General features: G+C 39.4%; 17 protein-coding genes across 20 annotated transcripts in view; 13 read left to right on the forward strand and 4 right to left on the reverse strand.

Moving 5' to 3' along the window:
- Positions 1–12901: 12901 nt before the first annotated feature.
- On the forward strand, positions 12902–14214 carry pou3f2a (POU class 3 homeobox 2a). Its single transcript, XM_033990785.2, is given in 2 exon segments — positions 12902–13108; positions 13111–14214. Coding segments are annotated over 2 exon segments (1311 nt in total).
- A 3235-nt stretch (positions 14215–17449) lies between these two features.
- faxca (failed axon connections homolog, metaxin like GST domain containing a) lies at positions 17450–24843 on the reverse strand. Its single transcript, XM_033990780.2, has 6 exons — positions 24356–24843; positions 22270–22405; positions 21693–21889; positions 20776–20993; positions 20017–20133; positions 17450–19786 (listed from the first exon to the last, which is right to left on the reverse strand). The coding sequence occupies exons 1-6, from the start codon at positions 24628–24630 to the stop codon at positions 19440–19442; spliced, it is 1290 nt and encodes a 429-aa protein (XP_033846671.1). The 5' UTR covers positions 24631–24843; the 3' UTR covers positions 17450–19439.
- A 664-nt stretch (positions 24844–25507) lies between these two features.
- ccnc (cyclin C) lies at positions 25508–30500 on the reverse strand. The gene is made up of 12 exons (XM_033991209.2): positions 30356–30500; positions 29882–29988; positions 29655–29739; positions 29323–29392; positions 29196–29247; positions 29057–29112; positions 28505–28540; positions 28339–28430; positions 28193–28260; positions 28013–28092; positions 27825–27943; positions 25508–27723 (listed from the first exon to the last, which is right to left on the reverse strand). The coding sequence occupies exons 1-12, from the start codon at positions 30385–30387 to the stop codon at positions 27669–27671; spliced, it is 852 nt and encodes a 283-aa protein (XP_033847100.1). The 5' UTR covers positions 30388–30500; the 3' UTR covers positions 25508–27668.
- Positions 30501–30734: 234 nt separating this feature from the next.
- On the forward strand, positions 30735–33912 carry ngs (notochord granular surface). 3 transcript variants are annotated; one of them, XM_033990560.2, is made up of 11 exons: positions 30735–31101; positions 31167–31332; positions 31412–31561; positions 31658–31777; positions 31845–31940; positions 32070–32204; positions 32271–32381; positions 32450–32560; positions 32638–32762; positions 33045–33305; positions 33763–33912. In XM_033990560.2, exons 1-11 carry the CDS (start codon positions 30905–30907, stop codon positions 33854–33856), a joined length of 1566 nt encoding a protein of 521 aa, XP_033846451.1. In that variant the 5' UTR covers positions 30735–30904; the 3' UTR covers positions 33857–33912. The 3 variants fall into 3 exon arrangements, with proteins under 3 accessions (XP_033846451.1, XP_055088011.1, XP_055088012.1); XM_055232036.1 differs by having other exon boundaries at positions 31170–31332; XM_055232037.1 differs by having other exon boundaries at positions 30736–31101; positions 33768–33861.
- A 144-nt stretch (positions 33913–34056) lies between these two features.
- Positions 34057–38182, reverse strand: pgm3 (phosphoglucomutase 3). Its single transcript, XM_033990559.2, has 13 exons — positions 38081–38182; positions 37527–37735; positions 36980–37164; positions 36824–36891; positions 36612–36745; positions 36327–36522; positions 36091–36248; positions 35935–36018; positions 35761–35859; positions 35565–35684; positions 35367–35489; positions 34786–34959; positions 34057–34516 (listed from the first exon to the last, which is right to left on the reverse strand). Coding segments are annotated over exons 1-13 (1641 nt in total). The 5' UTR covers positions 38082–38182; the 3' UTR covers positions 34057–34426.
- Positions 38183–38709: 527 nt separating this feature from the next.
- On the forward strand, positions 38710–58843 carry LOC117392465 (clathrin coat assembly protein AP180-like). The gene is made up of 25 exons (XM_033990558.2): positions 38710–39184; positions 39299–39546; positions 45432–45574; positions 46393–46468; positions 46551–46653; positions 46774–46867; positions 46956–47067; positions 47352–47458; positions 47534–47575; positions 47994–48067; positions 48259–48264; positions 48886–48898; positions 48975–49108; positions 49558–49631; positions 49836–49850; positions 50254–50421; positions 51459–51557; positions 52636–52866; positions 53817–53903; positions 54656–54727; positions 56074–56160; positions 56393–56448; positions 57237–57320; positions 57392–57517; positions 57600–58843. Exons 2-24 carry the CDS (start codon positions 39417–39419, stop codon positions 57473–57475), a joined length of 2091 nt encoding a protein of 696 aa, XP_033846449.1. The 5' UTR covers positions 38710–39184; positions 39299–39416; the 3' UTR covers positions 57476–57517; positions 57600–58843.
- A 29-nt stretch (positions 58844–58872) lies between these two features.
- Positions 58873–87680, reverse strand: LOC117392469 (inactive serine protease 35-like). Of its 2 annotated transcripts, XM_055232038.1 has the most exons (3): positions 87665–87680; positions 61117–61217; positions 58873–60564 (listed from the first exon to the last, which is right to left on the reverse strand). In XM_055232038.1, the coding sequence occupies exon 3, from the start codon at positions 60558–60560 to the stop codon at positions 59277–59279; it is 1284 nt and encodes a 427-aa protein (XP_055088013.1). In that variant the 5' UTR covers positions 60561–60564; positions 61117–61217; positions 87665–87680; the 3' UTR covers positions 58873–59276. The 2 variants fall into 2 exon arrangements, with proteins under 2 accessions (XP_055088013.1, XP_033846452.1); XM_033990561.2 differs by lacking the exon at positions 87665–87680 and having other exon boundaries at positions 61117–61244.
- On the forward strand, positions 75313–76229 carry LOC117392502 (leukotriene B4 receptor 1-like). The gene has a single exon (XM_033990597.2). The coding sequence runs from the start codon at positions 75330–75332 to the stop codon at positions 76227–76229; it is 900 nt and encodes a 299-aa protein (XP_033846488.2). The 5' UTR covers positions 75313–75329.
- Positions 83970–84860, forward strand: LOC117392503 (leukotriene B4 receptor 1-like). The gene has a single exon (XM_033990598.1). It carries the CDS (start codon positions 83970–83972, stop codon positions 84858–84860), a length of 891 nt encoding a protein of 296 aa, XP_033846489.1.
- Positions 85526–86870, forward strand: LOC117392504 (type-1 angiotensin II receptor B-like). The gene is made up of 2 exons (XM_033990599.2): positions 85526–86270; positions 86770–86870. The coding sequence occupies exons 1-2, from the start codon at positions 85526–85528 to the stop codon at positions 86868–86870; spliced, it is 846 nt and encodes a 281-aa protein (XP_033846490.2).
- LOC117392506 (leukotriene B4 receptor 1-like) lies at positions 87638–92050 on the forward strand. Its single transcript, XM_033990600.2, has 4 exons — positions 87638–88386; positions 90411–90494; positions 91289–91437; positions 92045–92050. The coding sequence occupies exons 1-4, from the start codon at positions 87645–87647 to the stop codon at positions 92048–92050; spliced, it is 981 nt and encodes a 326-aa protein (XP_033846491.1). The 5' UTR covers positions 87638–87644.
- A 495-nt stretch (positions 92051–92545) lies between these two features.
- On the forward strand, positions 92546–93445 carry LOC117392507 (leukotriene B4 receptor 1-like). The gene has a single exon (XM_033990601.2). It carries the CDS (start codon positions 92546–92548, stop codon positions 93443–93445), a length of 900 nt encoding a protein of 299 aa, XP_033846492.2.
- A 2870-nt stretch (positions 93446–96315) lies between these two features.
- On the forward strand, positions 96316–97848 carry LOC117392508 (leukotriene B4 receptor 1-like). Its single transcript, XM_033990602.1, has 2 exons — positions 96316–97189; positions 97799–97848. The coding sequence occupies exons 1-2, from the start codon at positions 96316–96318 to the stop codon at positions 97846–97848; spliced, it is 924 nt and encodes a 307-aa protein (XP_033846493.1).
- Positions 97849–98325: 477 nt separating this feature from the next.
- LOC117392509 (leukotriene B4 receptor 1-like) lies at positions 98326–99252 on the forward strand. The gene has a single exon (XM_033990604.1). The coding sequence runs from the start codon at positions 98326–98328 to the stop codon at positions 99250–99252; it is 927 nt and encodes a 308-aa protein (XP_033846495.1).
- Positions 99253–108254: 9002 nt separating this feature from the next.
- LOC117392982 (terminal nucleotidyltransferase 5A-like) lies at positions 108255–112029 on the forward strand. Its single transcript, XM_033991151.2, has 2 exons — positions 108255–109087; positions 109787–112029. The coding sequence occupies exons 1-2, from the start codon at positions 108662–108664 to the stop codon at positions 110597–110599; spliced, it is 1239 nt and encodes a 412-aa protein (XP_033847042.1). The 5' UTR covers positions 108255–108661; the 3' UTR covers positions 110600–112029.
- Positions 112030–134386: 22357 nt separating this feature from the next.
- elovl4b (ELOVL fatty acid elongase 4b) lies at positions 134387–138433 on the forward strand. Its single transcript, XM_033991261.2, has 7 exons — positions 134387–134633; positions 135741–135830; positions 135908–136095; positions 136173–136253; positions 136777–136948; positions 137040–137167; positions 137285–138433. The coding sequence occupies exons 2-7, from the start codon at positions 135755–135757 to the stop codon at positions 137558–137560; spliced, it is 921 nt and encodes a 306-aa protein (XP_033847152.1). The 5' UTR covers positions 134387–134633; positions 135741–135754; the 3' UTR covers positions 137561–138433.
- Positions 138434–140110: 1677 nt separating this feature from the next.
- soga3b (SOGA family member 3b) overlaps positions 140111–141509 on the forward strand; it is a 6155-nt gene continuing 4756 nt past the window's right edge. Inside the window, exons 1-4 of the mRNA XM_033991180.2 lie at positions 140111–140285; positions 140764–140988; positions 141066–141224; positions 141329–141382. Of these exons, the coding sequence (XP_033847071.1) occupies positions 140130–140285; positions 140764–140988; positions 141066–141224; positions 141329–141382 (594 nt within the window). The 5' untranslated portion in view covers positions 140111–140129. The remainder of the gene's footprint in view (positions 140286–140763; positions 140989–141065; positions 141225–141328; positions 141383–141509) is intronic.

Raw genomic sequence — 141509 nt, forward strand, 5'->3', positions numbered from 1 at the left:
GTATGGAATGCCCCAAAGTGTGGCTGTAGTCTAGGGACAGAAGGAAAAATGAAAATGAAATGAGCTTGGCTTTTCTCTTCTGATCCCAGTCTCAGCTCTGTCCTGGGCTCAATCTCATCACCAGCACCCCCAGACCCCCACCCCCTCTGTATCCTCCTGCACCGCCCTCCCTTTCCCCCACCACCTCCTCCAGCGCGCCCGTCACCCCTGGGTAATCAGTGTGCTCTCTCATTCCATGGCACACGGAGACACATTGATCTGCAGCTCCGCGGACAGCCACCAGCATGCACACACACACACATTGATCTGGCCCGCAGGTCAAGTTCAATAGGAACAGCCAAGCGAGCCTTTCTCTTCTTTCCCCTTTATTTTATTTTTTTTCTGCTGTGAACTGCTAAGAGCTGTGTGTCTCCTCCTTTCAGTCCATTCCAATCTCACACACACTCTTCTGTACAACTGGCACAATACTCTGACAATAAAAATATATGAACTTGGTTTCCTACTCTGGTATCATTTGGAACATTTAGGTCACCTTTTGATTTAGACTTGAAGCAGTTTTAGAGATGTTGTTTTGGAGTAACCTATATGTTTTAACTGACTATAAATATATTGCCAAATTTAGATTGGAAAGTACAACATGTTTCTGTGTCTTTTGCATACTTGCCCTGTTCTATTAATAAACAGAACTTGTTTTATGACCAAAATTATATATAACCTCCTGTATGCAAACCTACCTCCTTACAACTCACTTTTGAGGTTACGGTTAGGGGAAATACTTTATTTGTCATTATACACAAGTTGCATGGGTTAGTCCTGAGTAGCTGCAACTGTATGGAACTGGAAGTCAGGCGATGTGCACCAAAAAGGTTTGGTATCAGATGGGCATCTAACAAAAACTTAAGCAAACTATGCTCTACTATAGCTACAGATTTTGATCCAACCCCACTTTGTAGAGCTGTGGGTTAACAAAAAAGTCTTCACTTGTCTCTTGTAATTATTTATATGCCTTCAGACAGTCTAAGTATATGAGTTCTCTCTTGTTTTTGTCTCATTTATGCCCAACATATCTAAGTACAAATACATGAGGATCCTCCTGTGGACTGAGCAGTGTAAATATAAAAACATGCAGCAGATCCAAACAGACACATGCTGAGCCTGACAAAAATCCAAGCAGCTCCAACACACCAGAGACATCTCATAGCCCACTGCATGCTGGGATTGTTTGGAGCTAGAATCCCTCTCCACTCAAACCTCTCTTTTCCTCTCTGTGTAATATTTGCCTCTTTTATGATTCCGGAGTAATTTATCCCTGTGAGAGGCGGCGGACATGCACACAGGCTCAGACAGCAGGGGAGTGAGCGCGTCCCACATTTGGCACCATACACTTTGATTTAGTCAGGCAAATTTAATTCTGTTTGCTTTATGCAAAAATGTGGCATCGGCCTCGACTTGTGTTGATTTCCACTAGAGGCAGAAACATCGCTAATGGGAGCTAGCGCCGCACACGCCACAGCTACAGGGCTACGACACTAACCGAATTAGCCTCATGCATATATTTAATACAGACCTGCTACACAAATTAGCCCAGTAGTATGTAGCCTAGCACCTCTCTAGTGAGGCGGCGAGATCTGAGCTGCAAATTAATTGGCTAGGTTGCCTCCAAGAGTAAGTCCCTCTACCCGAATTATTATGCTTTCCAATTGCAGAAACACATTTGATATGCATGAAAAAAGCGTGTAAAGCTGTGTTTCCTTACAAAGCTGTGACACCCTTTCATTTTTTCCTGTTTTGTTCAGCTGCCAGTCAGACGATGAAAGTGAAATGAATATCTGTGCAGGTGTAATTTTGATTGAGAACTATAGACTATAACAAATCTAAAACATATCTTCACAACAGTCATATTTTCAGGCATTATTCTGGTTTTAATATAGTCCTATAATTTGTATTATATACAAGTTACTTTTTATAACAGTTGTAACAGATTTTTTTGCAGTCCGCAGTGACAGACAGTAAAACATGTGGAACAAGCCAGCAGTGAGTTTGATTACCACACACTGAACAGGAGCACTGGTCCCTGAGGTCCGGCTCTGTCCTGGTTCAATCTCGGGACATTCATCTTGGTTCAAGACCTGCAAACAACACTTCTGCTGTGAACATCTGAGGTGGTGATTGTTTCTCATGTTTCTTATCCTTTAAATTTTAATTGTTGTTTAAATTATGGAAAACAATTTTTTTTTATCACTGATATGGTAGTGTAGGATATAGAAAAAAATAGATTTGTCATAAACATTAAAAGGACAGGGTTGCCAGTTGAGCTACTCATTACTACTAATATGTTGTAATAAAACTGAAGGCCAATCATTAGAGAATTAGTTACCGATATAAAGCGTGTTAGACTGAAAGTTATATGAGGTAAATCCAATATAAAGTACTTCATTATTAATACTTTGGGTATATATTAATTAAAGGTCCTGTACCAAATTTTTATTGTCTCAAAAATGTGAAAAACATAAGTAACTCAGTTTAAACCGTTTGCAAAGCATCTTAACTATTCATCACAGTGAGTTTATAAGCACTTTTCACAACTTTCTGAGACCAGAGCGGAGTTTACTGTCACAATAAAGCTAACGACAAGTAGCATGCTAACGGCGTACTTCCCTTTTTGCGAAGAATAGAATACACCACTTTAGTTACATGCAGACAGTAATCATCATTCATTTAACCCTAAGAGCTGCTTTTACAATATATATGTACTGAGGCAAAACAGATTTTAACTAATAACCTAAAAGGAGTGGGTGAAAGCGTAAACCTATTGATGATTATTGTTGCCGTCTATCTCTTTCTCTGTTGTTGTCACCTGATCTCCCCCCCGGACCCTCGCTCATGCCCATAATTCACCAGTGTTTGCACCTGTGAGTCATCAGCAGAGCCCTTTACTGATTTCACTCCAGAGCCGTGAAGGACAGCTCTCACCCACTGCACAAAAGTGGCCTGACGTCACTGAAATGAGGCCAGAATTTACCGAATGTTTTGTGAAGGGCGCACAGAAATATGTGTTCAAAGTTATCTAGCAGTAATAGTAGGGAATAAATATTTTAAAAAGCAACAAATGAAAATGTTCAGACTTTTGCAAGAGCGTCAAAATTGAAATCCTGAATGAGCTCACATCTAACAACCAAAGGATCTGTTAAAGGTACAGGATACAAAAACTTCATAGCAGCCTCATCAGTAACTCATCAAGTAGAGTATTTATACATTAACTTGAAGGGTGTTAGTTTTATCCTTTGCTCCCTGTTTTCCCATTGTGTCCCTGAGTAAGATGCTTTAAAACCCCTCACCTTCATTGTCTGCAGTCTACACTGGTTTATGAATGTGTGAGTCAAGTGAATGTTAATGAGTGAATGATCTGTATGTGCTGGATGTTAACCTAGATTAATGTGCTAGATTAATCGCTTGTGTTTTGATATGCTGAAAAATGAGTTAAAAGATGATTCTCCCTGTATCGTTCAGGTCTTCATTACAGCTATCACATGCCCACTGTGTTATTCTGTATAATTGTAGTTTCTTGTTGTTACTACAGACTTTTTTGAGATTGAAGAGCAGGACTTTTGTAGCTTAATAAATTATCCAGTTACTATAGCAGATCTATGACTTCACTACAAAACGTTACGCTGATCTTATTCACGTGAAAAAATCTACTTGAGTAAAAGTACGAAACCTGTTTACCTGTTTAAAAAAAGAGGAAAAAGTTGAAGTATTTTGAGAGCTAGTAAAGCTTAAACTATATTGATTTTGGTAAAGTTTTGCTCAACAGAAGAACTGAATTTTTTTCCCTAACTGTTTGTGTATTTATGTTCGCAGATCACAAACTATAATAACAAAACTTTTACTTTTTTCAGACTAGTTAAAAAATGTAGTGGATTAGAATGTACAGATACCTGCTCTGTTGTGAAGTAAAAGTAAAAAGTATTCTCTTTAAAATGCTCTTACATAAAGTGCAGATCCCTAAGATTTGTACTTAATTATAGGACTTTACTACTTTTACTTCATTACGTTCCACCGCTGCTTATTGTACATTTATCTTCTTACTAAATTAGATAGTAAGCTTTTTGTCTAGAATTGGAAACAATTACAGATTCCGCAGCCATCTTTGTAACTTGTAATCTATCAATAAAGTCTAAAATTTAAACAGTGAAAAATCATGTTGTACTTAAGAATAACTTGTGAGACGATAAAGCTGTACATTACAGGACTAGTCTGTGTTCTTATAGACATGCAACAGTTTTTCTTTGCTGTTGTTGCATATTGCCGCATTGATCAGTATTGGTAATTGATAGGCAGACCTGTGCTTGTGGGTCGATAGGTGCTGTGATGACCATCCTTCATTAGCCTGTAAAGCAGTCAATCATGTATGTCAGCCCACTGTCTATAACTCATTGCTTTTTTATTGCTTTGCTGTCTGAACCTGTGCACGTCCCCATAAAAAGTCTATGTGTCTCTTTGAATCCATCTTACCATTGTATTTGTCTTGTTCACACTCTGGCACACAGATCCTCAAACACATTAAGATCAGCTTAACTCACTCTGCCATTGAAAGCACTTGTATATCTCCACTGATACAACAGGATAGAGCTGGGGTAAGGGCTTATGGGTACTCTGGGTATCGACTATGTGAGCTCTGTGGCCATTCTGTGTCTATTTGCATGGATAGCGGCAGATTTATCAGCACTGTAGACCATATGTGTGGACCTATGTATGGACATGTATGGAGATTTACGCCCATTTTAACCCAGGGTGAGCCATCACTATTGATCGGAACAGACTTAGCCAGATTTTAATCCCTGCTCGGCTCAGTACGATCGATCAGTACGCGGAGCTTTCAAGTGGGTTTAACGACCTACCTGCCCCCTCCCTCCGCCCCTCAGTCCCTCCTCTTCATCGTCTGCAAAGGAAGGTAGAGTGGTCCCAATCTGCACTTACAAGATCTTAATGTCAAAGACGGTTGAACATAAACACACTTTACAATGTGTTTCAGAATATTCACTCCCTTTATCTCAACATTCAATTCATTATTTAGGATGGTATGGTTTTACAACTAAACATTGGGGTGAAAATTTTTTAGAACCAGGAAGTTCCTCACATAGGGTTACCCAGTTTAGTTTTCATTTAAAGTTGGTTTGATCAGGCGCTAGTCCTGCTTTAGCACTATTCAAGTCCAGTTCTGGTTTTGTCCAAGTTTAATCTCAGTTGTGGATGTGGTGCATGTGCAAGTGTGAACGGGCCCATAGATTCCATTACTTACTCGCACTACTATATGTGGCTTGTTGCAAAAGGAAGGGCATCTGGCATAAACCCTCATCCACAGTGACAATAAGGGATGTCAGTATTATTTGATGACCAGTTGCGATTATTCAAGTCACAATATGATCATATGAAGTAAGTCATTTAAATTCTCAAAACAAGCAAACCTAAACGTAAAGTTAAGACAGCAATTTATGTTGTCTTAACTTGAAGAGGACTGTGCTTGAGCCTGCTATACAGATATAATCTATAACACCCCTGGATCCTTATGTTATAATTTGCACATTTTAAATTGCAATATTCATCTAAAACAACTTAATAAAAGAAGCAAGTCTGCTGACTTCAGTGTTAGAAAACTGTAGAACAGATGTTGACGTAAAAGTCATCACAACAAAGAGCCGTGAAGTTGTTGGCCCCTCCTATGGATCTGGTCACATAATAAATGGTCACATTTTTATATAACTCTTTTCCACCTTCAAGGCACTCAAAGCACTTTACATCAAGGAACCATCCACCCATTCATACACATTCATACACCGGTGTACACAGACACTGGGGCGAGGTGGGTTAAGTGTCTTGCCTAAAGACCCAGCGGCAGTATTCAGCTGTGGTAGCTGGAATCACAGCGCCAACCTGTGAGTCAGTGGATCTGACCACTCTACCAATGAAGTTTATGTTGAAAGCGAGACTCGAACCGCCAACCTTCAGATCAGTGGGCAAACACTGCCTGTTGCCCCCATCACAACAACTATAACATGGAAATGTTGATCTAGTGTGATTAGGATTTCACTTTTGAATAATTATAATTATAACAGTCAAACAATTTCGTACAGCTTTTTTGTGAAGTTTTTTGACAATGATTGCAGGCATAGAAGCTAAGCAAAAGCATTCTACTTTGAACAAGACTAACGTTTGTTATAGCAGTCCTGAGCAGAAGTGACAAGCGTTTTCTGGCCACAGTCCTTCTTCAAACCATTAGCATAAAGCCGTGACAGTAATATACAGCTGCACTTAGGCCTTGGCTGCGTGTGGCTGGTGTGGGCTGTTATGAAGCAGAAGATGAGATGAATCTGGACCCCTTGACAGCTCTGTCACACTAAAAATACCTGTGTCTGAGTTACGAGCACTCACCTAGAGGAACGCTCGTCCCTTTATGTCTTTATGACTTCTCCTGGGACAGTTATATGGGACAACATGGGAAGTCTTATACTGGCTCTGCTGTCCTGAGACCTGGCCTGTGGTGTGGATTTATAGATTAATGCAATGGTCACTTGGGTGTAAAAAGATATTGATTCTGAAAAATACTTTTGAGGTGGCTGATATTTTTGCATTGACAGAGATAGATTTTGTTCCTTTTTTAGGAGTTGCCATAATTATATATAGATTTTTGTTTTCTATTTTGGCCAAATTTCTACTAGTACTATTAATTAATTTCAAGAGATGCTATCTTTATCAATTAACATAGTAATTACCAATTCAAAACATTGCTGCTATCCATTGAATGTCCAAAAGTCCTACAAATGGTACTCATAACAAGAATGCAGTTATGTGATTGAAACCGATGAATACAGATCCTCTGTGGCTGGAGCTAAGATATTTTCCTCTCTCTGTATATGTAATAATCTCCAATCAGCTTTCATATTGTTGCTTATTTGGAAAAGGTCAACTTGACCAATTGTATTGTAAGATTTGAAATATTGAACAAATGATTTTTGAATCTCACCAATTTCATGGCAAGGAGAATTTCTTCATGGAGATGCACGTTTGGGATTTATCACTGTCTCTTTCGCAACAATGAGCATATACTTTATGGATGCAAATATGTAGATAAGTGTATGTTTGTGAGGGTCTGCTGGGAATGTCTGGCAGAGCCCTCTGTCAGAGGGGTCTTCAACTCCCACCTCCGGGAGAGCTTCTCCCTGATCCCGGGGGAGGTTGGGGACCTGGACTCCGAGTGGGCCATGTTCTCCACCTCTATTGTCGATGCGGCTGCTCGTAGTTGTGGTCTTAAGGTCTGCGGTGCTTGTCGCGGCGGCAATCCCCGAACCCGGTGGTGGACACCGGAAGTAAGGGATGCCGTCAAGCTGAAGAAGGAGTCCTATCGAACCTTGTTGGCTCGTGGGACTCCTGAGGAAGCTGATGAGTACCGGTGGGCCAAGCGTGCCGCGGCTCGGGCAGTCACAGAGGCAAAAACTCGGGGTTGGGAGGAGTTCGGGGAGGCCATGGAGGAGGACTATCGGACGGCTTCAAAGAGATTCTGGCAAACCATCCGACGCCTCAGGAGGGGGAAGCAGTGCTTCACCAACACTGTTTACAGTGCGGATGGAGAGCTGCTGACCTCGACTGGGGATGCTGCCAGGCGGTGGAAGGAATACTTTGAGGATCTCCTCAATCCCACTGTCACGTCTTCCGAGGAGGAAGCAGAAACTGGGGACCCGGTGGCGGACTCGTCTATCACCCTGGCTGAAGTCACTGAGGTGGTTGGCAAGCTCCTCGGTGGCAAGGCTCCGGGGGTGGACGAGATCCGTCCTGAGTACTTCAAGTCTCTGGATGTTGTGGGGCTGTCTTGGCTGACACGTCTCTGCAACATCGCGTGGCGGTCGGGGACAGTACCTGTGGAATGGCAGACCGGGATGGTGGTCCCTCTGTATAAGAATTACAGGGGAATCACACTCCTCAGCCTTCCCGGTAAGGTCTATTCCAGGGTACTGGAGAGGAGAATTCGACCGATAGTCGAATCTCGGATTCAGGAGGAGCAGTGGGGTTTTCGTCCTGGTCGCTGAACACTGAACCAGCTCTATACTCTCCATCGGGTCCTTGAGGGTTCATGGAAGTTTGCCCAACCAGTCCACATGTCTTTTGTGGATCTGGAGAAGGCATTCGACCATGTCCCTCGTGGTGTCCTTTGGGGGGTGCTCTGGGAGTATGGGGTCCGGGGCTTTTTGCCAAGGGCTGTCCAGTCCCTGTATGACCGGAGCAGGAGCTGTGTTCGCATTGCCGGCAGTAAGTCAGACATGTTCCCGGTGCATGTTGGACTCCGCCAGGGCTGCCCTTCGTCACCGGTTCTGTTCATTATATTTATGGACAGAATTTCTAGCCGCAGCCAGGGGCCGGAGGGGGTCTGGTTTGGGAACCACAGGATTTCATCTCTGCTGTTTGCAGATGATGTTGTCCTGATGGTTTCTGCAGATGATGTTGTCCTGAGCCAGGACCTGCAGCAGGCACTGGGGCGGTTTGCAGCCGAGTGTGAAGCGGCTGGGATGAGAATCAGCTCCTCCAAATCCGAGGCCATGGTTCTCGACCGGAAAAAGGTGGTTTGCCCTCTCCGGGTGGGTGGTGAGTCTCTGCCCCAAGTGGAGGAGTTCAAGTATCTCGGGGTTTTGTTCACGAGTGAGGGAAGGATGGAGCGCGAGATTGACAGGCGGATCGGTGCAGTGTCTGCAGTGATGGGGTCACTGTATCGGTCCGTTGTGGTAAAGAAGGAGCTGAGCCCAAAGGCAAAGCTCTCGATTTACCGGTCAATCTACGTTCCTACCCTCACCTATGGTCATGAGCTCTGGGTAATGACCGAAAGGACAAGGTCGCGGATACAAGCGGCTGAAATGGGTTTCCTCCGTAGGGTGGCGGGGTGCACCCTTAGGGATAGGGTGAGGAGCTCAGTCACACGGGAGGAGCTCGGAGTAGAGCCGCTGCTCCTACACGTCGAGAGGAACCAGTTGAGGTGGCTTGGGCATCTGCTTAGGATGCCTCCTGGACGCCTCCCTAGGGAGGTGTTCTGGGCATGTCCCACCGAGAGGAGGCCTCGGGGAAGACCCAGGACACGCTGGAGGGACTATGTCTCTCAGCTGGCCTGGGAACGCCTTGGGGTCCCACCAGAGGAGCTGGAGGACGTGTCTGGGGTGAGGGAAGTCTGGGAGTCCCTGCTTAGACTGCTGCCCCTGCGACCCGGCCCCGGATAAGCGGAAGAAAATGGATGGATGGATGGATGGTGTATGTTTATTTTTTTTCATTCTCTTTTCTTTATAGTCATTTCTGAATGACAGTGAAACATTCGACAATACTGTATACTGCATGCTGTACTATAGCTTGATTGTGTGTCTCTTTCTACACTTTCTATGCGTTTCTTGCTGCTTACTCTTCTGTCTAATAAAAATAAATAAAACATTATCCTGGACTGTGTTTCTGCTGTACTTGCTTGCTTTTAAATGGCAATGTCCAGATTTAAAGGTATTAAAGTATTTCCTTTCCTGGTCCTTTTCAGAAATAGGATAAATTGTAGTGTGTTTTTACAGTGGATGCATTTGTCACTGTGTGTGTTTAAGGGGCTGGTTTCTCCTCCATTTGTCCTCCCAGTGGCAGATCAGGCGAAGGAGAAATAAATTGGAAAAAGAGAATAAATCAATGTTAAACTGAACACCAGCAAGACCTCCAAGCCCTGAGATTTTCGCACACACACCACGTTTAAAAAGGCATCCAGGGACTTTTTATCATAACTCATACCAACAAGATCGTGCAGCAGCGGAAATCTCATATCATAAATGGTTAGAGGAGTACCTCCAGAAGCCCTAAATAAATAAAGAAATAATTATACTTAAGATAGAAACAAAAAGTCATGTTCTATTGTCCATGCTGATGAGGCTTAATTTAATGGCATAACTTAAATTGGGATGTTCTTTTGTTTTTGTCTAATATGCATATCTGTGTAACAAACTGATGGAATAGTTGATCTGATATACCGGTAATAGCTAAGTTTACATAAATGTTTACAGACTGATGAACTGTTGATTTGGATAGGAATAATTTAAAAAGTGTTATTTTTACAGCAAACAGTTCATTTGCAAAAACATTGCCAGAGGCTTGCAATTTTACAGTGCTGTCAAAAGCCAAATGTATTTTACTGTTATCAAAATATTCAATCCCTTCTTGATAAAATCCACAATATTGTCATTTACAATATTTTTACAAGGTAGTAATAAAGGGGAAAAAAATGTTTTGATGATTTTAGATATACATTAAATACAATTTTTTGACCTGTCCATGGAATCAGGTCATCACTGATTTACAGTATAGATATTTGGAACTTCACATATGAAAATAGCCCATAATTCACAAATCTTCTGTTTATTCCTGTACAGGTGAATGAGGCATGTTCCATCTATTATGGGCTTAATATGGGGTTCATTTCGTACAGTTCATTTCTACAGGCTGTAGAGAACCTACGGTAACACATAAGAATGTCATTGACTCTTAACCAGAATGCAATTTCTAATCCATCACGTTGCAACATGTTGTTTGTCAAATTTTTGCAAGTATCAGTGCTGCCATGTATGAATATTTATTTAGCAATGCTTGGATAGAGATTGTCCAATTTTTCATAATGTTGATATGCTAACTCTATGCACAATTCCCTTATTTCATTAACACATGCCAGAGAACATACTAGCACCTGACTTCAGAGGCTACTTAGAACTTTGTCTTTACATGTGATGTTTGACACTGTAATCTGCATGCTTGTTTCTAGCTCCAGATGGCGGCACAGGAGCAGAAGGAGGCTATAGATTTGGATTATGTGAGTACGTTGGGAGAAAGGCTCTTCCCAGTGTTTTCTATTCACCCCCTAAGTCCTCTAAGACCTCTTCATCACTTCAGAGTGTCGCCAGCCCAGATCTGATCTAATATCTAGTGTGTGTGAGTGTACGTGTCGGGGTGTGCATGCGTGTGCATGTGTGTGTGCCTAGTGAACACTTACACCTAAAGAACAAGTGGACTATATATTTGACTGTGTTGATGCTGCTCTCCGAAGGGTTGTTTGGGGCTGAGGTTGGGCTCTTATGGGGAGGTAGTGGGGGTCTGTGGGTCTCGCATTCAGATGTAATTAGCCCGGACAATGGCTTGGTTAAAGCTGGAATCCTCCGAGTCCTCTTTGCTTTTGATTGTGCGAGGTTGTAGAGGAATGGCCATTATCTCGGTGTGTCCAGCAGCATAAAGGATCCCCCCCCTGCCCCAGTTTGGCCCAAGGAGTGGAGGGTTCCCAGAGGGGGAGGGACAGGGGACCGCCAATACACAGTTCCACATAGAAAGTGAAAGTGAACCAAAAATAGAGGCTCATAAAAGGCTTCACCTGCCACTTGAACTGTTGTCCATTCAAATGAATGTAGGACAGAAGCTGGTTTTGTTTACATAACACACAAAAAGGAGCATGTCTGGATTTATGGACATGTTCACACTGACATAAATATATCCACTCTGAAGACTAGGAAAATAAAACCTGTCAAAAGCAGAACTCCCTGGTTAATGCAGCAGTGTTGTTTTGTTGCTTTAGGTATGTTTCTGTCATAAATATCTGATGGAGAGTGAGAGCCGCACACAGGGACACTTAAGCCCATTAGACTTGCCAAGAAATTGAATCTTTACAGCACTGGGGCCATATAATTACGGCTAATTTAATGCTTACATTCTCATCATTAACTCTCTGTGTTGAATACAGAAGAAAGTGCAGAGCTGGTGCTGGTGATATTTACAGTGAACATAGCCCTGCCTGAATTAACACTGAGCACTTTGTCTTGTAAGAACAGGACCCGCATCATTTATGCGTTATTAAGTCCTGTAATTGGACGGTCCATAGTTTGCATATTAGTCTATTAGGGTAATATGTTGTGCCTGTCTTGACACACGACTTGCCAGAGCCCCTGGCGACAGATTTGGTAATTCTCAGAATTACACCCAATCATTCACTCATGTACTTTCCATCTCCATAATTCACTGTGTCACGTTATGTCCACATTTGCACCTTATCAAACTGTTTATTGATTAACCCATCACTCACAACATAACCATGTCCTATGGGAGTGTAAAAGGTGTCCCTCTTATCCAATCAACACAAGATGTAAATGTGTCCGTGGTCACTTTAATGTGTCTGTTTAATGGTGTAACAACAGGGTCTTTTGTCCTTCCTCAATGTGTTTAACTACTTAATATATATGATATTGCACCACAGGTGACCTACTTTGAACCAATAAAATTAAATGCCAGTATTTGTCAAAGTAGAGTCTCAGGGGCATTCTGGGCTTGGCAGAATCAGGGCTACTTTATCTTCACTCATTGTTATGTTAAAACAGGGGGTAAGGCATGTGCTTGTGTTTGTGTTTTAAGAGAATATTTCTAGAGTTTGGGTTAGGACATGCATGCAGGTGGATACAGGGTCATTTGTCCCTCCAGTTTCACTCCCTGAGCTCAATGTGTATCCCCATAAACTCCTTGCAGCTGTGACGTGGGTGGTGTAGTCCCATTGAAAATTCGCCATAGCAACGGGGTAGGGCCCTGGAGCACGCGAGCAGCTGGAGGCTGAGCCTGATCACGTGACTTGGTGAAAGTTTAGAGAGCAGTGCCTCCAGGGGCTCGTGGGCTTGGGCTGGTCATTCTGAGGAGAGCGCATCTTTTACGCAGCAGCAGGTCACAAGGACAGACTACGAACCCAGATCAGACCGCGGGATCCAGAGTTTGGAGTTCTATAGGTTTCTTTCTCTGGTCCGGGGGCTCTCGTGTTGCTGTGCTCGTGCAGTTGGGAGTGATTGGGGTTCAGTACAATCTCCCGTGACCAATGAGCGGGGTGCTGTCAGGGGTAACCACATCTGTCAAGCGTTCTCGGCCAATAAAGAGCGGCGCGAGGCGGACCACAGGTGCGCGCCTCTGCGTCCCTTGGCACTGCGCCCGGAGATGCTGAGAGAGACGTGAGGCTGCCCCGTGGCGCGCACAGAGTTCCTCTTTTAAGTCCAGCTGCCTTTGGGCCAGTATCACAGTCCGGCCCCAGTTTGGTCACAGTCCGTGATGGCGACTGCCACGTCTAACCACTACGGCGTACTAAGCCCCGGTAGCGCGCCGCCGCCGCACTCTGAATCCGGGAGCCTACAGCAGGCGGCCGCGTACAGGGACGCGCACAGTTTGCTCCACAACGAATACGGCACGTTACCGGGCCACGCGCACCAGTGGATCACGGCGTTGCACGCGGACAGCGGAACGCCGTGGCCGCACAGCCCTCTCTCGGATCAGGACGTAAAGCCCGTTCTGCACGAGGGCGAGCGCGAGGAGCTGCAGACCCCCAACAATTTGCAGCAACAGCAGCAGCAGCAGCACACACATCATGATGCCAGGACATGGCGCAGCGGTGCGAGTTCCACGCATATAGCCACCATGGCGACCTCTGAGCAGAGTCTGGTGTACGCGCAGTCCGGCTTCAGCCTCGTGCCCGCGGGTGAGCAGGGCTCCATGCACCACACGTTGCGGGACGACGAGCAGCACAGCCACAGCCCGCACCTGAGTGAGCACGGCCCGCACACTCACCACCAGCAGCACGCGGGCCAGGACCAGTCCGACGAGGACACACCGACCTCGGATGAGCTGGAACAGTTCGCCAAGCAGTTTAAACAGAGGCGCATCAAACTGGGGTTCACGCAGGCGGACGTGGGCCTGGCACTGGGTACGCTCTATGGAAACGTCTTTTCCCAGACCACTATCTGCAGGTTTGAGGCTCTGCAACTCAGCTTCAAAAACATGTGCAAGCTCAAACCGCTGCTGAACAAGTGGCTCGAGGAGGCTGACTCCACGTCGGGCAGCCCCACCAGCCTGGACAAGATTGCGGCGCAGGGACGAAAAAGAAAGAAGCGCACCTCCATTGAGGTAGGGGTCAAAGGCGCACTGGAGAGCCACTTCCTCAAGTGTCCGAAGCCCGGCGCCGCGGAGATCAACTCCCTCGCGGACAGCCTGCAGCTGGAGAAGGAGGTGGTGAGAGTCTGGTTCTGTAACCGGCGACAGAAGGAGAAGAGGATGACCCCCGCAGGGGGCCCTCTCCCGGGGACAGAGGACATGTATGGGGACACTCCCCCTCACCATGGAGGACAGACTCCTGTGCAGTGACCGCTGTGGGCACAATGTGCCTCTGTTCTCTGGATCTGAGCGCCCCAGGAGGCCTGGAACGGACTCAGGAACCGCGCGGCACTGACGCAGAGCCGCTGCGTGGGGCTCGTGGCAGGAGCTGATGTGGGGCTGCGGAGAGGAACCAAAACGGGCTAAAATGCATTGTTTGAAAGACAGGCTCGTGCCACTGTGTATAATACAGAGGACTGTGCACCAGACAGTGCATTGAGTTTATGGTGCCACGCCATCTTCATCATCTCATCAACAACAAAGCAACATGGGGTCTGCAGCGCAGGCTCAGGAACAGAAACTATATAACAATAAACCTATTATTATTATTATTATTATTATTATTATTATTATTATTATTATTATTATTATTATTATTATTATTATTATTATTATATACATTTAGATAGGCCTATAGGCCTATATTTACACTTTCACGCACAGACGATAACAACAATAACAACATCATCAACAACAACAACAACAACAACAACAACAACAACAACAACAATAATAATAATAATAATAATAATAATAATAATAATAATAATAATAATAATAATAATAATAGGTTGTGCAGACGTCTCTTGTCTGTGGCCTGTTTACACTGTGTTATTGTTTTGATCCTAAAGCTGTGAGACCTGAGACTGTCTTGCTGGAGACAGACTCCAGCTCATCTTGCCTTCCTTTGCTAATAACAATAATGACATCAATAATTCCACCTATACCAGCTCTGGCCGCAGGCTGCTCTCCTGCTCTAACTGTGTCTGATGAACACTGTTCGTGGGATGTATTTACATTCGTTTATGGCTTCGTTTGTTCGTTCGTGTTTTCTCTGTGAGTTTGTGCCAACGCACAACGTGTAGTTGTGCCACCTTGATGCTGTGATGGAGGCTGAGTTGATGGTGGAGGTTATTGGCAGATTCTGCAGTCACTGAGAAAGTTAAACCCAATTGGAAGATGAGAGAAGCTGGACTGAGACTGAAGGGCCTTTCTGAATGTATTTGACCAAAAGGAAAATGCGCTAAACTAATTTTACGCACATTTTGTAATTGCATATTTTTTTGTTTAATTTATTACAAAATTGGCTTTTATTTTAATTAACTAGACTATTTCTGCCATTGACACTTCCTCCTGTTCATCAGTGGAACTTTAAGGTTTGAAATAAACCAAACAAAAAATGATTGACCTGAAATCTGTGACTTCACCAAGAGTATGGAAAATAGCGATTGCACAATTTCTAAATGCTTTTTGTCATTAAATCGTATTTGTATATACCACTGCAGTCTTTGCACATTATTTTATTTTATAGCCTATGTGTGGATTTTCATGTCTTGTAGCCATATGTGTCTTTTAATTCAGTCAGTCGTGTCGAGTTTTACGCGTTTCAGAATCGTCGTGGTTCCAGTGAAACTGCAACTTTCACATACTAGCCTAAATGCAAAGAAATATATAAATATATCAGCAGGCAGTCCCTATAACGTGGTAACTAGGTTCTCGTTTATTTGGATTACATGGAGCTCATTCAGAATTCTCTCTGTGTAAATTATTTTAAATCTGATAGCTGCTTGTTATTTTTACCGTTTTACACAAATAATGATTATTTTATTTCTAAAACGCTGAAGGTGTGAGCAAATTTAGGGGAGAAAGATGGTAAATGCATTATAAATATTCCAATAAAAATGTGTATGCAAGCAAACAATTATGAAATGGGTTTATATTTATAACATTTATGCAATGCAATGCATGTGTCAAAAAGTTTCCAACCAGCTCCACATGTGTAGACTATATTTGTAGTTGACTGTACACACCTAACACCGCGTTAAATTCTCACACATTTGCAGGACAATCAATATAGGAGCTGCACTGGTCCACTGGTGCCCTCTCCTGGATATGATGTGAAACAGCTGGTTGAATCGTCCACTGATGACGTAATCGTGGCCACGCGCTTTCACAAGTTTTATTTATTTATTATTTATTCTTGTTAATCAAAGTATAATGGTAGGGTCCTCTGAAAGCTATGTATATACTAATTATTAAATAATAGTAAGAATATAAATCAGTAAAAACAAACACACACACACCTAGACACACCTACACACACCTACACCCCCCCCCCCCCCCCCCCCCCCCCCCCCCCCCTCACACACACACACAGTACTCTGGCTCTATGCACTGCCTTGAGCCATTGTTAATTGTGTACCACAGAAAACAGAAACAAGAACAATAGCATCATACACAGGCCAAGTATTTAAACATGGTTAGAATAGGGTCCAGGGTCCAGTGATTCAGGGTCCACACATAGTGGCTCTGTCTGTGTGGAGTGTACATTTCCCATTTCCCCTTTCAACTTTAAACTCACTAACCTTCTCTCAAGATTTAGGGTGCCTGGGTGTAGCACTGTAGTTGTCCACTGCTCCTGACAGGCTGCCCCTGTATCTTGAATGGGACAACATTAACTTACCTTAATACTTGTGCAAATATAGGCAGACCTTTCAGCAGTGACCACATCATTTCCTGGTTTTGTTTTTCCCCGATTTGGACTTTTCCTTGTCTTTGGCTCTTGGCCTCCGACACAGAAGAAAAAGGCAGAGTTAATCCTGGCTCATTGTTGGTGGGCTCAGTATTGTCATATGGAGCTAGCACAGAGGGAGGGGATTATGGGAAAGATATGAGTCAGGGCCTAGCAACCTCTCATTGCTACAGAAACAGCGATTATACTTAAGAAAGGTATCACTCTCCCACTGCAACATCTCAGCATTTGAAGTTGCACTATGTAACTTCTCTGGGGGAGGGTCAGCTACCTGCTAGTCTCCGTGCATATGTAATTGCTTTGTCTCGAATGTTCTGCAGTATGGCATTAAATGCTTTTACTGTATCTTCATGGAGATATTGACAGGACAAGACCAAGTTACAGGCCAGATCTGTGGATAGGAGATTCCCCTCACAGAAAGAATGCATGTTTTTGAAGTTGAATAATTTGGAAAACAGGCAAAGCAATAACATATCAGAGGAAACAAGAAAGTATCGGACCCACAGTGCACCTTTCAAGTAAAAATGATTAAACAATATCAGTAAACGGAAAAAGATTTTTGCTTTTAAAAAAAACAACTTTGATATAGTGTACAAGCTATTTTAGAGTGTGTTTAAGGTCTCACATGTCCTGAATGGGAGTGACCGTTGAATTTACACTGACATGAATGAAAACAAGGCAGAGAAAATATCACAGGTATATTTAATGAAATCTGACGAGTAATCCATTGTCACGCAGCTCATAAGACACAATACATTCATAACATCTGAAGAGCTTTTACATCACATGGTTATTTTTTGTCTCTCTTATGTACACTCGGAGTTAGCACAAATCACAGACAACAGCAGACGATGTTTATGGCTTCTACCGTAAGTGAAGGATGACCATTGAGCAGCTGCAGGGACACAAGACTTTAGCAAAGAGTAAGAGTATTTCTAGAGAAAAGTTAAATGCTTTTATGGGAAAACTGTACATGACTTTATGGGATAGGACCATTTTGGAGTTTGACACATCTAACAGTGGACAAACATGCATGAGACTGGACAATGTATGCTATATGTATTCAAAGGAAGTCAATTATACACACACCAGCCAAATAGCAAAACACATCTAAAGTGCAAAACAATCCATGGTGTTGGATACAGTACACACAAAATCAATAAGGCATTACATTTGACAAAATAAATAAATAAATATAAATATAAGATAAATAAGTAATGTATAAAATATGCTGGCACTGTTGTAAAGTGAACATTACAACTTATGGATGAAACAAGACCACTCATTAAAAAGGAAGAACCATTAGATGTGGGAAGGTGATTCAAATTCAACTTCATGCAGTCACAAGCACCACTTGTGTGGGATAACCTTATATATGTTATATATGTTCAGTTTATAAACATTAACGTTGGTCCCAGGAAACAAAAAACTTTGGTTAATTTTAAATCCTGGCGCTTTATTGTCCTTACGCCCGTCCTATTTGAGTATAGTGCTTCTCAAAAGTACTTTTATCAATCTCTATTGCACTCCACAGTATAGTTTTGCACAAGAAATTCCCTAAATGGACTTTGGAGAATAGATCAGGAGTGAATGAGTGTGCTACTGCTTTCATTATGTAATAAACAGAAGACATCTTCCTGTGGCGTAAATGTGCAACAGCAGAAGTATGTGCATTTGTTGAATGACAAACACACACCACATTTGCACATTAACACAACATAAACAAACAATGACCAAAATGGACCTGTATTGCTTTGTCCCCTCTAAGCAACCCACTGTTTAACAAACTGAAGCCAGTGACAGCAAACAAGTATCAGGTCTAAAGGGAGATTTTCAGAGCACGTACCAGCCATGCACATGTACTTTTAAACTCTAATAAAACTATTTCTACATGATTGTTTCATTCGCTTGAATGTTGGATGCATCTTAGACTAATTCACTTTAGATGTGATAACAGTGTTATGGAATGGATATGAGTGTTGTCAGTGATTAAAAATAAACACTGGGAGAAGTTAAGGTAATTTGGTTTAGTAAATTAATTTTCAAAGTGCTTATGGCAAAGTCCTTAGCTCTCCTGAACTTTATATGCTTTCAATCTTTCAAGAACTAAATAAAGGCATTTATACTAAAAACATTGCAATTATGAACAGTGTGGGAATGAACAGATGAACTCTTGTGACAAGACAAACTCTGGCACAACATGACTATTTACATTAATGTGAGACTCATATTTGCAAGCTATCTATACTATTTATATTTTATATACTTTGTATATCTCTATCTATCAAGATTCAAATTGCTCATATGTACATTGAATTTGTTCTGTACAGTGGTCTATCTGTCAAGGCGACAAGGGTTCAGTTAACACACACAGGCTGGACTTTGGGGTCACAGGGTCACGTGTAGTTGCCATAGTTACAGCAACATGCTGATAGATAAAGTTAAAAACTGTGACAGCAGCTAACATTGTGGAGGAGTTACTCAGCAGCGGCATCATTGACTCCTGATTTTCTAAAAGACTCAATCACCTCTTTTTCCTCCACTGCAGTTTGCATTACCATCCCTCTGTCCACCTGCATTGAAAACTCACCAGTCATGCTCTACAGCATACTGAAGAACAAGCATTTCACCAGTGGTCAGAGGTGAACAGTGTGTCACTACGTTTCCTACTTTTTCTGCTTCGTCAACATTTGAGCTGGTCCATTTCAGAGCACTCAGTGTCCATATCCGAGTCATATAGAGAGTGTCCCGTGGGGTCGCTGTCTGGAGACTCAATGTCCTTAGGCAAGTGAGTTTGTCCTTGCGAGACAGGGCTATGGTAAAAGACAGGGGTGAGGGGGGTGGGCGAGTCGTCCTGAAGGAGGGAGGAGGAGTTGGAGCGTGAGTACAGGCCCAGGTCAGGGAGTTTGGAAGGGGAGTCACTGCGCTCTGTGGTGTCTGTGTAGTAGAAGTCCTCTAGTTCCACAAACCACTCGGGCCAGTATCTCCGTCGGATGCGCTCACAGTACATGGCCAGGTTGATGAGCTCGCCTATGAAAAAAACAAAATAATAAAGAACTTCACACATCATAGAGAGGGAGCAGCCTGAAAACAGCTAACAGAGAAAAATCCTGCAAATCCTGTCTGCAAATCATTTTTAATCATTTGTTTGATGAGGGCCTAGTGTGTAGTTTTTTCTGTTAACTATATGTGTATAGCACCAGTAAAAATAGTCAACAGGTATTTCCTTTCAGTGGTTTATTATTTTTGATGCATCTAACCTTTGATGAGTTGCTCTGGTCTGGATCCTGGTAGTGTCCACATGGCTGGAGCAAGGTGACTGAACACTGTCACATCCACTGTTGTGATTTTGGAGCCCATCAGGTATTTTTTATTACCTAAAAATACAAAGAGACACTTAGATTTGACATTAGAGAGCATGACATGTAGCGCTGAAACACACACACCCACCCCCGCACGCACGCACCCCCACCCGCACACGCACGCACACACACACACACACACACACACACACACACACAGATATATAGTGTAGATCTAGTCAGTAGAATCTAGTCTGTAATTCTCAAAACAGCCACATGGGGTCTGTAATGAGTTGCTTTCCAAAGCAAATTCTCTACTGAAGGTGCAAAGTATGAACAGCAGTAAAGCTCAGCTAAAGCTAAACCTGTGAATTTATATTTTTTCCTCGACTAAATGTGTTTGGCTTATAATTCAAATATTAACAATACAATTTTAATACAATTTTACCTTTTAGTGTTTTGGTTAAACCTATACATTATGATTTTGACATCATAATGTATAGGTTTGATTTTGACATCAATTGATACATCTACATTGTTAATCTAATTTAATAAAACTTTAACATTGAATGTAAATGTCTTCTCTTGCAATCCAATACAATCCACTTTATTTATATAGCACATTTCACAAACAAATGCAGTTTCCAAAGTGATGCACAAATACATTATAAATAAAAACAACTACTTACTTGCAGCCCTATTCCCATGTCCTCTTACCTAGCAGAGTGGCGAGTGTGCGCATGTCTCTTTCCATCAGAGAGTAGACCTCCTCTTTAGAGAACCGTCCAATCCCATGACCGTACATCTCCCTCTTGACGATGCCTCCAGTCAGGTGACTCAGGATCCACTTGAGAATGTCACTCAGTGGCCCGCTCACTGACAGCATCTTCTGGGTCTCCTCCAGGTTGTCCACCCACTGACAGTACGCTATGGTCCTGGGAGACAAGTTATAATCATGCTGCACTGTATTTCTGGTACTTTAGTCTTGTGCAATTAATCAGAAGGAAACTGTACATCTTCTCTGAAACCAAAGGTGTGATACCTAGATAATAGATATTCAGCTGATGGCCGTACACTAGCCAATTTAAATCCAAACAACAATGAAAATGTGAGAAAGTACAAAATGCTACAAAAATGTCCACATGATTGGATTTGAGATCAAACCATAAACATGCATTTTTACTGTAAGCAGATTTCCATCTCCACCAACCTGGCTTTTTAATGTCTTATTTCATCATATACAGCCACCTCATTAGCTTCATTCCCCTTCTATTTCTATTAGAAATAGAAAGAAATGGTAGAAAAAGTATTGACCCAATGTAATGAGAAATTTACCTATTTAGCAATGCATGAATACATCCCCCAGTTTCACCAATATTAACACCGATAATCGAAAGGCCATCAATATGAAACCCTAAATGCTCTGTACACTTACAGGAACAGTGAACAAGAGATAATATATGTAACATACTGTATATGTCACCTACCACAGGAAACTGAAACCCTTCCTGTTGTAATTGGTCATAACCTGCATTTGTGTATATCAAAAATAATACACCTCCTATCATATCTATGTAATCTCAAATACAATATGCTGTACATCTGTACAAGGGGGAATAGTTGTCTCCTCTTACCAGTAGAAGTGTTCCTCCACCATTCTGGTAATAGCTCGAGACATGGCGACCTCCTGCGGCGTCAGGCTCTTGTTCAGACTAACGCCCAGACGCTCCTCCAGAAAATCAATGATGAACTCTGTCCCAAACACCTGCTCCCTGTTATACTCAATCCACGGCATCTTTCCTTGAGGTGAGAGCTTCCCATCAAAATAGTTCTGAAAATACAACAAAATCACTCATTCTAAAATGCCCATACTTAAAAATTGAGCTGGAAGACAGGTGAGAATTGTATGGTGGAATTTGCTGCTTAACTGTCGGATTGCAGACATTTTGATCTGGTTTATAGTTAATATCTCTGCAATTATTATTCCCATGAAACAAAAATGGACATAATGATTACCTGTCAAAAAAAAAAAAAAAAAAAAAAAAAACAACCTAAGAATGACAAGGTTCAACATATGTGAATTTTGTGTTTTGTTATAGCTTTGAAAAAACATGAATTGCCAATAGATTTGTTCTATGATGTAGTGAATGCTCCCGATTGAATATTTTACATTCAATTTTAAAGATCGGTTTTATGGCCATGGGCACATACTTTGTAGGGTAGGTCCACCATGCGGAGGTAGGTCTCCATCTTAAGGCAGAAAGGGGACAGAGACGGAGCACCAGATTTGGGCCGGGAGAACTGGTGGAGAATAATGGCGTCCTTAGAGTCCAGCTCTTCCTCTTTCCTGTGTAGATAAAGAATGACTGCACTGTGAGAATAGGCCTGTGGTTTATGGGCACATGTGGCAGCTGCTGATACAAAATTGGTTAGTTACAACATTGTTACAAACAGCAGCAATGAAGATGTATAATGTCAGATAATTACTAATTAATTAAAATATAAGGTTACAGATTATCAAACCATACAATTTTACTGTTTCCATAAACAATGATCTGAATCTGGAATATTATGACATAGCTTTTGCCAGATTAATCCTTAATCCATCCTATTTTCAAGTGAGAAAAAAAATAATATTGTATGCTTTCAGGTTGCTTGCATAATAAAATGTGAAAATAATACCTAGGATTATATAGTGTCTTATTTTGTTACTATTCTGTATTTATTTAAGATGCATTCATCTCATCTCCGATATGCACTATTGTTAGCAGCTGCAAGATGCAAAACAATCTTAAGTAATCATTTTGATTTGGATATTCTATCTGTGAAATTAATAAAATTATTGCATTAGAAAGAGATGGCCATGCCCATGTAGAATCACATTGTTACGTGTGGTTTTACAAATGTACAGTGATTAAACATGATTAAGAAAAAACAAATGTCATAATGCAATAGACTGTATTTCAATATTACAAAACATTACTTTGCAATATTAAGTGTTATAAAGATTATTTGTATTTTAACAAAATCAGGGCACAGATTTTCCAATCCTTATGTACACTGTCATTCATTTTTATATACTTTATGCAAGTACCCCAGTCACTCCCTGTCATGTAATGGTCCCGACAGTATTGAGGTGTACTATGTTTCTCACTTTAATGTAACCCTCACTACAGTCATTTGAGTAACTGAGAGCTTTACATTGACTGACTGAGTACATATAATGATCTGCAGCCAGAGCAGCTATCCTTGGCCTGATTGGTTTTGTGCCTCTAGTATTTTTAGTTCAAGGGAAAACTGCAATGTCACAATAACAGCCTCCTAGAGAGAGGTAATTGTGCATGCACGTGTAGTCAGGAATGCTGTTGTGAAAATAAACTGCCACATACAGACAAGCGAGCGCTGGACTGCACAGAGCTCATGTGAGTAGAATAACGGGAGCTGTCCACTGTGGGAAGTGCTGAAAAGGACAAACAGCCCCAGCCTCAGGGAGCTATCCATTACACTGTAGTGCTGCAGCTCAAAGCGTGTTTTTGATGCAGTGAAGCCTGTCTGTTAAACACAAAAGCACTAAAATAAGGCCCTTACCCAAGGGGAACATGAAATAACAGCGTTGTGAATGAACAGTTTAGACGATTTACAATGTCGTGCTTATGTTTTCACTGTCAGACATAAAGACTGACCACAATAGGCCTGTCTTCTGACCAGAAACTCAAATAGGATTTGACTATGCTCAATGAAACAGCTATTTCAAATAAGATGATACTGCTGCATACAACTGCAGTGGTGTCAAAAGAGCAAAAATTATTCTGCAATGTCCTTGACTTATACATTCAATGTGACCCTCTGTCAGAAGACATAAATCAGTGTTGGCTAATGTAACACAGTATGCCTACATGAAATGTCTTAGCTCGGAATCATTTGGTTAATATTCAAGGCTGTCTCTCATGTCATTAGTGTATTTACAGTTTGGCCAGTGTATTAGTATGAAGCCCAATCGTTTCAAAAGACAATAAAAAAAAAACAAAAAAACAAAATATGCTGCATGTTGGTGGATGGGGGTTGAGGTGGGGGGCTACGTTACATCATAACCCACCCACTCACGACTCCAGATTCTCCATCGTCTCCGCGTTCTCCCCGCCCGTGCCTGTTCAGATTGAGTAATATCAAATGCACCCCAGTGAAACTACAACAACCAGCAGGGAGGGGGAGCAAAGGCACATAAACAACTGATGTTTTTGGCGCACCAAGTCCCTAATAAGCCCGCCGAGGCCTGATGAGATGTTGTTGTTTATACCTGATGGTCAGTAGTTCATGCAGCAGATAAGCAGCCGCAGCGAGCAGGGCCCCTCCGGTCAAATACAGCGTCTTCTTCCACCAAGAGTCCGAGCCCAGGGCTGCCATGGCGCCGCCGTAGTCCTGCAGAGGCGAAGCAATCACATATCCGAATAACGACAGCTGCTCGTCGGAGGCGGCACCCAGCAAAAGGCCGGTGAACGAGGACAAGCCCTGGGTCTCGCCAAATTCAAGCACAAACGAGCGCGTACAGGCGAACCCCACACGCCAGTACATGCTCCAAGCTGCGTCCGGCCTCTGCGCGCCTCTCTTCGGCAGCTCGGGCCTGCATCAGCGACGGGGGGCTTCATGAGTCCGAAGAGGGAGACACGGGTGAGGGACATAGGGGACAGAGGGCGAAGGGCAGCAGCATCCCGCCCGTCCGAGCCTGTCCCCGCAGCGGGGTCCTCATCGTGGGCAGCTCGCTCCAGGCTCGCTCCTCGATGCTTGTGCAGAGGTGAGGGAGGGGGACGTTTCCGGTGCGCTATAATAAAAGTCTGGAACCTTCATGTAATCAGATTTTATACATGGACATGTAAACATAGCCTATTTTAATTTAAAATAGAACTGAGGATTTAGCCAACAGTTGGCCCAGTGATCTTATCGCCAACATAAAATTCCAATCCCTGGTCTGCATATTACCTGCAGACCAGGGATGGTCACCATTCTGTCAAAATGTAGCCTAGCCTATGTAATGGATTGTTACTGTATGTCCTTTTAACATTACCTGTCCCTTGAATGGACCATGTTTTATAGTTAAGTTTTATTTTGAAAAACTGCTCATTCGGAGGTTTGTAGCTTTACTGTTTGTGTTGTAACTGTGCACCATGGGTGTTATGAGAAGGTTACTGTGACGTCACATACATAGTGTTACCCAAAGCACCCTCTCCAGAAAACTGCATTATACAGTACCATGCAGTTATACCATATTGATGCACAGCTCCACAGATGTACATGGCTTATAAAATGTTTAGGTTTAGGTTCGAAAACTCCACTAGAGGTCCTGCCACTGCAAAACTAGCTTGCTCAATGCTCACTCTGCAGCATCTCTGCAGGCTGCCCTGGGAAGTACCCATATGTAGACTATGGCTTAGAAACAATCACAATTGTTTTTCACACCAAATATTTTTATTTCATAAATGAGCTTTACAAATAATTAACAGGTTCAAGTAATAGTTACGCAGTGGAAATGCATTACAAGTCAGATTGAGGTGAAGCCCTTGTATTGAATCCCCACACAGGAGGATGATCATGTAACAGATGGTGCCCATTGAAAGAAAAGCAAAGACTGTCCAGGTCATTTGTGCTTTTCTCTGTGAAACAGCTCATTAGACTAGCCTTTAGCCTTTGTAAATGTATCTAATCAATTAGTGGATACATAACCACAGGAAATGTTGTGAAAGTCCTGTTCATAACATCTGTCATCTGTCACCTGATTGAAACACGGCTGTGCTTGAATGAGAGGATTACTGGAACCAGCAGCTTTAATTAAGGCTTTCAAGCACCTTGTTTTGGAATACATCCACACACAGACTCACAGCTCTCACAGTTTTACAGCACAAAAATATTGACATCTAGAGGAATATGCACAGGTGTATTGCCACAATCAATTAAATGGATGGCAGAATGAACAGAAAATACAAACAAAACTGGGCAAATTATATTTGATTCTGATTTGCCTTTACACAGAAAAAAAACAAAGCCAAATACCATTTCCTATAGCCCTAAAGCAAAATGCGTGTCACTGATGACTGTGTTACAAACTCAAATGTGAAGCAAAATGACATTTCCTCTAAAGAGCAGAAACAAATCGGCTCATGATTCCCAACAAAAGTTTTAATTAAGCAAAAAGATCAAATAATACAATGCTAAAACTATATCTGTAATACCTCAGTCGCCCAGATCCATAGTAAAAGCCGAAGTTAAATCTGTCAACTGGACAAAAAGTTGTAGGAATGAAGATGTTTCACCGCACATCCAAGACACTTTTTCAGTTCTGGTCAGAGCACTGGTGGACAATGCCTTATATCCATCTGAAGGGAGGAACTAATTGCACTGAAACTGTAAACAGCTATTGTTTACAGTTTCTCTATGTATGCTAGGTCTATTGTGCTACTAAGTTCTAAGTGTGCACTGTGCCTGAAACGTACTTAGCATAATCATTCAGCCTTAATAGGCCAACTGACTAGCTCTATTGTTCTCTTCCTTTTGGTCTGAGGATGGAGTTATAGATGGTTGGAAATGTGATGTCCAAGACCCCCATTCCTGTTCAAGGAAGGAGCATCTTTCCTAACAAAAATTGCTTCTTCAACTCCCCTCTCTGGCTAAGATCTGTGCCTCCCCATGTTCAAAAGAGTGGTTAGTGGCTTTGAGATGGAGATGTACGGTGGACTGGGGCCCAGAGGAGCTCTTGCAACCATGTTTCATTCCTCTTATGGAGTGGCTGTTCTCCAATGTAACACTCTGCACTCTTCACTACACTGAATGGAGTAGACCACATTACTTTGTTTATGGCTCGGGGTTTTGTTCTTTGGGTGAACTAGTTTCTGTCTTAAAGTGTTTGTCTATTAAGGCTGAATGACTATGCTAAGTGGGTCTCAGGTACAGTGCACACTTAGAATTTAGTAGCTCAATGGACCTAGCCTACATACAGAAACTGTAAACAATAGCTTTTTACAGTGTAATGTTGTTAGCTCCTCCCTTCAGATAGATATAAGGCAGTGTCCACCAGTGATCTGACCACAACTGAAGAAGTGGTTTGAAGGAGCAGCGAAATGTCTTCACTCCTACAACTCTTTGTCCAGTTCACAGATTTAACTTTGGCTTTTACAATGCTAAAACTATTTACAAAAAGGGCAAAGGGGTAGGACATGATTGAAAAGCTGTTTGTAATTCCATGATCCACCAGCTTGGATCGCTCCTCTGTCAGCAGGGTTATCCAATCACATCACAGTAAACTTGGGCCCACTCCTCATCGGCACAGTATCCAAGAGACCCCAATGAAGAAGTCTGCCTAGTCCCTGAGGTTAAATCGCTCGCTCACAGTACATTTTGTCAAGTTTTTTTAAATCCAAAACGTCGCCCTTCATTTCATCCCAAATTGGCACTTTCCTTCAGATTACTCAGTTTCAGTTCATGTGTGTAGCAGAGCAGTGTGTTAAGAGACCCACAGTAAGCAGAGTTGGGAGGTGAAGACTTCAAATTTTTGTTGTTAAAGATGAACATTTGGCCCATGAAACATCCACTGTGCAGATGTAAATACTGTCAGGCCATGGCTAAGATTGGCTATAGGAATTACTTTGGTTCCCATTTGAACTCTGATCACTTTCACTGGAGGAATGGAGAGAAGATTTTTGTCAATAAAGCTAATCTTGTTTTAGATATGTCGTATTAAACATTTATAACATGTAAATGCTATGGCTCATTTTTACCTGTTGGGAGGAGGCTTCGGCTTTGGCATCTTGTTCAGCACAGCAGCTATGTCTTTACGGTCATCAAAGTTTTTCCACTGGTCATACAATTTAAGAATAACACGGATAATCTCCAGGATCTATGGGTTATCAAATTGTTATAAAGATATTAATGCAGAAACTATAAAATCACCACTAATGACACTTACTTTGTCCATATCAACAGAAAGCTCTGCAAACCACTGTCTTGCATCTTTCTGCTGCACCACACAGGCCACATGCAGACAGGCTAAAAGGAGAAAAGAGAGGAACGGATCACGTTACAGCCCATACACCTAACTAACAACATTATGATCCAGTCATAAGTCAAGCAGTATGGCAAATTTTACCTAGAGCGATCATGAAGGGAGGGTATAGCAGGCACAAATCAGTTCTGTATGTGTCATTGACTATTCGCCTGGTGAAGAATCACAGCATTAACAACAAGGGAAAAAACTATGACAAAATGTGCTTCTGAGTTGAATCAAAGCCGTACCAGGCCAGTGGCAACAACATGTCCTCTTGCCCCATATCCTGCACATACTGCAACAGTGGTCTGTATGGGTGGTAGACAATCAGGCAACAATCCTAAAAAACAAACTTACATTTTATTAACAGGAATCTATCCAACAAATACTCAATTGTGTGATAAAAGTACTTGCCATCAACTCTAGGAGGTAAAATTCACATTCTAAGATCTGTAAAAACACACACAGGGTCATATTCATAGTCTATAAGCAGAAGAACATGTTGGTATATCGCAAATACAGCTCTAAAATACTAACACAAAATTAAATAAATACTACACTGCACATTACAACAATTACAGTAATCATTCATTGTTGGAGCCTCACCATATATTAATAGGTTGACAGGTAACGGAATAATTTATGGTGAAAAACTGACTGGTTGATTTATCAAGAATTTTGTGACTCACTACATGGCACTATAGTGCCACTTGGTACAACATAATGAGTCTGCACTTGCACATGGGTCAAAGTGATCTTTAACAGAAAACACTATTCATCAGAGATGTGTGAACTGTCGTAGTGGAATCTCTCATACTGTGGCACATCGTGATATTGATGTACTGTCCAAGTGTTTATGGCATGTTGTAATTTGCACAAATGTGCTTACACTATTAGCTCTGATGTATATGGTCACTAACAGGTCGACAAGTCACAAAATGACAAATGTCGTGTTAAAAAACGTACATGATTCATTCGGTAAGGAAACTCTTTTGGGAAGGCATAGGAGAACCTAGTTTTCACTGTGTGAAGAAGAGAAACAATGTTACACAGACTGTTTTAAAAATGGTCTAAGTGTTAGAACTGTTCCCAAAGTATTACTTACACACAGAGGTTGCAGCAGAGATAAGTCTAGTATTTGAAACTACTCCAAATTCCTATAAAGCAAAAATAGAATGATTATTATACCATACAATTAATTTGTAACTTTTGAAGAACTGTAAATCTCTTACCTCAACTTTAGAGGCCAGAAACACACAGGTAGGGGCCATCAGCACGGGATCTATACTTTTTAAAGAGTATCTGGGGAAAAAAACCGTTTAGCCACAGTATTGTTATTCCCTTCTCAGTAGCAACAGTTACTGCAATAGCATTTAACAATGTTGTGCCATATTAATCATTAGTCATCCTCTGATGCTATGCCAAATCTGACACTTTCTATAGAACTACCACAGTGTAATGAACTACAGGCCATGATAAGTGAAGCATGCATATGGATTAAATCAGCAGATAAAACATTTGGTTAAGTCTAACAGTTTATGTATATGTTTTACGTGACACCCACCTGGCATAAAAGCGTTTGAAGTAGACTGTAGCAGTGGCAATGACTTGCTGCCTCAGCTTCAGATGTTCCCCCAAGGCCTGGATGACTATTGGGCCAAAATAAAACTTGAATGATTAATTTGCAAAATCAAGAGTAAAATGAAGTAGTAAATATGATAAACGAACAGCATATGTGCTCTTCTTGAAAATGGAAATGTAATGAAGACAGAATATTTCAGTGAGTTTTACCATTTGCGAAGAAAATCTGCAGTTTCCAGTACTCCTCTTCTGACAGAAACTTCAGATCCTTCTGGCGCTCCTTCATCAGGTCCTGTCTATCCAGCACCCACTGGAGACTGTATTAGAATGATTTGATAAAAATGACCATCTTAACACACCACAGCGTTTTAGCTTCTGTAAATTGCTTTTTATAAGAAGCTAACTAATAGCAAGGTACTTTGTGCGAGTTAGCAATTTTTTTACATATTGATACACCAAGAAACACATTCAAGAATAGTATATAGTTAAGATAGTTGATACTAATAAGACGTTATATTTTTCTCGCTTTAAAACGGGTTCTTTCAGCCGCAGTTTTAGTTTAGAGATTGTGCTGTCGGTTCGTTGTGAAGAAGCCACATAAACACCGCTAGCATAGGGCCTGTCGACTAAGGAAAAGATATGAAATAAAGACACAACAGATAAAAAATAATGGTTAAAACTTACTAGTGAGAACTTTGCCAGAAGTTCCCCGCCATTTTGTCAAAGATGAGGTAGAAAAGAAGCTTTTAAATCTATTTGTATTTACAAAGAAATGGATGCGAGAGTTTTCCTAAACAGATTGATGGTAACATAGAAAGTCGTCCGGGTAGCACTTGTGTGCGATGTAATTTAAAGGTTCCGCTTTGGTAAACTGTTTTCTATTCTTACAATAGTTTATCAATGCAGTGATCAAATTCAATAAATATATAAATACGCACCATATTATCAAGTTATGTTAAGTGAATGCAATATCCATATGTGTTAAAAAGCTCTATATTCTGTATTGAAAGATGAGATGTATTTCAAGAATGTAATGCAATGTAATTACTTGGCATAACCTTGATAGATATTTGCAGGGAATGTCACCTCTGGGCAGGGGAGGTTCAACATTCCTGTCTTATGTTCAGGGAAGGGCTGTGAGTATAAAGACCCCATGACTGGCCTAAGGTGGGACAAAAAGACACCAGGCAATCTCTAATTTCCAGTATAGCAGAAAGAAATATTTGTGCCATCATGAGTCGCAGTCCAGAGAGGATGTCTTCTTACCGCAGACAATTTGAGGGAACCCTGGCCTCGTCCTCTATGTACCAAGTGCGGGTATCCAGTCCCTCTCCCACCCGTAAGGACACCCGCTATCGATCTGCCAGCCTCTCAAAAAGGGCTGGGTCAATGGGGCGTAGGGCTACTTCCAGCAAGTCCAGAATGAGCAGGTAGATCAACTTCAATCCTTATTCTACCCTTAAGTGTCTTTATTTTTGTGTTTTCTCTTTGATAGCAGTGCAAACCTGGAAGCACTCTGCTATGGTATGTCAATGGGTTTTGGCCCAAAACTAGACTTAGATGCTGCTGCAGCTGAGAACCAAGCTTTCATGCAAACCAGGACCAGTGAGAGAAAAGAGATGGTGGCCCTGAATGACCGCCTGGCTGTGTACATTGAAAAGGCAAGAGCATCAATAAGACACAAAGCTTAACAAAAGGTAGTGAAATTTGAATACTGAGAACATAATTTGTATTTTTAAGGTGAGGACACTTGAATCGCAAAACAAGCTCTTGGAAGCCGAGATTGAGGCCTTGAGGAACCGATATGCCAGACCATCAGGACTGAGGCAGCTGTATGAAACCCAACTAAAAGATCTTAACAGGGAAGCAGAGCAGATGAGAGTTCAAAGGGTAACAAGTTGCAAATGTGTATATATGTCTGTGTGTGTGTGTGTGTGTATAATTTCAGTCATTACTTGAATCATATGCGTTTGTATGTGTGTGCAGGGTTTAGCATTGGCAGGTAAAGAGGCAATGCTGGGCCAATTGGAATCACTCAAATCCAAATATGCAGAAGCAGTGGAGGCCAGGAAGCAAACTGAACTGGAGATTGAGGCTTTACGTCCAGTGGGTTATAGTGAATATTTTGTAAACCATAATTGTTTTTAGTAGACATTGTTTTGCTTTCTGTTAGGATGTGGACAGGGCAACTTCTGCAAGAATTGCCTTGGAGAAGCAACAGGAGAATCTGGAGTTAGAGTTGATGTTCTTACAGAGAGTCCACAAAGAGGTAACAAAGCACTTTTGTATGTGACTAGATCAGTAATTGGCATACCTCCCATTTTGCCATTATAGCTTTAATAGGAGGGTAGTTTTAAAGACAGTACTGCACAAAATGGATGTTGTTTGTTTATTGCAGGAAATAGAGGAACTGATGCAACAAATCTATACAACAGTAGCTAAAGTTGACTTGAGTTTTGGCCTCCCAGACCTCGCCACTGCCCTGAGAGACATACAGTCACAGTATGACAGCATCGCAGCCAAAAATCTTCAGGTGAAAAAAAAAGGATTACTTACCATAAGAACACACATTTTAAATAGATGTCATCATTTCTCGTAGGAGATGGATGCATGGTATAGAAACAAATTCCAAGATCTGACCAATGCATCCAACAAACATGCGCAAAGTGTGAGAAGTGTAAGGGAGGAAATTGCAAGTTACAAGAAAGATGTGAGTAAGCTATAATACCTTTTGTATCCCTGTTGTATTTTTAAAACGAAATGTATGTACACTTGTAGATAGTCAACAAGGAACGTGAACTGGAGACCCTAAAGACAAAGAATGAATTCCTTGAATCTCAAATCCGTGATATGTCTCTGAGATACAAAAAGCAAGAAGAGGATCTTCAGGTAAGTGAAATTGCTGATCTGTAATTTAACAGCCATGACATAAAACATCAGCCATGTACGACATTGTTTTCCAACAGGAGCGTATAGATGCCGTCAATGTGGATCTGAGAGTGACTAAGGAGAAGATTGCTCTACTGTTACGAGAATACCAGGACCTACTTAACATAAAAATGTCACTTGAGATTGAAATCACCACCTACAGGTAAACTGTAGTAATCATATGTTACAGAAGTCAGTTACTGATCTCCAATCTTCTCTACAAAAAACAAGTAATCATCATGTGTTGAACTAGCATGAATATAATTGGCCTATAGTCAGTGAATTATTATTAATTTAATATTGCCTCTGGCTTTAGATACAAGTACAGATGGGATCCACTCCTCCTGTTGCTTGAAGAAAAAATTAGCAATTTAATAAAAGCGTAAAATGAAGGCGCAAATGAAGAATCATAATTTGCCTATTTTTTGCCTTATTTTTCTCGCAGGAAATTGATTGAGGGTGAGGACAGTCGCCTGAGCACCATGGTTCACAACTTGTCTTTGAATGGAAAACTGCCCATCACTTCTGGTACAACATCTGCCAAATGTTCTCCACCTCCAACTACTACAGATAAAGGAGGCTCGAATAAACCTGCAGTAACTGTGATCGAGAAAACGCGCCATGTTGAAGTGTCCTCCTCTGACACTCAGACAGACCTTTTGGACCAGGCGACCGAGCTGTCAGAGAGGAAAACTGTCTTGATCAGGTAGAGGATAACTTCAGTAGCAATAGTGGCTGGGTACTTTTTAAAGAATGTATTCAGTGCATGTACTTGCTATCCATGGGTTTCAGAATGATAAAACATTAGGACCATTGCCATAATGATTAACAATTGAAAACAAAGATGAAACTGAAACTGAAACCCATGACATCCCTTTTTTTGGATACTAGGATACTTGAACAGTTTTAGGTACCCATTTCTATATTAATCTTTATCTAAGTATAAGAATAATCCCAGTACAGTGCTCTCCCAGAACCCACCACACATTAAAATCTGCTATTAAAATAAAGATAGATATGATTTTGGTACTAGTTTTCAATAATATTTGGGTATAAAGCTTACCTTAGCATCTTCTCTGGCACCCAGCCCTTGTAGCAATCAACATTTCGGTAGTTATTATAGAAACATTACGTTATTTGTGTAACTCATGTTTTTCTCCCAGAACAGTTAAGACAGATGAGGACACTATTGAAAGCGACACACAGGAGCGCACTATCCTTATTTCTGGAGCAGCGGACGACACAGATGAAGAATAATTACCAAGAAAACAACTAAAATTGAAATCTACTCTACAAAAATGTGAACCACCATGTACCATTTTTTTTGCTGTGTCCAGTATCTTCCTCCTACTGCTTAATTTAACAAATTGCAAGTTTCTATCTTTCAATGCTTTATAGCCTACCTGTGTGAAAACATGTGTGTTTTACCTAATAAACAGCAAGAACCAATACTGTGTGATATTATTCAAATTTTTTTAATTCAAATCTGCCTTAACATTGAGAAAGTGCAATCATGACAACTGCCCCATGTAAACATTTGATTGAGTTCATAAAAAGTGAATCACAATGGCTCCAAAATACAGTAATAGTACGAGATTTGCATTAACATGATACGTTAATACAGTTTAAGATATAAGCAAAAGTAGTCCATATATTTTTTTTCCATATATTTTTTTTATATTTTCAAGTACCTTTAAGAATTTACATGTTAGATCTTATGCCATTAATAATTTGGCACTTCAGCTAAGGCTTAAATACAGAAGATGTGATATAAAAGGTAGATTTGTAATGAGAAAAGGCACCAATTTGAGTTTGAATTATGTACTTCTAGTGCAATGGTTTTGGTTCATCACCCACTCCTCCTGCAAGACGGTAGACTGCCAAGCTGACTTCATGTGCAAGGGCATCAGCACTCTCCTAAAACGCACATTGTTCCACATTATTACTTAAATTAAAAGACATTTGCAATTTATTTGACATTCAGCATTCATTGTGTTTAATCTTTCACACATTAATTCACCTTTTTGCTGTATTGCCTTTGTTAACACATACACAGTTTAGATTTTTTTTTCTTTTTGGTGCTTACATGTCAATGATAAACTGGGCATCAAGGCGTAGTCTGTGTTCCAGATTATTATTATTATTATTATTATTATTTGACCTTTACATTCAACATGGATTCTGACCTGAGTGTCTGCCTCAGCGTAGACCCTAACTACGTCTTCAGTGCCAGAGGGTCTGACAAAGGAGCGTGCCAGACTGTACTTCTTCACTAAGGCGTCGATGGCGTCCTGTAAGCCTGCTGGGCTCAGTGCACGCCTCTCTGCATCTGTTGTGTCAATCACTCTTCGGTCTGCCACCTGCACAACAGAGATATTATTCACTCTTGAATAAAACTAACACAATAACCACAATGTGACACACTTGTAATAATTACTAGAATTAAAAATTATGGAGCTCAACAGTGACCACCCACCCCACGTGTCTGTTTCCATTAATTTTTATCATAGAGGTTCTGAAAAAAAATTATATTCAGAGTTTGAAAGCTTGCTCAGGGATAATCACTAATGAGTATACAAGACCTATCATTTTATTTAAAATCAAAAACTCAATTTAAATGGGCTTTTTAAACTTAAACAACCAAACTATGGATATTAGTTACAGCATAGCTGGTTAGTCTCTGCAATGCCTTTGAACTCTTAATATTTTAATTTATGAAAAGTCTATGTATAAGTAGTAATGCAAAATTGTAAATTAAAATATTTACCTTGACTTTTAGCTGCCTGTTGGGTAGATCTGTGTAGATAGCATCCCACTGCTGAACAGTCATCCCTTTTATGGCCAATATGGCTTCAATTAGCAGCATGTCAGAAATGGCATCTCCTACAGTCTAGGAAAAATGCATACACCTTTGAGCATAAATGGATGTGTTATTGGTTTGTTTCTGTATATTCTATTTGTGTACCTGGTTGACAACATTGATAGTATTCTGAAGCAGGAGAGCTGCTCTCTTCTTTTCATCATCACTGTTGGGACTGTCAATGAGCTGCTGGATTTTGTCTTCTACAGATTTACTGAGGAGCACCTGGACATACAAGACCACAAAGTTGCATTTGGGAATAATTTCTTGATGTGACATATGGAAGAGCCCATGTACTTACAGTTCCATGGCCATTTGCTTCAAAGTACACACCAATGTCAAACTCCTGTGCTACATGGTGAAGATGTTTGACCCCAGTTTTTGTGCACTTGACAGTTACCTATGCATAAAGATAGACTTCTGTTAGTTGTGAAACACAAAACCACAAAGCTCTATATTTTTTAGAATAACTCACCTTCATAGTTTCTTCAAGATACCTTGTTGAGCTTCCATTAGCATAAGCAGTTTGCACTACTGCCATATTCACATTTAGACCTGCCTGTAAATCACCAAATATTCATTCATTTTCAGGTAATGGTTATACTTTTATTTATTTATGGTAGAAGTATACCTGTGTAAGCAGCTCTTTTATAAAAGTGCTGATCAGTGTCGCTATTTTGTCCCCATCCAACAAGTGGAACTTTCCTTCTGAGTCACTGTAGTAGTAAACAATTCGGTCAGCATCACCGTCAAAAGAACAGCAGCGTTCCCCTGGTTTAATTTCTAAACCTTAAAAAAGTGAAAAACACATTAGAAATAAACATCAGCTTCAAAACATGTTTACATTTGACTACAAATGAGCCCCACCTGTTGGAGGTTTCTGCTGTACTTTCACAAAATCTGCTCCACATTGATAATTCAGCTTTCCGTTGCTGCCGTCATTGTACAGAGAGATCTGTAGCTCTTTGCCTAAGTGACTCTCCATCTCCCTAACCTTCAAAGCTCCAATTCCATTAGCACCATCCAAGGAAAGATGCTTCTGGTCGTCAGTGCAGTTTGATGCCTGAGAGATTATAGGACAGACAAGTTATTAGTAATAATTGGCTCACAAACAGACTTTATAATAACTTAAGAACAGGCCTTAAAACTGACATTCTTGATGAGCTTTATGAATGCCTGACAAAGCTTCTTGTAATAGCCTTCCACTGTAGCTTCTCCATATTTCCCTCGAGTATTTTGGCAGCAAACCATGTAGTGAAGCTGTGGAGTTGTAACCAGGCCATAGTCTTGATGGTAAACATGAAAAAAAAATTGTTAAGTATACAATGTGCAAGGTTACTTATATAAAACTATTGAAGCCTAACCTTTATTGAGACCTCCAAGAGAAGACACTCCCTCTAGGACAGCTTGTGACAGACTGGCACTGCTGCTTCTTTAAACAAAGATTCAGAACTGATTAATTAGCTTGAAACTGTATAAACTGCAAATATTTAAAACAATGTTATACCAAAATATTATACCTGGTGTCTCTACCCACAAAAACATGTGCTTCTTGGCTCATGTTTATTTCCTCCTTTGCGATTATGTCCTTCAAAGCCATGAGTAAGTCATCATCTTCAGCATTGGCCAGTTGTGTAGCGTAGCCCTCCCAAGTTGGAGTAACCATCTCTCCCATTGGGTCAACCAGCTTTACTCCATTATCCTCCTAAAACAGGAAAATATGAATAAAACAATCAGATGGGTGATTACGCTGGTACATGACTAAACAAACAATTAGGCCTATTTATACTGAATCAAATTTTTCTTATAAAAGCTAAACAACCGTTAAGAATATTCGAGGATAATCACAAGAATGTATATTTTCTTGTGCCATTTTGACATCATGATGGCAAATTCTTCAAGATCAAATGCATGTGTTGTCCAGATAACAACAAACATGTATAAATTCATTGATGAGTTTTATAATATTTAGTTTGTCATGATTTATTTGATTCTTTGTTGCAGCCTTAACTCTCAGCTGAATAGTCAAATGATTACAGAAGTGGTAGGATTTTTTTGTATCTTAACCTCTGGGTTGTGTGATGCTGTGACCATAACTCCAATGGTGGCTTTGGTTTTCTTGGAGCGCAGTGTGGCCAGTAGTCCCATCCTGAACATGATGTGGTCCAGCACTTTGGCATTGGTCCTGAATCCAGCTGTGCCATATTGTAGAACCAGCCCAGGAGGCTTTGGGTGCAGATTGGAGTGCTTGGTTACTTCAGCAAACTGGGCTGACACTGAAACCAAATATGAACGTTCTTTTTAAGATAAGGTTACTTATAATGGACAAGTAATTCAATAAACAATAAGCAACAGAATGGATAATTCTCAACATTATATAAATATAGTCCTACTGGCTGTTTACTGTACCTAGCCATACTCCCATAAGGGCAAAGTGTAGGCCTATGTTGTCCTACGAAAAGATAAGCGCAATGAATTGGGCTATTAAATGACGTTTAGCTGCAAAAAATGATACATAATTCACTGTCTTGTACTTACGAAAAAGATTGCGAACCAACATAAATGTGTGCTAATAATAGCTAGGATCGTAGGGCAACTAGCTGTTTAGAAAAGTTACTTACTGTTTGCAGATAATTACAAATGTAGCGTTGGCATTGGGATGACTTCCTGCTCCTCGGGTTTGTTGGGGACGTGGCTTCGTTGTGTGCGTGGTGACGTAAGCACGCACACCCTATGCGTCATAAATATCCAAGGCTACATTTCTGCAGGGTTTCCCCATGAACAGTTTTCATACCGGGCTGCGGAGTCAGGCTGCTCATTATAATCCACTATGGCTCTATAAAAAAAATGTTTCCCGCAATAATAGCCCGCTACCCATGTTCTGGAAGATTTCTGCTTGGGCTCAAATCTCTCACAAACCATGGTGGTGTAGTCTCATTTTGTTGTAGGCTATAGAAGTAATAATAATAATACCCACAACCACAAAGCATCATAGCCCTCCAGAGCAACAGCACAGGCTATACTCACAATAGTTATACACGGGACACTTTGAACTGGCCAACAATAGTCACGACCCTGTTTCAACATTTGTGACAAGCACTTTAAACATTTAAAAATGAAAGTATACTCTTCTGTCTTACCCAGGGCCACTCTCACTACGCCGAGAACACACAGAGCACCTCACAAGCCTAATAAATAAACAAACCACAGGGGGGCGAGGAGGAAGAGGAGGAAGAGGAGGAAATTCCGCTCTGTCCTTTCCTGCTCCCGCATTCGTCTGTGCGCAGTGTTAACGGAACCTTCGGGGACAGGTGCGGATTTTGCATCTTACTCGGGAAAAAACACGATTTAAACCGCAACTGATAGAGAAGAAAACGGAGACATTTTTTTTTTTCTCCGTAGTGCTATTATTTTGAAGGACTTCTTTCCTTGCGCTGACACGAGGGGAAGGCAGCCAACCCTGATGCCCCCTCCTCCAAACGGGATATTTGACCGATCCAAGGAGTGCTAATTTGCATCTTGTCAATTGGTTACATAGTATTTGTGATCAGTGAGGCTTTTAGCGCTGTATTTGTGTCGTACTGCTCCTGGCTGTGGGCTGTGGGAGTCGCTTCCATTGCCAGCGGATTGTTACATAACCGAGTGGCTTTAGCTGTCCAAGGTGCTGAAGGAGTGGACGGTCGTAGCCTGAAACGGGACGAGCTGTGGGGGAATTCACCTTGTTTGTAAGTCTAGATATGTTTTAACGCCTGATTAACAACGCAACCAGTCAGTTTTGTTTGGGAATAGCCTTTACGTCGCTGCTGGTGTTCATTTGGTCTCTCTTTCCGCTTGCACAGAGGTCAAGGGCCTGCTGTAGTGGAGACGATCGGGAGCGCAGAGAAGGAGCCTGCGTAATTTTCCTGCCGTAGCGGTTGAAATTAATTCCTGAGGTGGTCGACTTGACAGAGAGAGAAAATGTCGGGGCAAACGCTCACGGATCGCATTGCCGCTGCGCAGTACCAGCTAACTGGATCAGATATGGCCCGCGCTGTGTGCAAAGCTACTACTCATGAGGTGTCGCCGCCCAAAAAGAAGCACCTGGAATGTAAGTGCACATAGCTCCTCTGCATCTTTCAGAGCAATCTGTCTGTGCAGGCCCCAGAAACAGTAGGCCCCTTAGCCCTCTTCAGGCTTTTACTAACTGTAGCCCGTGGATAGGCTCTCAGTGTATGCAGCCTAACACATCACCATCACAGCCCAGCACGTTATCAGCCTTATTGCTTGAGTGTCTTTGGTTTAATGGGTGGGGTGGTAATGAATTGATGTAACCATGGTGATGACCCCCCAGATGACCCCTCTACCAAGTATGATTGATAGTATCACAGGGTTGAACCATGGCCTTATATCTTTGTGCATAGCTTTTGAATGAATGAACACATGAATGGGGTTGGGTCTAAAAATAGTAGGTTACATTACATTACATCAAATCAATAGCTTTTTTTTTTTTTTAACCATGCCAACTTAGGCTACTGTAACTGGCATAGAAAATGATTTTGCCAGATATTTGAAAAGTAGTTTTTCATATAGTTTATTCTAATATAGGCTATGTCTTATGAGGTAATTGCATGCAATATAGTATAATGTATGCATCCATATTGTTTTTGACATAAATATTTTCAAATGTCACACAAACAAAAATATTTTCCGTTTGCATAACACATGATAAATGCAGGCCAATTGCACAGTTTATTAAGCCACATACTGTTTAGTTCCTCTGGGTTTTGTTGCGTGGAAAGTTGGAAAGTCATTCTGCTAAAATTGAACCATCCTGACCCACAGATTGAAGACTGAAGCATCTGGCAATTAGGTTGAAGCCCATTGAAACCTAGCAACCCTGAAATAAAATGAAGCAGCAAAGTGACTTTTTAAAAAAATGCATACGAAATACAAATTTCGAAACATCCTCATAAAAAGAACAAAGGATGAATGAATAGTTTATTTCTCCTTTGCAACAATATGCTCCTATTTAGTTATTTCTTCAGTTCTTAACCTATCTTCAGTCAGATTTGGGCAGGTCTGTTCCAAGAGTAAAATTAAACAAAGCAAGTCACAGCTTTATTGACACCTCTACCACTGACAGCAGGCATCAGGAGTCAATGAAAAATCATCATTGACCACTAGTAATTGCTGTAATCTGTCATCAGTAGAGTATGTTGCAGTGGCCAGGGCTAGTCTGGGTCCCGAGTCTTGAACCAAGGCCTTATATCTTGTGATCCGCTCCCTTTTGAATAATTGAATAATCAGCCAATGACTGCCTTGCATTATTTACACAGCCAAAGGTGACAATGCTAAAGCTACATTGTAACTTCCTGGTTCTGTGGTTTTGTAGTGTGTAGCAGACTAGACCATATTTATTTGTAATTAAAATACCCATACCACAAAGACATTAAGAACAGTTTACCTTACAGATTTGTGTGAAGAGAACACAAGATGAACTCATATTTGTAACAAAATTAACCCATAAATACCTATAATGTGTTTCTGATTTCTAGGGCAACACTTTTTAAATTTGCTTCCTGTAAGTAGGGCACTTTCTGCATCTCTGTTGCTAGGGAGAACGCCCAACCTCAAAAATCATATATTATAACAGGTTTCCTCCAGTGATTTTTCTACACAGTCAGTAATTAGTAAAGCACACTGTATACTTGTCCATGGATTTAGCTGGTAATGTTTTATGTCAAACCCTGAGGAGTATGTCATTTTGTGATATAGATAGCGAGGTGTAGTTGTCATGGAAACAGATAGAAGGGGATGGACCTGTAATGACAGAGGAGGAGAGGAACAGAGACATGGTCAAAGATAGTCATCTGGTGTGTGGCTGGTTACTATGATAATTACAGTTAGATTTTGCAGTAAGTGTAAATATTTATTCTTATCTTAAAATAAAGTGTTACACATTGTGCAAGCCTACTTGATTAATGTAAATATAGTCATTGTTTCATTTAGTTTTATTTTGCCTATTGATTTGTTTAAAATATGTATTTTTTAGTATTTACACAGTGGCAAAATCTACCATTGTATGTTAATATCCCACAATGTAGTATCTCTGATTAAAGCCACACTCAACATTATTCATAATCGACTCAGTCAGGAGAATTCACTTCGGAAAAGAACCAACCTTACAATAGAAGATATAATATAATATCCTACTGAGATTTTTAGTCACATCCACTTATTTTTAATAAGTGGATGTGAATAAGGAAGCATATACAAACAAAAATAAGGATTTGCCAGGCACTGTGTGATCATGAGTGGATTTTTCATGGAAGACTTGGAACAACAAGCCATCACTGTAACATCAACAGACTGCAGGATCACACTCTGGAATGATGACATCCTGAAAAAAATTTAAACTAACTTCACACAACAGCTCACAGACCACCTGAACCACACTGGCAGCATTAAATTTACACATGAAGAGGAACAAAACAGAGAAATTTTATTTTTAAACTTCAAACAACACCACCAAAAATATACAGCAAACCCACACAAGAGACAAAACCACATCATGGAGTGGAACAATGCCAGGGTCATCCATACTGAAAGCAATAAATACCACCACTAGATGAGAGAGGCCATCAAGATCCACAAACAAAAAAGCTCCAAGGAGCATAAATGGTGACAAGAGAGCGTACGCCTTATCATACTGTACATTGGAGAAGCCGTCACGCAGTTGGAGACGTAAACTTCTCCTACTATCTGGCAAAACCATGTAAAGCAGTGACATATCACTACACCATCATGTGACCTTTTGAGGAAGCAACAGGAAGGAAAAAAAAACACTAATTCCAAGTTCTATGTTTTATTTATTACAGAATATTGTTGTATATTTGAAAATGCAGATCAATCAATCAATCAATCAAACTTTATTTCTATAGCACCTTCCAACAACCAAAGCCGACCAAAGTGCTGTACAACATTAAAAACAAGATAAAAAAACAATAAATATCATACAAATAGGTCAACAAATCACATTACACCATTAAAATAAAGAAAGTGTCACAGGGCCACTAAGTGTTAAAAGCCATTCTAAATAAATATGTTTTAAGTTTGGCTTTGAACAAAGGCAGGTCAGTGATGGAACATTACTCAATGGGCAAAGAGTTCCAGAGTTTAGGACCGGCTACTGCAAAAGAACGATCACCCCACTGTTTTCCCAGGGACCGGGGGACGTCCAGCAGATGTTGCCCAGCAGATCATAGAGCTCTGCTGGGTTGGTGAGGGGTCAAAACCTCACACAAGTAGGAAGATGCAAGACCATTGACTGCAAAACAAACATCAAAATTTAAAAATGAATTCTTAACTGGACAGGGAGCCAGTGCAAGGAGGACAGGACAGGGGTGATGAGGTCATGTTTCCGACTGTTAGTGAGCAGGCGAGCTGCAGCATTTGCAGATGACTAGAAAATATAAACCTAGCACTAACACTCGTTAAGAATATGATCATAGGATTGGCATAGACAGATTCAGACTTTACATTATGTAACTGATTTACAGTTACATAATGTAAAGTCTGAATCTAAAAGGACAACATTAATCAACTTTTTTGTTATTTAAATAATCGATTCAAAGCATGTTGTTAAATGACATTAAGACATTGAGTGGTATTATAGAATGGTACAGAGTGGTATTATAGATGCTTGTCATTTGTTTTGTTCTCATACAGACAACATTAGCTCCATGTAAAATAGTTATTGAGGTCACACACGTGAGGAGAGATGGTCACATGGTTGACACAGCAGGAGTCATGTGATCAGTGTGAAGAAAGTTAAAACACCTGATCCCTCTGCTTCTCAGTGTTATTGAGGGCCACTCAGCTACATGAGAGAAAAGCAATAGAGCATCAGTTTGGACAGTAGCTGTTTTAATTTCAGTGGCCGACTCGGGTACACAGCATGGGGCCCTGGTTCATTCTTAGAACTGTAGTGTGTGTGTTGTGGATTATGGTAAGAGTCTTAATTTAGCTCGGCCAATCCTATGCACACAGGCAGAGAGGACATGAAGGTTTCTGGCATAAACATCACAACACCAAAGCAACTTTATCACCAAAATGACACTGTATTGCATTAGATTATTGTGAGATGAAGTTACATAGAAGATACTTTAACATGGAGTATAGCAGCAGGAAAGATTTGGCATGACATCAGTTGTGGGTGCCAGACAGTAATCTTATGTAATCATATTTGTTTTGGTGTGTTATGTTTGAGTTTATGTATAAATACTACACTTTTATTTGTAGAAACCTGCAACAAGTGCATTTTTCATTTGACATTTTATAGACATACACATCAATGTTACTTATAAAATAACTAACAACTTTCTTATAAGTAGTAAACAGTTTACTCTGTGTAGTAGGACAACAGAAACAAGATTTTGGGTGACTCTGCCTTTAATAAGATTTCATATAAGAGAAGCTGTTGGCATGAAACCAAATTGAATCAAATTAAAATATATGGGAATGTCCATCTAAAACACTCATCATAGATCCTTATATGAAAGAGTCAAGTGGCCATTGTAAAGACTGGTGTTGTTTGACTGGTGTGGGGGGAGGAGCTAAAAGATGTCTGTGATCACATATAATCTGTTTACGAGCCCCTGTATAGTCTGCCCCTGCCTTTTGTCCTTCTCTGTGGCCTCCTTATTCTTTTCCACAATGCTACAATCTCCTTCTATTCACCTTGAAATGTATGTGGTGTGTTTCTATCTACAGATCAGTCTCGCCTATATTTGGTGCAAGGCCTGGTTCAATATAATAGCCTTCTTATCCCTCCATTATCAGGAGCATGTGCCAATAACACATTTCCACTCCGCACACAAAATCACTTGGTCCTCAGCTGTCAGATTATTGGACTAAAAAGAGCTTCTATAGCCTACTAACTGTAAGAAAGATCGATTTTTATGCTAGCTGTATAAATGGATGTATATTAAAATGGTTTACATAGTATTTTCCAGTGCGCATGTTCATTTATTGAAAGTTAGGCTAATGCGATATGCTCTTGCTGAGTAACATAGCAAATCACACCAACTTTTGTGGACAAGTCTACTTACTAACTCATCCACTTTTGGTATCTGTGTTTGAATCTATTATAAAAATATGAATTATTAATGTCTGACAAATGTTACATATTGTCAAATTTGTTATTCAATTTTGGAGTGTCTAAATGTTGCTATTCCATTAGAGGACAACAACTATTAGCCACTTCACCTGAGTATTATCCTCTTTTATTGATGCCATAATCTGATGTAGAAATTTGAAGATGACAAAGCGTTTTTGACTTTATTACTGTCAGCAGTTTTGTGTGTGCGTGTGTGTGCCTTTGTGTGCTGTGAAACCACTTTGCATGAGCAGCAGGTCCTCTTCAGTCTTAATATTCTCGGATGTGTCTGGAGATCACTGCTCTGAACATTAGGTCGTCCTGCCTAATCAAACTTTAATCACAGCCGTTCTGCACTTACATCAACATTTGCAAATGAACCAGTCATGACTTCACACCAGTACTAACTGTTGTAGAAGGAGATAAGCAGAAGACTCTTGATGTCTAACACAGGACAAGGTGACATGAGCATTTAACATACTGTGGTATATTGTGGTTAAATTGAGTAGATTGTTTATCAGACGGGCTCAGAAGTCAGAAAACTTGCGGTTAAGTGTGATGGTGTGACCTTGAAAGTGTAAATTATTGGATGGTTACGAATTATGATTTTATATTGCTGAGGAATGCATTATAATGTATGTAATGTACAGTGCTTTTGGTGATGATGGTTTTTGTAATGTCATTTTTTCCTTTCTTTAAATTGTCCCTGCTTCAGTTAGGTGTTTAGCTGGCTGGCCCATAAAATGTAGCCTTATAGATATTGGCAAATTTATTCTCTAACACTAACTAAACATACAAACAGAAGTGTAACATATGCTTACGTACGTGTGTTGCAGACCTGGTGTCGGCCACAAACACCACCAATGTGAACATCCCTCAGATGGCCGACACGCTCTTTGAGAGGTCCACTAATGCCAGCTGGGTGGTGGTTTTCAAGGCTCTCGTCACCACCCATCACTTATGCATCCATGGCAATGAGGTAAGGCAGTTAATATGGATTTACATGCAACAGTAAAACAGATGAAGAGACCTGTGATGTTGCATTGAGGTACTGGTACTCGAGACAGTGTAGGAGAGATAACTTTAAGCTAAGAGAAGAAAGGGGTAGGAGTTAGTGCTTTAGATGTAGCCTACATGATTTAAATGGTTTGGACGTGTACAAAGGAGAGATGGCGAATTTGCACATGACCAGATCAAAATTAAACTTGGACTGAACCTGGAATTAATCAAGCAAAATCAGGACTAAATAATGACTTGAACAGGATTAAATTAGGTCTAAACATGGAATAAATCAGAATTAATTCGGGTTGCTTGTGAACAGAGCACCAGAGGGCCAGAGAGGAGATTTATGAACGAGTAATATTTTATCGTCATTATATACAAAAAGCTCCAGGGTATATGAATGTGATGAAAGAACACAATATTAATGCGAGAGTAAAGGATGCAATAGGTATTTATCATTGCATGAAGTTGCAATAATGAGATGTCCAATAGCTTGCCTTGTCTCTTGTTTTGTGAATTCCTTTTGCAGAGTTTTGGTTTGGCTGTTATGATAATGACAAGCTATGTTACTGATTCAATATTGTTTAAAAATAGTATTTGTGTATAGTTTTACAATATAGGCTCAGAGATGTGTAATATCCCTGTTAGATAAATGTTATGTTTTGAGTGCAGCTGCTTAGCCACTAATCATACTGCATTTGAAACCCCTCATTACTGTTTCTATTCTAAAAAGGTTTCCTGGGTCATGTATTTTACTGAATGACTCATTGTTTAATACTTGTCTATCCTCTTCAGAGATTCATTCAGTACTTGGCTTCCAGGACCGCCTTGTTCAACCTCAGTAATTTCATTGACAAAACTGGCTCTCACGGTAAGAGTACTGCACACTTGTAAAATATCATCTGCTTATGTAACATTTGACAGCGCAGTAATGTAAGTTTGATTGCATTTAGGTTATGACATGTCAACTTTCATCAGACGATATGGGAGGTATCTGAATGAGAAAGCCTTTGCCTACCGCCAGATGGCTTTTGACTTCACCAGAGTCAAGAAAGGGTTGGTTATTTAACATTACTTATTGTCTCTTAGCTATAATGTGGTTTTAAGGTGTAAATAAATTGATGTAATCTGTAATTTGATTTTAAGGTGGAATTAAAATAAATATATTATTTTTAGTGCTGAGGGCGTGATGAGAACCATGACTACTGAGAAGCTGTTGAAAGCCATGCCCGTCCTTCAGACACAGATTGACACGCTGCTTGAGTTTGATGTGAGTCTTGATTTTTATTGAAAATGATTTTGAATTATATTGTTAACTTCATCACTTTGACAATAACTTATGTTTCATTTATTATTAGGTCCATCCAAAGGAGCTGAACAATGGAATCATCAATGCTGCGTTCATGCTTCTCTTCAAGGATTTGGTTAAACTGTTTGCTTCTTACAACGATGGCATCATCAACCTATTAGGTCTGTTGTATTGTAACTACTTTTTTATGTCATGTTTAAGTTGTTTTTTTTATTTTTAAGGTGCATGCTATGTTTTGTGTATTTCATTGTTGTGTAAATATACATACATTTATAGAAGTTGTGGTTGTGTATCTGTTTACAGAAATCAAATACAGGGTTCATAATTACCAATATAAAAGTTCAATTTATGCCTCAAAGTACAGACATGTTTCTTATCACACAGTCCAAAAGTTGTGAAGGTAAGACACATGTTTAAAATGTTTTAATTTGATTTTTCACCACAGAGAAATACTTCAAAATGAAGAAGAGTGAGTGTAAGGAGGGATTGGAGATTTATAAGAGGTTTTTGACCAGAGTGACAAAGATCGGTGAATTTATGAAGCTGGCTGAGGTACTAAAATGTTACCCTTTTTCAAATTGATTTGATGAATGTGGAAATAATATGTATTTACTATCTCTTTCACAGACAGTGGGAGTTGACAAAAATGACATTCCTGACATTAACTATGTAAGTAACTGCATGTAAAACCCCATATATTTTTATCGCTCCCCTCAAAAAACTCATTCCCATCGCATACAAGTCCAGATACAACATTTGTCTTATTTTACCATGGAATCCCACTCAGTGCCTCCACCCGGGTGTAGTGGTGGATCTAGCAGACTCAGACGATGAAGACTGTCCTTTCAAACCTCTTGAGGAACCGGTAACCATAGAAACAGAGCGTGCCGTTGCCGAGTGCCTGTTTGCAGGATGCCGTGTCTATAATAACTTCACAAAACACAAATTGGTGTTACTTGAAGTGTGTTACATTGTGTTAATTCTCCCAGTTTTTATGGCTTGTAATTAAATGTATATGCAGTCTTTTAAAGTAAGCCTAACAAGCACTACAGTGTGGTTTATTGATTGTCTCTTGATTTGTTGTTAGGCTCCCAGTAGTATCCTGGAGTCACTGGAAACCCACATGAACGGTCTGGAAGATACAAAGGGAGGAAAGAAGGGGTAAGAATGGGCAATTATTTAATCTATTTCCCTAATCATTTTTGTCTAACCAAAAAAGGCAAAGGACTGCTGCCAACTGTACTGTCCTGGGATCTAGAATTGTCCTACTTTTGCCTAAACAATAGAAAAAAATCTGTTTCCTTAACCCCACCTCTCTTTTATCCCTTTTTATATTCGTTTGGAATCACCAGTGAAGGGTGAGCAATAAATGTTTTCTTTGGCATTGACCACTAACTTCTTAAAATATGTAGATACATACATATTACTAGTACTACCACTCCCTTTCTCCCCTCTTGAAGTACTTACTCACATGCAGTACTCTGGCCAAGCACCAGACCTCCATGTGAATGTTTATCTGTTTTGCACCATACTGTACATGGCAGCCACTATGTTTGTGCATTGGTTGACAGTAACACAATACATTTTCACTTCATGCCATGTAATGAGTGTGATTCAAGATATGAAGAGTTTAACAATAAAATATACTCAATTAAGTGACCATTAAAGATGCAGTAGACAGTTTTTGGATTTATATGATTAGTCAAATAGTTGCAGTAATTAGTAGTGTGTCATGTGAAGTTACTATAGATAGAAAAAATGCTGCGTATTAGAACAAAAATGTCTACTGCAGTTTTATTGCATGTGATAAGTTGTCAAATACTTCAGTTAAAAACCTTTGAAAGTGGACTCTTCATATCATCACACAACAAAGATTGTGTTGTATGTATTTTGACAATGCACTAATTAAAAAACATTGTGCTCAAATCTTAAGCTAAAATGTCCATTATCTAACTACATGTTCTATTGCTTCTCTTTAGGTCTCCAACGAAGGTAAGCACGTTCTACCTTTCCTCCTCTTATAGACCACACTGTTATTGATAGTTGCGTGTATTTCTGTGCACTCCAGGGTTCCCCTACAAACAACGTGTCGCCCACCTCCACTCCAGCCAAATCCTCAAACGCTGTTCCCGCCCTGCAGCCTCCTCCTGGGGACGGTGCTGCCGCTGCTGCTGCTCCTGCTGCTCCAGAACCAGCCGAAGAGTATGTACTGATAAAACTCATTGTAGTATAGTTAAGTCTGTGCAATTATTTTTTGTAATTTAAATGTTTATATTTTTTTATAACTTAAAAAATCTACAAAACAAAAATAACAAAACTAAATAAAAATAAACAACAAAAAACTGTGAGGGTTCGCAAATATTCTGCCTATCCTCTAACAGTAAAAGCATATGGTCTGGAACAGTGATCAGACTTTGCAGGAAGAAATTTTACTATTTTTGTGTTAAATGGCAATGATTGAACTATTTACGGTTATTTGTTTTTAATAAGACAAAATACAACTTAATAAAACACTGATAAAAAAACAAGGTCAATAATAATATAATAATTATTATTATTTTTGTCATATCACTAGCCCTAATTGTAGTACTTAGTAACAGTAGTAGTAATAGTAAGTACCAGTGCAATGATTTGATCCTCCTTTCCTGTAGATCTTTATTGGACCTGGATCCACTGTCTTCCACAGGCCCTTCAGAACCATCAGCAGCACCTACGTCATGGGGAGGTATGAAATCCATTTAACTGTAACACAATCTAGGTATTCATAGTGCCAGCATTATTTCACCATTTATGAAGCACCACACTTGCTTCTCAAAGTTTAATAAACAATACATGACTGTAAAAAGGTGATACAAGAGGAATGTTTGGTGATTTACTTCACTTGGATTTTTGTAAACTAATTTGTTTTTTTGTTTTTTTACATCCTCAGATCTCCTTGGATCCGGTAAGAATGACCCAGTTCCTTATATAAACACAACATGATAACTAGATAGCTATATAGATGAATAGATTTTATAAATATTTACTCCAATGTTAGCATTGTTTACAGTGTTTAAATGTTCAGATAGATTATGTCGCTTGGTTACTCCCTGCTTGTGTCCTCAGAAACTTGTCTCTTAGTATTTGTTTCTCTCTGCCTTCTCTCCCTTCCCTCCACATTCTTCATTGTCTGTTTTTGGTTACCAACGGGGGCTATTTTAATTTTGCTTATATTGGATCATTTCAATTTTAATTTGGATTTTTATTGATTTGACTTTGGTTTCCGCGGTTTCTCCCTTGGATTATTTTGGTTGGCCTTTTTGGGGGCGATTCTTTTGTTCGTTGGTTGGATACCCTGACACCTACAGAAATGGGCGATTCGTTGCTAGCTGAACCCGCCCTCGCAGCAGAGCCCGCCCCTTCCCCGGCAGCAGCCACGCCCACACCAGCAGTTGCAGAAGCCACGCCTCTAGCTCCTCCCACTAGCACAGCAGCCGCCACCTCCCCAGGTGCCACCAATATGGATCTGTTGGGAGGTCAGTGGGCTTCCAGAGAGTAACCTATGAGAGGCTCTGGAAAGCTCAACACACAGTATGACAACACAGATAAATGCATGTTCAAAGTTGGTACTGATCAGGTGTAACATTGACCGCTCACGGGGAGATATTTTCTCTCTTCAGTTATTGATGAATAGCATAACATTTAGTTCTCAAAGTTAATGGATTTGAGAAAGACTTAAAAATTATATATTTTGCCAAAGAAATAGTGTATGTAATGACTTGATCACTAGTGTTATGTTAATGCATTTTATGGCTTCTCATTTTGGTCTCCAACAAATCTCAGACAACAAACCTTTAGAGCCACACAGGCTAGCATTCACTTTGAACCTGTACTGCTTATCCAAACAATAAAAGTTTTGTATCCAGAGCTATAGGTACGAATAGGTTCATAATAGGCAGGTTTTCATAATAAACAACTTAAAACAAACAAGTGGTCAAAATGTTTTGCCTGATTGGTGAAAATAGAAAAATATATTTACATAGAATAAAGCTTTTCTGTGTCCTGCAAGAAAAGATGCATCATCAGAGGATACCTTGTGATGCACTTTCATAAATCATTTTAGCTAACTTGCAGGATACAGCTTCTAAAATGCTATACTGTTCTAACTGCACTCACACTTTCTCTTGGCTTGCACAAAAATCTACTCATTTTTCCACGTGGATCTTGTTTGATAGGTCCATATGCTTTTCTTAATAAAAGCAAATCTATCAAACCCTCGGTCTAATGGTTACAGCTACACATAGATAGCTGTACCACTACTAGTCACTGCTTTTGTGTGTAATCTTACACCAGTAGTCTACAGTAGACCCGCCTAAAATGTAGTGCCTCCTGTCTGTACTCCCATTTATTCATTCACCTGTCGATCATGAATGTTGCACAATAAGGCTGCGGCTTGATTTGCACCGTTTTGATTGATGTCTGTTGATGTCATGAAATGGTCTTAATATCTGTCTCTTTCTTCCTCTTTTATGACTGTGTTTCTATTTCCTGTTTGACTCTGTGTGAACATCAGACACTTTTGCCACATCTGCTCCTGTCCCTGAGGCGTCAGCTAATGCAGCTGAAGGCGGAGCTGCTGCCACATCTGCCCCTGCTGCTGCCTCTGGAGCTGGTGGGTGATTCTCTCAGAGAATGTGCTGAAATTATATAAAATAAAGGGAAGGAATATCATCATATCAAATTTTAGTCTTACAATATTATGAGAAGAACCACCATATTTTAATAAATATTCAATGTCTTCACACTTTGTAGCTTACCATTCAGTAATTTTAACGTTAGGGCTACATAAACAGTCAGATTATAAAAAAATACACTTAAGTGGACTTTTTTGGAGTATTGAATGAATTGTAATTACTGAATTATGCTTTTAAAGTTTTCACAATTATTCAGTTATTATGATTTTATTGTGACCTGAATAATCACGATTAGTGATTATTGATATCCCTGATAAGAACCCATTTGTATGGTGAAGCCATAAAATTCAAACTATACATAATGTCATAACTATTTAACAATCTAATTTAATTTATTATTCTAATCTAAAATATTTTATTATGTGTAATTTCTTCCATAATTTCATAGTACTACTAGCACTACACATAGTACACTACACAAATAGTGATAATATGATATGATAATGATTGTAATAATAATAAAGGGATGACCTCAGGGCTGCATTTTTGGACCATTTTTGTTCTGATGAAGAGAAATATCTTTTAGTTCAATAAGTAGTACATTTTTATTGCTTTGTAATGTGAATGCGAAGAAAATGGCTTATTGATTCTTTGAGTTGCTTAGATTGTGCATGTTGCCTAGCTGCCTATGGCCAGTCTATATCCATTTGGATGAAGATGGACCTGGCTCAACTTCAGAAGGCATAGTGTGAGCAGATATTGCTGTCTGGTGCTCTTTTTGCTAAAGAGACTGCAGATTGCTTTGCTTTAACATACAACTTTTTGAAAAAAATCTTCTGACAAATCATGCATCTTAATTGCTTCTCTTTGATGCTTTGGTAGATGATTCCCAAATATGCAGGCATCTCCCATATTTTGCCTGATACTCATTTCATTGCTCATTTTCAAATCCTGCCCTCCCTCATTCCTGTTGATTCAAATCCTTTCTGTCTCACCAAAAATAATTTTAATTTCAAACCATTGTTTATTTACCATTTCTCCATTTCCTTATCCAAGACCCCTTCGCTCCATCAGAAGGTAGCTCCAACACTGCATCCACTGGTCTAGACCTTTTCTCCTTGATGGCAGTGGACTCTGATGTACCTGCTACTAGCTCTTTGGACGCGTGTTTTACCTCACAACCTAGCCCCTCCCCCTCGCCGCTCTTCAGCTCCGCTTCCACAACCATCACAACCACTGCCACCATCTCCGCCCCCAACGCTAACCACTCCGCCGACCTGTTTAGTGGTAAACCAAACATGGATCTGATTAGTTTATGTATCAACTTGTTATCTTGCCTGGCATCTTTACATCTCTTGAATTTGCAGAGGTGGAACATAAATTTACTTTGCTGGTGAAGGGTCTACTATACTGCAGGTGATACTACCAGGACAAGCGCAGAGTAAGAATGTTTGATAGTTTAAATCTTTAAATAAAACAAATTATGCAATTGAATAAATGCAGGATGTATGTAAGTTTAATGCCATATTATGAAACATTCCAGGCAAAGCAATAGCATCCATACGGAAAAAACCTGGAGGCAGACCCACACCTTAAAATTTGTTGAGAAAAGAACAATGCAACCACAGCATTTATTGTATAGTAGAAGTAGTATTTAAGATGTACATTATAATTATGTATAATGCTCACAATTATAATTCAAAACAGTGAATCATTTACATGAATGAAGGGTAGCATATTATTAGTGAATTTCTTTAAACTAAAATATTAAACTTTTTTCTTAAACATCAATATTTGAAGCATTGGCATATTTCCACCTCTGACAATTTCTATAGCTTCCTCAAACCAATATGGCTGCCATTTCTGCCGTTGAATATTTTAGGATGCAATATGATCACTATGTTTAACTGGGAATGCATGTCTTTGTAGATCTTTTTAACTCTATACCAGACACAAGCTTTGCCCAATCCCCGCCCGCATCCAATATTGACTTGTTTACAGCAGGTACACCCCCACCTGGATTCTGACTTGTGCAGTATGACTCTCAGATATGGCTTGCTGTGCCTGTTTTGCTTGGGAGAACAAAGTGTGAAGCTCTCTACAGCTTTAATAGTCCTCACAATCATCTCTGCATGGTTTGGTTTGCACTGGTTGTTTTAGAGTGACTTGTAAATTACAGAAAAGGTAGAGTTATATGTTATGGTATCTAAACGTCATCTCCACCTGCCCCTCCCTAGCGGACGTGTTCAGCTCCCCTGCCCCCCTCCTCTCCTCAGCACCACCAGCAAAATTAGACACTGGAGACATCATGAACCTGTTTGGTGGTGGGTAATGTACTGTACTACCCTTGAAGTGGCTCTATTATAGATGGGGGAAAAAACAGAGAAAAGGGATAAAGAGATTTAGATTTGTTGGGTAATGTCTGAACACTTATAATTTTATAAATTCAATTATAACATTGTAGATTCTTCTTTTCTAATCAATGTAACATAATTATCCATATTTAAAAGAGTGGCCTGGGCAAGTTCTCAGTAGCAGACGGGAAACACTATGACACTTAGACAATAGAGAAAAAGAATGCTGTTTTAGAAAAACTAATGATTCACATATATTTCTGAACATTTCACTGTTGAATGTAATTAAGAGAGTTTACACAAATTTTGCATCGACTGATGAGCAGGTTCATAATGAAAGTACGCTTGAGATTTAAGCACTTAGTTGCTATTTACGAATAGTACTGCATTAAATAAAGGCTACTAACTTTGGGACACTAATAGGGAACGTGAGCTGGGATTAGACCATCGTGAGACAGGTTAGTTTTACCATACTGATGATGTGTTGTTGCAATAATAATTATGTCCTCAAAACAGTTCTCAACAAAAGTTCTCAAAACTTTTGTTATCAAACTAAAGAGAACCAGTATACATTTGTGCTGTATAAAAGCATTTTTAATTTCAGTCTAATTTTGGAACACTTTTTCAGCATTAGCAGTGTGCACCTGAAGGCTGACTGTCCCCCTTCTTTACCCTAATGCTGCGATGGGATTTCCTCCTGCTCCGTTTGGGACAACTGGCAGAGTCCACCGGAGATGCCCCAGCTGCTGCCCCTGCCCCTGCTGCTGCTGCCCCTGGAGCCGAACTCATGTCAGGTAATGTCCATACACTCCACAGGTGTGCACTGAAGGCATGTGGTATGAACATTTCACTAAAGATAGTTGCATGGAGGAGATGTGGAGTCTGGATGTGAAAAAATCCCAGATCATTGAAACTGGACTGGATTTGAAACTAGCAGGCTACTCATTTGAGCCGGTATTAATACTATAAATTGTCTTTTTCAAAAGTTGTATGACCACAGGGTAAAATTTAAGAAAGTATTATGATCCTATATAGCTAGTATAAGAAGTTTGTTAAATATTAGATTTTTTGTTTGTATTAAAGTTGAGTTGGAAATTGTGCAATTATGGCAACATTAGTCTGGTTTATTACATTTGATTAACAGTGTGTGTTTAGATGGATTTGTATCTGATACAACTGTCTTTGTGCTTAGTTAATTTAACATGTGAGATTGGATACATTTAATTATTGCTGCAAACATGTTTTTCTTTGTTATTGTGATTTTTGCATATCTGCCTTTTAAAGTTAGTTTGTATTTTTGAGCCTGTAACCTGTAAATAATTCTAGCTGTATTTAGTATACCAGTACACATGCATGGTCTCTACCTTTGTAAACTCTGAGCATGCCCTGGTTAACTTGACTACTACTTGCTACCTACCACTACTTGCTTGCTGGTCATTTCATCTCTTCTCATTGTCCTTGAAGGTGTGTCCACTGGCGTGTAGAACAGTGCCACTGTGAGGCTCTAATCTGCTCTCTCTTCTCTCTATCATTCACACATGGTTGTCACTGCTTTATTCTTTTTCTCCTTCTCTGGCATCTGCTCTTTTGACTCTTCCTCTCCCTCGCCGCTTACCTCCATCTGGCTCTTGGGCTGGCTTCTTTGCTTGCTTCCTGCCATGTGATTGGGTGAGTTTTCTTGCTCTCTCTCTTAAAACGCTAATTTCCCATAGTGCGCTGCACTGCAGCAGTGCAAGCTCCCCTGCACTGTCCTTTCTTCCAGATGTTTAACTCTTGCAAAACCCTTTTTATTTGTGATGCATTTAATTAGACATTGAAATACAAGTACATTTTTTGGATACAACAATTATGGAAGTTCCACCTAATATACCATAATACCCCAAATAGTCATCCTAATAATATTTCAAAACAAGCATTTCAGTGAGCTAGGTCCTGCTGTAGATGACATTAGCCAGCCGTAAGCTAGTGTAGTTTCCGTTGTAGTTTTTCCTCTCTTTGTTGTCATGGAGACCTGAGTTGGTTACCATGGTACCATGTAGTACGATGAGTGTGAGTTTTGATGCACGTGATAGTTGCTTGCTTTGGGGAATGCTTAACTCGTCCTTGTGCTTCCCTGTGCCTGCGCCTGTGCCCTCTGTAGTGTTTGATGGATTAGGAGATGTGATGAAGCCCACTGTGAACCCTCAGGCAGGCGATGTTGACACCTCCATGGCTAACATGGCGAGTAGTAAGTAGTCCTTAGATATCATTGACTATTGTATGCAAACATGATACTGATATTAAGGCGGGGATTGATATTTTGGGATGCAACACTGATCTAAGCATGCACACACAAAATACAAAATACAAAATATTAAAATAAATATGTCCCAAAATGTCTGTCCATGACAGTTATTTGTGTTGTTTTCTCCATTTAAAAATAAAGTAATTGCTGATCCTGACTTTTTTGTGTCTTGCAGATCTCACAATGGGAACAGCCCCTCAGGTAGCTCCCCCCAGTTGGGGTGCCTCCATGGTAAATGTTTGTCTGTGTTTTATAGCATGGAGTGTAGGCGCATGGAAACAACAGACAGACTTCATCTGGCTCTCCAGGTTCCACTTAACCATGTTTGGGTCATTAAGACAATACAGACAAAAGCAGTGACAGATAGTTTTGTTTAACTCAAACTATTCTGTGAAATTCTGGAGAATGATGAAGTGTTAGAAATAGTGCTAAATGTGAAACTGTTGCTTGGAAACAGCTTCTTAAGTTTTACTTCCTTCTTTAGCCCTTATTAAAAAGTCAACACAGTTATTCTATTGTTGGCTTTTTGCACTATTAATAAAATATATGTTTTTGTTTTGCATAAAACTAGTATTTTAAAATGACCTCTGATCTTCTACTTGCTCCTTACAAGACTGCCCTCTGCTGTTATAAAATTCACAGTGCATGTCAAAAGTACATATAGTAGTAAAACATATCAATGAACACTCTAAAGGGGTTTGCTGTGTCTGTTGGTCTGGTCTTGTCCATTGTATGTTTTGAGTGTTCTGTGTGTCTTGCGTTTTGTGTGTTAAATGTAGTTTAGTAACATCACACCTCCTCCTCTCCCCATGCCCCCCTCCATACCTTTAGACTGCTCCTATGGGTGTCCCTTATTTTATGGGGACTCAGTCCTGCTTCAGTATGGTAAGATTATCAGCCCGTCCAGTCCAATAATGACCCCAAAACAAGGACATTAATGGACTCTTGAGGACAACGTTCCCTTTAGTGGCTGTCAAACATTTCTTTATTCCCAGACTAACTGTGGGTTTATGCTTAAGGCTGGTGCACCAGGAGCTCCCATGATGCCGATGGTTAGGCCGGGCTTCCCAGCAGGGGGAGCAGCCCCTGCACCTGGAGCACCGGTACTCTACGCACACTTTACTATCTTCATTTGTATATATAGAAAGTGTGGCCTGAATATTTCTGCTTGTAGATGTCCGGAGCTGCCCAGAGTCCGAGAAAGCCGCCTCCTCCTAGAAACGCCCTGGATGACCTCAACATTAAGGACTTCATGTAGGCCATGAGACAGGCAATCTCTAAAGGTGGTTGTCACTGTGTAGTAAGTTTACTGTTGTGCTTAAGATTTTTGCCCATAAATGTAGAAAGTTTAATACTCATGTTTGTGTGATATTTACCCGCAGGTTTGTCAATGTGTATGGAGCTCTGTGGATATGGATGTCTGCACTTCCCCACTGCCTCCCCTTTGTCCCTTCAGCCAATCAGCCATCATCTATACTAACTTCACTTTCTGGCTTGGTTAAAAAGCCCTCCTTTTCCTATCTAATGTTGTAGCACAACTGTGAATGTGAATCCTAGAAACAGAAAACAAAATTCAGTTTATGTGTGTGTGGGTGTGTGTAACTCAGTGTTAACCTTTACTTAACATACTCTGGAAAATTTAACAAAAACAAATAAATGTGTATTTAGATCCATTCTCCACTTCCACATTTCAGCTGACTTGAACAGTGCATACTGTATATGTTGGTTTTACGCATTCCCCAGATGAGGACTGTGTTGTTAAACGTGGACTGTGTTCAGTGTGTGTAACTTCACCTGCCAAGGCCCACCCAGTCTCAAACTTACCATGAGCTAAGCATCATTCATTCAACTCTGTTGTTCTTTCTCTGCAACCATTCACCTCCTGTTGACTTTCAAAGGTGACAGCATGCACTGCAAATCTGGACTTATCAAGGAACACTTCTGTGTTCTCATTTTATTATTTTAATTTATTTTCAGTGATTGTTTTTAAATCTGAGATAAATCGTGAACTGTGTTCAAATTGTATGCACTGTAGACCTATTTTGACTATAGAATTTACATATTTTATTTACTATTTATTTTGAAATGGGAAAAAAACATATATTTTAGTTACATCAGCAATTTAATGTCAGACAGAAAAGCAAGTAGATTAAACTAGCAAATGTCCCTTATTTGCTAGTAGATACTTGGATAACAGATCGAGTATTGAGGTTATCTTACCTGCAGTGTTATTTTACATCCTCTGCTGGTTAGTCATGGTACTACATTCATAATTCTTTTAAGAGACATAAGAACTGAAGAGTCAGTCTACATTGGGTCATTTGAAAGCAGTGGCAGAGGACAGTACATTGGCTGAAGTCTTGGGGACTCTCACTGTAAAGCACTCAAGTACGCTGGATGTTCTGTGTATCGTTTCTTTCCAAAGTGAACTGTATCTTTACCCATTGTGGCATTACAAAGTGTTCAAACAAAATAAAGATGAGTATGATTCATAAAAAATATCTAAGAATGTGGACACATATTGTTGAATATGAAGGCTATGTTGAGTTTTTATTCCCATGGATGGCATCGCCCTCCCTCCCCATCTGCATGTGAGTCCAAATGAGATGCAATAAAAAAAACAAAACAAAAACACTGGTCCAACCACGACTCAGCACTCATCTCTGTTTGGGTTCTTTATTTATTTGACAAATGGATCTTAAAACCCTACATATGCCCCTCCTTTAAAAACTGTACATTTTTAGGGGTAACTTTCCATTTTAAAGTGCAATGTTTGAGTTGTATTTGCAATATATATAAAATAAAATAAAAAAATTATGTAGTTATTTATTGGATATTGTAAATGAATAACTTTTCCTTTCAAGCAAGCATAACAAACTGAGCAGGCCTACTTAATAGAAACAAGTGACAGCTACTGCTACCAACCAAATCCTTATGAACACTTAGAGGCTTATAAAAATAAATGTCCCAGCCCCCTTATAATAACAGAGAATGTGTCAGTAATTTACTTTGCTAAATGTATTGCACTAAATCACAAGTGTCTGCAGCGTAAAAAAGGTTCATATCTTTTTACAGAGTTTTGGATCCCCATGTATCCAGTGGCAGATTTGTGCATATTTAGTGGGCGTGATTCTTACTGCTACATTATATTCCCTCTCCTCTCCGTTGTCCGCCTTCACCCACTGATGCCCTGAGTACACCCCAATCACCCTTCTCTGCCACTTCCCCTTACCCCCCTCCCCTCCTGCCTCCCCCCTCAAACGCACATACACCCCAGCTCCTGTCGCACCTGTCTGGGCATCACAATGTTGATAAATCAGATCATTGGACTCCTTTGCCACAGAGCAGAACCTGTAGACCACTTTCTCCTTCCCGCGTCCGTCAAGGTGACTTTTATCTGTGTCAAAACTTGAAAAGTGAATTCGTCCCATTGAAGTATCATCAGGCGCCACACCAAGATCCATGTACTTTTGCCCGGTGCGACGTTTTAGCTCCAGTAGTGCGTAGTTGTAATCAGAAGATAGAGAATTGTTGAGGCTGGCTTTGTAAATCCAGCCTTGGGGTAGTTTGGTCTCTTTAACTCGAGTCCACCGGAACACAGGTTGCTTTTTGGATATTACACTTCGCCTAATTCTTTTGGCCTCTTGTCGTCTGCTGCCTCTTCTGCCATTTTCTGCCTTTCGCCCATCCACTTCAGTCACAGTCTGATCATTCCCTTCACTCTTTTTTCTCGTTTTGTGGCCTCTTCTTCTTTTTGTCTTAAGCTGCAAAACACCAACTTTGAGCTTTTTTGCGTCTTCTAAGTAGTCCCTCCCATTGTGGATGCAGCGAGCGGCTGTCAGAACATGTTTGGGTGACACCAGGACTCCAGAACATCCAGTGGACAGGCGAACCGCAGTAGAGAAAGGATAGTTGGTGATAAAGTAAGAGTCAGAAATAACAAATCTTCCATCTGCTCCGTAGACCTGCCTCTTTCTGCGTGTGTGGCCATGGGTGTTGTCAATCACATGGGTTTGGTTAAAGTCCAGTAGAGTGATATATGTGTGTGTACATGTGCCGTTTTCATGCAAAGTTTCGTACCCCAAAAGTCTTTCTTGTTGAGTTTGGTCCAAAGGCCGTTGGTTGCTCTGACATTCAATACCACAGAAGTCTCCTGGCTCCCCATCTCTTTTTTGTTTACTAAATGAAGTAGAGTTCAAGGGCATTGTATTTGTTTCTAGTAGAATCGGGAGGCTCTGTTCAATCCAAAAGTATGTCTTGTTGTTGTCATTATCTCCATGGACAGCAGAAATAGCCAGGACAGTTACACATAGTAGAAAATATAATGTGTGTTGGAGGGCCATTGTCCTAGAAAAAAAGACAGATTTTAGTATTTTAAAACTGCAATGTAAGAAACAGCACAAGCAGCTCAAAATTCTCATAGATTTACTTACATGCTCGAACCTCAATACATTAAAGGCATATGCACATACAATAACTACTTATTACCCCATATGAAACAACTTAATAGTTCTATTTGGTATGGTTATTATTAAGTTGTTGATTTATTTTACAGCAGCTTACACGTCCATTGTAAAAACAAATAAATAAATAAATGAGTGAGTGAGTGAATGAATGAATGAATAAATGAACAAATAAATAAATAAATAAATAACAGAGCAATAAATAAATAAACGACCAGTAGAGGGCGCACGGGACCAACACTCAAATCAGCACTTATCAATTGGAAATATTTCGATGTTCACGTAAACAGTAGGCCTATTCTTATCTTATTTACTTGTGTAATTAGTTTAAACCTACCTAAAGTTAAAGTCAACTGGACAATATAGCATTAATTTAACAAACATAATTTGACTCTTCTCATACAAAGTAGTATGCACAAAACACGTTTGTTCCTACCTCACTGTTAAAATATACTTCCTTTGAATGTTGTTCTTCTTAGCAATATAAAACGTGGTGCATCCCGACAGCTTTCAAAAGAATAGTCCCCCTCATTTTCACTGCGTTAACTTCAATCCAACCAACATCCCACTGGTAAACTAGAAAAAATCAGCAGGCTCAAAGGAGCATGCGCCCCGCCTCCTTCTGCCAGTGGATGAAATACAGCCTATTTAAAAGCATAGGATGTAGGATTTTAAACATATAATGTATCTGTGTCCCCAAGGTAAAGTGTTCCAGTCAAATATATTTTACTAAAAATTGTAATGCTGAGTTATTCTTAGTTATAAAAAACAAACAAACCCCAAAACAAAACAAAAAAAACGTGTAAAACGGAGAGCAAGTGATCAAGTGGTCTCTCAAAGTACAAATCTGCAGTCCACCCAGTGACAGCGCTGCTGGCCAGTGCTTTGCTGGATTTGGTTCATTCACCATTCAAACATGTGCATATATTTTTCTGAACAGACAGATGCACCAGGCAGTATTTTTCAGCAATCCTCACAATTTGTCAACAAGATCAAATCATTCACATGAGTTTCATGTTTCAAACAGATTTCTGTGATTATTACCAGTTTTGTATAGTTGAATAAAATGTGTATTTTTATAATGCTTTCATTTTGACCAAACCAAATATTTCCTGTTATATAAAAACAATGTTCTTAAAACATTTAAGTGGTTACTTTGTGTGAAATCACTGAAAATATGAATATATCTGGCGGGGGCAATAACAGTGCACGATCTAGAGTACTGGTCTCCATGTGCTCATTTTTTCAACTTCTTAAGGTAAATGACTGCTCATATCTACAAAGCACAGACAATTTTTCAATTGAATTTCACAACTTCTGAAGTTACAGCAGTTTCTTAAAGCTACCATCTCTAAATTTATTAGATTTTTTTTTTACCAGTAGATCACAGTGAATCTAGTTCTTTCCTCTCATCCTCCCGTCACGTGGCCTCTGTTCAGACCATGGATCTCTTAAAACTGGAGAAGGTATTGTTATCTTAGAGCTGTCACAAGTTGCATTAGTGGCCACTCATTGGTATTATAAAAAATCCCTCCTGCCCAGAAAGGATTTTTCTCATAGAGCACAATGTAATCACAAACTGCTCGTGTTCAGCTGACAGGGCATCTACAACTTTCAGAGAGGCCAAATTTTGTCGCGATTTTTACCTATTTTCAGATCATACATTTTTCTCAGCTACACTCTATGTTCGCTCTAGCTAAGCTCACATGCTGATTGGGTAGAGCTGTCACGTAGAATGTGAGCAATGCAAAAGAGCCAAACTGTCATGAGCTGCAGGTTTAAAACATGGTTCAGAAGCGCCCTGGGAGCATAAACATTATAATTTATAATTTACTTATTATTCCCTTGCTTCCTTCGCAGCCACTCCGGTCACTCATGTCACGCGAAGTCTCAGCTGCACATGGTCAATGGACAGGGCACGATTGGGTGCACCTATCCACTTAAGGCTAAACTTGTGACAAGCCCAATTGAGCATAGTCCATTGACTTCAATGGGTGGCCATGTTTAGGCCCTAGGGCTTGGTTCAGGCTCACATGAGCTCTCTGATGTTCTTCTGTCAGGCCAAAGCTGGCACACTATCAGACTGCAGTCACATAGAAAGCATCTAGTATAGCATGAAGTGTGAGAATACAACGGGCGGGTTGGCCTATCTAATTACAGACGGTAGCTTTAGGTAGCGCTTTATAATGACATTCCTAATCATCACATTGTGGACAAATTTGTCACGGGGGCGTGGTGAGAACCAAGAACCAGACCATGACTGGTTATAATTAGGACTCCAGGAAATGAATGTCAATGTAATACCTACACACCATGAACAAATAACATGTAGTTGTGTGTGTGTTTGTGTGAATGTGTATAGTTTGGTTTGGTTGCATAATATTCCAGATATATGCAAACCTGGCAGTAAGGTACAGTCATTGCTTTGAAAACATGTGATAATGCTACCTTCAGATTAGCAACTTCTTTTTGTACAAAGTGTCTGATGATGAACCTGGCCTTGTGCTTGGTCACTCTGCCTGTTTGGATCCATGCTGTTCTGTGGAACTGGGCTCTGGGTGTCACCACCTGTAAGATTCTGACATTTCTACTATGTAGTATCTACAGCAGTGTACTGACCATAACTGCTCCAGTGCTACATGCAGGTTGTGCACCCACAGAGAAGTATCAAATTCAAGAAGATCCTTGCCGTGCTAAACCAGGCAATATTTTTCAGTAGTGCATCTACCTTCAAACTTGTCAGCACTATCATAGTGACATTTTTTGTACTGTGGATGCTGTACTTAATTTTTAATCTCGTGATTGTGGGAGGGGTTTTTATTTGTGGAGGTGTTCCGTTTTATAATGTTGGCTTTGACATTTTTGAAGGTTTAACATTAATCAGCAGTACTATAAATCCACTTCTCTACGCTTCTGCGGTTGGATTATCTGTAAAAATACAAACCCTCAACAAGATAAACTAATTCACTGTAAGATTTATATCTATACCTGGTAAAATCATTGTGTATCGTTGGATGAAATGTGTAGTTTTACCATACTTTAATGTAAAGACCACAATTAAATATTTATTGCTCAGCATGTATAATTAACCTATTTTAAGTTGATCCATAAGAGTCAGCACAACACATGCTTGGCCATGAGTTTTGGGTTTTGTGTTCTTAGTCTTTCTTATCTTTAAAGCAAAAGATAAACTTGCTTAACCAGCCCACAATCCACAAACAACTGAGAGAAATGTTGCATAGTGTTGTGTAAAGGTTAAAATAATGCAATTCAAGTTTAAGAAGTGGAACTTTACTGGTAAACTGTTGAACTTTCTGAGTGACAATGTGGTGAGTCTTTAATTGGCCCTCGCCACTCACGAAGTGATGGCGAGGGGCATTGTTCTTCCTGGGTTTCTTCTTCTTCTTCTTATTTTTTTTCCGCCAAAAGGATCGCAGTTTTCACCCCCTGAATGTCGACGAAAAGTCTCACATATAGGTATAGGATTGACCGGCTCGGCGAAAAATTTCATAAAATTGGCATCGCGACAATGTCCGAAGCACGCCGGCTCGACAGCGCCACCTAGAAAATTCAAAATTTTAAAATGAATTGGGAGCCGACACGCATTTTTCGCCCTAGCTTGACGAAATTCACTCCAGTGATAGAGCTCATGGAGACAAGCAAAAAAAGCCAATCATAGTGCGGCCCTAGGACGGACAGGAAGTCGGCTATATTGAATCGAAAATTCGCCAAATTTTTTCGTTGCGTATTTTCAAAACGCTACTAGTCTCAGGTTTTTGGTCCAAATGAGCTCAGATTTCACATGCCACATCCAGACACATGGGTTTTCAAAAGTTATCCACGTTTTCTCCAAATTCCACACGATTCGCCCGTACGCCACCGCCGAAATACGCCTTCGTTTCCTGTTTTTTCGATGTCCTCTCACGACCACAGGCATTGCCCTACAGAGCTCACATTCACATCACATATGTGAGATTGGGGCATGAATGGAATGCAATATTAATTTTAATCAAAATGAACACTATAGCGCCCCCTACCATAGGGGTGAAATGCGAACATTATCGGATTCCTACGAAATTCGGGGACTAAATTGGGGGCATGACGTGGACCAAAAAATAATATTACGGGCATAGGCCATTTTTCACACCTGGCCACCAGGGGCGCAAAGACTCCAAAAAAAATCATTTAAAAATGTCTGACACGCACATGCATTGGTCTACACAGCTCAAATTCACATCACACGTGTGATATGAGGGTATTAATAAAATGGATTATTAATTATAATAAAAATGAACACTATAGCGCCCCCTATCATAGGGGTGAAACGCCAATATTATCGGATTCCTACGAAATTTGGGGAATAAATCAGTGGCATCAGAAGAAACAAAAAATTACATTATGGCCATGAGTAATTTTCCACGGTTGGCCACCAGGGGCGCAAATACAAAAAAAAAATCATAAAAAAATTTCTGACACGCACATGCATTGGGCTACACAGCTCAAATTCACATCACACGTGTGATGTGAGAGTATTAATAGAATGCACTATTAATTGTTATCTAAATGAACACTATAGCGCCCCCTACAGTATTGGTAAAATACACAACTTTGTCCGATTGGCATGAAACTTGGGGAGATAATTGTGGGCATTAAAAGGGTCAAAAAAGTCCATTACACCATACCTGTATTATGTACGTGGTTGCCGGTGCAAAGCCACAGACCCCTCTCATATAGAGTCAGGGCCACACAGCTCAGGGCCACACTGCATATTAACATTGTTCTTCGTTTTTCCACCAAAACAATCGCATTTTTCACCCCCTGAACATTCACGAAAAGTCTCACATGGGGGTATAGGATCGACCAGCTCGGCAAAAAATTTCATAAAATTGGTGTCCGTAAAATGTCCCATGCCCCCTGACTCGACGGCGCCACCTAAAAATTCACCCCTATGGGAGAGGAGCCTGGTTTATTTTGGAAAACACACACAAAAATCAGAACAGTGATAGAGAATGGGGGGACAAGCATAAATATGAATTGAAGTACTGCTCTATGACAGACAGGAAGTCGGCCATTTTGGATCAAAAATTCGCCACTTCATTCGCAGCGTGTTTTCAAAACGCTACTAGTCTCAGGTTTTTGGTCCAAATGAGCTCAGATTTCACATGCCACATCCAGACACATGGGTTTGCAGAAGTTATCCACGTTTTCTCCAAATTCCACACGGTTCGCCCGTACGCCGCCACCGAAATACGCCTTCGTTTCCTGTTTTTTCGATGTCCTCTCACGACCACAGGCATTGCCCTACAGAGCTCACATTCACATCACATATGCAAGATTGGGGCATGAATGGAATGCAATATTAATTTTAATCAAAATGAACACTATAGCGCCCCCTACCATAAGGGTGAAACGCAAACATTATATATATATTCCTACGAAATTCGGGAGATAAATTGGGGGCATGAAATAAATTGGGGGCATGACGTGGACCAAAAAATAATATTACGGGCATAGGTCTTTTTTCACACTTGGCCACCAGGGGCGCAAATACAAAAAAAAAAAATCATTAAAAAATTTCTTACACGCACATACATGGTTCTAGACAGCTGAAATTCTCATCACACATGTGATATCAGGGTATTAATAGAATGCACTATTAATTGTTATCTAAATGAACACTATAGCGCCCCCTACAGTATTGGTAAAATACACAACTTTGTCCGATTGGCATGAAACTTGGGGAGATAATTGGGGGCATTAAAAGGGTCAAAAAAGTCAAATACACCATACCTGTATTATGTACGTAGTTGCCGGTGCAAAGCCACAGACCCCTCTCATATAGAGTCAGGGCCACACAGCCCAGGCCCACACTGCATATTAACATTGTTCTTCGTTTTTCACATTTTTCACCCCCTGAACATGCACGAAAAGTCTCACATGGGGGTATAGAATCGACCGGCTCGGCAAAAAATTTCATAAAATTGGTGTCGGGAAAATGTCCCATGCCCCCTGACTCGACAGCGCCACCTAAAATTTCACCCCTATGGGAGAGGAGCCTGTTTAATTTTGGAATACATGCACAAAATTCGGAACAGTGATAGAGCACCATGGAACAAGCATAAAAATGAATTGAAGCACTGCTGTATGACGGACAGGAAATTGGCCATTTTGGATCAAAAATTCGCCGCTTCATTCGCAGCGTGTTTTCAAAATGCTACTAGTCTCAGGTTTTTGGTCCAAATGAGCTCAGATTTCACATGCCACATCCAGACACATGGGTTTTCAGAAGTTATCCACGTTTTCTCCGAATTCCACACGGTTCGCCCGTACGCCGCCACCGAAATACGCCTTCGTTTCCTGTTTTTTCGATGTCCTCTCACGACCACAGGCATTGCCCTACAGAGCTCACATTCACATCACATATGCGAGATTGGGCCTTGAATGGAATGCAATATTAATTTTAATCAAAATGAACACTATAGCGCCCCCTACCATAGAGGTGAAATGCCAACATTATCCAATTCCTATGAAATTTGGGGCATCAATTCATGGTCTCAGAAGAAACAAAAAATTACATTATGGCCATGGGTTATTTTCCACTGTTGGCCACCAGGGGCGCAATGAATTGAAAAGAAATTGGCACTTGGCACTTTGACTTGCATGTCTATGAATCATATCTACTCCTAGGTTTTTCATCCAAATTACATCAAACTCCACATACAGCATGTACATATGTCGATTGTCAATAATCATCCACGTTTTGGGGATATTCTTTATGGTTCATGAGTAGGATGCCCTCAAAATATGACTTCGTCATTGGATTTAAATTCCTACAAGACTTTTCCTTAAGTGCAAATGAAACCTGTGTAGTCCTAGGTTTTTCATCCAAATTTCCTCAAACTCCACATACAGCATGTACACATGATTATTGTCAATAATCATCCACGTTTTGGGGATATTCTTTCTGGTTTATGCACAGCACACTGTCAAAATATGACTGCTTTCCTGCATATTTGATTCCCTCTCACAGACACGTGGATCAGACTAAAAAGCTCAAATTCTAATCACTGATGCGGATTAAAACTGTGAATAGAGAACCATTATAAACATGTGGCCAGTGACCTCCATAGCGCCCCCTACTGTACAGGTAAAAAACTCAACTTTGTCCGATTGGCATGAAAGTTGGTGATATCATTGTGGACCTCAAAAGAGGCAAAAAAGTCCATTACACCATACCTGTATTGTGCACGAGGTTGCCGGTTCAACGGCGTGGACCTCCATTATAATGTGTTGGTCACACATATTTATATAGAAACTGTGTGAAGGGGGGCGGATTGCGGCCGTGGGGTGGCCAGGCGGGGAAAATGGTGCGTGGGGCGGTGGCCGGACCCGGGCGGTCGCATGGGGGGGCGGTCGCGCGGGGGGCGAGGGCCATCATCGCCGCTTGCGGCTTTAAATTATGCTTATATTCAGTCCAGTCATGTGTCTTTCTATTGTCCCATTACGTGCGTGCTGGTCAGCCTTGATCAGAGCAGAGGTTTGTGGACAATATTGTGGTCACTGACTGTAGAGTTGGTGGTATATGTCTGCATGGCGATAAGCATAAAGAACCCCAATGATGAAACTTTGATATCCCCTGGCCACCCTTAACCTAAAACTCTAGCTCTATTTTCACAGGAAAGGCTTACATAGCAGTAAGTAGTGTTTGTTGTGCAGATATCTTTATCACACGTCAAGAATTCATGTTTGATGTTTATACTGACCCAATGTCAGTTGATGAAAATGGCAACACTCACTCAGCCTACTGTGTTTGAAAACTCTACATGTACAGAAAAAATATTAATAAATCTTTAAGGTGAGGAGAGGATAATACGGAAAAAAAAAATGCTTTGAACATGAGACATAGTACAGGTAGACAAATGTGTGTGTAATGTTGACATTTGTGTTGTTAAAGTCACAATGATATCCCTAAAGCCCATACAGTGTCTGACTGGACCACAGCTTGTTGATGAACATTGGTAAAATGTACTGATTGTGTTATTAAGGTTCTTGCATCATTGTGGGCAAAATACAATAGTTTTATTTTATTATACAGTCACATTTTACTGCTACATCAATGCACATATTTAAGAGAAATACTTTACATGGACATAATTGTATAACAACATATGTGTGTGTGCAATACCCTTTGTGTGTCTTGCTTATTTCGAATGTCCTTTTATTAGTGCTACCACAGAGATGAGGGGATGGTCTTACTACTCACTTGGCCTGATACTGCTGTAAGGAAACATTCAGGGTAAATATTTATGGATATATGATTTTTTATTATATCCTCACATGATTTGTCAATTACAGTTTTGCTTGTTAGTGCTCAGTTATATCAGTGAAATATACAGATAATTCATCTTTTGTGTGTTATTCTTACAGCACCCGTAGATTAAACTCCATCATATGTATGCCTGCTGATATGGGCCTATTTTATCATAGGTTGGTTTTGTAGTCCTTCGAGAGATACATACATCTGTGTGCTGCTGAGTGATCTTCCTGGTCTGGATCAGTCTTTTTCCACTGCTATGGCGACACTGATGGAGAGATGGCACACAGGCTTGAACTTTTGTCAGACCACCTAATGCTACAGTAACAGCAGCAGCTAAAATTCAGGGTGAACATTTTCGTTCTGTAACATATGTTCTGTAATATCCAAATGCTAATAAACTTATACATTTATGTGAAAGCATGTATTGTTTTACATTGCAAACATGTGTTTTAAAAAGATGACATTTACAAGAACACTGTACTGCATTGTCAAACTTAGCAGACATTATTCAAGTTTGATTTGACAATTGTCAGCTGGACAAAAGTTGTAGGATTGAAGACATTTTGCTGCATATCCAAGCTGATCCTTCAGTTCTGGTCAGATTGCTGATGGACACTGCTTTATATCTGATCAGAACTGAAGAAGCGGCTTGGATGAGCAGTGAAATGTCTTCATTCCAACAACTTTTTGTCCAGTTGACAGATTTACTTTTGGTTTTTACTATAGATCAAACGGTGATCACTGAGGGATTACACAGACAAACATGATCAGTTACACATTAATTTACCTTTGAAATGTACAATGCTAATCAAAACCATTTGGTCCAGTAATCAATACACTGATTTGCATAATGTGTAAATATAATTGTTGTACTGTACTAAAAGCAAATATAGGCAGTGGTATTACAACAGTCTAACACCTAGGGATGGAAATGAGACAAAAAACAAAATCTCTAAATGTGCACATTCTAATAAAAATGACAATATATCAACAATATTTACTGTTCAGAATTTTCTGTCTGGTGCAATAACAGAATAAGACAAAACTATGTAGTAATGGGCCACTGTAGACCACACCGAAAACATACACACCCGTGACAGATAAGTTAAACGGTGCCTGTCCCTGGGGCGGGGTTTTCCAGCGTTGGCTCCTTGCTGTGCTCTGGTATGTGTGTTGCAGCTGGTGAATCACACACAGATACTTGCAAATACATTCCATGTCAGCACACACAAGGCTCCTCTTCAAATCACTAATGCACGCAGAAAATAAACAGGATCAGAAAATAGAGTGAAGACGAAAGTAAACAGAACCCATGTGACCTAACGGGTGTGTAAACCCTCATTTCCACTGACACGGTTCGCTAGGGGCAGCCTTGGCTAAATGTCTTTTTGTTATTCAATTTAGATTTTATTAAGTTAATATTAGTTATGTTGAGGTGAAGTCAGTTGTTCACGTAGTACAGCCACCACTACCAGCTATCTGATGTGGAGTGAGACGACTGTTTGCTGTGCCTGTCAGGTTTAGGTGACAGCTAATTTTCTGAACTGATTGTTGAATATGTTGTCTTTACTCAAATTAGGTGATGCTTTGTTTCCCTTCACTCACCTTTTCCTATGCCAGGTCCTGTCTCCTGTGTGCACTGCCCTGCTAACATCCAAGCTTGTGCTCACTTATTACTGGGACTTGGCTGAAGAGGCGGACGAACTCTGGTTGGCATTCTGGTTAGATGTGTTCTATCAAAAATTATGACTGGATTCGATCAGTTCAAATCACACAAATTGATTCCAATGGCAAATGCAATCTAATACCATTTTGGAGTAAAGGCTCAGCGCTCTGTCCCCCGTGTTCATCAGCAGCAGGAAAGCGACAGAGCCCACGTTCACAGTTGCTTTTGGTACTTACCAATGTACACTGCAGTAGCTAAACATGGTGTTGAGTATTCTATTACTACAGCGGGCCCACTAGTTTTCGCTTGTGCACCCAGTTTAGATGTGATCAAGCTTATAATAGCCGAAGAGGAGTTCACAAACACGGAGCGGGTTTCCATTGTGCACCGTTCCAACAGTCCCTGGACTTCTCTCCTTCACATGGTTCCCAAGTCTGGTGAGTGGCGCCAGTGTGGATGTTTCTGACGCCTTGACAATGCCACTACTAATGACCTGGTTCCACACATTCAGGATTTTTCTGTGCATTTGGCTGAAGCAGTTTTCTTCTTAAAAGTTGATTTGGTGAGGGGCTATCACCAGATCTCAGTACATCCTCAAGATGTGTCCAAGACAGCAGTCATACCTCCTTTTGGACTTTTTAAGTTTCTAAGGATGCCGTCCTCTTAATTGTGTCAGCGTATTTTTGATGCTGTCATTCATTGTTGGTTAAGATGGTGTGTGCTAAGTTTGTGTATGGATGTTGTAACCTATTTCAAGGTATGTACATATCTCGACCTCTAGGTTCATAGAAGCTGAGATATAGCAACTATAGCAACATATGGGCCCAGAATAAACTAAAAATAAAAATGTCCTGTGGGAAATGTTCTTCAATCAATGGTCAAGCCAGTGAGTCAGGGGAATAGTCAAGTCATGGAATGTATCCAAAGTAGACTTTGGCTGAGCTTGTGTGGGAGGTTGAGCATTACCGCTAGACATAGTTGGTCTCACTTTCACTCACAGCTTGGGCTCTGGAACCCAATTCCCTTAGAGGGGCTGGACTCTCCATTTCTTTGGCGTTGTCCTCGGGGTGAGGATGTTGGAGTTCTCCCCGGTGAACCAGAAGATCACGTCCCTGAGCCTTAGCGACTTACCATAACTCTCTGCATGTTGTGGGGCTGTCTTGGCTGACACATTTCTGCAACATTGTTTGGCGGTTACAGCAGTGGTCCCCAACCACGCATTTGCTACCAGGCCGCACAAAAACAGTAAATAATTTATCAGCAACCGCATCTTCTCTGACATAACTTTCGCCCGTCCCTCATGACGCACTAATAAGCTCGTCCGTAGATATATAATGAAAATCCTGATAGGAAATTGCCACAGAAATCTATTTGATGTAGTGGCAAGTATATTATCTGCTCTTATCCTCCGCGATGACGTATCACGTATAACACATCAGACACGTCGCCCAAAAGTAGAGCCACAAGTGAGTGAAAATGAGCCAAAACAAAAGTCTTTGGAGAGCTTTTTCACAAAGGGGAAAAGGCCAACTGAGGAGCCAGAAAAGGAGCCCATGATCTCCAAGAAAAAGAAAGCTAAAGTTAACAGACAATACCAGGAGTCCTACTTAAAATATGGGTTTGTCGCTACAGGTGACTCGCACTCTCACGCGCAGAGTCGGCTCTGCGTAATATGCAGAAAAAGCAAATGAGGCAATGAAACCTTCAAAACTGCTTTGGCACATGGAGACTAAGCACCTGGGATTAAAAGATAAGATTTAGAGTTTTTTGAAAGAAACTAATGTGAGCAATAAGGAAAGAAGAAACAAGTGCAGGACTCCCACTGATGCAGCGGTATGGTGAGTTGTATTTTTTATGCACTTAACTTATTTTTGCCATATTTATCTGCCACGTATAGAAGGTCGGTCCGTGAAAATAATACCTACATTATTCCGGTCCGTGGTGAAAAAAGGTTGGGGACCACTGGGCTACAGACTGGCAAACTGGGGTGGTGGTCCCTCTGTGTAAGAAGGGGGACTGGAGGGTGTGTTCCAATTACAGGGGAATCACATTCCTCAGCCTTCCCAGTAAGGTCTATTCCAGGGTACTGGAAAGGAGAATTGGACTGATAGTCAAACCTCGGATTCAGGAGGACCAGTGCGATTTTCATCCCGGCTGCGGAACAGTGGACCAGCTCTATACTCTCCGTTGGGTCCTTGAGTGCTCATGGGAGTTTGCCCAACCAGTCCACATGTGTTTTGTGGATCTGGAGAAGGCATGCAACCTTCGGTGGTTCGGGAACCACGGGATCTCATATCTGCTGTTTGCAGATGATGATGTCCTGATGGCTTCATTGAGGCAAGTGTGAAGTGGCTTGGATGAGAATTATCTCCTCTGAGGCAATGGTTCTCGACCAGAGAAAGGTGGCTTGCCCTCTTTGGGTGGGTGGAGTCTCTGCCTCAAGTGGAGGAGTTCAAGTATCTCGGGGTCTTGTTCACGAGTGAGGGAAGGATGGAGCGTGAGATTGACAGGTGGGTTGGTGCAGGGTCTGCAGTGATACGGTCTCTGTGTCAGACTGTCGTGGTAAAGAAGGAACTGTGTCGAAAGGCAAATCAATCGATTTACCAGTCAGTCTACGTTCCTACAATTACCTGCGGTCATGCACTCATCTATTGAAGCAATGTCATTTTAACTGTTCCATGGAGACATATTTGCATGTCTGGGCAAAATATGTGGGCAAAATATGAAGGGAGTAGGTGCAGAATGTAATTGTCTTGAATGGGTGGCCAAACTTACTGAAATAATGGGGACTGTGCAATGACTGGAATGTGCAATCTTTTGTATGATGCAATAACTGGAACTGTGCAATGAGTGTAATGTGCAATAATGGGAACTGTGCAATGAGTGTAATGTGCAATGAATGGAATGTGCAACTGTGTGGAATGTGCAATGAATGGGATGTGCAATTGTGTGGAATGTGCAGCCATGGGAACTGGCTGTGAATGTAATGTAGTGTGCAATTTTTAACTTGACCCTTTTGTGACCCCAGCCCCTGGGACAACAGATGGAAATTAGCCTTGGGCTATAATCTGGTGTATTTACACTCATGTTGAATCATGTCTTTTCATCAATATGCATTGTCCCAGTCAAATAAATAAGTGAGTGAGTGAGCGAGCTTTGGGTGATGACCGAAAGGACAAGATCGTGGATACAAGCGGCCGAAATGAACTTCCTCCACAAGGTGGCTGGGCGCTCCCTTAGAGATAGGGTGAGGAGCTCGGTCACATGAGAGGGGCTCGGAGTAGAGCAGCTGAGCTAATTACGTTTTCTACTACGGAAACATGACATTTGAACAAATGTCATTCTACTGCTGTGCTGCTAAAATAAATTTTCATTGCACCTACAGCGTACATGCATGCTCACATGCTCTATATCAAACGGTAAACAACAGTTGAAATCAGGTAAAACCGGTCAGAAGTGGTTGACACAGAGAACTGATACATATCAGGTTGTGGTCACCCCTGTGCAGGTGGACCAGAGAGTATAGTATAGTATAGTAAGTAACTTTGTAAACCATTTTGACTCCTCAACTTAAATATATAACCTAAAGATTAGTTTTATTGTGGTCAATTAAGGGTTTCACCTCAGGAAGAGGGGAGATGGGAGATGGTATACCAATTTGTGGGAGAGACCTTCGGGGTCTGGTGGGTCATTAAAGACCTCACTGGGAATCAATAGGCCTCTTGTGGAACTGTGACATTAAAGGTACAATATAGAGAGCATTACAGAGAGACTATATATTTTAGTTGTACAACTATTCCTGTGTATTACTGTTGATTTTGTTTTCTATACAGTATTGTGGCTTTTGGTTTTAGATTTAGATGTTATTTTGTGTGTTTGGGAGGGAACCTGTGTGGCAGATACCTACGTTATATATGTCTTACACACAAAATGTATTTAACTGTGAAAGTGATAATGGTTGTTATGTTATGAATTCTGCGTTTTCTTCTACAAGGACATATTTTAATCAAGCAAGACTTTTTTGAGTTTCTGATTTCTTCTTTTTTCTTGAGTTTCTGATTTTCCATTTTCAGATTGTTTTGTAATTATGGGCCATCAAAACCTGTTTTTATAGACTCTGGTGGTCATTAGCCATTTTTATTTGGATCTTTTTTGGGGGTATTATGGGCCTAGTTTAATTTATTATTATTATTATTTTATTGTTATTACTTTGTCTGCTTTATTAGTCTGTTAAATATATTATTTTGTTTTTGGACTTTTGCTGCTCCAGTGCTGGGTTGGAGGTGGTTGCTCGCTTGGTAGAGTGTTGGTGATAGGGTTCCTCACTTCTGCGGCATCACTCTTCATCTGCTGTGGTATTTTTCCACCTCCTTCACATATTAGCACGTTTTAGTTAATTGTATATGTGTGTGTGTTTTACGGAGCGTGGTGAAACAAAGTTAAATCTAAAATCTATCCCTCTATTAAGGCTTACTATAATACTCTCAAGTTATAGCAACTTTAGATCATATCAAGCATGTAGTTTGTTCTTCCAGGAAGACTGTTTCTTTCCTTCCGCTTTTTATGTGACTCTCGCAGTTTTTGGGGTTTTTTTTAGAATCTGAGCTGGTGTTTGGTGTCATTTGTCTTGTTTTGTGCTCAGAAAGTACAAGCCTCTGCAGCAGACATGGACCTGACCTCTGCTAACTTCACCAACTCCTCAACTGCAGGACCTCCATCTTCAGTTTCTGGTTTGAGGACCCTGGTCCCAGTAGGACTCATGTCACTCTGCTTCCTGGTGGGATTCCCTGGAAATATAGCTGTTTTAATCCTCAGACCAAACTGGCAGAAACTGTCCAGGCTGACCCAGTGGCTGATGATGAACCTGGCCTTGTCTGACTTGTTGTGCTTGATCACTCTGCCTATTTGGATCTACGCTGTTCTGTACAACTGGACTCTGGGCGTCACTATCTGTAAGATGGCTGGATTTGTTGTACATTGTAGTATCTCCAGCAGTGTACTGACCATAACTGCTCTGAGTGTCCAGCGCTACATGCAGGTCGTACACCCGCAGAGATGTATCAGATTCAAGATGAGACTCCTTATCCTGTTGTGGCTCATATCGATGGTCCTCTCCATTCAAGCTTTAATGTCCCGGCAAATTATCAAAGATCACCATCAGATGAGCTGTTTTACTAAATACAACTCTACACAGCATGTGGCTATGTTGCTCACTGAATGCTTTTTTGGATTCAGCTCATTCATCATTACTGCATGTGCATATATTTTTCTGCACAAAAAGCTAAACCAGGCAGTATTTTTCAACAATCCATTTACCTTCAAACTTGTCACCACTATCATAGTGACATTTTTTGTATTCTCAATGCCATACTTGGTTTTTAATCTTGTGATGGTGGGAGGTGTTTTAAGTAACAACTTGAAGATTGTTGCATTTTATCCAACTGGCTTAAACTTTTTTGGAGGTTTAACATTTATCAACAGTAGCATAAATCCACTTCTCTATGCATTTTCCGGTGGAATATGTCATAAAAATACAAACGTCCAACAAGATTCTGATTTTCAATAGATAATCTTTCAAAGTACTCGTTTAGACACAACAACAAAATTATATAAAAGTGACCACTTTTTGTAAGTATATTGAAACCATGACCCTGTCTGAAAGAGGTAACAGTGGGAATTTGGTTATTTGGGGTTTTACGTGTTTAGTTTACTTTTTAGGCCTACCAGCATGGAGCAGCTGAGAGAAATACTGCATATAACAGTCTTCCTGAAGACCAATCTATTTAGTTGAAAAAATTATGAAATTATTACATTTTTTGTGTTACAAAGAAAAATTTTAGATTTTTGCTTGTCTTTCTTGTTCTGTTAAGCACTTTGAATTATGTTCTGCGTACAATAAAACTTGCCTTGTGTTGTTGTGTGAAACTATGTGTTTCTGAGAATATACTTTACTGAACAGAAAGCTACAGGTGGTAATTTTCAACAATGGTTCCAGCTTTTTAACTTTTTTTTTTTTTGTTTGCAAATGCCATACTTTTTGATCTTGTGATTGTGACAGGCAACGGAACAATTTTTCACTTTTGTAATGATCCCTATGATTTTTTTGCTGATAAATTCATCTTTTGATTTGTATAGCGCCTTTCAAAACATCCAAGTTGCTTTACGGTGCATTATTCATTCACTCCACAATCAGTGGTTCCAAGATACTATTGTAGCAAAGAAAAGTTGGCCATCTGCGCCATCGGTCCCTCCAAACACCACCAACATTCACACACACCACATTCATACTAGGCAGTGTGGGTAAAGTGTCTTGCCTAAGGGCACAACAACAGTTTTTTTTACCACTGTCGCCCCACTGTGGCACCAGGCTGTCCCATCCAAGTACTAATAAGGTCCTGTATTGCTTAGCTTGTAAGATCTGATGAGATCAGGCTAGACAGTACAGGCACAAACTTTAAACTGTTTAACGTTTATCAAGTTTTACATTTTTATCAAGTCAAAACACGTAGCCTAATTTAAAGTGTAGATTTTCTCAGGTTTCTCAGAAAGATACAAAAAAAATGTAGTTTTTAGAGTCCATAAGGCACCAGTTACATGCTTATGTCAAAGGATAGAGTTTATGGAGGGTTTATATGGTGACAAAAGGCAAAAGTAAAAATTCCCTTTAGACTCATTACTAGTAGTGTCCTGGTTTAAAATCAACAGGATAAAAAAAAAAATCACTATTAACTGTTTAGAAGGACAGGACTGTATGGCACAATTTGATGTACGTGACTGATCTGTGCTGACTTACACTGGTGAACTCCCAAATAGAAAAATCTCTATTGTATCTGACTTTGAAACTTATTCAGTTTAAATTTCATTCTATTCTTGGTGTTTCCCACAGTAGCTGCTCTTTGTTTCATCCATGTTGTCTGAGCGTCACACACACTTTATTCATCAGTGTCACATATTTTATATAATATTATATAATTTGAAGCTCTGCCAGCATTTTACAAAATTACCTACTTGAGATTAATATTTTTTATATCATTATGTGTTAGCTAAGACTTATGATTTTTTGCTGTGGTTTATTATTTTTTTGTTGAAAGGTAGTGACTGGGGCCTTTCTTTTAGTGATCACATGTGTATGTGCCCAAAAGGGAGAATTTGGACAATATACAAACCCTAACCCATTGCTTACTTTCTTACAAAGGTGGAAAACGTCCTGTTTCCCATGCAGCAGTGGTCTTATAGAACACAAGGGGAAGATAACAGCCATGTTCTGGTCATTCTGGTTATCTTTTTGGTTATCTGCAGCCCCTCTCATCTCAGGAACTCACCTTGACACAAACCGACACAAACAAATTCTAATCCTACTCAACTCTGTTTCATGAATTGAGCTGACAGAGCCCTAATGTGTATTGCCCCTGTCGACACTGAGATATCATTGAAATTTATCAAATGTTCAACATTTGTCTTGAATTACTTTACTTAACTAACTCACTCAGAATGGGAGGAAATCTGGCCACATGTAAAAGAAAAAAGAAGAAATGAAAACTGCTTCACATGCAGAAAATTGTGCTCAAGTACAGAGTGTAACACCACAAGTCAACTGTACGTTTGTGCATCCTGGTTACCTGATCAGTCAAGCTGTATGACATAAATATGTGTTTATAGCCTTCTGTAAACAGTTGTTAACCAGAAAATGTTTGGATGCAGTGTTTCTTTATATTTCTTTTTTAAATATTTATTAGTTTTGTGTTTTTGCCTCATCACTGCAGTCAGTTTAATGGCATGCATGTCCTAAAAAAAATGTCCATCTGGTACTAAAAAACCTCTTCAGTTATAATTGGAAAGAAGAAACCCAATTCTTCTAGGAATTTTCCATAGCATTAACAACAACAGTGCAGTGCTCAGACAGGTACACTTATAATACAGCCTCATGTGGCACAACATCACCTTAAACACAGCCCTGCACTAGAACAGCGCTCACACTCACATCACAGATGCAAATCAAGACCGCATTTTTCCTGATGAAACGTGCTGTATTTCCTTAAAGCAGAGTAGGTGCAGAACGGCTAAATGTTCCTCCACACATGTGTAATAGCATCATTATTATAACGCTGTTACTTCATAAACAGACAGGTCACAGACCAGATGGGCTCCTACCTGCCCCAGCTGCTGTCACTTTATTGCTCCGTCTGGATCCTCCATTTCACACAAACGCTGAAACTAGCTCACAATTGATTAAATGACTGCCTGTATTACTAAGTAACATCTATTTACTAGAAACGTGAAGCTAAAAGCGAGTTATTTTTCGTCAGTTGTGCCATCAAATTTTTATTTGATGCTGCTGTTGTCTTCTCCTGTTGCCTATGCACTCATGCAGACTAGAAATCTCAGATGTCTCTAAAACAACCTGCTGGCCTCTTCGGTTGTAAAAGCACATGTTGAAAGTAGCATGGCATGGCCTCCGTAGCACACAGGACAACAATACAAGTTAATGAGATATTTGGAATCACACTTGATGCAGTTTCCTCAGTGGCCTGTAGGGTGTACCTACCGTGACTTCAACCACCCTTCAAACACGCAGAAGTGAAGGGAAAACTGGATTATTTGGATATATTCTGATTTACGCCCTGCCACTGATAGGCAACACATACATGGATGAACTACATGTTTTTTGCTATCAATTAGTTTTATTGTGTGTGAACCCAAGGTCTGTGTAACCTTCAATTAAATTTAATTAAATTATTTATTGTCATTGCCCAAGGAAAAACAAAATTATATTTAGAGCATTAAACTCTAAACATGGTTAGCGTAAGTATTAGTATTAGCAACTGATGAGTAATTAGCTCGTCAACTGGCACACAGGCATTTGCAGATCCATTCATTTCTTTTGTCACCACTTTGGACATTTTGAGCGGTCTAAGTGTTGATAAATTGCTACATCTGTTTAATTCTACCTGCACTACCGTTCTAGACTCTGTTGCTCCATTTAAAGCCCAAAGACCGTGTCTCAGTCATGGTTAAATGAACACATGCATGCACTCAGGCGAGATTGCAGACGTGCTGAGAGACGGTGGAAAAAGGACAGGCTTTGGGTATTTTAAGAGACTGTTTGTGTAATTATCAAATCTGTAGTGTGCCAAAGCTAAGTACATGTCGAACCTGATCTCTAAAAACAGTCATAGACCACAAATACTTTTTAATACCCTAAACTGCCTCGTGAATTCTGGTGCAGCAACCAGTAATAGTAATGTCAGCCTCGTTGTGTGAAAGATTTCTCAACTTTTTTGTGGAGAAAAAATGATTTTATTAGGGACTCAGCTTAGCTCTGTACAGCTGCTGATCCCTCCTTTGATGTGTCTCTTGGTGAACTGTCAAATGCTAAAACCTTCTGACTGTTCACTTGATTGTATTCCCTCCAAGTTCCTAGTAGATGTCTTTGATATGATTGGTCCCTGTCTTATGATGATTATGAACACCCCTTTGAGCTCAGTGTCATGATCCGCACTGTCCGCTCCTGGTTTTCCTCCCTGTGTGCTCTTCCCCCTCCCTCACCTGCCTGTACCTGGAGCTGGGCGGAGCTCTCGGCTCTTCCCGTGCGCACCTGCTGTCCATCTGGCTAATCACCACACCTGCCATGGATAAGAGGAGATGGGGGAAGACACTCGGGGCGAGATCGTCTGTTTGTACTCACCCTGTCTGTGCTGCATTTGTCGTGTCTCCTGTTTCCTGTGTTCCTGTCATGCCTGCGTTCCCGTCGTGCCTGTGGGTTCCTGTGGGTTCCTGTGTTCCTGTGTTCCTGCTCACCTCCGGATCACCCCCTGTTCGTACTTTGTCCCATTTCTGCATCCTTTGGTCCGCTACACTCACCCGTTACGACACTCAGGCTGTGTCCTTAGTGCTTTTAAACATGTCATTGTTCAGCCTTTGCTTAAAAAACAAAATTTGGATTCTGAGGTTCTATCAAACTATAGGACAATTTCTAAACTGCCTTTTTGTCAAATGTTTTGGAGAAACTGGCCTTTGTGCAAATTCAAAACTACTAGGAAGAAAATTGCATCTTTGAAAAAGTTTAGTCTGGTTTTAAAACTCATCACACTACTGAGACTGCACTTTTACGGGTTTTTAATTATCTTATTTTGATTGTTGATTCTGGTTCCTCCACTGTTTTACTGCTTTTAGATTTGACTGCAGAATTTGACACTCTGGATCACCAAATTTTGATTTTCCATCTTCTTCAACTATGTTGGCATCAACCCAGCCCTCATAATTCAGACGTGGACCAACTTAGCTGTGGAGTTCCTCAATTTTAGGCTCGTTACAGTTCTCTTTGTACATGTTGCCCCTTGGCCAATTTTTAAAAAACACAAAATCTCCTTTTATTGTTTTGCTGATGATGTGCAGGTTTACCTGCTCTTTAAACCCAGCACAGATAGCATCCAAAGCCTCTTAAGTGTCCTTCAGGATATAAAGGACTGGATTGCTCTAAACTTTTTAAAGCTAAATGAATAAAAAACAGAAATTGTGGTATTTGGGGCTTTATCTGATGCCAAAACTTTTCTAGATCTTTGAGTTGCTACTGACATCAGTCTGCCAGAAATCTTGGTGTTGTTCTAGATGGCTCTTTTGAATTTGATCAACAGATCACCCAAATAGTCAGATCTGGCTTTTACCAACTGTATTTACTCAGTAAGGTGAAGTCATACCTGAGTGCCAGGCATGTCATTCATTGCTTCATCACCTGCAGATTAGACTACTGTACCTCCTTGTACTGTGGATTGGACCAGGGCTCCATCCACTGATTACAGTTAGTCTAAAATGCTGCAAAATGCTCACAGGCACCAGGAAATATGAGGATATTTCTCCTGTGTTGGCCTCTTTACACTGGCCCCCTGTCAGCTTGAGGACTGACTTTAAGATTCTGATGATGGTTTTTAAATGTCTCCATGGGTGGCCCCTCCCTATCTCTCTGAGCTTCTGTCTGTCCATGTTCCCAGTAGAAGGTTGAGATCAGCAGACCAGATGATTCTGGATGCTCTAAGGACCAGCTAAAAACTCAAGGGGACCATGCATTTGCTGTAGCTGGCCCCAGACTCTGGAACAATCTCCTTTTGGGTATTAGAACAGCCCAAATTTTAAAAAAAATTGAAATATTTGTTGAAAACTCATTTGTTTGCACTGTTTGGACTCTTGTACTATATTGCATTTGTTGTGGTCTATTGTATTTTTTTCATGTTTTGTTTTATAAGATTGCACTTTATGTATATTGTACAGCACTTTTGGCAGTGGTGGTTGTTTTTAATTGTTCTTTATAAACAAATTTGACATGACTTGACTATTAGTGCAAATACTCAGAATGTAAACATATACACTGTTGTGGTACTTATAGCATGTAACAACATGACAACAAAGGCAGAGGAAGATACAGCAGTATAAGGTGTAGATGAGTTTGTTTCATTAATGCTGAGTCCAGTTCACAGTTATGGTAGGTGCGGGGAGTGGAGAGTTATGGGGGGACCTAGGGGGAAGGAGGGGGTAGAGGGGGACAGTGCTCGTTGTTGAGTCTGATTGCCTGTGGGTAGAGGGTGTGAGCCATTCTAGTGGTTCTAGTCTGAAGTGACCAGTACCTCCATCTGGAAGAGGCAGCATGCTGGATGGGAGCAGTCCCTGAGGTGTACACAGTGGCAATCTCTGAAAGGTCGGACCCAGTGATTTTTTTTCAGCGGTTTTCACCGCCCTCTGGAGTGCCTGCTTCTCTGCCTTAGTGCATCTCGAGAACCACACAAGCACACCATACATCAGCACTCTGAATGGCACAGTTCATCAAAAAAATTCATCAGCTTCCTTAGGTAGAAGAGGCATTGCTGATCTTTTCCTACAGCTGAGGTGATGTTTCTCACCAATCTACAACTCTATCCTCAGACCAAAAACAAACAGCAACAAAGAGAACAATAGCGGGCCAGTAAGTGTTGAATAGGGTCGTGAAGGCTGAAACTGGAGACAAAAGCTGTTTACAGTTTCAGTGTAGTTGGCCTCGCCCTTCAGATAGATATAAGGCAATCTGACAAGAACTCAAGCGGCTTGGATGAGCAGCGAAATGCCTTCACTCCTGCAACGATTGGTCCAGTTGACAGATTTAAATTTTGTCTTGTGCTATGGTTCAGACCTGGCCAACTGAGGGATTACACTGATATAACTGCTCTGAGTATCCAGCGCTACATGCAGGTTGTACACCCACAGAGATGTATCCAATTCAAGAAGAGACTCCTTGTCCTGATGTGGCTCATATCGATGATCTTCTCCATTCCTATGTTAGTGGTTCGACAGATCATGAAAGTAAATCAGAAAAATATCGACTGTATTCCAAAATACTCCTCACATGCACAACATGTGGCTGTGTTGCTCACTGAATGCTTTTTTGGAATAAGCTCATTCACCATAACAACATGTGCTTATATTCTTCTAAACAGAAAGCTAAAGCAAGCAGTATTTTTCAACAACCCACCCACCATCAAGCTTGTTACCACTATCATAGTGACATTTTTTGTACTGTGAACGTCATACTTGATTTTTAATTTTATGATTGTTGGCATTTTAAGTAACAACATGAAGATTGTATAAATCCACTTCTTTATGTGTTTGCAAATGGACTATGTCAGACAAATACGAATTTTCAAGAAGATTAAATTTACAATCAATCACAAAAACATTGCAGACTTATAGTTCTCAATTATTTATTATGTGCAATTCTGTGAGTTTGATTAAAAGGTTATATATACTTATACAATTTGTTAAGTTACTCTTCTTATTATAATGTTTAAATATAAATATGTTTTAAAATTTTCAGAATTTTGTTTGTTGTTTTTGTTTTACTTTTTATGACTGCAATTTAGCACCTGTCCACCAGATAACACCCTAGGCAACTCCCTGGTTTGCCAATATCCCTATATCCCCTGCGCACAGCGAGATTAATTTACTTTCAACAGGCATTTGTATTTATGACTTCCCTGTGCCCATTGACAGATGTGGTCTTGAAATTGGACTCATCCTTTACTCAAGCCAGTGGTTTTATTTATACTGTAGCCCCATAATGGATGGGTAAAACATCAGTAATGGTAAAAAATGGAGACAAACAAAACAATACACTTACTGGGAGGTACAGTCCTATCTGATAAACCTGACCAAAGATGTGTGAGAAACAAAGCTTCCCTGTGAGCAATATTAGAATACAATGTGGTTTACATTAACATTTGCCAGTTCCCTTTTTCATGACCAGAAGTGGTAAGCCTCATTTTGACATTAAAACTCAACAGACATGGAAATGCTGAACCAGACCTCTACTAACTTCACCAATTCCTCAGCCACAGGACCTCCAACTTCATTCTTATGGGCCTCCAAAGATCTTGCTCCTGCAGTGCTGCTGTCCCTGTGCTTCCTTGTGGGATTCCCTGGAAATATAGCAGTTTTAATTCTCAGACCAAACTGGCAGCAGCTCTCCAGACTGACCCAGTGTCTGATGATGAACCTGGCTTTGTCCGACTTGCTGTGCTTGGTCACTCTGCCGGTTTGGATCTACGCTCTTCTGTATATTTGGCCACTGGGTGATGTCGCATGTAAGATTATAGCCTTTATTGTATATTGTAGCCTCTACAGCTGCCTGATGACCATAACTGCTCTGAGTGTCCAGCGCTATATGCAGGTTGCGCACCAACAGAGATGTCTCCAGTTCAGGAAGAGACTCCTTGCCCTGTTGTGGCTCATGTCAATGGTCCTCTCCATTCCGGCTTTAGTGTTTCGAAAGACCATCAAAAACCAAGAGAGGATTAGCTGTCTCCAGAAGTACACTTCTTCAGCACAGGAAGTAGCTGTATTGCTCACTGAGTGCGTTGTTGGTTTCACCTCATTAATCATTACTACTTGTTCATATATTTTTCTGAACAGAAGGTTACAGCAGGCAGTATTTTTTAATGATACTTACACGATAAAACTTGTCACCACTATCATATTGACATTTTTTATACTGTGGACACCCTATTTAACTTTTAATATTGTGATTGTTGGAGGCATTTTGACTAACAACCTGACAATTGCTAAGTTTTATGATCTTGCCTTTGTTTTTGGATCTGTAACTTTTATTAACAGTGGTATAAATCCACTCCTCTACGCTTTCGCTCTTGTATGTTGCAAGAGCAATGGTAGTCAGTAGTGATAGTGATAACAAGTATATGTTTGAGTGATAGCAATGTACATTAATGTATTGTCCACCCTATATGGTACTGATTTTGATTAAAGTTTAGTTGGGATGTACTGCACTGTTCATGTCCACCATGCCAACAAGGGAAAAGGACCAACCTCTGTGTCGTATTTGGTTTTATCTGTTTAGAGTTTCGACTTTTTTTGTGTAAAATTATACACTTGATTTTATGTGCCAGCACAGAGTAACAGAGACATACTGCATATCGTTGGGTAAATGTTCAGTAATATTGCAGTTTAAATAGGTTCTGAAGCTAAAGTATAAAACCAGGAACATCCCTCTTATAGAATTGGAACTACAATCTCTTCACCTGCTCTTCTCCTTCTTCACAGCCTTTATTCTTGTGGAATTTTAGGGATCTGGTCTGATTTAACATATCACCTGCAACCAGCCGTAGATAAAATATGTAGTTTTATTTTGTTTTCATGCAAAGACAACAGGCTACAAGTTATGATCAGATAAGCATGCAGTTTTTGAAGAAGTTAAATTTAACCAGAAAGAAGACTTTTTTTTCCTTCCCCTTGTTACGTATCTCTTGCTATTTAAGAAATGGAGCTGGTTTAAACATGAGCAGTTTCTGGTTTTGTGATTAGAAAGTACAAGCCTCTGCAGCAGACATGGACCAGTTGAACCTGACCTCTGCTAACCTCACCAACTCCTTGACTGCCGGACCTTCAGCTTTGATCCCATGGGACTTTAAGTTTCTGGTCCCAGTAGGACTTATGTCACTGTGCTTCCTCGTGGGAATCCCTGGAAATATAGCTGTTTTAATCTTCAGACCAAACTGGGAGCAGCTGTCCAGACTGACCCAGTGTCTGATGATGAACCTGGCCACGTCTGACCTGTTGTGCTTGATCACTCTGCCTGTTTGGATTTACGCTGTTCTGTACAACTGGGCTCTGGGTGTCGCCACCTGTAAGATTATGACATTTCTGGTATATTGTAGTATCTACAGCAGTGTACTGACCATAACTGCTCTGAGCATCCAGCGCTACATGCAGGTTGTACACCCGCAGCGATGTATCAGATTCAAGAAGAGACTCCTTATCCTATTGTGGCTTATGTCGATGGTCCTCTCCATTCAAGCTTTAATGGCGCGACAAATTATTAAAGACCAGCATCAGATGAGCTGTTTTATAAAATATAACTCTACACAGCATGTGGCTATGTTGCTTACAGAATGCATTGTTGGATTCAGCTCATTCACCATTACTGCGTGTGCATATATTTTTTTGCACAGAAAGCTAAATCAGGCAGTATTTTTCAACAATCCATCTACCTTCAAACTCATCACCACTATCATAGTGACATTTTTTGTACTGTGGATGCCATACTTGTTTTTTAATCTTGTGATTGTTGGAGGTATTTTAAGTAATAACTTGAACATTGTTCAGTTTTATAATGATGGGTATGACATGTTTGCAGGTTTGACATTTATCAGCAGTACTATAAATCCAATTCTCTACGCTTTTGCAGCTGGAATATGTCGTAAAAACCATCAACAAGATAATTCACAATTTATATATAATTCATAATTTATATCTATACCAGGTAACACCTTTGTGTATAGTTGAATAAAATGTGTAGTTTTACCATATGTTTATTTTAAGACCACAATTAAATATTTCCTGCTTAACATGCACAATTGACATATTTTAAGTTAATCCATAAGGGACAGCACAACACATGTTTGGCCATGAGTTTTGGGTTTTGTGTGTTTAGTCTTTAGAATCACTGAGGCAAAAGATACACTGGTTTAACCAGCCTACCATCCACAAACAGCTGAGAGAAATGTTGCATTGTACAAGTTTCTGAAGCTGAATTTTACTGGTAAACTTTGGGACTTTCCGACTTGTCACAGGAAAGGTTTACGTAGCAGGAAATAGTGTTGTGCAGATATTTGTACCACACATCATCACAAGAATGATGTGTGGTACAGATATGTTAATAGATGCCAGTTGATGAAAATGGCAACACTCATCCTGCCGTGTTTGAAAACTCTACATGTACAGAAAAATAAGAATACATTTTTAATATGAGGAGAGGATAATATGAAATATGACAATAGGAATGTCCAATTGCACAATCACCTAAAGTGAAGTTAGGTTACCACTTGTAAAGTAGCACTTGTAGAATCTAGTGAATTTAACAAAAGTTAACATTGAGGGATGGGGAGAAAGAGAGCATAACAATGTTTTGGACTGTTTCTGCCCTGCTTCTTGTTACCTGTCTGTTGCCATTGGCAATTATATGTTGAAATAGTATGTAATGAAATAAAACAGGTTTCAGTGTTGTTGTTTTGTTTTTGTTTTTTTGTTTTTTGTTTTTTGTTTTGTTTGTTGTTTTGTTTTGTTTTGTTGTTGTTTTTTACCCCAGAACTCCTCAAAAACAGTATGACAAACATATTTTTTCAATATTATAAGCCCAGTGGCTTGATGTAAAATGCTAGGGGGTGGGTGTTGCCATATCAGGTAGTAACCCAAACCAGAGGATGAGAAACAAAGCACTGTGGCTTGGTGAGTCATTTTTGAATACAAACCTTAACATGTGTGAGTTCCGTGTCTCATCACCAGAAATAACAATGCATGTAATTTGTTCAATTTAACCAGGAAGACTGTTTCTTTCCTTCCTCTTGTTACATGCCTCTTGCATTTTGCTACTTTTAGAATCTGAGCTGGTTTAAACATGAGAAGTTCCTTGTTTTATGCTCAGAAAGTACAAGCCTCTGCAGCAGACATGGACCAGCTGAACCTGACCTCTTCTAACTTCACTAACTCCTCAACTGCAGGACCTCCATCTTCAGTTTCTGGTTTGAGGACCCTGGTCCCAGTAGGACTCATGTCACTCTGCTTCCTGGTGGGAATCCCTGGGAATATAGCTGTTTTAATCCTCAGACCAAACTGGCAGAAACTGTCCAGACTGACCCAGTGTCTGATGATGAACCTGGCCTTGTCTGACTTGTTGTGCTTGATCACTCTGCCTATTTGGATCTACGCTGTTCTGTACAACTGGGCTCTGGGTATCACTACCTGTAAGATGCTTGGGTTTGTGATGCATTGTAGTATCTTCAGCAGCGTACTGACTATAACTGCTCTGAGTGTCCAGCGCTACATGCAGGTCATACACCCACAGAGATGTATCAGATTCAAGAAGAGATTCCTCATCCTGTTGTGGCTCATGTCGATGGTCCTCTCCATTCAAGCTTTAATGTCCCGGCAAATTATCAAAGATCAGCATCAGATGAGCTGTTTTATAAAATATAACTCTACACAGCATGTGGCTATGTTGCTTACAGAATGCTTTTTTGGATTCAGCTCATTCACCATTACTGCATGTGCATATATTTTTCTGCACAAAAAGCTAAACCAGGCAGTATTTTTCAACAATCCATCTACCTTCAAACTCATCACCATTATCATAGTGACATTTTTTGTATTCTCAATGCCATACTTGGTTTTTAATCTTGTGATGGTGGGAGGTGTTTTAAGTAACAACCTGAAGATTGTTACATTTTATCCAACTGGCTTAAAATTTTTTGGAGGTTTAATATTTATCAGCAGTAGCATAAATCCACTTCTCTATGCATTTGCAGCTGGAAGATGTTATAAAAATACAAACGTCCAACAAGATTAAATCACATCATATATGATATGATATTGATAATGATATTTAGTTGTGCTTATGACTGAAAGGATTTGATCTGCTCTCTTCCCTTTTAAATAACTTTTTACGGTTTTAATTATTTGTTTTTCTTCTTCTGTAAAGCACTTTGAATTATGGTAAAATAAAACTTGCCTTGCGTTGCTGTGTAAAACTCAAATAATGCGAGGTTTGTTTCTGAGAGTATATTTTACTGAACTGAAAGCTACAGGCGTCAATTTTCAACAGTGGTTCCACTTTTTTAACTTGTCACTACCATGATAGTGACTTTTTTGTTTTATCGATGTCATACTTTTTGATCTTGTGATTGTGGCAAGCAATCAAAAGATTCAGTTATATAATGATGGCAATGACTTTTTTTTTTGCTGGTTTTAAATGTTTTAATTTTAGTTTAATTAATTAATCATGGGATTTATATTGCACCTTACAAGATACCAAAAGCTCTTTACAGTGCATTATTCAATCCCTCCACAGCTACTGCATTATTGGCATTATTTGAGTTTTACAGATGCAAGGCTGCCAATCTGCACCACCGGCCCCTTCAACAACCAACACTTGGCCTCCCATCCAAGTACTAACCACACCCGAACTTGCTTAGCCTCTAAGATCTGATGAGATCAGGCTTTGACAAGCCAGTACAGTCACTAACTTTAAATGGTTTAGCTTTTATCAAAAGTACAGAGCTGGACAAAAAAGGCAAAGTCAAACATCCATTTAGAGAACAGGAGGACACATCCTGACTGCAGATGTTCCCAGGTTTCTCAGAAAATTTAGAAAAGGTTGTAGTTCATGAGGTATCAGTTACATGCCTTTGTCAAAGGATGAAGTTTATGGAGGGTTTGTATGGTGAAAGACATAATAAAAAAAATTCTTAGACTCTTTACCAGTGGAGTGCAGTGACTTTTAAGGGTAGGCAAGGAGACTTGGGGTGGAAATCATTTTTGCGACGACAATTTAATAACGCCACTTTTTTACAAACTACATTACAAATTTGTATATTTATTTTTACTCACATTAAATGCATATACACTGAGCCATTTGGAGTAAAATTAGAGAAACCCAGACCTATAGTTAATATTTTTGGCAGTATTTGACACTCTCTTTGTACAGACAAGGTCTTATTGATGCAGCTGAGCATCTATGTAATTATCACTATGCATCTAGAAACTATATGAGTGACATATGACAGCTCTACACATGTGCAATGCACTTACTACACAAAATGTAGATGTGCTCACATTTAACTTATAATACAAAAAGAGTCATGCTTTGTCGTGGTTTTAACGCTATGAAATCTATAGTATTAGTTCAACTGTTTGTGCTCGTAACTCTGAGAATAAGAGCGGATTGGTGAAAACTAAAGACTGACTAAAAGCTTGTGGAATATAGAACATTGCACATGGCAGACAAGAGATAAACTTGTTGAGGAGATTAAAGCATAATACATTGCAATACAGTAAAATTGTATTGCAATGTATTTATTTGTGAGGAAGTTGGCCCGATGTAGCAGCCACAATTAATATTATAATTATTTCAATCGCCATGGTAATGCATGGAAAAAAACAAAACATATTTACAAAAAAAAAAAAAAAAAAAAAATACTGTGATCAACATAAGCAAAAAGCAACAGAAATTAAGAAGCTGAGGAAACACCCCACCTGTGCCTGGCTACACTGATGGTCTCCCTGAAAGACTGGCTTGCCCTGCTTTTATACCTTCTCAAACCAGAAGCACCTCCTCCAGGTAAACACCATTTACTTCTTACATTTCTACATTACAAAATACAAAAAGATATTAAAACAAAAACACAAAGAACTTAACTCAGTTCTCCCCTCCACATAGCCCAGCCCGCGGCCACTCCCAAGCCTTTAAAAATGGCCGTCATTGGACAAGCCCCCTCTTTGTCTGGACCATGTGGAGATACAGGTAAGTAGATGGATGTATCAAACTGAATTGACAAAATATACCCAAATGAAATATCTTTAAAGTAATAGGTGTATGTGTGACTAAATTAAAGGAAAACTAACTGAAAAACTAAACAAACCCAGGACAGTTTTGTTTAGTTGTATATTGCAAAATTATTGAAAATAACCAAATGTGTGAATAAACTAAATTATGGTGGTATAAAAGGACAAAGGCCCACTTTGTCACATAGTTTGTTTTTTTTTGTTTTGTTTTTTTGTTTTGTTTTTTACTTTTTACGGTGCAATTTGGCATCTTCCACCACATGGTGCCCTAGGCAACCCCCTGTTTCGCCTATGCCAGAGCCGGCCCTGTGCGCAGCAAGATAAATTAACTTTCGATAAACATTTGCTTTTATGACTTCACTGTTCCCATTGACAAATTTGGTCTTGAAATTGCACCCATTCTTTACTCAGGCCAATGACTTTAACTTAAACTGTAGCCCCATAACTGCTGGCTATAACATCAGTAATGGTAAAAAATGGAGACAAACAAAACAATACACTTACTGGGAGGTACAGTCCTATTAGATAAACCTGACCAAAGATGTGTGAGAAACAAAGCCTCATTGTGAGAAATATTAGAATACAATGTGGTTTACATTAACACTTGCCAGTTCCCCGTTAAATGACTAGAAATGACAAGCCTCACTGTGAAATTAAATCTCAACAGACATGGACCAGCTGAATCTCTACAAACCAAATCCTCAGCCACTCCAACTTCATTCTTATGGGCCTCCAAAGATCTTGCTCCTGCAGTGCTGCTGTCCCTGTGCTTCCTTGTGGGATTCCCTGGAAATATAGCAGTTTTAATTCTCAGACCAAACTGGCAGCAGCTCTCCAGACTGACCCAGTGTCTGATGATGAACCTGGCTTCGTCCGACTTGCTGTGCTTGGTCACTCTGCCGGTTTGGATCTATGCTCTTCTGTATATTTGGCCCCTGGGTGATGTCGCATGTAAGATTATTTATGTATTTTTGTATTGTGATTTTAATGTCTTTCTTATTCTGTAAAGCACTTTGAATTACTTTGTGTATGAATTGTGCTATATACATAAACTTGCCTTGCTTTGCCTTTTTGGATCTTTTAACAGCGGTATAAATCCACTCCTCTACACTTATGCTCTTATGTGTTGCAAGAACAATGGTAATCAGTAATGATAGTGATAAGAAGTATATGTTTGTGATAGCAATGTACATGAATGTATTGTCTACCCCATATGGTACTGATTTTGATTAAACTTTAGTTTAGTAGCAATGTACTGCACTGTTCATGCCCACCATGCCAACAAGGGAAAACCTCTGTGTCATATTTGGTTTTATCTGTTTAGAGTTTTGACTTTTTTGTGTAAAATTATACACTTGATTTTATGTGCCAGCGCAGAGTAACAGAGACATTCTGCATTTTGCTGTGTAAATGTTCCGTAATATTGCAGTTTAACTAGGTTCTGAAGCTAAAGTGTAAATTCAACCAGGAACGTGCCTCTTGTTAGTATTCTCAGCTTCTTACTTTTAGAATTGAAACTACAATCTCTACAATAGACCATCTGAAACTGCCCTCATCTAACTTCACCTGCTCTTCTTCACAGCTTTTGTTCTTGTAGGATTTCAGAGATCTGGTCAAATTTAACATATCACCTGCAACCAGCCGTAGATAAAATGTGTAGTTTTATTTTGTCTCCATGCAGAAATTTAAAGGTGCACATTTCTGGTCAGGGATCTTTCTTCATCCAAATGTTATTGCATTGCCTGGAATGCAATGAACTCTTTAAATGCTGCCCTGATTTATGCCGAACAGAATGGATCAGCAAAGTAATGTGAGAAATGTGGATGTTAACATTGTTGTTTTTTTAATTCACTGGAAGTTACAATCAGATAAAAGTGTAGTTTTTGAAGAGGTGTACATTTTTTTCCTTCCCCTTGTTACGTGTGTCTTGCTATTTTAAGAAATAGACTTGGTTTAAACATGAGCAGTTCTTGTTTTTGTGGTTAGAAAGTACCAGCATCTGCAGCAGACATGGACCAGCTGAACCAGACCTCTGCAAACTTAACCAACTTCTCGACTGCCGGACCTCCAGCTTTGATCTCGTGGGACTTTAAGTCTCTGGTCCCAGTAGGATTCATGTCACTGTGCTTCCTTGTGGGAATCCCTGGAAATATAGCTGTTTTAATCCTCAGACCAAACTGGGAGCAGCTGTCCAGACTCACCCAGTGTCTGATGATGAACCTGGCCACGTCTGACCTGTTGTGCCTGGTCACTCTGCCTTTTTGGATCTACACTGTTCTGTACAACTGGGCTTTGGGTGTCGCCACCTGTAAAATTATGACATTTCTGCTATATTGTAGTATCTACAGCAGTGTACTGACCATAACTGCTCTGAGTGTCCAGTGCTACATGCAGGTTGTACACCCGCAGCGATGTATCAGATTCAAGATGAGACTCCTTATCCTGTTGTGGCTCATATCGATGGTCCTCTCCATTCAAGCTTTAATGTCCCGGCAAATTATCAAAGACCAGCATCAGATGAGCTGTTTTATAAAATACAACTCTACACAGCATGTGGCTATGTTGCTCACTGAATGCTTTTTTGGATTCAGCTCATTCACCATTACTGCATGTGCATATACTTTTCTGCACAAAAAGCTAAACCAGGCAGTATTTTTCAACAATCCATCTACCTTCAAACTCATCACCATTATCATAGTGACATTTTTTGTATTCTCAATGCCATACTTGGTTTTTAATCTTGTGATGGTGGGAGGTGTTTTAAGTAACAACCTGAAGATTGTTACATTTTATCCAGCTGGCTTTAACTTTTTTGGAGGTTTAATATTTATCAACAGTAGCATAAATCCACTTCTCTACACATTTGCAGCTGGAATATGTCGTAAAAATACAAACCTCCAGCAAGATTAAATCACAGCAGTTTCTGATATGATATAACAATATATTCTCTTAACTTGTGCTCATGACTGAAAGGATTTGATCTGCTCATTTTTAGGTGTTACTTGTTTGTCTTGTTCTGTAACATATTTTGAACTATGCTATGAGTAAAATAAAACTTGCCTTGTGTGTAAAACTGTTTCTGAGAATATATTTTACTGAACCGAAAGCTACAGGCAGCAGTTTTCAACAGTGGTTCCACCATTTTAACTTGCCCCTGCTATGATAGGGACTATTTTTCTAATGCCATACTTTTTGATTTTGTTATTGTGACAGCAGTTGGAAGATTGTTCAGTTTTCTAGTTACATGCACCACATTCATACTAGGCAATATGAGTGATGTGTCTTGCCTAACTGGTAGTCTCAGTGGTCTCCCACTCAAGAACTACCCACACTCGATTTTGCATAGCTTCTAATATATATATAATAAAGTTTATCTATAAGGGATTACTTCAAAAACTGCCAGAATACCTCACCTGCTTGTTAATTATTGATACCAGAACATTTAACACCAGATCACATGACTGCATAAGGCTAAGGATGAGCCACACCAGAACTGAGATGGGAAAGAGGGCTTTTAGCTGTTTTGCTTCACAAAAATGGAATATGCTCCAAGGAAAAGCAAAACTGGACACGTTGGTGACACAATTGCAATTTAATAATATGACAACAAACGTTTATACACACGCCTGCACTTGTTGTTGATGTTTTTTATGGACTTATTTGTTTTGATTGTTTTTTCAGTTTGTGTTGTATTTTAAACAGGGCACCCATGAAAAAGAGAGCCCAAGTGCTCTCATTGGGTCCCTCTGTATAAATAAAGATAAAAATAAATAAATAAAAAATATCTGATGAGATCAGGCTTTGACAAGTCAGTATGCTCATTAACGTTAAACAGTTTAGCTTTTATCAACAGTACAGTGCTGGACAAAAAAGGAAAAAGTTAAACGTCCATGTAGCGAACAGGAGGACACATCAAGAGAGTAGGTGTTCCCAGTTTCCCAGAAAATTTAGAAAAGATTGTAGTTTTAAGAGTTCAAGAGGCATCAGTTATATGCCTATGTGCCTAGGGTAGAGTTTATGGAAGGTTTGTATGATGATAAAAGGCAAAATAAAAAATTCCAATTAGACTCTTAGCCCAGTAGTGTGCAATGACTTTTATGGATAGACAAGGAGACTAGTGGTGAACATGAATATTTAGTTGACAACAATTTAATAACGCCACTTTCTATACAAACTACACTGCAAATTTGTCTTTATTTTTACTCACATCAAATGCCTATATACTGAGCTATTTGGAGTCAAATTAGAGTAGCCCAAACCTATAGTTAATAATTTGGACTGTATTTGACACTCAAGGCCAGTCAGTGAGCAAGTTGTTTCTTCACAAATTGGTATGAAGATTACACCTCATTTATGCAGCTGATCCTTCAGAATTATTGTTATCTGTGTAATTACCAGTATACATTTAGTAACTATATGAGTGACATATGACAGCTCTGTGGATGCGCGATGCACTTACTACACACAATATAGTTGTGCTCACATTTAACTTAAAATAAACACATTTAAACAATAAAACTAATTGATAACATATAACATGTAGTTTATTAGTATAAGGGGTATATTAGTTTGTTTGTTAAATTAATGTGTTGTACAGTTCACAGTTATGACAGGTGTGGGGAGTACAGAGTTATGGGAGACCTAGGTGGAAAGAGGGGGTAGAGGGGGACAGTGCTCGTTGAGGAGTCTGATTGCCTGGTGGTAAAGGGGCTAGCCATTCTTGTGGTTCTAGTTGGAAGTGACCAGTACCTCCATCCGGAAGAGGCAGTATGCTGGATGGGAGTGGTGTACACAGTGGCAATCTCAACTCAATTATTTTTCCAGCGGTTTTCACCACTTTCTGGAGTGTCTTAGTGTAGCTGGAGAACCACACAAGCACACCATGTGTCAGCACACTCTGAATGGCACAGTTGTAAAAGTTTATCATGAGCCTCTGGGGAAGTTTGACTCTCTTCAGCTCAGGTAGAAGAGACATTGTTGATCTTTCCCTACAGCGGAGGTGATGTTTTGGTCCCAGGACAGATCCTCTGACATTGTCAGTCCCAGAAACATCTCATTTAACAGCTAAAAAAAACGAACAAACAGATCAGTGCAGATCATCAATAGTGTGCAATATTTAATGTGTTTTGTGATTCCGAGTGTTTTTCTAAAACCTTTTTTCTCTAACACTTTTTTGCTAACTCTATTTAACTTAAATGAATGATGATCCAAGGTTTCAAATGGCAGATAACATTTTGGCAAGTACAATGGCAAGTAAAATAACAAAAAACAAAGGCAAGCTGAAGTTGTCTCCGTGTTGCATGATATGTACCCCCAGTCTCCAGTACCCCATGTGCTCCTCAATGCGCCTCCATGCCGCTGCGGCCTGTGTTTCTCTGTTCCCATTACCTTGGTCCATTCATTAAAATTAAACCATCCAAATTACATGACTAACCGTTTCAAAGTGAACGCAATGATGTGTTAACCGGACAGGTGTGTGTGAATCTGAGATTGGTGTTTACATGACATTTCAATCATCAGATAACTCCAGAAGTCATACAATGATCAGATTGTTGGTTTATATGTAGCTTGTGTTTGGTCATGAGTTTAGTTTTTGTCTAAATAGTACCTTGACCTTTTTGAGTAAATGATGCATAATGGAAATGCATCAGCACTATGACTGTTATTTCTATTTATTGCATGTTATGATCTGATAGGTTGATACTTTTAGAATTGAATGTGGTTTAAAACTGAGCACTTCCTTGTCTTGTGATTAAAAAGATCAAGCCTCTGCAGCAGACATGGACCAGCTGAACCTGACCTCTGCTAATCTCACCAACTCCTCGACTGCTGGACCATCAGCTTCAATCTCCTGGGATTTTAAGTCTTTGGTCCCAGTAGGACTTATGTCACTGTGCTTCCTGGTGGGAATCCCTGGAAATATAGCTGTTTTAATCCTCAGACCAAACTGGCACCAGCTGTCCGGACTGACCCAGTGTCTGATGATGAACCTGACCATGTCCGACCTGTTGTGCCTGGTCACTCTGCCTCTTTGGATCCACACTGTAGTTTATGACTGGGCTCTGGGTGTTGTTGGATGTAAGATTGTAACATTCCTGGTATATTGCAGTCTCTACAGTAGCCTGCTAACCATAACTTCTCTGAGTGTCCAGCGCTACATGCAGGTTGTACACCCACAGAGATGTATCCAATTCAAGAAGAGACTCCTTGTCCTGATGTGGCTCATATCGATGATCCTCTCCATTCCTATGTTAGTGGTTCGACAGATCATGAAAGTAAATCAGAAAAATATCGACTGTATTCCAAAATACTCCTCAGATGCCCAACTTGTGGCTGTGTTGCTCACTGAATGCTTTTTTGGAATAAGCTCATTCACCATAACAACATGTGCTTATATTCTTCTAAACAGAAAGCTAAATCAAGCAATATTTTTCAACAACCCATCCACCATCAAGCTTGTTACCACTATCATAGTGACATTTTTTGTATTTTGGATGCCTTACTTGATTTTTAATTTTGTGACTATTCGTGGCATTTTAAGTAACAACCTTAACATTATTTCATTTTATTATTCTAACTTTAACATTTTCGCAAGTTTAACATTTATCAACAGTACCATAAATCCACTTCTGTATGCGTTTGCAAGTGGACTATGTCAGACAAATAGAAATCTTCAACAATGTGCAATTTTGTAAGATAGTTAAATAAAAAAAGTATATTTATAGAATATGTTAAGTTTCTCTGTTTTATTATAATAGAATAATAAAATATAAATAAATTCATCTTTATTCCGGACTCATGGTCTATTTTTAAAACATACATGGACAGTGACAATACAAACAGTAAACATTTAATTTTTAAAAAGAATCGTACCAGTGTCTCCACATCTTGGACTGATAGCGGATTGCACTGAATCTTACGTTTGTGAGAGACATTATTATTTCATTTTCTGACTTATTCAGCCTGCAAATAAAACTGTACATTAAAGTTCTTAGTACAGCTTGCAAAGTGTTCACTCGTGCAGTGACAAACATCACACTAGTCAATCACAGCCTACTCAAAAGCACCCAGAAAGCATCATTATAAGCCACCTGTAGTCTTTGGTTTGTGTTTGTACTCTTTGGTCCTACAGATCATGATCATACTCTTGGTTGTGTTATACTTAACATCATGCAATAATGTTTATATATAAATTGTGGTATGCTTGCTCGTGAGTCATACTGTTTTGGGTTTTTGGTAAATGATATACTTGTTTTTGTCTAGGTGATAACGACACGCATTTGAAAGGCAATGACAGGGCAAGATGGAAGTAGCATAGTATAACATAGGACCAGTATCAAAACACTAACATTCAACATGTTACAGTTTTGAGCTGTTCCTATACACACTATTTGAAAAGTTTTAGACAGTATCAGAGCTCAGAGCTTTCCTGAAAATTAGAATGTTGTTTTGATTTTCTGAACAAAAACATTGTGGTTGAGAGGTTATAGGATATATTTAATTTTGAAACTTTTACCCATTCTGTAATAAAACCAATTATTTTAATTTGTACTGGAGCTCTATAACGGATGTGTAAAACATCAGCAATTGTCAAGAATGGAGACAAACAAAACAATAATACACTTACTGTAGTAAGTGAGGAAACTCTTCTCTGGTAAACCTGACCAAAAGAGAAACATAGCCCAGCTGTGAGTAAGTTTAGAATATATTGTGGTTTACTGTAGCATTTGCCAGTTTCGCTTCATGACATGAAGTGCCTGATTGTAACATTAAACTTCTGTGCAGCAGACATGGACCAGCTGAACCTGACCTCTCCTAACTTCTCCAACTCTTCAACCACAGCACCTCCAAGATCCTGGGGCTCTAAGGATCTTGCTCCTGCAGTGCTGCTGTCCCTGTGCTTCCTTGTGGGATTCCCTGGAAATATAGCAGTTTTAATTCTCAGACCAAACTGGCAGCAGCTCTCCAGACTGACCCAGTGTCTGATGATGAACCTGGCCATGTCCGATCTGCTGTGCTTGGTCACTCTGCCTGTTTGGATCTACACTCTTCTGTATAGCTGGACCCTGGGTACTGCCACATGTAAGATTATGGCCTTTATTGTGCATTGTAGCCTCCACAGCAGCCTGCTGACTGTCACTGCTCTGAGTGTCCAGCGCTACATGCAGGTCATACACCAGCAAAGATGTCTCATGTTCAAGAAGAGACTTCTTGTCCTCTTGTGGGTCATGTCGATGGTCCTCTCCATCCCAGCTTTAGTGATTCGAGATACCAAAGTTATGCAGGATCGGGATATGTGCTTTCCAAAATATACCTCAAATGCTCAACAAGTAGCTGTTTTAACCTCTGAATGCTTTGTGGGTTTCAGCTCATTCATCATTACAGCTTCTGCATACATTTGGCTGAACAGAAAGTTGAACAAGGTTGTGTTTTTTAACAGTTCTTGGACATCTAAACTGGTCACAGGTATTGTAATAACTTTTTTTGCCCTGTGGATGCCATACTTTATTTTTGATCTTGTGGTCGCAATAGCCATTACACAAGACGACGGTATAAAGAATTTTTTTGAATCTACCTACAACATGTTTGCATCTGTAACCTTTATTAATAGCTGCCTGAACCCAGTTCTCTATGCATTTGCATTCAGAATATGCGGAAAACATAACGAGATAATCTCTAGCAATCATGAAGAACCTACCATGACTAATAACATGTAATGTACTAACATTACGTGTTATTAGTCATGGTAGGTTCTTAGGTACTGCTATTCAGAGAATTAATCTCATCATTTGAGTTGAGTTTAAAGGTGCACTATATGTACCTTTCCTGGTGGAGGCTCCGTGACTTGTTTGTCTCATGGAGATGATTTTGATTTACCTGGATGGTTCCACAGTTTGGCATTAAAGTTATCTATCTTGTCTTCATTCAATTAATACCTTGATAAACATACATTCTGACTGTCAGTGGCCTCTCCATAGATCTGACAAAAAAATTTGGCCTGGTGGCGGCGCCTTCTTGTCTCCATATGTTGTTGGGGCAACAGTGGCTTAGTGATTCAAGCTGTGGTTTCTGTCTTCTTCTGTTGTGTCCTTAAGACACCCACACTTCAGCCTAGTAGCTTACTACCACCTAGTATGGACTGGATGAATAATGCATCATAAAGTGCTTTGGCTGTTTTGCTATATAAATCCAGTGCATTATTATTATCATTGATGTCATACTGTGATCATACAATGGGACATTCAGTCAAAGTATGAAGACAAGCTCCATGCGCCAACAGAAAATATAGTGCACCTTTAGGAGTCTTTAATAAAATTACATCAAAATTTCATTCAAACCTAGATACGTATTGCTATATGTAACACATGTAAAACATGTATTTGTGTATTTTTCATTATTTCTACCCCTGTTGTATTTCTGTTTATATGGTGTCAGATGGTTGGTTTTACATTTTTCAGATTAAATTACATTACAAACCACTTCCTCATGCTTTTGCGTGTTAGGTTTCTTGCCATTTCCGCCCCACTATTATTTGTAGCCTCACCAGTTACAGTAGTATATAGTATACTGATGAAGTTACCAATTTACTCCCAATAAAGTGGTATTAAAGGTAAGGAGAGGGACGTTTGCTTTACTCCCACAATATTTAGTTTTACTTCATGGGGTTTTCCCACTGCAGCCTGCTTCATTCAGTTAGATAAAGAACTCAAAAGGGAAAGACCAGTTCATATTGAAATTCAGTCCAATTAGTTATAATCTATATGCGTGGTTATTTTTCATTTCATTTAATTTTATTTTCGAACCCTTCAAAACTCAGAGTCAGCATGTTTTGAATAATTACAAGTAAGTGCAGAGGTGTGGGTGGAGAGGGGGTAGGTGAAAACAGAAATATGAGTGCTTAAGGCAAGGCAAATTTATTTGTATAGCACAATTTTTACAAAACACAATTCCAAGTCCTTTACAGATTAAGAAAGACATTCAAATCATAATTCAATCAAAACATAAATAATCATAAAAATAACATTAAAAGAGAAGAATAAAAACCTTTCAGTCATATGCACAGCTAAACAGAACTGTTTGATCCTTGGTTTAAACATTAGTGTAGAGGCCTGTCTCACATGTTCAGGAGGACTGTTCCAGATTTTAGCTGCATTAAGCTGAAATTCTGATTTACCAGGTGCCGGGTCCCTGAGGTCCTCAGAGTACGAGATGGTTCATATGGCACTCACATGTCATAGAAGTACTTTGGTGCTAGGCCATGGAGAGACTTGTTCACAAGCAGAGCTGCTTTAAAGTCTGTTTTCTGAGTCACAAGAAGTCAGTGCAGTGACCTGAGCACAGGGCGCATGTGCTTCCTGGTTCTAATCAGGACACAAGCAGCTCTGACAAAAGCCACAAGCCACATGCAGAACAATGCAGAATAATTTAAACATGCATGAATCAATCATATTTGAGTAAACGTATGATGAGGGAACACAATTATATCATGCAAAAGCAAATGTCTTCTTCAAGATATTGCCCCAGTGAAGTCTGCTTTGCTATTTACAATTTGACGAGTGTATCAAATAAATACAAGCTGAATTCTGAAAACATGTGTGTGGCTTGTAGAAATGCAGAGGTAAGCAGTTTGCCATGTGCAGAACAACAGTCATGGTGATATCACGGAAGAAGCAGCAGAGGTTTTGTTACGGTATTAGAGCAGATCCAAACAGATGTGCAGCGAATGTGTGAGCTTGTTTGTCTCACTTTATCTGTGTGCTGTCTTAACAAACACCGGTTAATGCTTTTGTTATATTTGCTTATAGTATGGAATTAAAATTATAACCCTTTCATGTTTTTATTGCTAAAATGTATCTTGAAAAACAGTGATTGTTAGTGTAAGCGGACTCACGTGTTCATGTCATATAATGTCAGTGTGAAACAAAGCAACAACAGCTCTTTGGAGACAAGTATGTGGTTATGTTCTACTAGAAAAGTTATAGTAAATCTTTAATGGCTTTAGGTTAAAAAATATGTGTTCATTATTTTTATTTTATTTTTTTAGTTACTTTAATTAACTTCACTGATGTCTGCACTTTGCGTACATTGCTTATAAAAACAGGAAGAGCATGTGGTGTACTACTGTGTCACCTACTGCAGTCAGCAATAGGTGACAAATAAGACTCACACCACTGATATGCAGAGAATGTGCATGCTTTTGTAATTATTTTCTGTAGAACTATGTCAAAAAATACACATGAAAGAGTTAACTGGTTGCTGTCAGTGCTTTTTAAATGACCTTTAAACCCATTGAGAAGAAAAATGACAATGTGCAACTTTACTTTTAATCATATCTTTACAACATTCCACCATCTTTGCACTTTGGTTGCAACACATCTTTGAGAAATGAATTTGTGGTGGTGATATCATTAACATGTTTTTGCATTTGAAAAAACATGCATGCTTGATTAGCTTGAATAAATATTTGAAGTCTGGCTAGCTGAGACTTTATACAGACCCATATTTTCTTGGCAACCATTTAAAACACAGACACATACAACATACAATTTTTTTTTTTTTTTTTTATCTTTAAAATCTAATGTTATAAATTTCATATTTGCAAACATGGCCACCCTGAAATACAAAATCTAACTACTCGCTGTTTTCTTTCTGAACCGGTATTTAAGTTGTAATTACAGGTAATCACAAACACTGCCCCACACAGCTATAGCAGACAGGACAGAGTACCAGGGTCATAGACAGTTTACTCATAAACACAGACACTAAATTAAATCTCTAGACTTTATAATACTGTACTTTGGAGGTGTATCTTGCACTACTATCATTGTAAAACATCACATTAGATTGATTCCACATGTGTTTTCGCCATTGCTTGTGGATGTTTCATTGCTTTTATTAAAATGGACTTTTGGAGGAAAAAATATTGGCCTTGTAACTATTTGTCTTGGATCACACACTACAAAAATTTAAGTCTGAGGTTGCAGTGATAAGTATTGTGAGGATTTAGTACCTTGCAGTGTAACATTACATAGTGCATCCTCTGTGTCTTTGTAATTTAAGGACTTGTTTAGGAGGATGTTAAGCTTGAATACACCCATGTTTCAACTTTGATTTAGCGCTGAAAGACAAAGCTATCATTTAGGCTTACGTGACTCTGCCAGACTGTAGGTTGACTAAAAATGTTTTAAATGATTGTACATTGACTACAGTGCATTACATATGTGACCTGTTTTATATATCAGCGTTTTCTATTTGCTCATTGTTACATTTCAATGGAAGCACATAATCTGATGGACAGATTTTCAAGCTTTCAAGCTTTTCTGAATAACTGCTTGAATACCATAGGTTTTTAGAAAAAAAAAAAATTATAAAAAAAATATTATATATATATGACAATGTGCATATCTTTTTCATATTAGGCACACTGATGCCCCACCTTCACTCTAAGCAAATAATGATTTGAATAATCATGATTTCAATTATGATTTCAATCATAATTATAACATTTTCATTTGAACATTTGTATGCACTAATAGTTTTCGTGTAGTTTGCATTCTGCACTTGTTGTGAACTGTTGAATGTAAACAGTCTTTAAAAGCTACTAATCTCTTGCTAACTGTTTTAACAATTAAATCTCTTTTGAATCATGAGATCCATAGATTTTAAATAGCTGTTGCATCACATGAACTATCTATAGGTTTATTATATCAGCTGTTCGAAGTCAAACTACCTCACACAGATTTAGGTCAACACTCCCCCAGACATTATCAATGCTTTTACTAAAAGATGTACCATCTGGTGGAATAGGTCAGGGTTGCACACAAATTCACAAATGATGTGTTAAGAGCCTTTTCTCTCTCTGCTCCAAACAGGAAAGGCCTGATTATAAACATTCATCACTTATTTATGAGGCAACAGCAGCTCCTCTCCAGTACATACTTGTACTTCATCACAGTCCAAGACACGCATGGAGTCTGCCCTCAAAGCAGCGGAGGACCCCGTTGTGAAAAGGCAACAATCTGCAGGCATCAGTGCTCTGAGCAAGACATCCAAAAAAAATATATTGTTATACTGTGTTGTAAAATATTATGATTTTAGTTAAGCACTATGTCTCCATGAAGATATTACTCTGCAGTGGAAGTTCCACAGTATGGAATTAAAAATATCTATCTCCATGAACACAAGCAGGAGATCCCATCAAGACAAGCTGCAGGTCAGATCTGTAAAGAAGCAATAAGTATTCATGTTTTTAGCAATTTAAAAAAAAACTTGAAAAACTGAAACTGAATAAATGCATGACATAAAATCTGTTTTGTTTCTACAGTAAAGTGATTCATAACAACAACAACTGAAACAACTGAATGTAAGAAAGGTTTACGTCTGCTACATACTTGATTGTTTCCATAGATAATTTTTTCCTCTACATTTGATGAACAAAATTTGATGACACCAGTCCAAAAGTGTCCCTGCAACTACTTATATTACTCATATTTGTTGCATTCTGTGTGTGTTCTGAATAAGGCTGTTTATAGATGAGAGGGCAAAGGTCAAAGAACAGACCAAAGACAAAAATAAACCATGTGCATGAGAGAGATCAGCTGACGTAAACAATACAGCACATATGTAAATTACATCAGGATAGGAGTTTCTGGCAACACAAGCTGCTAACATGGGTTTTTGTAGTTTTTCATTACAAAAAGTCATGAGACCTTTGATCACCTCTTATACTGAAGTTTAAGTATCAACCACCACTGCAAAGCCAGTTTTTTGATTACAGCCCACATCTTTCACTTTCATCCACCCAGCACGGTCTACCATCACCCACAGTCAAAGTATCCAGGACCTTTATAACAGATTGACTCGCCAAACCTCACCACAAAAACTAAAAGCGTACTTCAGTCACCTGTGGGAATGGCCTGTGAAACCATATCAAGTTCTCACCATTTTGACTTTTAGAGCAGTAACCATATCATAATCATGATTTCAATTATAACGTAATCAAGCAGCCCCACTGCAGGCAATAATAGTTTTTGTGTAGTCAGCAGTTACTGCAATATTTGGCATTTTGCACTTAACTGTGGAGTGTAAACTGTCTACTAATTTCTTGCAGACTGTTTTATCAATCAAGCCAATTTAAAATAATGAGTTCCATTCTTTCTAAATAGCTGCACAATGCAGCCATAGATTTATTATATCTTGTTGGTGTTCCTTCAGCTTCCCCAAAATCAGATTGATTCATGCATGTTTGAGCAACCCTGGCTTGTTCTGCATTTGAGGGTTGAGTTCTCAGAAAATTTCAGTTTTCAACTTCTTTATCAACCTCTCTGTAGTTACTTTAAAAAAAAAAAAAAAAAAAAAAGAGAGAGAGAGAGAGAGAGAGAGAGAGAGAGAGAGAGAGAGAGAGACTGGGTCATACACAGGTCAGGTTCATACATTTCCCACAGCCATTTTTTCAACAATAAAAATGTGCCAATAAAAATCAGCTGCTTGTTACACTCAAATTCCATTCTGAAGCATTAGGGCCCATCATGTTTGCAGTTTGAAAATGTCAGTGGACTTATTTCTATTAGATTATAACATTTTAGGCCACTATTACAGTTTACAAGGAATAAAATGCAAATTCAAAGACCAGAAAAAAACCAAATATATCTTCTTACACATGACTAACCGTCCGGGAATTGCTCAGTGATTTCAGAAAAGAAAACTGTGTGTGACACAAACTTGTGAGCTGTTAACAGAGCTCAGATGCAGCAGATGATAAGAGTAAGATTAGGCAATAAAAAACACTTACTTTGCTTTTGATAAGGTATTGCATATGGAGGTGCACATCAATAACTGGTCATATATGTTTATTTCCAGTGGTTTCCAGTTTAGCCAGTTTTTCAGCTAATCACACACTGCTTGGGACCTTGGCAAACTAAATCACTTGGTGAATTAATAACAGTAGCCTAAATTAAATGTTAAATCTATCATATTATAGGCTTATATGGTAGGCTACAGCTCATAAAGATGATTCCAATAGAAACAAAACTGCTGTTCATCCACATTTTCGCATTTTCCTGAATGATCAATGAGAATATGCAACAGTCACAATCATACATGTAAAAAGAGCGCCATCTTGCGTACGTTCTAATAAACCCAAATGTGTGATTGCTCCTGTCATATCCCACTAGATGGCGTTATAGTTCTTTGCTATAGCCTATAAAAAGTCAAGTTCTGTCATGGTTTACAAGGTTAGTTAGGTGTAGAAAATGCAGTTTATCTTTTCATTGCACCATGCGCTGTCTGTAATGCACAGCCATGTTAGGCACGTAGTCATCATTGTAACCCTGAATCACAACCACAGGATCTCACAGGAAGCCACACTAAATAACTCACACAAAGCTTCAGGCTGCAATATAGAGTATGCAGCATTAGCTTAACCTGCACTTTTGACCCTATAGATGTTAAATTTAGGTTCCAGGTTAATTCAGTTTCTCGAGGCTGAGGCTCTGGATCCATTATCCCAGTTGCTAACACCATGTCTAGCCCCCTCTAAAGGGTCAGAGGTTAAATTACACTTGTAGTAACAGAAATATTTTATTTTAATGATGTTTTATTTATTTATTTATTTATTTATTTATTTATTTATTTATTTATTTATTTATTTATTTATTTATTTATTTATTTATTTATTTATTTATTTATTTATTTATTTATTTATTTATTTATTTATTTTAAATTATTATTATTATATTATTATATGTGTCTTTTGACTTATGCCAAGGAGTCCAAGAATTCGTGTTTCCCTGCATGAGAAAAAATAAAGTAACTCAACCTTAAACAAGACCATAGGGTATTGTCTATGTTAGTCAATGCCTGATTTAGTTTACAGTATTGCAGTGTTATGGAAGTACAGTGAGTAGTAAGTGTGGGCCCAACTTGACTATCCTCAATGCATCAGAGAATCTCATTAGCAGCATAGGAGGCTTATATGGCAGTCTTCAAGGTTACAGAGCTGGTAAAGATGTCTTATGGGTCTAAGGGAAAACTGTCAGGAAGGCTGTTAGTAGACGAGACATTCGAAGGCTCTGTGTGTCAATGAAAACAAAAATACTGTGAATATCTCAGTATTGGTAAAAAAACAAAACAATAATAATAAATCAATAATAATAATAATAATAATAATAATAATAATAATAATAATAATAATAATAATAATAATAATAATAATAACAAAATGATGCTACATTTACAAACATTATATTATACATTATATTACTGTCTAATTGTTCTACTCTTGTGAGCCATTTCCATGATTGGCAAACACTCCATATATTACATACTGACCACATTAAAGATTTCAGCTGATTTGTTGTGATGAGAGCTGTAGGAAACAAATAAATGAACAATGATAGAGAATAACTTCCAGGAATCAAAGTAAATATTCAGAGATAAAAAATTGTACATTATGGACGTGCTGACGTAGTGAAGATGGCAGAGGAGCCAGCACGTTCGGCCTTTAACTGGCTCATTGTAATCTCTTAATGAACTTCCATGTGGAGGAATCTCACAAAAGGAGTTGGACAAAAGCACAAACATAAAGACTATTAATGATGAAAATATACATCTCATGATTCTTATGAATTTAGTACATCTGCTGCATCACATTTCTGGTTTCTTACTCATCCTTAAGTACGCCTATATTATATTAAATTGTGATAACACCGGGGTGGACACATAGTAGTTCCAATTTTGTTTCCGTAAGTGTAAATTGGTTTGGCTGGATGACAAGGGGTCTGTGAAATCCCCTCGTCAATCCTCTGATGTCGTCAGACATTGGAGTCCAAGCCGGTGTCATCCACTTGACATGTCAAAGGTCAGAGGTCGAGTAAGCATTCTGAGCAGTAAGCCTGGCACCGAGCTGCCTGTTGAATGGGGCACAGAGGAGCTGCTCTGATAGCAACATGAAGATGACATATTCAGTAATGACTTATTATCTATATTTACTGACGCTGAAATGTGATGAGTGTATCATTGTGCTATGACTCATTTCACACGTTGGAGCCAAGGACAGATTAGTAAAAAAGTATCATTTTAAACTAGACATTTTATGCATTACTTTGAAACAACACACAATTTAATCAGCAGTAACAAATATCATGCATTAAGTGGGTTATACAATATACAACCTATGCAGAAGTATGTACCAGAAAGCAAATGCTAATGTTAATAGAGGTGCAAGTATGTCCCATTGCGCATGCCTGTAGGTATCCACACGTATAGGTAATCTGCAGTAAGCTGCATTATAGGCTCGTCTGCGGTGACGCGCGTGAAGGGCCAAACCAAGCTCTGCTAGATTCTACATGAAAACGATTCCAGAGAGATTATCGCGGGTTTAGATACTACACTCTTCTTGTTAAAGTGATTCTTAATTTTACAATTAAGACATTATGTATTGGGTGGTTCTATTTAGGTGTGTTCTAACTCCACAGTTATTATCACTAGTTGCTTTGATCCAGAAAAAGGAAACGTTTGAGTGCATTGGCATACTTGAATATTAGGCCTGAATAAAGAGATAAATAATCAGTAAACAGGGGAGACATAGGGAATCTAGCAAAATGAATAAAGTGATTCAGTTTAGGCAGGTTCAGGACAACACGGTTCTTCCCTTGGTGACCAGGAGGCGGTGTCTAGGTGTGGGCTGTCAATCAAACATGGACCCGCCCAGACTCTTCTCAGACGGGAAGCGTAGTCTCAGAAGTCGAGCTGCAGCTGAGGACAAGCTGAACGTCTGCAGCATCTCCCAGGAATTTTTCCCATGTTTTAAATCCAAAATGTGAAGAATTCGCCTTTGCTGCACCACTTTGTGAAAGTTGTCGTGCAGGAGAGTTCGTGAGAGACGTGAAGGGATGCGTCAAGACGTATGAACTTGTGGGAGACATCCAGAACACTGCCTAAAGGTTCACCAGCGGACATGGATGCGTCCGTAAACATCCAGGACGCGCGGACGGAGTAACTGCTTTGCTCAAATTTTACTTTTAATTTATTTGCTGCTGTATAAAATGCTCTGAAAACACATGCCCTGTGCACTGTCAAGACAAGCGAAAATTGATACCAGCTAGAACCATATTTTACTGTCTCACTATGGATCAAAACTCCAAATGCGTAAAAGTTGAGAGCAGCTTGAACGCAGAGACTATCAACCTGAGTGTGCTTAACTGGGAGCAAGTGCAGCGCTTGGACTCAATCCTCACAGGCAGCATACCCATCCACGGCAGATGGAGCTTCCCCACTCTAGAGGTAAAGCCACGGGACATAGTCAAAGTGGTTCGGAGCCGCATGGAGGAGAAGGGGATTCACGTCCGAGAGGTGCGCCTGAACGGCTCTGCAGCCAGCTACGTGCTGCACGAGGACAGCGGACTGGGCTGGAAGGACCTGGACCTCATATTCTGCGCTGAACTCAAAGGGGAACTAGAGTTTCAGATTGTCAAGGACATAGTTCTGGACTCACTTCTAGACTTTCTGCCAGAGGGAGTCAATAAGGAAAAAATCACGCCGGTGACGTTAAAGGTATGGTGTACTGCATTTGTCTTTATAATACAAGTACTGGCGCAGCATCATTAGCTTTCATAAAGATAAGTCCTGGAAAAGCTATGTGAATGATAAGTAAAATGAACTGCTTCTGTGATGGTGTGAAGGAAAGGCCATTATTTGTCTTGTCTGAATCTGTAACCACTGCATTAGTGAGCTGTGCAGGCTGTGTCAGGCCAGTACCCAGACCAGCAGTCCTAAAATGCAGGGTATTATTTAATTGTAGTGCAAGGTATTCAGTTTTAGTTTAGAAGCATAAAAAGACACGCTGGTAAGATTTGTTCAAATCTACTATCTTTTGCGTTTGTAATAATACATTTCTAGCACTGACCCATTTCATCCAGGCCTTCACAAACTAAAAGAGTTGAATACAAAAGAGGATACTGTCTAATCCAATTGGAGTAGATTCCACATTAATTAGTTGTGTTCAGTTGCCTGGAGATTGACTGCAGGTGCTGCAGTTACAGATGTGATCAGCAAAACGTGTTTAATGTTAGCCATCACATTCAGATTAGGTCATGATGATGGTGATTATTATTGTTTAATAGATGCTTGAAACCTACTTTTTCTGAGTATTTAGCATGAATTGGTTTTAAAGGTTGGAGCTAAATATCCAGGGGCCCATCTGAAGCTGCGTTTTTGACACTTGTGTAGTAATGATTCTTACACTGTGTGCAGGAGGCTTATGTGCAGAAGATGGTCAAAGTGTGTAATGACTCAGACCGGTGGAGCCTCATCTCTCTCTCCAACAACCGCGGTAAGAACGTGGAGCTCAAGTTTGTGGATTCTCTTCGGAGGCAGTTTGAGTTCAGCGTGGACTCTTTCCAGATCCGCCTGGACTCCCTGCTGCTCTTCTACGAGTGCTCGGAACACCCCATGGCTGCCACCTTTCACCCCACCATCCTGGGGGAGAGTGTCTATGGAGACTTCCCCACTGCTCTGGACCATTTACGCAAGCGTCTGATTTGCACCAGGAGTCCTGAGGAGATCCGAGGAGGAGGCCTGCTCAAGTACTGCCACCTGTTGGTGAGGGGCTTCCGTGCCGCCTCTGATGAAGAGATGAAATTGTTACAGCGCTACATGTGTTCAAGATTTTTCATAGATTTCCCTGATGTGAATGATCAGAGAAGGAAGCTGGAGTCCTACCTTCAGAACCACTTTGTTGACTTAGAGGACAGAAAGTATGACTACCTGGCCACATTGTACCATGTGGTTCAGGAGAGTACGGTGTGCCTCATGGGACATGAGAGGCGACAGACACTCAGTCTTATCTCTTCTCTTGCACTGAGAGTACTGGCAGAACAAAATGCCATCCCAAATGCTGCAAATGTCACATGCTTTTACCAGCCAGCGCCATATGTTTCTGATGGAAACTTTAACAACTACTACATCGCACAGGTCCAACCCATGTACTCGTGTCCACTATCACCCCCTCAACAGTATATTCCCCCACAGCATCCCATGTACGCTCCATGGCTGTCCTGCAACTGAACTTTAGTCCATCACATTCATTATATGTAATAACCAATGTCTTGATTGAGCTCTCTTGATTTTGTGTGCAGTAAAGAGCAGTTCAGTGGGAGCATTTGGGAGCGCCACTCATCATCAGTGAAACAAAGTCTGGCTCATTATCCGCACTGATAGTGATATTGATAACAAGTAAAACGTATTATTGACTTGTTTCTGGACTCAAAAACAGAGACATGCTGCTTGCTTCAGACCTTTGACCTTTACACAATCAGTATTGTGCAGGACAATGCAAAATAAGGAAGTTGTTTACAAAACCTACTTTAAGACCAAAAACAACAAAACAATGCACAATTTATTTCTGTCGGGAAATAATGTTTATAAGTGCCTAGGTGAAACAGAAAAGGAAAAGATATTTTGTGATTTTAACTGTAGTGAAGAGATGAAAGTGATATAAAAATGAATATACAACCAATAAATAGCATGCTTAGCTTTGCTAAGTTGTATTTCTAATCAATAAATTGTGTCAGTGTTTAGTTGAGCTCTTATCTGCAGTGCTGGTGGACAAAATGCACATCTTGATTAACAAAGAGGAAGTAACGGCATAATCTCATGATCTGTAATGAGAGGGGAGGGGCAGCTCAAAAATAAAAATGAGAATCTATTGCAAAAGGAGAAAGGTTTGGCAGCTAAAGCAGAAGTGCAACAAAGTCAAATACTGTTGATATCCACAGTGTAACAGATTGTGCAAAGCACTAAACAGTGGTTAGTGAGAGAAGAGGAAATATGTGTGGGATGGGTATTCTGTTGAGATGTATAGATACAGAACGTATGGACACATGTGTTGGAACTCATTCAATTGGAAAAGCTGAAAACACACTGGAAAGCGCACATTTTTTGATTGAACTTAAAAGTCACGTCTTAATCTTGGCATCCTAAAGTTGGATCTAAATATGTGATAAAACATATTCTGAGACTGCAGACACATGATGTTTGAATATTCATCTGTTTATAAACTATTGTTTCAGTTTGGAGAAAACCACATCTGTCAGCAAAGGGTTCAGAAAGTACCAAAGTGCATATCGATAATTCTGTATGATGCATAATCATATTGACACATTGTTTTGAACGCAATAAACATATGGCTTTTTCATCACAACCAAAGTGCTAGCTTCTGTAGAATGTCTCAAACATATTTTCAGATGTATTTTTCTATCAATCTTTATTTTTGTACAGTTTGTGTTTGGCTGATTGTAGAACTGTTGTTGTGTCTTATTACTGTGGCTAATGAAGAGCAAAACATGTGGACACAGTCTATATGTGAGCTCCAGGTTTCATGTGGATTTCAATTGCTCTAAAGAGATTGTGATACTGTCCAATGGGGGCGTTCAACTACCAACCCATTTGGACACAGATACTGAATATTTGAATTAATTAAATGAGAAATATCCCTCAAATGAGTTTTGCCTCTTTTTTAACTTACACCACAGACTGTTGATTTGGGTGCTTAATGTCTTGTCTTACTTGTCTGGTTAGCTTGAGTAGGTCAATGCACTCAGGTAGAGCTCAGACCCAGAGGGCAGAACTCAATGCTGCCAATAAGTGACAGATGAGAGTAGAGGATTTCCCTTCGGAGAGACGTCATAGATCGCAGAGCGGTTTGCCAAAGTTCATCGCATACAAAGACAGGCCTAACTACCAGCAGAACCCTTGGATCCAAAGACACCTGCTCAGTGATTGAGTAGATTGCCCATGGATCCCTTTAATGCCCACATGTCACTTTCACTGATGACATTGAGGATAATATACTTCCATTAGTCAGCTCCCAAGCTGTAGAAGTGTTAAGAATTAGACAGGAACAATACCTCTTGAAAATGTTTCTAAGTTTAAAATGCTGCACATTTTTCAGCAGTTGTAAGAGTCATGTTAGTTGTAGTACATGTAGTAAGTAAGCATTAAGTGTGGCTACAGAAGCCTTTGTAACAGATAATTTATACTAAATAATTGTTGTTGTGTTACCTTTTCTACCAATTACCACATATGCTGTATAGGTGGGCAACAGTGGTATAGTTATTAAGCATTAGCCAAACAATCAAAAGGTGAGTGGTTTGATCATGTGCATACTGTCATTGTATCTTTGGGAAATGCATCTCACCCACGCCGTACTCAAGTCAGAGTATATGACTGTTTGCTAACAAAAAGAACCTCAAATTTACCATATTAGTAACAACACACACAATTGCCTCTCCAAAGCGACTGTCGTGTTTAAAGGTGCACTATATAACTTTTCTGGAAGGGTTCTGCCACCTGCTTGTCCCCATGAAGATGTTATTGCTTTACCAGGAATGTTTCTCAGTATGATATTAAACCTCCATCTTCCATTTATCCAATTAGAGGTGTTTTTATTGCTAAAAAACAAAAATTGAAAAACATGCATTCTTACTTTTAATGCTTCACCACAGATCTGACCTGTAACTCTATATTAACACCTCCTTCTCTTCATGGAGTTGCAGGTAATTTAAATGCAATGCTGTGGAACATTCCAAGCAATAGCCTATCCATGTAGACTCCAATAGTGAACAATCTCCAAAGTGGAAAGCTGTGTACAAATCTTCTATTTTTTTGTGACCATTCATATTTTTCAAAACTCAAGTATTTACAATCAGATTAATGAATATCCTCACAGTTAGAGGAGGGAGAAAGAGAGAGAGTGGACACTAAATATATCCCCCCTCTCAGCTACAGTAAGGACATTAGCCCATCTGCAAAAAGTGGATTAGCTAGCTCCAGTGTAAGCATGCTCAGTACACCGGTATGGTTACTGCTCAGCAATTCAGCTGCTATTGTACTGTAATACACACCTCCTCACTCCAACTAGTCTATAGGTATCGCTCGCTCCTTCCTACTGTAACTGCAGAGAAATATATAGTCCACTTCCGTATCAATGGCTTAAAGCGAAGAAGGATTTGAGACTGGTTGCACAACAGGGAGAAATGGGTTAACCTACAAACGGAAGGCTTAAATTTGCAACACACTGGGCAGTGTCAGGACAGTTCAACTTAGGAACTATGTCAGGTATCCTTTAGATGAGAAAGAAAAAAAAAATCCAGGTTAAGAGACTCAGTAAAGTATAATCTAGACTGGCTATCCAAATAAAGCCTGATAAGTCTTCCGTTTGCTGCCTCTACTTTTTTCGAGTGCCAAATGTTGACTTTTGACTTCAGAGCATATCAAATGTGGCTTAATATTTTTGTTCTTGTCCCAAAAGGGTTCCTATTTCAAACGCCTCATAGCAATTAATCAAATAATCATAGGAGCTTGAAACTGTATGTGTCTTTATTAAGTTATATTTTTTGACCTATTGGCTATTAATTGCACATTTGCATTCTTAAAAAAATAATAATAATAATAATAATCCCACAAATGCATCACATCATAAGAATTATTCATAAAAAGCAATCAAAATGTTTTTCATACCACCTACTCGATCATGTGAGTTGGATCTTAACACTGTAACTTGTACAAATAATATTTTTTAATAACTGACTATGTGACCTCACCTGATTGGTATGTGACTGTGACAACATGGTGGTAGCATGTCCAGACTCTCACTGTTACACTGTCTGGAGTTGGAATCGAGTCACCACATTTGGGCCTCAAATACATAAAAAATGATAATGAAAGTATATATTGGCAAACAAAGCAAAAATGTATCGTGTAATCTTAGTGTTTTGTCTGGAGAAGATGCAGTCACAGTAACACCAAGGCCAATAGTCTTTCCTGCAAAGCCCAGCAGAGGTCAAAGGTCACGGGGTAACTCAAACAACAGACTGAGGAGACTGTGAGAAAGCCGTGTTTCTGTGTGGGCATTTGTATATTTGTGCTGTCCCACTATTTGTGTTTCAGGAACATGCTGGACCATACAGTGCCAAACAGCTCACTTTTACAGATAATAGAGTTACCCCGAAGCCAAATTCAATCTTTCTAGTTATTAGGCAATGGATTTATAGCGTAACTTTTTGGTTTGGTATGAAATTACTAGTCAGTTGTGACAATAAATCAGATGTGTGCTAATCTTAAGTGCTTATGTGCGCTAGAGTAAATACAGTGGCCAGCTGGAGCATATTACACTGTACAAAAGTCAAACTCAAAATGTGGGAAATGTAATAAAGCCAGTGGGAGCAGGCGTTTTCAAAGCTTATCTGAAATGACTCAGACAATTATAATACATTCCAGCTAACGTGCTATAAAGTTTAGCATCATCTTTCACAATTAGTGTAAATAGTGACATGTAATTCTGAAAGCTTGTTTATAACTAATAGTGCTGGGACAATCAAACATTTTACTTGATAAATAATATTGTATTTGAAAGATATTGAATTATTTAACTTTCTCCTTAACTAAGCGAGATCTGCATTATATATATATATATATATATATATATATATATATATATATATATATATATATATATATATATATATATATACACACACACTAAAAAATACTCACACATTTAAGTTATCTACATCTCAAAATGCTCTGTTCCACCTTGTGATGTCATGAAGCAGTAGCAGCTCAGTGTAGTTAGACAATTCCAGGGCTGAAATTATCCAAATGATTCTAGTGAAGCTGTATGGAAACACAGTGGAGCACTTACTGTATTACCACATGACATCACAAGGTGGAACAGAGTATTTTCCATTTAAGAGGAGAACACAGCCTAAATATGTAGGATTCGTGTGTTAAATGTGTGTGAATGAATAGCAAAAGAAAATTATAAACTCTTTATCTTTTGCTAAGGATCAGACCTGGACGACAGAGGGATTACACAGATGAGTGTGAATGAAGCAAAACTAAACAGGTATGTCTTTGATGAGGACACAACATTATAGCATAGATCAGAAAATAGCACAATATATGCCTTTTAAATCTGAATTGGTTTAATGTTATAGAACTTGTATTTACTTGTACTGTGATGACACAATATACAAATACATACTATACATATTAGGAGAACAAATGACATAGATGAGATCACCTTATATGTACTGCATAATGAAATCTATATGGTTGTTGATTCTTTTTCTTCAAGCCTCAGAAGGAATCCCATCCATCCTGCAAAACAACATCTGGTATAATGCTTTCAAGTTCACATAGCAGCCCAAATTACCATTCTCAACCCGAATATTATGTCATTTGATCTTGAAAATTGCCACTTTCTCTAATGTGTCACAAGTGAATGATAACCCTTCATGACCACATAGAAGACCAGATGCCATAAAAGAGCAAATGTTCAAGGCTATTGCTATCACTGAAAACAAGCTGATCAAGAACAAAATCATAAATGATCATTATATTACCCAAATGGAACCAAACATTCTATGTTTTTTGCTTCTATCACCATGGAGAATAGCAATCTACTCTACCAGACCAGGTTTCAGGACAGATCTGTGGAGAGGAGACCCCACTAACAGAAAGAAAAACATTCAGGCAAACCAAGTACATCTTTCTGGAGACAAGCATATGGTGTATTCTACGCCAGAAAAGTTACACAGTCCACCTTTAAAGGTCATATATTACGCAAAAATGGACTCTTGTGACCATTTGGCCATGTTAGAATGTTGTTACCTCACCAAAAAAACATCAGGAGTTTGTTTTTTTGTTGTTTTTTTTTCACACATTGAGTAATCCTTTCTTATTAGTTATTTCCAAAGCTTGAAATGCTCTGTTTCACCTTGTGATGTTATGAAGCAGTAGTTTTCAAGTTAGAATTTAACTTTTGCTCAGTTGAGAATGGCAATTCTGAGGTTAGATTTATCCAAATGATTCTAGTGAAGGTGTATGGACTTTAAAAAACAGTGAAGCACACATGTGTGAATGAAAAACAAAACACAACTGCAGGTATGCTTGAGATGAGGAAACAGCATTATAACATAGATCAATAGAGTGATATGGTCCCTTTAAATGTCACAATGGAGCATAATCTTTGTAAACTTGAAACAGGCATTTTGTATTTGTTCCAATGGTTAAGTCGGTCAGCATGTACAATCTAAGGGGTGGTCTAAGTCTCAAGACTCAAATGAAGATGAGTTGCATGTTTTGGTTTACACTTGAGGAGGTGTAGAAAAGGGTTTGATGGATTGTGCCCAGATGGTGAGGTTATAAGTGTGCTAAACAAAAATACTAAAGCTTCCTAAATATTTATTCTAGTACTTTTCAACAGAAACAGAGGATTTTTTTTTTATTTTTTTTTTTTAGATATGTGATATAATGGAATTTTAGTTTTAAGTTTGATGAGCGAGGCTGAGGTTAGATCGATAAAGAGCAGGATTGTTTAATTTCTGTCAGTTGAAATGAGCTAACTATGCCTAGATAGGACACAGACTCTGTACAATTGTTTATGTTCACAATGCGATCAATGATTGATTTCTGATTTCACATAAATGAAATAAAAACTAGGACCCAGTCTGTCTGGCACCAACAACTGTGCACATGGAGAATTCCGATAATGCCTTTCTTCTGTTCTTGCTCTTTGGTTAAAAAAGATGAGGTTCTGAAAAAAAGTTAGGAAAAGTTATGTTCAAACCCAACCATCTGTCTGTTGCTCAATCATCACCTGATAATGACGTTTGGCCAAATCACTTGCATTCTGAATGTTTTCAATATATAAAACTGCAGTATAAAAACGGTAAAGAGCTATAGCAATTTTAAGTATATTTTTTTAAGTACACTATTCTTATTTTTCAATTCATGAGAAACTACTGTTAACTCAACTTCCTTAGACCTATATAACTTACATAGGTCTAAGGAAGTTATAATATGAAATAATGGTTTGTTCAGCACTTTGATGACTTCTCTGATGGAAGATCCACCCACTGCGTGACTGTCTCCATGAAGATGTTAATGCATTTCCTGTAATGTTCCATAGCATTGAAATATACCACCTCTATGGAGACCTCTCACCAGAAAAAGTCACATCGTGCTCCTTTAAATGTGAAATATAGTTTGACTTTGCAAAACAGCATTACCACAATACATATATTTCCAGTCTCAGGTTTATTTTGAGTTTACATTTAAATCACTAAGGTACTCATTTATGTGACTTTCTGCTCTTGCACATGTATGAATGTTTATGGCGAGGCGGTTCCAGAGGTGCCACTTGAGCGTTCACATCCTGGTAAATGCATTACTGCTGCCGCCTGCTAACCTGTCTGTTCTTACCATGGGCCATAATGATAGTGATTATGGGCTTGTAATGGCTAACACACCTGCCAACTCACTGCTCGTGCCAAAATCACACCTGCACATGGATAAGTATAGCTCTGTATAGCTGGTGTACAGTAGGAAAAGTCATAAATGGCCTCCAGTGAAGGGGAATGTGACAATGTTATAGCATCGTATTTCTTTAGTGCTATAGATAAAGCTCAGAGATAAAAGATAATTTATTGTTTCCTGAGTGAGAGGCTAGTAATGCTTTTCCTCTTTGTAATAATGTACTTACAGAGTGCTTCAGGGCTGGTGTTAAATCAATCACATGGAAAGCTCACAGTGGAATATAATACTATAGACTTCTACAAAAGAAAGATGGATATTGCAAGGATTTATAAATCATTTCTAGTACACCAAAAGTCAAAAAATCAATACCGACATACTACGGTAATCAATACTAAAGCCACTATCTAGAAAACTGGAAACTTTGAAACTGGATGCCAGTATTGGTACTGAAGAAATTACCTAGGAACTCATATAACCTTTCCTGAATAGTTTCATAATGATCTTGGCCTAATATCAGAACTAGTATATCACCACATACTAAAATAAAATTTAAAACACATTACATTGTCTAACTGACTGTTTTTCATTGTAATGGGGCTGTTTAAATGGAGTATCGAGCCTTTTTCTTAGAATCAAAATTGTATGTTGACAGGAATAAAATATGGCTTAGATTATAGTAGAATAGGTCAAAGTTCAGTTCATGTGTTGATGTAAATGAGCCTGTCAAAATAATTAGTATATCAACTTATCATTCAAAAAATAATAGCTGGATCAATATATGTTGTTTCTTTGCAAGAAGTGGGGAGATTTTTGTTATTTTTGAGCTGTTGAGAGTTGAAAATGTAACTTCTATATCTAATTATTGCTGTTTATTTGTTTCAGCTCTTTTAATAATTCTGTATGCTTAAATATTTGTTTACTGGCATAATCTTGCTTTATTGTTGTTGAGCCCATTGCATAAAGTAGTTTCAATATTATCGTTTATCGCAGTATATCTTTGTGGCAATATATCACCCTTCAAAATGTGTTATTGTGACAGGTCCCATATTTGTAAGCTTGAGCCACACGGGGCAATTTGACCGTGTTTCCTGTTTTCATGTCATTCAGCTGCTGTGGTAAAATGTGACTTTTAGACATGATTGAGTGGTATGTAAACAAAATAACAAAACCTGGAGTCCAATTCTGTGAGTATATGAGATATGAGATATGAGTGTAGTACAAGTGATTTGTGTTGGTCTTCACTGAACAGACGTGGATCAGATAAATCCGCCTGACCCAAGCTCATTTTTCTTTTATGAATCCAGCTGTGAATACCAGTCATAGAGCTCTGAACTTTGGCCCATGATCAGTAACTTCAGTTTGAGCGAGGGAGCAGATAGAGATTGTGAAATGGAAACGAAAATTTAAATCATTCTTCTAAAGTGACAAACTGGCTTGTTCAATCTTTTTGTTTTGTTAATAATTGTTGTCTATGTAATATTTAGCTCTTTGGTAAGGATACACAGTAAGACATAATACTTTTTTTGTATTTTTATGGGGATACCAACCTGGACAATACAAAAATATTTTAGATTTTGTAAAAGAAAGTATTTAAATGTGAAACAATACTTTAAGTTTATTGAGTATTCTTCAACTGTACGCCATACAGAAATTCTACAGTCAAAATATTTTTACTTCTGGATTGAAAAGTCAAATTTTTTCATTGTCCATATGTCTAAAATAGCAAGAACACGCAGTCCTTCTTGTTTAGGAAGTTACAAACAGGAAGCAATTTGAGTTAATATCCAGGAAGTCATTTCTTCTACCAAAACACATCTTATCCTTTATCTCTTTGCAAAGCACAAATTCTTGGACAATTATGGAAATGCTAATTTATCACAGAATATTAGCATCCCAACAACAATACAGTTTAACCAAGGATTTCACCCAACCGTTGCCAGTCCGTTCAAACCACTTTCTGTTCAGATGGTGTGGTGTATGTCAGTCTATTTCAATGTGGGAAACAGATGAAAAACACAATGGCAAGCACGAATAATAACATTTTACACACAGCTGGTACTGTATGTTTGTTTATGCTTTTAAATAACACTTTGGTCACTATTTGTGCTTGCACTTTCTTGACATTCTCATCTTATGTGGTTGCCAAAAATATTGTAACAGCAAATTATGGTTGGTTTGATAGTACTCCTATTTTGTTTGCTTTTCATTTCTAACACAGAACATGCCAACTATGCATAAAAACACTGTTTGCAAGGCTCGTCAAATGTTTCCTCTGCCCCTTTAACCAATGGAAAATATGCAATGTGGCTTTTGCTTGTTATAAAGTAGGTAAAATAGCAAGAAATGGTGATTTATATGAAAATGTTGTTTGGGTTTGAACAACAGAAATCAATTAACTCAAATATAGTTGTATTCAATACTTCTAGATAGAACAGTCTGTGTTCTTGTTTACTTCAGGTAACGCAGGTTTATTTGTATAGCACAATTCATACACAAAGTAATCCAAAGTACTTTACAGATTAAGAAAGACATTAAAATCACAATACAAACAAATCAAAACATAAATACTCACCGTAAAATTAACATTAAAAGAGAAGAGTCCGGAATAAAAACATTTCAGTCATATGCACAGCTAAACAGAACCATTTTCAGTCTGGATTTAAACATTGTAAGGCCTGGCCCACATATTCAGGACGTCTGTTCCAGATTTTAGCTGTGTAAAACCATGTTTAGTTCTGACTCTGGGCACCAGCAGGAGGCCGGTCCCTGAGATCCACAGAGTGCGAAATGGTTCATATGGGACTAACTTGTACATCCTGGTTCCAGTCTAAGCAGCATTGTTCTGGATGTACTATAGCTGTCCGTAGTGCTCATTTGGAGAGGCCAGTGAGCAGGCCTTTACAGTAGTCTAACTTACTGGAGATAAATCAGACCTCTCTCGAGGTCTGATTTAGACAGTATACTTCTGATTTTTGCAATGTTTTTTTAAATGGTAAAATTCTGCAGATGTTATTGATTTGATGTGGCTGTTAAAGTTCAAGCCCAAGTCCATTATTACTCCTTGATTTCTAGCCTCATTTGAAGGTTTAAGAGAGAGAGAGAGACAGGAGGTGACTGCTTAAACTTTCACTTTCTCTTTCTCTGTGGGCCAAAGACAATAAATCAGTCTTGTCTGAGTTTAGCTGGAGAAAGTTGTTTTGCATCCACACACTGATCTGTTGGATGCAGTGGCAGAGTGAATTCACCTGCTGTAAGTGAGACATAGATCTGAGTGTCATCTGCATAGTTGTGGTAAGACACATTATTACTGCGTATTAACTGGTCCAACGGCAGCATGCAGCATGTGGAGTTTGAACAACAGGGGTCCCTTAAATGTCAGTTGCAATATTCATCTATCATATTCATTACCAACATCTTTAAACTTTTATTTTATTTAAACTGAAGTGCTCAAGGAAAAAGATTTCTTGTGTTTGACGTTCCTACGTATCTCTAAAGGGGATTTGGGGAAATTTTGCTTTATAAATAATGTCTGAAGTGGGTGTATAATGTCCTGGGATTTGTAGATAACAGCCTATAAAGCCAATTCAACTTATTCTGCAGATGTCTCAAATACAGTACATGTGAACAATGTTTTTCTGTATTTTGAATATGGATATCAGTCAATTTCTCATTTTATACCTGGGGGATATAAAAATCTTTATAGCTGCTTTGTGTTCAAATTGTGTCTGCAGTTTGGCCTTGTAAGTCGTGAGAAGTCTCCAACTCTAACTCACCGATGTGCTTGTCTTTCTAATGGCAGATTTATAGCCTTCCACTGTGGGCTCTTAAATGACCTCAGCAAGGGCTACGGGGTCAAAGGTCAGAGGTGACACACAACAAAGGGAGCTGTGCTGCTGAGAGGAGAGTGCGAAGTGGAGAGTGGTGTGTTAGAGAAAAACGATCCAAACAAAAGTGTCTTTGTTAACAGCAACATGGTTCTTGTACTAAATATCATAAAACTCTAGACTACTGCATGAGAAAGCGGTTTCAAATTGGAGTTATGTGATGTTTACTGGCATTCACATCCTCTCAAACCTGTTCGGTCCATCTACTAGTGACCCTGAGCTCAACTTCCTCTGCCCCTCTCCCTGCTCCCCTCTCTCGGCCCCAGTACCCTGCTGTCTGCCCCTCTCTCACACACCCGTCTTTCCACTCAGAGGTCACTGTGGCGACCTTGTGGTTATGTCACCTAAAAGTGAGCTGAAGACAAACCACCAGCAGCCCCGGCCATAACTCTGCACTGGCAGGCATCTCAACAACTACTGCAGTTACCGTGGAGACCAGACAGAGGACCATCAGCCTGCAGCAGGGAAATGCCAATGCATGTAGGCTTCTTGTGATGCGATACTGCTTAGTCATTAAAGGTGAACTATGTGACATTTCAGATGGAAGGTCCAGTCCCCTCCTTGTCTTCTTGGAGATGTAATTGTAATGTATGTTTTTAATTATTAGATATGTATTATTGATATTTTTGGCATTAAAACCACCTGTAATTGAATAAATGCAAGATAGATAATTAAATACTGCAGGACATTCCAAAGAAATAACATCCCCATGAAAACAAGCAGGTGGCAGACCATCCCCAAGACAAGGTACATATTGCACCTTTAAGTTCACCCTGGACTGCAGGCTTATCACTGACTACACAGATACAATTTTTTGTCATTAGAACTGTTGTTATTATAAATAAAGCTTATAATTAAATAAAAAAAACTAAATAAAAATTATAAAAGCATAACCTGATTAATTTCATAGATTATTTCTCTAGCCCTGTTTCAGCCACAACTTCCTTTACTCCCTTGACCAAACTGTGTGAACTTTCTAATGACTTTCACATTAGTCACCAATGATCAAACATTCTAAAGAAAGTAGTGCTAAGAGGAGCCAGCTTTGTGCAAACAAGGGGCCTCGGTTTCATTTTGGGGTGGTGGACCTAAGTGCAGATAAGCGTTTAATCTAAGGGCCACATGAACGCGACCCCATGCTGTAGTGGGTCACTCTGCCTGAGCCATCTGAGCACAGCTGGCGACACGCATCTGGAAAGAGTGAAGAGGAAGAGAAACAAAGGGGTCACGGGGAGGACAGGAGGTAATTTGGGGTAATGCTGACAGAACTTGTGAACTGTCACACTGTAACTGTTTGTATGCATGTGCACATTTTCAGCTTTACATCAGCGATTGCAGGCAGCTGTGTGGCAGCTTGGGTTTCCTTTTGACAGAGAGATAAAAGCTTGCCCCAGAACATGCGTATAATCCAGAGGTGCATGGCTTAAGCTGTCTCACATTCTTTCTGTTATTTAACCCAGGTTTTCACAGTTTAAGACCAGAATGGAGGAAGTCAACTTCAGGCTTGGCTTTGGATCAGATATCTAAGTGGTAGAATAAAAAGTATGCTGTAAAATGGAGAGGTGAGAAGCATAGAGCATTCCACACTATGGCATTAAACTTCCATGGGGACAAGCAGGTGCTACCACCAGGTCCAGTTACAGGTCAAATCTGTGAAATGATGAACCCCTCACAGTAAGTATGTTTTTCAACGTAAACTTGGCAAAAAAAGAAAATTGAATAAATGCAAGACAGATAATTCAATAATTTAATCCCACCTGTGGAACATTCCACACAAAGCAAGCAGGTAGCAGATCCTCTACCAAAAAATGTTACAAAGTGCACCTTTAAAGCGGATAAAATTAACTAAAATCGAATCCCGTATAAAATACATTTACTGAGTGAACACACTATGTTGCCTTGAATCTAGTGGAAAATCTGAAATCACTGGTTTTCTACCATTCATGCCACTGCGTACATAGTTTTGGTCCAGTCTAGACCAAAAGCTGTTGCATCCTGGTATATAATGCTTTCTTAATGAAGTCATGAACCACATTCAAACACCGATAAACACACCTCAACCACTAAAGAGCTGCTGGAGGAGAGCCATGCCAAGAATAGCCACGGAAAGTTCAGACAATGCTCCAGTCCACAGTTGTAAAAAGGAAACAAACCAAGGATCTGAAAGATGGAAAGAAAAGGGTTAGTGTCTCTGCTCTGGGCCACAGGGAAGAAGAGGAACAGAGAACTGAAACAAGACGCCAAACATCATAACATGCATGCCAACACTTTGGACACAAAATTCAAAAGCTTTTGACATAAAAACAGAATTATATATAAATAAACAGCATCTTAGAGCAACTGATATGAATGAAATGTTTTGAGGAAATGATATAATGATAACTGCACACTGATTACGACTTGTGTCTTTTCAACATGTCATTTCTGGTTGATAATCTATTTAGGCTAATAACTACTATTTAAAGGGGAGGAGCATTTAATAATAATAAAGTCTTTATCCATCATAAATTCACAAGTTTGAGCTGTAAGCAACATTGGATTTACTGTGTTGCTATACATCAGTCATGAAAAGAAAAACTATACCATTGCTATAGTGATTTATAGGGAGGCATATTTTTAACTTCTTCTATACACAATACATACTGGTTCTTAAGTTTCCTTTGATGGGCACTTTCCCACACAGCGCAGATGTGAATAAGACACATGTTGTTGCTCTAGACCATTTTATTAACTCCATGCTTCAACTGCCTTGCACTGGAGCATGAGTCACACATACAGCCACAAAGGAGCAAAGTCAGCAATGTCCACAATGATGATGGCCTCCCTCATGTATTCAACTCATCTAAATAAGCACACAGCAGCAGAAGGAACAACAGAACACATTGTTTCATGGTATGCTGGTATGTTGGAGTTGCTTGATGGGACACAAAATTTTATATTTTATATAAGAGATGGCTTAAATTTGGTGGGATAGTATGTCCATGGTTATATTTATAAAATATTTTGAAAAAAGTTGAGAACAATATATTCCCTCTACCTATGTCTCTGCTGCAAATTGACTCCAAGTTGTGCATTAAATCCTCGTTGTTTAATGCTTATATAACACACAAGTAGTTATGTTACAGGTGTGAACATGAAGACCAAGTACTAGCGCTGCTGGTACTCCTCCTATTAGCCTAGATGCAGCCTACCTGTTCAAGGACAAGAGAGACTGATTTACATATTGGATGCAATGTTACGTTACCATTTGATAAACTGAATCTATAAATAAATGAAACGCTCCTACAGCACCCGTTTAAAGTTTTGCTCAATGTTCGACTGCTTCACCATAGCCTATGCCCAAATAATACCCATACTTAATTTCAAAAGAATGACATTAGCCTTTACACAGCTAAAACAGAGGTGCTGTGTAACTGGTTAGACAGAAGATCAATTAGCAGACATATTTGGTGCAATTAAAACACGCCATTGCCAACTCAGTATCTCTTTATATTTTACAGAACAGATTTACAGCTTAATGGGCGCAGAGGTTATGGTAAATAACCCAAAAAGTCAAAATATGTAACAAAGACTTTCTATTGTAATCATAATATAAATACAATGATGACACTGACAGAAAAAAATCCACTTTAAAAGAGTAAACAAATTTTGCGTGCTAAGTAACACACTCAACAACAAGTTTAATGCCATGCAGATGCAGCGGTCTATAGCTTATGTTTTGTTTCTCTATTACAAACCACTTCCTCTGATAAAGGTTGTGAGAAAATTCCGATTAACACAAGTCTTACAAACAATACACATAAAAGGTTAGAGTCCATACAGCAAAGAAATGAATAAATAAAAAAGTGAAAATCTAGCATGGCATCAAATTATTTATCTGGATTTGAATGTATTATTAGATCACATTTAGTTTTTTATATGTCCTGAGTGCTTTCTACATAATTTAGAATATCAAATGAGGTAGGTTTCTATATTTCATTAATCATCTGCGAAGGTATTTTCACATTATTAAACTGCATGGGGTTTTGGGTTCTTTGCATTTGTAACATAACCACTAGCTTACACAGAATGACTCATGTGTATAATTGAGTAGCATAGACTTTTGAAATGAATGTCAACTTTAGTATTTAGCGTCTAACTAATTTCACATTTACCACTTTATTACAACCCTTATCCAGATCGATAAACTATATTACGTTTCCTTAGAGTCATATATTATATCCAGTCTCATTATAAAGTGGTGTTACTGGTTGCAGACGGGTGGAGGTGACGTCACTCAGAGCTTGACCTGTAGTGTGGTAGGTTGTGGGCAGGCACTGGGGCAGCCTGTTGGCAGCACATACAGCTCAGATTAACATTAACAGAACGTGACAGAGCTGAGAGGCTTTGAGATCTCCACTGCACAGGATTAAGCGCACATAGGCATCTACCTACAGTCCTACCTGCAGGGTCCCGCCTCATTAGCACTAATCGAGCTATATAGTTAAAGGCATTGGACCTGATGTTTTAAATGGGTTTTAAAAATGTGAGAACAAAACTAGATAATTTTAAGCGGTTGGCAGTGGTTCAAAGTTACTCTTCACTTACTTTATGAATTCAGAACATCATAATCACTTGCAATGACTTTATAAGAGCTTCCCATAACTCTCCAAGGCCAGAGGGGTAAACCTAACAACAACTAACATGCTAACCTTGCATATCCTGATTCTCTGACAAAAAATGCTTTATAATTAGATGCCGACTTATTTCTGACCTCAAGAGCTGCTTAAACAATATATCCATACTGGGGCAAGTTATATTTTTCTCAAATATGATACGTGGAAAAAAATCACATACAAGCCCTTTAAAACCAACAACAGTCACTAATCATGGTTTGCTATTGTTGATTAAATGTAAAATAATAAAGTTGTACTAAAATATGTTGTTTTTGCAGTCATCCATTTCAATATTACCACACAAGAAGCTTTAAGATTCTGATTCTTGTCACCTTCTTATAGACATTAATTTACCTAAAACTGCAACTGCAAGTATGTATTATTCTTAAACATTCTGACATGATGCCTACAGTGTTGCAGTTATTATAAGTCAAAGCCACCTTTACATAACATATATGTCTGGTTTAGCCCTGACTTCCAACTCCTCTTGAATGGGATATCTTGGATAGAGTCAGGGGAGACTTTCTGCCCCTGATCCATGCTCCCATAATGGGCTTATTGGCCAAGCTGGTACTGGAGCAGCTGTATATATAATCAGTGACCGCCGTGCACCAAGGAGAGACACATGTTGACTTGTGCTTTCGAGGCTATAATCGCAAACACTGTCCCACTCCAGACTGCAGCATTAAGTTTTGTTATATAAAGAATGACTTATTTTATAAATTTGCATGACAGTACAAGCCAGAGCAGAGCAATTTTTTTTAAATTATTCACTTAATTCCAAAGAATATGGCAGTAAAACATGATATGGAATAAATAAACAGCACAAATAAACATGTTACTTTTCTATTTGTAATGAATTATAGATTTATTCAAATACAGATATAGCAATAGATATTTTCAGCTCTCTCCAGGAAAAGCGTCGCTGTGAGTACAATAAAAAGAATAAACAATTAATACTGACCCACGTAGTAGTACCCCGATAGTTAATTCTGTCATTAACGAACGATAAGTTACTATTATCAAGACAGGCCTATTTGTATCCTCAAAAGGCAACAAAAATCACACATCAGACAGGTAGTTAAATTAATTATGCTTTGTCTGAAACTGATCAAAAATGGATTAAAGCAAATGGATTTACATGAAATAATGGATCATGCTTGTCAAACTTGGGGGGGAAATGTAATTTCCTTAAGTTATGCCAAGCGAGGCAAAGATTTTCCTCAAAAATATTGTGATAACGTTCAACAAAGGAAAACTCTATCTCTATGACCCTGTGTGATTTAAACACAGGTCTAAAGTTCTGAGGGACCAGTCTTATCTGCCAACCAGAATAAGTGATTACTCCAAAAAACTGCAATATCTGTGGAACTGTAAAGTGTGTACCCTCTTACTGGATTACAGAGAAAATATTAGGGCTTCATAAAACTCACAGAGGCAGATCAAACCAAGCTTTAACTACCAACTTTTCCATCCAAAAATCTGTCATCATCATATCATTGCAGTCTTCCCTTTTCACTTAATATGAACAACATGGTTTTACAGGGAGCCTTTCATTAAGGGCATGAAACAACAGTTTTTTTAGGATCAGTGCATAGGTTAGCGTATATCTGCAGACAAGGCCAGGAATGTCCTCATTTAGTGAGACAGTCTGGAGTTCAGAGACAAGACTCAAGTTTCATCACAACATCAGACATCACGTGTGCCCTCTCACCTAAAGTCCACACCGCTCTGCCAGGTATCTACACAGCACTAAATACCTACATGACATGTAGATTATGTTTTGTATCTCCAGTATATTCTCTGCATTGCAACACACTTCGACTACCCTTTAATGGTATAATTGATTGTAATTTATTATATGTTGTTTGTATGTGTCTATTGTTAGGTTTTTATTGTTATTTATGTTGATTTTGATTGCAGTGTCCTTGACCACATGGTTTACATTATTCATTCACTTTGTACATACATTTTAACTATTTTATTGTGTAGTCATGATATATAATATATATGTAACTTGTGAGTAAAACGTTCTCCATATCAAGTTAGGTTTTTCTTACACATTTGATCTGAGCCTATCATTTACAGTAATAGTCTGGAGGCAGCAGTTTATACTGTTGCAGAGATGCACAGGTCGTCTGAGATAATTACAACATCTCATGTTGAAATTGCACGGTTGGGGGGTTTTCCCATATGACAATAATTACAGCTATTTATTTATGTAAAAGTTTTATCTCAAAATGGTAATTTCATTTCTCATTAAAGCCAAGTATTGTTTATATTTTGATGTGATTTGAAATGGTCCAGAGAGAAAACTGTGAATAGATGTATTACACAAACAGTATCATTTGAACCAATGCCTCAGTGTGTCTGCGGGTTTTAAAAGTGGTGTATTTTTTTCAGACTTAATTTAAAGGTGCTCTATGTAACTTTTCTGGTCTGCCATCTACATGTCTCTATGGAGATATAATTACTTTACCTGGAAAGTCCAACAGTATTGCATTAAACATATCTATTTAGCATTTATTTAAAACACTATTTAAAACACATCACCTCTCCACAGATGAACTGTAACTTGACCTGATTTGGTCATCTGCTTATCTCCATGGAGATAAATGTAATGTGCAAGGCCACACTGTGGAACATTTTAAGCAATAAGATCTCCATTGAAGCATGCAGTTGGCAGACCCTCTAACAAAGGGTACTTAGTGCAGCAGTAATATTAGCTGGTTAGTTTCAGGACTTCGGACAAATCATGGTGGAAGGTTAGCAGAAGATTGAAAATTGCAATCGCACTTACTTTTACTGAAAAAAGAAGGGATTTCCTGTGGATCAAAATCAACTGTTGCAAAGTGTTACATAAGATTTTGCTGTAATCTTTGGTTAATGAAAGTGAGTTGGCAATTTGAACAGACTGAACAGAGTCTAAAATAAAAAAACAAGCAAATAGCCTTTGACAGACGAAGATTAATGAAAGAGGTGAGGGGTTGAGAGACAAGAGACATAACCCGGAGCACCAGAGGAACACAGAATAAATATTAACTTGGGAATGGCTGGCGGGAACATTCACAAGGGGGAAACTATAATGAATGTGCCAAAATGGAAAATAATGAAATTCCGAAACTAAATAAAAGAACGAAATAGGCATAACAATAACATTTTGGGAGGAAAATTGGTCAGGCATTACTGTTCTTGTGAGTTTTGGGGCACTGGCTGTGGACGCTGTGAGGGAGGGGTTCCTTCTCAGAGGCCAAACGAGGACACGCACACATGTAGGTCACAGGAGCGTGTATGTAGCTCCAATCTTGTTTTTATAGAAGCCATAAAAACGCTGGTTATAGTGAAAATGACACAAGCCATGACCTACTGCCAGAATTGAGTGCGCAGCTAGACACAGGGAAAACCTACTCAAAAACACTTCAAATTCAACTCACATGGAGAATTCTAAAATGAGCCTTATATAGAAACAAATCAGTGAGGATTCAAAGTCTCAGCAAACTGTGAAAGACACGTAGCAATTAGCTGTAATATGAGCAGCTATAGTTAGGTAGTGGTGCTAATTAAGGCAATGTGGATATAATTATGGAAAATCTACTGTATATAACAATGATATCATATGACTGCAGTTTTGGCAATGCAAAACAGAACAAAATATTCTTAAAATAAATAAAACATTAACAAAAAATCTAGGCATGGCTTTACTTGGGATTGTTACATTTGAATTAAATGTACTATTATCTGGTGGATGGTTTACCACTTTCTAGTCTCCTTGGAGTTATTATTGCTTTGCATGGAATACCCCACAGTATGGCATTAAGCCTCTCAATTGCAGGTGTTTTGATCTATCAAATCTACCTTAAAAACATGTATTAAACGCTGAGCTAGCCCACGTCTCCACAGATCTGACCAATAACTAGGCCTGGTGGTGTCACCTGCTTGTTTCCATGGAGATAGAGTTTATTGCCATTTTGTGGAAAACTTTATCCAAAGCAATAATATCTCCGTGGATACAAGTAGGTTGTTCCCACTGGCAAAATTCATCCTCGGAATTTAACCCAGGTTTGATCAGGACAACCTTAGCTGAAACATATCTATTTTACATGTGCTAGAATACAAAAGCCAGCAACACAGGCTGACTATGGGGTTGTAATTGTCTTTCGGAATAGCATGTATACTCTCCACGCGTAATTACTAATTGAGCTAAATGGGCTACTTTGCAGGCTGAGGTCATAATGAGGAGAAATTACAGTCTTATTTGGTAACATTTGCTGTGGAACATTGGTATGAGTTTCAGATATGAGAGAAGCACATGTTGATCCCAGCTGCCAATCAAATCTCATGTGGCCGTAACTGCATCCTTAAAATTGTCTGAATCTTATTAGCAGAGCAATTATTTACAAAATGTCCTCTATTATTCTTAAAATATCGCCCAGAAGAGACACATCAGTCAGAGCATTAGTGACATAACTATTTTTCAAAAAGCTTTAACAAATACATTACATTTGAATATGTTGCCACTTATATCCACAGCTTGGTTTCAGTTAATGGCAAATGGAAGAATTAAGAGGTATAACTTGACAATAATATTAGACATAGGTTGTAATCGCCCGGATAGCAACTTTAGCAGTTAAAAGAGGAACAGAGCAGAGCTGAGACAATTAGTCCAGTGCAGACCCAAGTGCGTTTATTTTTCACCATAAACTTTACAAAGAAACAAGAAAAAAGTTTTTAAAAAATCAGCCTATGCAGTACCTGTTATACATGCAGTACCTGTTATACATGCAGTACCTGTTATACATGCAGTACCTGTTATACATGCAGTACCTGTTATACATGCAGTACCTGTTATACATGCAGTACCTGTTATACATGCAGTACCTGTTATACATGCAGTACCTGTTATACATGCAGTACCTGTTATACATGCAGTACCTGTTATACATGCAGTACCTGTTATACATGCAGCACCCTCTCCCGTAGCCACTGAGATTTTTCCTTTTATAGAGCCTCTCCCTAATTGGGTGAGCCCATTCGGTATAACAGGTAATTCTTTCTCAAATCCAGTTCTCTTGTTAAAATTCAGCTCCAATCAACCAATGTAAGAATTTATTCAATTAAGTTGTTAATTAAAATAGAGCTCCGTTTTACTTCAATTGTTTTAACAGTAGAAACTAATCACGTTCCCCCACAAAGCTAAAATATACAACACCCCTCCTTGTTAACCCCCAGTGGTCTGCCCCGAAACCTTCTTAAGGTGCTTCGGCTCCCCGGGGACTCATTTGGCCGAAACACCTAAGGCAGACAACATGGGTAAGTTAAAATTTGCACAATTACAATCAATTCAGTGATACACACTTATCAATAAAACATTTTAAACGCTTGTGTATGTCCTTTCTTTCTGCTAGCCTCCATGATGGTAATGGACTAGCTACATTACATAGGTGCTCTGTAAATCAGTGTGTTTAAATCCATGTTCCCTTCAACAAAAGTGAATATTTAAGCGTATTTTAATTAATGTTCCTAATTAAAACATAGCTGACTTGACTCAATCGTGCCTGATTGAAAACAGTATGGTATTTGAGAACCCACAGAGTTGGTGCAAATGAGCAGTACTTACATCTACTGTTATATCTACAACTGCTAAATATTAGGACTACTATTACTATTGCTTTTACCATTTTTACACTTTTTTCCAATGCATTTTGTACCAGCCTTTCAGTGGCATGTGACATGGCTCAGTTTCAAAGCAATCTTATATAAATCTGAAGGTTGAAGGATCAGTTCCCCCTCAGACCAAGTCATTGTGTCCTTAGGAAAGACACTTGACACACTTCGCCTAGAATGAATGTGGTGTGTGCATGAGTTATTAGTGTATAAGGGGCTAATGGCACAGATTGGCAGCCTCAGTCTACCCCACAGCAGTTGAACTGTACCTACATAAGTGCTTACCACCAGCAAGTATGTAGTAAATGACTACAGTATTGTATTTTGAGAGGCTTTAAAGCGCACTACTACTTACACTAAGTGTAAGGTATTATTATTATGAAAAATAACATAGGCAACAACTCAAAGAGGAGCATAGTGGCTCATGCCTGTGATTTCATGAGAACCTTGAATATATTTTGAGTTACACTGCTGTCTTTCTCTGTCAAAACGTAGGATGTCATTAGTCCTTTGAATCACTATTCCAGTATGAGGATCCCTACCTGAGAGTTCATTGTTTTGGAAAAAGGTATTCCCCAAATGGGTTTTTAAAGACTGCGCTGCTCTGGAGGTATGTGGAAAACTGCTGGTCCCAGGTGGTTGGTTGTGAAACTTCCCTCACACAGATTTGCTGGTGGGTGCATACAGCGTTCCTGCATAAATCATAGGTTAATAATACATCTCTCACGAAGGCTTTATAGAGCTTAGAGCAGCAGCTAGGCAGGACCTAGTTTTAAGTGCCCTGGAAAGATTGAAAAAACTACCTCTGAAAATGGAACGGACAGATGTAGCGATGCAAAAACATGAACTTAATGAGAGACAGAGAGGACTACATTACAAGATGCAGTTGACTAACAGTGTGTAAATCTATACCACACAACTTATGCTGAAGTGTGGCCACAAGATGAAACTGATTACATAAAAGGGAAGTATAAAAGGAACTCTCTCAGCCAAGAAAAACACTGCATTGTACAATAACACACACACATGCACATATTATCTGAACCAACAAAACAGAAAATGTTCTGTTTTAAAAAATAACTGGTCCTAATCAGTGAATTTTAGTTTAAATAATTTATTTTAGTATAATAGATCTGAACATCTGGTAAGCATTTTGACTGACCTAGTGGTATCAGCGCTACAGAAGAATAGACTTTTCAGTGTAGTTTGAGCTTAATGTGTTAATTTGTGTATTTTATTTTCTGTACATTGCCTCAATGCATACATATTTGTACTTGGATACAGCTGAATGTAAGTTGGCATACGTCATTTTAGCCACAGCACACTGGATTTGTAATTTTTAAGTGGACTGTGAATCTCTTTTCTATTGTTAACTGTTTGTCAGACTGAGTTACTGCTTCTCCAGATGTGGTCAGTACAACAGACAGCCCAGCCATAATGCTTCTGATTATAGCTCTGCCAACTCGCCTATATAAGGTTTTAAATTTGCTTCGGTCTAAAATGTTCCAAACTAGAGACCACACAGATAACAAACTTGAAGTGTAAACATTTCCACAGGTGGCTTTGCAGTAAATGAGTGACGACCAGGTTCACTGAAACTCACCAAATCATGCACTGACCGTGGTTGTCCACATGGGGAGGCTGTCTGGTCAAAAAGGGGATCTGTACACTTCCTTCATATTCTCTAAAACAGAAAGACGTACATTAGTAAGATGGAATTAGTAAGATTAGTAACATGAAATTCAAAACCTTCATATGGATAAAAAAAAAAAAAGTCAATAAATATGTAAATCAAAGTACTTAAGCAGCTAACACCTCACTAACAGTCTACTAGTCCAATAGCAGTTAATAATGATGGTCCTTTTTTTTTTTCTTTTCTTTTTTTTTTTTTTTTAAACCAGATAGGCTTTCCTTGGAATCTGTTCAATCACAGGATATAAAGCTTGTCAAATGTATGAGATGTAAACTTGTAAAGCCTCTGGTCTAGTCTACTTTATTACGGCTCGAAGGCGCCATCTTGTGTCATATTTTTGCAAGAAAATTGACATGATAAGGTTGACTGGTCATAAATTCTTAATAACTTCATTGTATAGGCCTAGATATTGTAGCCTACAGGCTAATATGCATAGCTTTGGATAGTCAATATAGGCTATGGAGAACATTATAGATGTCGTTACATTGAATTACATTAAACACCTTCGCTCAACAGATGTCTTCACGGCGGACAAAGCCGTGAGCCATATGTTCCCCGCTCCTCTACAGCGCACACGCAGGACACAGAGAGCGTCTGCGCGCATGCGCACACACCCATCCTGCATCTCAGTGTCTGTAGACTGCAAGATGATGCGACTGAGCAGCCGTCGGTGAACAGACCTAAAGCCTAATTAGTCAATCGTAGTCTATATTTTTTCTGCCTTGTTAATTTTTCTTCCCAAAGTTGGTATTGTTGTCAAAGGGGGACCGGTGAGTTGCAACGGTCTGGTCTGATACACAAGAGGCAGCTGACGAGCAGTTACTCAAAGGAGTTGGGCGCCTAATTGCACCGGATGTCATTGCACGCCCGTAAAATTCTAGACCGTAAGTAGCTTCATAATTTCATCAGTGCCGGTGTAACGTTTACCATGTGCGCCTTTTCAGAGATGGACTATCGAAATCATTCCAGGAAAACGCTGGTTCTTTGTTAATAGAAATCAATTTGTCCCCTCTCGTGACTAGGAGGGCTGTTTCAGTTTTTTCAGCTAATCTCGCGTTATCCTCTTGCAGCGTTTGAGCTGCGCACCTGTTATTGGCACAATTACGAATAAACAGATGCAGTTTCATCCAAACTGTTGGTACAGTGTAACTATAAAGTTACTATTTTTCATAGACCTGTTGTTACAATTATCACCCAGCAGTAAAGCTTCAATGTGCCACATGTTGAGATAAGCATCAGAACGGGTTCGCGGGTCGGTGGGCATTTCTACTTAGGTCTGCGTCTAAGCTCGTTGATCAATTGAATTTAAGCCTCTTGAGCGACGCGAGAGAAACCCGCTGACACATGCACCCCGGTCTTTTTGTGCGCACAACCCCGGCTAATCGGTCCACCCCCTGTTTTCTCGCACAACTATAGATCCTAACCAAACAGGGCTGCTGTGCCTTAATGCACTATATTTGCACTATGTCATGTGGCCTGTTCTGCAGAAAGTGGTTACTCTGCACAGGGCTCTTAATAATTGAAAGGACAGCGAGTTGATCATGGGATTAATTATAGATTAATAACAGGCAGTGGTGTCAGCTAACAGTGCGCCTGTAGATGAGTGTTTTGTGTTGTTGTGTTGTAGACTGTAATGGAGCTCAAAAGTGACCCCCGCCTCTGGTTCCAAAAGTCCATTTCCCATTCATTTTTCTCATAGACTATAAAGTTTTAATGAGTGCTCTGGGTTAATCAGCTACGTGGTAACAAATGACCACAATATCTATAATTTTATGTAAAATCTGTTTCTGAATCTTTATAAAATGTTTTGTATGTGAAACTGCAGAACCCCATATTCTATATGTACTTGCAACAGTAACAGGTTCATTTAAACTATAAAATGCAAATGTGGAATATGATAGTGCAACAAACAGTTTTACTAGTCGAATTAATCAGATGATGCCATGTATCTTTAATTGAAGCTTACTTTCTCCTGTTTTCCTTTCCTATAGTGTAAACAAGAGCAATGGCAGCAATGGAGGTTGTTACACATTTTATAAACGACAGTGTAGAATTTTACAAATGGAGCCTTACTATAGCAGGTGAGTTCTCTCTTAGGAGTTTCCTTAGCACATTTTTTACACATTATTATTATTAATACATTTTTTTTTTTCTCCAGACAAGAGGGTGGAGAACTGGCCTATGATGGGGTCCCCCTTTCCCACTTTGGCAATTAGCTGCCTGTACCTGCTCTTCTTGTGGGCTGGCCCCAGATTCATGCAGGATCGCCAGCCGTACACGCTCAGAAAGACCCTCATAGTCTACAACTTCAGCATGGTGGTCCTGAACTTCTATATCGCCAAAGAGGTCTGTGTTAACATATCTCTACTACAGGAAAATGCTCATAAATGCTTTGCATTTATTTAATGTTTATTTGTCAACAGCTCCTACTAGGTTCAAGAGCAGCCAAATACAGCTACCTCTGTCAGCCTGTCAATTACTCCAATGATGTCAATGAAGTCAGGGTATGAACTAAACCATGTTCTACAGTCATTTGTTTTTTGTTTATTATTGTCAGATTAAAAGTTAAAAGACAAATTGGGCGGGGCCAAGACTGTGGGGAGGTGTAAATGAATGGTCTCTCCACTGTGAAACACAACAATTTTTTTGTATGCCTCTGCACTGCCAAATATCAAATATGGATAGAATGTAAGGCAAATAGAGACAAAACAATGAAGATTTTCTTGTAACAAAAATGCAGTGATGGCACCATACATGAAATGTACTTACTTCTTTTTTGTACAATACAATGTCCTTTTCAACACAAAATTATAGTAGATGGTGGTCTTCTTATATAGATCAATAATCATAAACTATTCAGGGAGTCAAATTTTGTAATATCTATATGTTTTGATACTTTTGATAGTAGCAGTTTTTATGCTAGCTTTAGTATCTACTCATTTGTATTGCATTTTTTTCACCAGTTACCAATTATTACAAGAATACAAGCAGACATTGTAACCAATGAACTATCCTCTTTTCCTGCAGATAGCCTCAGCTCTTTGGTGGTACTACATTTCTAAAGGAGTGGAGTTTCTGGACACTGTATTTTTCATTTTGAGGAAAAAGTTCAACCAAGTAAGCTTTCTACATGTCTACCATCACTGCACTATGTTCATCTTGTGGTGGATTGGCATTAAATGGGTCCCCGGAGGACAGGGTGAGCAGTAACAGAATTTTATCCTTTTTAATTTTAGTATATTTATTTATTATTTTTAATTATGTATTTCTAATGTTGATTTGATCTTCAGCCTTCTTTGGTGCAACCATCAACTCGTCCATCCATGTCCTAATGTACGGATACTACGGCCTTGCAGCTTTGGGACCTCACATGCAGAAGTACCTTTGGTGGAAAAAATATCTGACCATTATTCAGATGGTAAATATTGGGCCAGTGTTATATAAATGTTATTACTACATTAGTTTGTTGTGTAAAATGTAGTAGTCTTTCTTTGCCTTGTTTATGTGTTTAATGTTTCTAATTTGTCTTCTTCAGATCCAGTTTCACGTGACTATTGGCCATGCAGGGCACTCGCTGTATACAGGCTGTCCATTCCCAAACTGGATGCAGTGGGCATTGATTGCCTATGCTGTAACCTTCATCATCCTGTTTGCTAATTTCTACTACCACGCTTACCGGGGCAAACCTTCACATAGGGGAGGCAAGCATGTGGCCAACGGCAACTCAGTGGTAACTAACGGTCACAGCAAAGTGGAAGAGATGGAAGTGAATGGGAAAAAGCAAAAGAAAGCAAGAACCAAACGGGAATAAATATTATGCTACATGCTCCATTTTAACATCAAGGTAACAGAGGAGGGTGGGAAGAAGAGGATAATTTAACCTTATATCACGTCTGTACTTGTACGATGTGGTCTGTGACCAACTTAAAGGGTGAGTGGTAGCAGTGTGTTTGTAATGGTGTGAATGGGATCTGGAGGAGAGATGCTGCGCTTGATAACTTGATTTTTAATTCAATGAAGGTAAATGCTGAACTTGTAGGCATGATGCTGCTGTGTCCAACTCTGCTTTGGATCAAAATAGGACCAAAAGTTTCACCTGACACATCAACCAAGCATTCAATGTTCATCTACATTTCATAAACAGATCAACTTGTCTCAACTTTATTAAATTTATTTTTTAGTACACTGGAGTTTTATGGCATACTATTTACCTTTTGGCAAATGCTGTACCAAAGGGATCTTTTTGTAACCCAAATATAAAAAAATCTTCAATGCTCACTGCCATCAACTCTCTAATATATTGAACATACCACATGTAATTCAATTTACATATCTTCAATGTCATGGACTGCTCTATTTGACTTAATTGTGCTGCATTTACATCTGCTTTTTTGTTTGTGTTTATTTGTTAAGAATTTTGCGGAAAAGAGAACTGTAGTCTCTTTTAGTACTTCTGTTAAATTGGGGTTTGATTGTAATACTATAAAATGCTTCCTCATCATTTTGCTGTGCATTGTAGCCGAACACTATAAACTTACTCAAGTGTCTAAATGCCAGTAATGCCAGCAAAACGAGACCTATCCCTCATCAAGATCTTGTATAAAGGAATTAGTTGTGTGTCAGATGGAAGCACAGCTTCTCTCTACACATGTGACACAATAAAAACAATGGCAGCACCCCACAATGTGTGGATGTGTTTGTGTTTGAGGACCTCTATGGGTGGGAGAGGGCTGTTTCAGGTGTGAGAGCAGTGGAGGTAGCCACTGTCTTTGCCCTGTCCAGACAGATCTGCCCTAATCTTTGGAGCAAATTGGCTTTAGCTTCAAAAGAGCTTATTTCAACGTCACTCCATGAGTTACCCTGGAAACCAGGTCACTAGAAGAGCTGCTGTTAATCAGATATGCACTTGCACATATAGCTGTAGTTCCCAAACTCTGCAGTGAACCTCATGTATTAAATATATCTTTGTGTCACATTATGGTCCAAAGTTTTGGCTGAGATAAAATGTGGCAAGAAAAAACAGTTACAAGGCCTTTGTCGTCAGTAAATCTTCTTCAGTTCTCAGTGCTGCAGCTGGTATTGAACCAAGCGTGCAGTGAACTGCTGCACCCATTGCTTGTTACATATCAGATGGATCTCTATTCCAATTTTTCTCCTGTGGTTAGCTCTTCTTAAATACTTTTCCTGCTCATCCCAGCACTACTTTACCACTTCTTATCCCAGAGGCCCACCACCTGTCTCTGCTCATGTGGGAGGAGGTACAAGGCTGTGGATGTGAATGATAGATTGGATGTGTATTTGTCCTCCTGGGGACACAGAAGGATCTAAGCCAAGGTCTAAGAGGATTGCAGTGTGTCGAAGGCTTTCTTATCAAAGGCGTTTAGCACAGCTCTCTGTGGCCTGTTATAGGAAATGTGAATAATGCATGGCAGACATGGGTTTAGTCTATAGATATCACTTATTAATATAGTGGTTTTGACAGCAGTGCTCACCTTCTCCACAACAGGCTCTAGGAGCTTATGTGTGTTACAGGGTGAAGGGTTTGCACGGTTAAGCCCTACAAACTCTCCTGTCATTCACTCATCTCATTAGCAATTATATGACTGGCTTCACACAGTTGAAACAGTCAGCATTTTACTGGCCCCAGCACAGACCAATGACCTACAGTAATCAACTTCTTAAGTGGGTAAAGAGCATCCCCTGCTGGGCATAAAACATGACTCGAGTTGCAATTCTACATGTTTCTTTTGATTATTTACACTACAACTACAATGCAATTACCATCACTATAACTAGGATGTGCACACACTGAAACTAAGCTGTATCTCACTGGTCTAATTTCTGAACATTATCAAGCATTGTTAAGATAATGCTAGTCTCCTACACTGTCAGCAAATTAAAAGCATTGTTAGAGCAAACAATGCAAACTTCTGTAGGGTATGTGGCAGATCACTGCACAGTAGCTCCAGGGAGGGGGGCCAATAAGATGAGCTGCAGGTGCACTGAGGGCCGGGAGAGGGCGCCGGAGAGCCGCGGCGGAGGGGCAGCTGCTCGGGCGGATGGTGCTGATGCTGGTGTGTTCAGCGCAAACAGGCGGATGCTGCTGTCACCCGGGAGCCCCCAAGTGCAGCACCGCGAGAAGTTACGACCACCGCGGCTTTAGCTGTGAGTTTACATGGGGTTTGTGCATCCACGGCCCGTTACTACTGGTCTGTAACCGGTGTTAGAGAGAAACCCGGCAGGCGAAGAAGAAGAAGAAGCGTCGCGTTGTGGGCTGCAGAGCTGGACAAGATTTGTGGAGGGGAGGATGCTTACAAGCTGAAATTATAAGCCAACATTTGCACGTGCATATAAGATCAAGTTGGGGTAAAAGCGCATAAATGCAGACCAAAACGGAGCTAGGAGCGGATGAGGAGGCGACGATGGCGGAAAAACAGGCGGCTGCTGAAGCTACAGAGGCGGGGTCCGTGACACAGCAAGACCAGGCCTTTCTCGACGAGATGGAGAGGCTACTGGATGAAAACGACGATCTCAAGGTTTGTCAGCTTGACGATGGGTTTTTGCATTACTTTCCCATGGTTTGTCACATGCTGTAAAGTCTTTATAGACAGGAATAGTCATTTTATAGGCCTCAGGCAGGATTGGGGCGATGGTGCAGATGGTGGCCATTGCAACAAACATGCATTACTCTTGTCAGATGTTCCTATTAGTGCATTTTTCTTTACCATGGACGCAATTCAAGCATTAAACTATTAAAACAAGCCTTGAATCTCCAGACAAATTGCATGGCCATCACAGACAACAGACTGGATATTGATCACACTGTTATTGATTAGTCATAAATTGAAGGAAGTGAAACAGACAGGATTTTTCTGCCAGATAAAATAAAGAAGAACAATTGCTACATTGTAATTGTAGTATAAGTTTAGATTGATTACAAATTGACATAGTTTTTATCATTATAAATCAGTATATTTAGTTTTGATATAAAAAGGTGTTGATTTCTATCCATAGTGTGAAATAGAGGAGATGAGGGCAGAGATGGATGAGATGCGTGACACTTTCTACGAGGAAGACACATGTCAGCTGCAGGAGATGAGGCGAGAACTGGAGAGGGCAAATAAAAACTGCAGAATTCTGCAGTACCGGCTGAGAAAAGCAGAGAGGAAGAGGCTACGATATGCCCAGACAGGAGAAGTCGATGAAGAGCTGCTCAGGAGCCTGGAGCAAGACCTCAAAGTACAGAAGAAAATATTATTCACTTTATACTGTGTTTTCAAATGGTCTTGTATTAATTAACACTACAATAATTACAGGTAGCTAAGGATGTGTCTGTGAGATTGCATCATGAGCTTGAGAAGGTGGAGGAGAAACGCACAAAGACCGAAGACGAGAATGAAAAACTGAGGCAGAAACTGATAGAAGTAGAAGTGGCCAAACAAGCTCTGCAAAATGAGCTGGATAAAACCAAAGAGGTACAGTATATGTTCGCTATGTCTAATGCTCCAAACAGTTGCTGCACTGAACAATGTTTTACAATGCAATGCTGAATAGTAAACTTTTTTTTTTGCAATATCAGAAGAGAAGAGGCAGTAAGGACATCCAGAAACCTGACAAGAAAACACCAACTGAGGTGAAAAGTTTTGTAAAACATAGATGCTTGGAAAAGAGTTATGTATTTTAATGGAATACATGAATACACAGCAGACGCCTAGCTATGAGATATATTAAGTAATTCTTTGAGCAGAGAAATTTGTTTT

This window comes from Periophthalmus magnuspinnatus, chromosome 24 (assembly GCF_009829125.3).
Source record: "Periophthalmus magnuspinnatus isolate fPerMag1 chromosome 24, fPerMag1.2.pri, whole genome shotgun sequence".
Classification (NCBI taxonomy): Eukaryota; Metazoa; Chordata; class Actinopteri; order Gobiiformes; family Gobiidae; genus Periophthalmus; species Periophthalmus magnuspinnatus.

Bases quoted from the DNA above. Each gene is read 5' to 3' on its own strand.
- LOC117392506 (XM_033990600.2), top strand. From the start codon at position 87,645: ATGGACCAGCTGAACCTGACCTCTTCTAACTTCACTAACTCCTCAACT. The intron at 88,387-90,410 runs GTGTTTTAAGTA...CCCTCCACATAG, and splicing joins TAATCTTGTGATGGTGGGAG to CCCAGCCCGCGGCCACTCCC. The intron at 90,495-91,288 runs GTAAGTAGATGG...TTGCTCCTGCAG, and splicing joins TGGACCATGTGGAGATACAG to TGCTGCTGTCCCTGTGCTTC.
- LOC117392982 (XM_033991151.2), top strand. From the start codon at position 108,662: ATGGATCAAAACTCCAAATGCGTAAAAGTTGAGAGCAGCTTGAACGCA. The intron at 109,088-109,786 runs GTATGGTGTACT...CACTGTGTGCAG, and splicing joins TCACGCCGGTGACGTTAAAG to GAGGCTTATGTGCAGAAGAT.
- pgm3 (XM_033990559.2), bottom strand. The intron at 36,892-36,979 runs GTATAATATTTT...CTTTGTTTAAAG, and splicing joins TTTGTGGGTAGAGACACCAG to AAGCAGCAGTGCCAGTCTGT. The intron at 35,685-35,760 runs GTAAGTACATGG...TTGTATGTCCAG, and splicing joins AAGCAAATGGCCATGGAACT to GTGCTCCTCAGTAAATCTGT.
- LOC117392508 (XM_033990602.1), top strand. From the start codon at position 96,316: ATGGACCAGCTGAACCTGACCTCTGCTAATCTCACCAACTCCTCGACT. The intron at 97,190-97,798 runs GTCAGACAAATA...GTTTTTGTCTAG, and splicing joins TGCGTTTGCAAGTGGACTAT to GTGATAACGACACGCATTTG.
- faxca (XM_033990780.2), bottom strand. From the start codon at position 24,630: ATGTACTGGCGTGTGGGGTTCGCCTGTACGCGCTCGTTTGTGCTTGAA. The intron at 22,406-24,355 runs GTATAAACAACA...TTATCTACACAG, and splicing joins CATGAACTACTGACCATCAG to GAAAGAGGAAGAGCTGGACT. The intron at 20,994-21,692 runs GTAAGAGGAGAC...CTTGTCTCCCAG, and splicing joins GTGGAGGAACACTTCTACTG to GACCATAGCGTACTGTCAGT.
- ngs (XM_033990560.2), top strand. From the start codon at position 30,905: ATGAGTCGCAGTCCAGAGAGGATGTCTTCTTACCGCAGACAATTTGAG. The intron at 32,763-33,044 runs GTAAACTGTAGT...TTTTTCTCGCAG, and splicing joins ATTGAAATCACCACCTACAG to GAAATTGATTGAGGGTGAGG. The intron at 33,306-33,762 runs GTAGAGGATAAC...TTTTTCTCCCAG, and splicing joins AGGAAAACTGTCTTGATCAG to AACAGTTAAGACAGATGAGG.
- LOC117392503 (XM_033990598.1), top strand. From the start codon at position 83,970: ATGGAAATGCTGAACCAGACCTCTACTAACTTCACCAATTCCTCAGCC.
- LOC117392507 (XM_033990601.2), top strand. From the start codon at position 92,546: ATGGACCAGCTGAACCAGACCTCTGCAAACTTAACCAACTTCTCGACT.
- LOC117392469 (XM_055232038.1), bottom strand. From the start codon at position 60,560: ATGGCCCTCCAACACACATTATATTTTCTACTATGTGTAACTGTCCTG.
- LOC117392502 (XM_033990597.2), top strand. From the start codon at position 75,330: ATGGACCTGACCTCTGCTAACTTCACCAACTCCTCAACTGCAGGACCT.
- LOC117392465 (XM_033990558.2), top strand. From the start codon at position 39,417: ATGTCGGGGCAAACGCTCACGGATCGCATTGCCGCTGCGCAGTACCAG. The intron at 49,109-49,557 runs GTATGTACTGAT...CCTTTCCTGTAG, and splicing joins GCTCCAGAACCAGCCGAAGA to ATCTTTATTGGACCTGGATC. The intron at 50,422-51,458 runs GTCAGTGGGCTT...TGTGAACATCAG, and splicing joins CAATATGGATCTGTTGGGAG to ACACTTTTGCCACATCTGCT.
- LOC117392504 (XM_033990599.2), top strand. From the start codon at position 85,526: ATGGACCAGTTGAACCTGACCTCTGCTAACCTCACCAACTCCTTGACT. The intron at 86,271-86,769 runs GTATTTTAAGTA...GACTTGTCACAG, and splicing joins TAATCTTGTGATTGTTGGAG to GAAAGGTTTACGTAGCAGGA.
- elovl4b (XM_033991261.2), top strand. From the start codon at position 135,755: ATGGCAGCAATGGAGGTTGTTACACATTTTATAAACGACAGTGTAGAA. The intron at 136,096-136,172 runs GTCTGTGTTAAC...ATTTGTCAACAG, and splicing joins ACTTCTATATCGCCAAAGAG to CTCCTACTAGGTTCAAGAGC. The intron at 136,254-136,776 runs GTATGAACTAAA...CTTTTCCTGCAG, and splicing joins ATGATGTCAATGAAGTCAGG to ATAGCCTCAGCTCTTTGGTG.
- LOC117392509 (XM_033990604.1), top strand. From the start codon at position 98,326: ATGGACCAGCTGAACCTGACCTCTCCTAACTTCTCCAACTCTTCAACC.
- ccnc (XM_033991209.2), bottom strand. From the start codon at position 30,387: ATGGCGGGGAACTTCTGGCAAAGTTCTCACTA. The intron at 28,093-28,192 runs GTAAAATTTGCC...TTCTCCTTTTAG, and splicing joins TCCCTTCATGATCGCTCTAG to CCTGTCTGCATGTGGCCTGT. The intron at 27,944-28,012 runs GTAAGTGTCATT...GATAACCCATAG, and splicing joins TTTCTGTTGATATGGACAAA to ATCCTGGAGATTATCCGTGT.